The following is a 140,640-nucleotide window of genomic DNA, read 5'->3' as shown; positions in this document are numbered from 1 at the left end:
GATCAGAGTGTGTGCCAAGTGCCTAACAGGTAGCAGGGAGAAATGAGAGCTGCTAAGACTACCACCAACACTAACCATACAAGCATCCAGGAAACCCTCCTCCTCCCCCACTGAGCTCCCCTACTATGTCTCAAATCAATCTTCAGAACAGTTTTGGAAGTTCTGGAGAAGCTCTACCAGCTGGCAGAAACCTCAAGATCACACTCTTGTGACCGCCACCCATGCCCAGCTTGAGTCTCACAGGTATCCTTTACCCAAAAAAGGCAAGTCAGAGACACCCAGGGCACCCTCTGGAATCAGCCCTCAATGGGACATGTGCTTCAGGTACAGAGCTAATCCTCCTAGTCTCCTCAGAGCCTGCAAGGCTGCACACAGTGGACATGGTACAAAGAGGAGCTCAGTACAGCCTCATGTCACAATCCCCTTCATAACTTTTAACACTTCACATTCCCAGGCCCCTGGAGCTGGGCTCTCACTTTTATAAAGCGTTTCGGGCACTAGGGTAGGAACAGATTTGGGACCCACTGCTGAAGACCAGGTGGCAGAAAAGTCTCTAAAACAGAAATACCCAGTTCCTCTCTGAGAAGTAGCAGTGGCTCCTCAAAATATCAGCCCTGGCGGCTCTTTAGTTTTTTTTTTTGTTTGTTTTTTTTTTTCTGTATTTTTCTGAAGCCGGAAACGGGGAGAGACAGTCAGACTCCCACATGCGCCTGACCGGGATCCACCCGGCACGCCCACCAGGGGGCGACGCTCTGCCCACCAGGGGGCGATGCTCTGCCCCTCCGAGGTGTCGCTCTGTTGCGACCAGAGCCACTCTAGCGCCTGGGGCAGAGGCCAAGGAGCCATCCCCAGCGCCCGGGCCATCTTTGCTCCAGTGGAGCCTCGGCTGCGGGAGGGGAAGAGAGAGACAGAGAGGAAGGAGAGGGGTAGGGGTGGAGAAGGAGATGGGCGCTTCTCCTGTGTGCCCTGGCCGGGAATCGAACCCGGGACTTCTGCACGCCAGGCCGAGGCTCTACCACTGAGCCAACTGGCCAGGGGCGGCTCTTTAGTTTATAGCTTAGGGGCTCTGTTTCTGGTTACGCAACGACTCATCATTCACTCATTTATTTACACTTCAGCTTTAATTGCAGCAATATGACACACCCTTCAGAACAGACTGTTTCCTGAACTCTAAACCTTCAGGCACAACTATCTCTACTGAACTTTCATCAGAGCACCTCGATCTCAGCATGTCCCAAATGGAACATGTGACGTTCCCCTGTGCCCAGACCCTTTGCCAGAAGAGAATGCCTCTACCATCTAGCCACTGTGCAGGCCAGAAACATGACTGGGTCATCCCAGCTAATTCAATCTACCATCTAGGCCAGAATGTGCCTTCATAACTCTGTCACTTGCATTTTGGTTTGGACAACAGAGATAGCAGTCAGGGTGGGCTACACTGTGGTACCAAATAGATCTAAACACTGTAGAAGATTGTGTCCTACAGATTCATAGTCCAGGGTAGGTGTTCAGGCCAGAGAAGCAGTTCTCCTCCACACAGTCATTTAAGGATCCAGGCCCCTTCCTTCTTGTGGTTCTGTCATTGCTTTGGGCCTTGTCATCTTCATGCAGCTGAAAAAGGAAATGCATGCAGAGGAACTAGTGTGGCAGTCTTCATGGTCCAGGCCTGGAAGGGGCACACTCCACTTCCACTCACATTCCACTGGCAGGAACTCTGTATGTGGCCTTCTCTTACTACAAGGAACATTCAGAAATGAGCTTAGCTGCTCACATAAGGAAAACATGGGCAGACTGGGTGCTCAGTCTTCACCACCATAGGCTTTCAACAACTGTGTGTTAATGACAATGAAAGAACACACTAGAGGGAAGCTTTCCCTCAGCAGGCCAGCCTTTCAGGGAACATCACCGAGCGCCTGTCCTGGGTAACCCACTGGCCTCACCATCAGAGGCCACCTGCCCTGGGAGCTGAACCTGCTTGCCAGATGGTAAGATGAATGCTGTATCAGAGAAGCACAGGAGGACAAGGAAAATGTGGGAGGCACCAAACCAAGCTGGGGAGGTGGGTGGGAAGGGTAAGACTTCCAACAGGGTCAGACAGGCACCCAGGCTACACCATGAAGACTGAATGGGGGGTTCTCCAGGCAGAACAGGGGAGTAGGGGGTACGGGCAGAGAAGAAAGCACCGATTGTTTGCAAAATTCCAAGTAATGTCACATGACAAATAGAAGCTGAGACTGTGTCACTGGGCAGGGGATTTTGCATGACGACAACAAAGGGTTCCTTTTATCCACAGGAAACAAGAAGTCAGTGAGTACTGAGACAGCAGTAGTCCAGGGGTGGGGATGGCAGAGAGGATCCATGAGAGACATTAAGGAGAGGGAATAGGCAGAACTGCATCCACATGGGATTATGACTCCAACTCCACGCACAGGGCAAGATGGGCAATGGTTGGACCAGAATCACCAATGGAAGGCCTTGAATGCCAGGCCTGGCAAGGAAAGTGGTAGGCAAACACTGCCTCTCTCAAGGAGAAAACCATCCCATCATAAGTGACAGCCTCCTTTCTTCCTGGTTCTACTTGCCTCCAGTATCATGGTCTATTTTGTCCATTTCTTTTAATACTTTAGTATTAAATACATTAGTCCCTACTAGCTAGAAGAGGATCAAAAGATAATCACTTTTTTTTCCCAAGAGATGATCACTTTCAAAGATCAATTTCAAACCTTTGATTAACAGAAAAGGAAACCAGAGGTCAGAGAAGAAAAGTGTTTTAGTCCACTCAAGCTGCTATAACAAAATACTATAATGACTGGGTAGCTTATAAACAAACATTTATTTCATCCCAGTTCTGGAGCCTGAAAAGTCCAAGATCAAGGCATTGGCAGACTTGGTGTTAGATAAAAACCTTCCTGATTCATAGGCAGCCATCTTCTCAGTGTGTCCTTACATGGCCAAAGGAGTGAGGGAGCTCTCTGGGGTCCCTTTTATAAAAGCACTAATCTCATTCATGAGGGATCCATCCTCATGACCTCATTTCCTAGAGGCCCCACATCCTAATAACCTCCAAGCCTAAGTCCTGAGCAGGGCTATACAACAGAAATATGATGCAAGCACAAATGCAAACACATGTATAATTTAACATTTTCTAGTTGATTATATGTTGAGATTATAATATTTTGCATAGATGGGCCTGACAAGGCAGTGGCACAGTGGATAGAGCATCAGACTGGGATGCAGAGGACCCAGGTTCGAAACCCCAAAGTTGCTGTCTTGCATGCAGGCTCATCTGGCCTGAGTGCAGTCTCACCAGCTTGGGCGTAGGGTCGCTGGTTTGAGCATGGGATCATAGACACGACCCCATGGTCGTTGGCTTGAGCCCAAGGTCGCTGGCTTGGCTTTTGCCCCCCGGTCAAGGCACATATGAGAAAGCAGTCAACAAATAACTAAGATGCTGAAACAAAGAAGTGATACTTTTCATCTCTCTCCCTGTCTGTCCCTGTCTCTCCCTCCTTCTGTCTCTTTCTTTGTCTCTGTCACACACAAAAAAAGAATATACAATATTTTGCATAGATGGAAATAAACATTTTATTAAAATTAATTTCATGACCTGGAAGGGTAGCTCAGTTGGTTAGAGCATCATCCTGATACACCAAGATTGCAGGTTCAATCCCCAGTCAGGGCACATATGACAATCAACAAATGAATGCATAAATAAGTGGAACAAATAGATGTTTCTCTTTCTCTCTCCCCTCCCTTCTTCTCTAACAATCAATAAATAAAAAGAAAAAAGTCAACCTTTATTAGAAAAAAAGACTATTAGACAATTAGTAAAAAGGTAAACAGAAAGAAGTGGAAAAATTAATTTTTTATAGATTTTTAATTGATTTTTAAGAGACAGAGAAAGGGAGAGAGAGAGGGACAGAGAGAAAGAAAGAGGGAAGCATTCATTTGTTGTTCGTTATGTAACTGTGCCTTTACTGGTCGCTTTCCCATATTTGCCCCAACTGGGGACAGAACCCACAACCTTGGTGTTTGGAGAGGACGCTCCAACTGACTGAGCTAGTCGGCCAGGGCATGAAATTAATTTTTTTTTTTTTTTTCCTTTTGCACTTTTTCTGAAGCTGGAAACAGGGAGAGACAGCCAGACAGACTGCCGCATGCGCCCAACCGGGATCCACCCAGCACGCCCACCAGGGGCGAGGCTCTGCCCACCAGGGGGCGATGCTCTGCCCCTCCGGGGGCGTCACTCTGCCTCAACCAGAGTCACTCCAGCGCCCGGGGCAGAGGCCAAGGAGCCATTCCCAGCGCCCGGGCCATCCCTGCTCCAATGGAGCCCCGGCTGCGGGAGGGGAAGAGAGAAACAGAGAGGAAGGAGGGGGTGGGGGTGGAGAAGCAAATGGGCGCCTCTCCTATGTGCCCTGGCCGGGAATCGAACCCGGGTCCCCCGCACGCCAGGCCGACGCTCCACCGCTGAGCCAACCGGCCAGGGCCGTGAAATTAATTTTAATAAAATATTTTTAGTCCAATCTATGGAATATATTATAATCTCAACATATAATCAACATAGAAAATTATTTAACTTGTTGTTTTTTACTATCCTTGAAATCCAGCCTGGATTTTACACTTACAGCACGTCTCAATCCAGACCAGATACTCATCAAAGGCTCAGCAGCCACATGTGGCCAGTGGCCACTGGATTAGACAGCACAGATCTAGTCCAGGTGTTGGCAAACCATGGCCCATGGCTCAAATTTGGCCAGTTGCTTGATTTTGTAGGACCCTCAAAGGCTGGTTTTTATATTTTTAAATGATTTTTAAAAGTCAAAAGAACAGTATTTCAAGACACCTAAATTCTGTGAAATTCAAATTTAGTGTCCATAAAATACAGTTTTTTAATTCTGTCAATAAATATGCATAGAAATGTTTTATCTCTTCTTATATTATGTATAATACTTACCTACATAATACCCTCGATTTTGCCTCTTGGCTCACACAGAAAATACCATCTATCTTATGTAGGAAAAGTTGTCCGGCCCTAAACCATTCAGCTGCCCCCTAAACTCCAATACAGGAGCTCCAAATTTGGCTTTGGAATCAAGAGGCCCAGCTCGCATCTCAGTTGCCCGGCGCCCCGACTCTGGGATGAAGAACAAGTCATTTCCCCTTCTTGAGCCTCAATTTTCTTTACTGAGTATCGGGCCAGCACTCAAATGGTTGTAAAGAGGTTGAAACCCCAGCACAAGCCACGAGCTGGTCACTCATTCACTTGTCATTGTCCCTTACTTTACACTTCTGGCTGCAGCACCTGACACCGAGCACCCTCACCTGACTCACTCAGTCTCTCCTTGGGTGGCAACCTCCACCAGTTGCCTCCTCACAGCATCCTGAGCAATCTCTGCCTCCAGTGGCCGGAGCTCCACATGGATGGTTTGTAGATAACTTTGGCAGCACAAATCTCCATCTGCCTGAAATAACCTCCTCCCTCCTTCACCAAATCCTGTTTCCTGATAGGTGACACCCCGCCACCCCAGCAGTGACCTCGGTTCATAGCCGTGGGGCTCCGGCCTCTGACCGCGGCACTTCCTGTACGCCCACTGGGCGATTTGCGCAGGCTTACAGCTAGGGTTCCCTCAGGTAAGGCGCGGTTCTGGGCCGGCGTCTGGCCAGTCTTTTACACAAGTGGAGGTCCTAACAAATACTTCCTATTGGCCTAGTGAGACCCGTGCCAGACTTATAAATTCAGTCCTTTCTTTCCCCTCGACCCCCATGACAAAAAACCTCAGCAGTTCCTACATCTCGGCAGAGCAAGCCTCCTTCGAGGCACATCCCGTCCCACCTGGCCTGGTCCTGCAGGCCTCTGCCTTTTCAGAACGACCCCAGTTAACCTCTCTCCCCAGCCTGGCACGACCCAGGTCTCACTTATGTTGGTCTGTGTTCTAGCGCCTGGTCTACCCATTTTCCTGTCACCTCCTGCGAGAAATCTCCTCCTGGAGAAATATTCCTTCTATAATTGACTTTCTTCTGACTGCCAGGTCGGTACTTCCAGCAATGGAGAATGATACACATGAATTTAACTTGTTGGCAACAAATACCCTCACCCCCAATTAATACACCTCCACTTTGCCTAAAAGGTGAAAACTGTACTCCAACTGGGGGCTTTGAGGTCTGACCCAGGGTGGAGCAGCTTCCTCATGCCAATCACTATTTTCCTTCTATATTCTAGCTAGTTCTTCTTGGGGTTTTCCCCCCACATTTTTATTGACATACCATAAAATCCACCCACTTAAAGTTTATGATTCAGTGGCTCTAACACATTCACATAGTTAGACAACCATCATCACAATCTAAATTTAGAATATTTATATCACTTAGGGAAAAAAAATAAAAGAACCTTTACCCACTAGCAGTCATTCTCATCCTCACTCTCCCTCCAGCCCCTGCAACAGTCTGTATAGATTTAGCTATCCTGGACATTTTATTTTTATTTTTATTTATTTTTTCATTCATTTTTAGAGAGGAGAGAGAGAGGGAGGGAGAGAGAGAGAGAGACAGGGAGAAGGGGGGAGGAGCTGGAAGCATCAACTCCCATATGTGCCTTGACCAGGCAAGCCCAGGGTTTCGAACTGGCGACCTCAGCATTTCCAGGTCGACACTTTATCCACTGCGCCACCACAGGTCAGGTTAAATATTTATTTTTTTATTTTATTTTATTTTTTATTTATTCATTTTTAGAGAGGAGAGAGGGAGAGAGAGAGAGAGACAGGGAGAAGGGGGGAGGTATCCTGGACATTTTATATAAATGAAATCATACTATATTTGGTCCAGCACACTACGTTTTGTGTCCAGTATAATGTTTTTAAGGTTCATTCATAATATAGCAGGAGATTAGTACCTCATTTCTGTTTATTGCCAAATAATTTTCTACTTTTTTTGCTGGTTCCTCCTTAGAGGCTGACTTGAACATGAGGAAGCACCCCATGGCTTAGTTCCCCTCCCTCCTCACCTCTATCCATCCAATTTCCCGGCAGGAAATATCACCTCCATGCAAACAACTCGTGAATCTCTCTTCCTATTAAGCTTCGCCTGAGCTCCAGAAGCACAGGTCCGTGGCCTCCTCCACACTTTCACTTGGAGGTCATTTCAAGTGCCAGGCTTAACACACCCAATACAAGAAAGCTACAGACTGAGCTCAGTTATGAATATTGATGCAAGAATGCTATTAAATATAAGCAAACACCATCTAGCTGTACATTACTAATAATTTTAAACCATAACAAGCAAGACTTATTCCAAAAAGCAAGAATGTTTTAATATTAGGAACTCTGTTAACATAATGTGCCATATATAGCATGCCTGACCTGTGGTGACGCAGTGGATAAAGCGTCGACCTGGAACTCTGAGGTTGCCAATTTGAATCCCTGGGCTTGCCTGGTCAAGGCACATATGGGAGTTGATGTTTCCTGCTCCTCCCCCCTTCTCTCTCTCTCACTCCTTTCTCTCTAAAAATGAATAAATAAAAGCTAAAATAAAAAATAATAGCATGAGGCCTGACCAGGCGGTGGTGCAGTGGATAGAGCATCGGACTGGGATGCAGAAGGACCCAGGTTCGAGACCCTGAGGTCACCAACTTGAGCGCAGACTCATCTGGTTTGAGCAAAGCTTACCAGCTTGGACCCAAGGTCTCTAGCTCCAGCAAGGGGTTACTTGGTCTGCTGAAGGCCTGCGGTCAAGGCACATATGAGAAAACAATCAATGAATAACTAAGGTGGCGCAATGAGAAACTAATGATTTGATGCTTCTCATCTCTCCGTTCCTGTCTGTCTGTTCCTGTCTATCCCTCTCTCTGACTCTCTCTCTGTCTCTGTAAAACAAACAAACAAACAAACAAAAAATAATAGCATGAGAAGCCTGACCTGTGGTGGTGCAGTGGATAAAGCTTTGACCTGGAATGCTGAGGTCCCCAGTTCAAAACCCGGGGCTTACATGGTCAAGGCACATATGAGAAGCAACAAGTTGACACTTCCCGCTCTGCCACCCTCTTCTCTCTCTCTCTCTCTCTCTCTCTCTCCTGTCTCTAAAATCAATAAATAAAATCTTTTTTGCCTGACCAGGCGGTGGCGCAGTGGATAGAGCGTTGAACTGAGACCTGGAGGACCCAGGTTCGAGACCCCAAGGTCGCCAGCTTGAGTGTGGGCTCATCTGGTTTGAGCAAAGCTCACCAGCTTGGACCCAAGGTCGCTGACTCCAGCAAGGGGTTACTTGGTCTGCTGAAGGCCCGCGGTCAAGACACATATGAGAAAGCAATCAATGAACAACTAAGGTGTCTCAACAAAAAACTGATGATTGATACTTCTCATCTCTCTCCGTTCCTGTCTGTCCCTATCTATCCCTCTCTCTGACTCTCTCTCTGTCTCTGTCTCTGTAAAGAAAAAAGAAAAATAAATAAATAAAATCTTTTTTTAAAAGTTTCTTTAAAAACAAACAAACATGAGCCTGACCAGGTGGTGGCACAGTGGACAGAGTGTCGGACTGGGACGCAGAAGACCCAGGTTCAAAACCCCAAGGTCGCCAGCTTGAGTGCAGGCTCACCAGCTTGAGCGTGGGATCATAGACATGACCCCATGGTCGCTGGTTTGAGCCCAAGGTCACTCGCTTGAGCAAGGGGTCACTTGCTCTGCTGTAGCTCCCTGGGCAAAGCCCATATAAAAAAGCAATCTATGAACAACTAAGGAGACTAAGGAGCAGCAACAAAGAATTGATGCTTCTCATCTCTCTCCTTTCCTGCCTGTCTGTCCCTATCTGTCCCTCTCTCTGTCTCTCTCTCTGTCTCTGTCACCATATAAAAACAACAACAAAAAAAACATGAGAAAAAGAGCCTTATCAATGTACACTAACAGGACAGTTGGTAAATTTAACCTTTTTTTCCTATTCTTTTTTTTCAACACACACACACACACACACACACACACACACACACACATTTATTCAGTGAGAGGAGGGGAGGCAGAGAGACAGACTCCTGCATGCACACGAACCAGGATCCACCTGGCAAGTGCACTAGGGGGCGATGCTCTGCCCATCTAAGGCATTGCTCCATTGCTAAGCAACCGAGGTTCTCCTGATTTAGAGGCTATGGAGCCATCCTCAGCACCTGGGGCCAACTCACTCCAATCAAGCCATGGCTGCAGGAGAAGAAAAGAGAGAGAAGTGAGAGAGGGAGGGGTGAAGAAGCATATTGTGCTTCTCCTTTGTGCTCTGACTGGGAATAAAACCTGGGACATCCACACACTGAGCTGACACTCTAAACATATATTTTTTAAATATTTATTTTATTGATTTTAGAGAAAGGAAGGTAGAGGGCAAGGGAGGGACAGGAACACTGAAATGTTCCTGTATGTGCCCTGATTGGGGATCAAACCGGCAACTCTGTGCTTCAGGACGATGTTCTAACCAACCAAGCTATCTGAGGAAAGCTCAACATATATGCTTAATAAGCATTCTTGACAAAACAAAATAAAATGAGCATTTATAAAAACAACCAAAATGTCATCTTCCAGAAGCATTTTCATTAAAGTAATAAACAATAAGGCCCTAGCCAGGTAGCTCATTTGGTTAGAGTGTCAACCCAGTATTCTAAGGTTGTGGGTTTGATCCCCAGTCAGGGCACATACAAAAATCAACCAATGAATGCATAAATAAGTGGAACAACAAATCAATGTTTTTCTCTGTCTATGTCTCTCTCCCTTTCTCTCTCTCAAATCAATTAGTAAAAAGTAAAAATAAATAATAAAGTAATACAAAGTCACCTTCTTCCATTTATTATTTCACTTTTTCTGGAAGTAATACCAATGCAACTGGACAAAAACAAAAAAATTAGAGGTACAAAAACAGGAAAAGAGCCCTAACAAGGTAGCTCAGTTGGTTAGAGCATTCTCCCACTACACCAAAGTTACATGTTCAATCCCCAGTCAGGGCACATACAAGAATCAACCAACCGATGCATAAACAAGTGGAACAACAAATTAATGTTTCTTCTCTCTCTCTCAAATTGATAAATAATAAATTTTTTAAAAGAAGCTTACAAAACAAAACTGCAAGAGAATTCAGTAAGGTAGCTGGCTTTTGTATATGCCAACAATAATCAGAAGATATAAAAAAAGAAAGAACCTAAAACACATAGGAATACACTAGCACTCTGATGACAGACTTAGTGCTACCCCCTTCCCTAGCACCTGGAGCCACAGCCCACAGCCTGCTTCTCCACAAGGTGCCCAACCAGAACACAAAAGAGTCTCATGCATTGCCTTAGCTTCCCATCTGCTAAATGTCTGGATTAGGTAGTCTCTAGAGTCCTTTGACTTCTAAAAGTCCAGTGCTCCCTTCTAATTTTATCTTCGCCAGAAATCGGAGCCACATGCTACAGGCCATTCCAGGTCACTGGCTGGTAAAAGGGAAGCGAGAGTCAGGGCTGAGGCCATAGACACTGCCAGTGACATGAGCCCCTCCAGACTCACCCCTCTGTTCCAGCACTACCCACACCTGTCCAGATGGCCCACAGGGCTGGCTCAGCTTCACCTGGTCCCAGGGTCACAAAGGGAGTTCCATCCAGCTCATGCCTTGCTGAAGCCACAGTTCCCAGTGTTATGGGTCTAAAAAGATCTGTTTAAGTCCCAATCCCTGGTACCTGTGCATGTGACCTCATTTGGAAATAGGATCTTTATGGATGTAACCAAGTTAAGATAAGGTCAGTAAGGTAGGTCTTAATGCAGTATGAGTGCTCTGTTTTTAAGAGAATTAATAAGCCAGGTGAGGACAGAGTTCCACATAAAGAAAGTCATGTGATGATGGAGACACGGATTGATTGATGTGTCTAAGAAACATCAGGGATTGCCAGACCACCTGAAGCTGAGAGAAAGGCATGGAAAAAATTCTTCCCTGGAGACTGCAGAGAAAGCACAGCCCTGCTGACACTTTGATTCCGGACTTCTAGCCTCCAGAACTGAGAGAATAAATTTTTAAAAATTCATTTTTTAATTTTAGAGTGAGAGGAAGAGGGGAGAGAAAAAGAGAGGAGGGGAAGCATCAATTTGTTGTTCCACTTATGCATTCATCACTTTATTTGTATGTGCCCTGACTGTGGATTGAACCCACAACCTTGGTATATTGGGACAATGGTCTAACCAATTGAGCTATCTGGCCAGGACTAAATTTGTGTTGTTTTAAGCCACCCAGTTTATGGGACTTTATTAAGGCAGCCCTAGGAAACTAATGTCCCTACTATCTGCATGTTGAACGAATGAATACATCTTGCCATCCTCACCAATCTATTGTCATGAGGGAAAGAAGGGAAGCAGGCCCATGCCTCACCTGGAGGGGTTCAGGGCAAAAACACAGATGGAGCCCCTGACCCCCCATATTCCTACATGCCCCACTCTGTTCTGTACAGTGAGGGTCCCATGCATACATGTCTGCATGTCCCAAACCAAATATTAATGCTCTGTCTACGGCCCACCTACCTACACCTTGGCCACCCTTCAGACTTATTGGGACTACTCTTCCTCTAAAGAGCAGACCAGGGCAGGCCCTGGTCACAAACTTAGTGCCGACTGGGCAGGCAATTCCTGCACTGGAAGATTGGGGGTGTGGAAGCACATGCCCTTGGTCTTGCAGATTCTTCATCAGGACCTCTAAAGCTCAGACCTAGGATACTGCCCCGCGGCGTAGCAGGGAACCTTCACATCCAGTGTGTGCCCACCAGCAGCCAGGGCCTTTCTTTCTTTCTTTTTTTTTTTTTCTTTCAGAGACAGCAAGAGAGTCAGAGATAGACAGGCACAGACAGACAGGAATGGAGAGATGAGAAGCATCAATCATCAGTTTTTCGTTGCGACACCTTAGTTGTTCATTGATTGCTTTCTCATATGTGCCTTGACCACAGGCCTTCAGCAGACCAAGTAACCCCTTGCTCAAGCCCGCAACCTTGGATACAAGCTGGTGAGCTTTTGCTCAAACCAGATGAGCCCGCGCTCAAGCTGACGACCTCGGGGTCTCGAACCTGGGTCCTCGGCATTCCAGTCCGACGCTCTATTCTCTGCGCCACCGCCTGGTCAGGCAAGGGCCTTTCCTGATAGCAGTGTCTCATTCAATTCTCACCATTTTATTGATTTTTTAAAAGGTTTTATTTTTTTTTAAGATTTCAATTTATTAATTTTAGAGAGAGAGGGAGGAAGAAAGAGAGAAAGAGAGGGAGCAAGATCATAGGTACTTTACTTTGGTTGTTCACTGATTGCTTCTAGTATGGGCTTTGCCCAGGTTTCAAACCAGTGACCTCAGCATTCCATGCCCATGCTCTATCCACTGTACCACCACAGGCCAGGCTCTCATCCTGTTTGTTTTTTTGTTTGTTTGTTTGTTTGTTTTTTCTGAAGTTGGAAACGGGGAGGCAGTCAGACTCCCACATGCGCCCGACCAGGATCTACCCAGCAGGCCCACCAGGGGGCAATGCTCTGCCCAACTGGGGCATCGCTCTGTTGCAACCAGAGCCATTCTAGCACCTGAGGCAGAGGCCACAGAGCCATCCTCAGAGCCCGGGCCATCTTTGCTCCAATGGAGCGTTGGCTGCGGGAGGGGAAGAGAGAGACAGAGAGGAAGGAGAGGGGGAGGGGTGGAGAAGCAGATGGGTGCTTCTCCTGTGTACCCTGGCCGGGAATCGAACCTGGGACTCCTGCACGCCAGGCTGACACTCTACCACTGAACCAACCGGCCAGGGCCTCACCCTGTTTTAAAGGTGAGCCCTGGCTGGATTAAGACTGTTGTCCAAAACCAATAAGGCGTGGGTTCAATCCCTGGTCAGGGCACATACAGGAAGCAGCCAATGAGTGCACAACTGTGTGAAACAACAAATGAATGCTTCCCTTCCCCCTCCCCTCTCTCTCCTTTCTCTGTCTCTATGAAAAAAAAAAAAAAATTAAGGCCTAGTTAGATAGCTTGGTCGGTTGGAGCGTCATCCCAGACCATGGTGGTTGCCAGTTTGCCGGTTTGATTCCTGGGTCAAGGCACATACAGGAGCAGTTCGATGTTCCTGTCTTTCTCTCCCTGCTTCTCTGAAAAAACAAAAAAATAAACAATAATATAATATAATATAATAATAATAATATAATATAATATATGAAAAAAAAACTGAAGCACAGTAAAAGCATGGCTGTGTAAAAATCTGTCTAGGGCCACAAGGCTAATAAAAACTGGATATCTGGTATCAAATCCTTGCCTGTTTAACTTTCAGACCCCTCCTCCCTGCACATGCTTTTCCCTAGACTCGGTTTAAATCGGTAATATTGTGGTAAGGTACCAAAGAACTGTAAAACTTAGTAGTGGCAACACCATTTTAAAGAGGAAAAGTCAGGCATTAAAAGAATATCTGAAGAACTTCCTTTCCCTTTCAATAAGAGACAATATTTACATATCCTACACTGATTTTAACTCCTCCTCCCTTCCTGGAGTCCTGAGAGTAACATATACCTCTAGACCAGAGGTAGTCAACCTTTTTATACCTACTGCCCACTTTTGTATCTCTGTTAGTAGTAAAATTTTCTAACCACCCACCAGTTCCACAGTAATGGTAATTTATAAAGTAGGGAAGTAACTTTACTTTATAAAATTTATAAAGCAAAGTTACAGCAAGTTAAAGCATATAATAATAATTACTTACCAAGTACTTTATGTCAGATTTTCGCTAAGTTTGGCAGAATATATCTTTATAAAACAACTTACTATAGTTAAATGTATCTTTTTATTTATACTTTGGTTGCTCCGCTACCGCTCACCATGAAAGCTGGAACGCTCACTAGTGGGCGGTAGGGACCAGGTTGACTACCACTGCTCTAGACAAAGGGATGGGAGGTAGATGCTAAAATATTTGTGAATGTCTTTGATATGTAAAATGACATCACTATTGTGTTACCTTGTAAGTTTTAATATGTAGGAATGTTTTTTATAGATACTATAGACAAATGTTGTAAGCTTGTTAATGATTGATTATTGTGTCATGTTCCTCTTCCTTTCCCCCAACCTATGTGTGATTAAGTCTACGTAACGAGCTGCAGGGCTATTTTGCACACACACGATTTGGGTCAGCTATACCCCATGTAAGTCATATGCAGCCAGTTTATTAATAAATCTCCTCCTAAAAATTCTTTGGTATCCTGACTTGGTGTCTCTACATAACCCGTGAAATTAAAGTACACTACTTTACAACAATATTAAAAATAGTTAAACCAACAAATTTTTAAAAGCAAACCCTATAGCCATCAAAGCAATTTAGTACTAAATAAAGAACAGACAGGCTGGAAACAGACCCAAACACAAATTAGAATCTAAAAACAGAGGCATTTAAAATGAATGTACAGAAAGAGAAAGAGTTCAATAAATGGCAGCAGGACGATAGCTAGACATGTGGAGGGAAGGTCAGCTCACAGTCTGGAGCTCTGGAGCCCTGCCTTGCTCCTAACACATTAAACCTGATGGATCAAAAATTTTCATATAAATAGTGAAACTACAAAGGCAATAGAAAAGTTTATTTAAAGTACAAAAAAAAATTGTCTGACCAGGTGGTGGCACAGTGGATAGAGCATCGGACTGGGATGCAGAGGACTCAGGTTCGAGACCCCGAGGTCGCCAGCTTGAGCGTGGGCTCATCTGGTTTGAGCAAAGCTCACCAGCTTGGACCCAAGGTCACTGGCTTGAGCAAGAGGTTACTCGGTCTGCTGTAGCCCCACAGTCAAGGCACATATGAGAAAGCAAGCAATGAGTAACTAAGGTGTCACAACAAAAAACTGATAATTGATGTTTCTCATCTCTCTTCATTCTTGTCTGTCTGTCCCTAATCTATCCCTCTCTCTGACTCTCTCTCTGTCTGTGTAAAAAAAAAAAGTATAAAAACTTTCCTAAAGTGATAAGAGACAACTGTATAGAAAAACTGGACTAAAATAAAATAAGGAGTTAACAGAAAAAGAAGCACAAATGACCTGTAAATATATGAAACATCTAGCTTTCCTTTGGATGTAAACTAAAGAGATGTAAATAAAAACTAAACCAGTTTTCCCTGTCGGATCACCACCACTTTTCCTACCCCTATAAAAAGGTTGAGGCCCTGGCCAGTTGTCTCAATGGATAGAGTGTCAGCTGAGTGTGTGGACATAAGGGCTTCAATCCCTAATTAGGGCACACAAGAAAAACAACCATCTGCTCTCTTCCCCTCCTGCCGACAGTGGCTCAATTGGTTTTAGCGTCAGCCTGGGCGCCGAGGGTAGTTCGGTTGGTCCCAGTGTCAGCCTCAGTTTTGGTTGATTCGAGCATCAGCCCCAGACGGGGGTTCCTGGATGGATCCCAGTCAGGACGTATGAGGGAGTCTGTCTCTCTATCTCCCCTCCTCTCACTTAAAAAAAAAAAAAAAGTAAATAAAAAAGGTTGCTAAAACCTGGTAGAAGAAAAGATGGCGATGGAGTAGGCAGACGTACCAACTCCCACCTCCCAGAACCAAAGTGGATTACAAACTAATTTTAAGAATTATCATCTGGAAAAACCAACTTTGGACTAAACTAAGAGGACTCTTCAACCAAGGAACACTGAAGAAGGCACACTGAGACTGGTAGGAAAAGCAGAAATGCGGAGAGGGCTTCCCAGCTCCCCAGAGCGAATGGCAGCCGGGAGAGACTCACGTGGTGGGAAGTGAGTTTAGCAGAGAGGGGAGGGTCCTGAATCCCAGGAACAAAGCCCCAGCCTGCAGCCCCAGAGCCTAAAAGAGGTATATGGACAGTATTTAGCTGGAAACAAGACAGGATACTGTTTGTGAGAAAGAGACTGGTTTCTCAGACCCAGGATTCTTCTTAAAGGGACCACGCAGAACACCTCTCTCACAACCACCCACCTGGGGCTTTGGGGGACAGGGAAAGAGGAGAGGACCAGAGTAGCAGGAAGAGAGTGTAATCTAGGAGGCACAGGGAGAAACATTTTTTTTTCTAATATTTGATAGGTTCTTATTTTTTCCAGGTGAATTTCTTTGATGATACTTTTTTCTTTTTTCTTTTTTCTTTTTTGTATTTTTCTGAAGCTGGAAATGGGGAGAGACAGTCAGACAGACTCCCACATGCGCCCGACCGGGATCCACCCGGCACACCCACCAGGGGCGACGCTCTGCCCATGAGGGGGCGATGCTCTGCCCCTCCGGGGCATCGCTCTGCCGCAACCAGAGCCACTCTAGCGCCTGGGGCAGAGGCCAAGGAGCCATCCCCAGTGCCCGGGCCATCTTTGCTCCAATGGAGCCTTGGCTGCGGGAGGGGAAGAGAGAGACAGAGAGGAAGGAAGGGGGGGGTGGAGAAGCAAATGGGCGCTTCTCCTATGTGCCCTGGCCGGGAATCGAACCCAGGTCCCCCGCACGCCAGGCCAATGCTCTACCGCTGAGCCAACCGGCCAGGACTGGGAGAAACATATTGAGAGGCAGCCACCCTAACCCCTGGGACGAGTCACTCCCCAAATCTGAAGTGAATATTTCCCCTGGAAACAGCAATACCAACAAAGGGAAACAGGATACCAGCCAAACAAGCTCTCCCGCAGCACTAAGAGCAGAGTCGCTTAGAAGGAGGGAGCTTTCGGGGCTACAGTAGTGAGTCTTAGGGTCTGAGCTGCAGTGCCCCCACCCACACAGCTGAGGGCTCGCTCGAGGGCAGGCAGCGGTGGGATGCAGAAGCGCGGTTCTGTCGGCAAGGGTGGAAGCTGGCTGGCCACTACTGGGCCCAGGTGTGAGCTCAGTCTTGCCTGGCTGGGAAGGAGGGGGTGTGCAAAAGTGGTCAAGCCCAGCTGCAGGCCACCTATAATCCAGCCTGTGGGAGAAGGGTGGGAACCCCGGAAGGGGTGGAGACCGGCCCTTGAGCAAGGGCGCAGGAGCACAGCCTTGCCCTGCCCGCAGAACCGAGGCTTGTGGCCTGACTTGGGAGCCGGCTCCTTCCACAGGGGTGGAGCCAAAAGCCCAGAACAGGCGGAGTTCCACTACTGAGCGTGGGCACACAGTCCCGCCTGGGCTGTGCAGCCAAGGCTTGCAGCCGTCCCACGAGCGGGCTCCTCTTGCAAGGGCGAGGCGGAAGCCCAGAAACAGGCGGAAACCCACAGCTGAGCAAAGGTGCTTGCCACAGCCCTCAGGGCCAAGCATAACGCCACCCACGGGGGCGGGGCAAAGGCCAAGGCCACCAAGGCTTGTACACCTGAGCACGTGATCACAGCCACTCCGTGAAGAAAAGGCGGAAACCACAGCAACAGCCCCAGTGGGCTGGCACTGACAACGCCCATACCAAAACGCCCTAGGCAGCAACAGCACAGGGGGTGGCAGGCCTGCAGACAGACCATACCTATGGAACAGAGGCCACACCCAGTGGACTCCAGTGGCCAAAACTTTCTTTTACACAAAGAGATGAGAAGGCAGAGAAATGCAACACAAATGAATCAAGAGAAATCTCCAGAAAAGGACCTGAATGAATCAGATATAACCAAATTACCAGATGCAGAGTTTAAAATAACGATTTTTAGGATACTCAAAGATGTTAGAACAACAATAGATGGTCATTATGAACCATAGTTCGTAAATTTTATATTTTCTAAATAAAGAGATAGAAAATATAAAAAAAGGACATTGAAATAATAAAAAAGAATCAGTCAGAAATGACAAATACAATATCAGAAATGAAGAACACAATGGAAGGAATTAAAAGCAGGATGAAAGAAGCTGAGAATTCAATCAGCAAGTTAGAGGACACGATAAATAAAGGCACAGAAGCAGAGCAGAAAAAAGAAAAGAGACTCAGAAAGTCTGAAGAAAATCTAAGAGGGCTTTGTGACAACATGAAGAGAAATAACATCCATATCATAGGGGTTCCTGAAGAAGAGAAAGAACAAGGGATAGAGACTTTGTTCAAGCATATCATAGCTGAAAACTTCCCTCAATTAAGGCAGGAAAACATCTCACATGTTCAGGAAGCACAGAGAACTCCATTAAAGAAAAACCCAAAGAAATCAACACCAAGACAAATCATAATTAAAATACCAGAGCTAAGTGATAAAGAGAAAATATTAAAAGCTGCTAGAGAAAAAAAGACTATTACCTACAAAGGAGCGCCCATAGGATGACTTCCGACTTCTCAATAGAAACACTTGAGGCCAGAAGGGAATGGCAAGATATATTCAAAGTAATGCAGAACAAGAGCCTACAACCAAGACTACTTTATCCAGCAAGGCTATCATTTAAAATTGAAGGAGAAATAAAAAGCTTTCCAGACAAAAAAAAAACCCTCAAGGAATTCACTACAACCAAACCAAGGCTGCAAGAAATGCTAAGGGGCCTGTTGTAAACAGATCAAAGGAGAAAAAGAATATAGCAAAAGAGGAATACAATTTTAAAGAATAAAATGGCAATAAACAATTACATATCAACAATAACCTTAAATGTAAATGGATTAAATGATCCGATCAAAAGACATAGGATAGCTGCATGGATAAGAAAACAGGACCCATACATATGCTGTGTACAAGAGACACACCTTAAAACAAAAGATGCACATGGACTGAAGAAAAAAGGATGGAAAAAAATATTTCACGCAAAATGGAAATGAAAAAAGAGCTGGGGTAGCAATACCTATATCAGACAAAATGGACTTTAAAACAAAGACTATAGTAAGAGATAAAGAAGGTCACTACATAATGATAAAGGGAGCAATCCAACAGGAAGATATAACCATTATAAATATCTATGCACCTAAATATATAAAGCAGACTTTGATGGATTTAAAAAGCGAGATCAACAGCAATACTATAATAGTAGGGGATTTCAATACCCCACTAACATCACTAGATTGATCCTCAAGAAAGAAAATTAACAAAGAAACAGCAGACTTAAAGGACATACTAGATCAACTTGATTTAATAGATATCTTCAGAACCTTTCACCCTAAAGCAGCAGAATATACATTCTTTTCAAGTACTCATGGTACATTCTCTAGAATAGACCACATATTAGGGCACAAAAGCAGTCTCAACAAATTTAAGAAGATTGAAATCATATCGAGCACTTTCTCTGATCACAATGGCATGAAACTAGAAATCAACCACAACAGAAAAACTGAAAAATTCTCAAACACTTGGAAACTAATAGCACGTTATTAAATAACAAATGGATAAACCATGAGATCAAAGAAGAAATTTAAAAATTCCTAGAAACGAACGATGATGAGCATACATCAACTCAAAATTTATGGGACACAGCAAAAGCAGTCTTGAGAGGGAAGTTCCTAGCATTACAGGCATACCTCAAGAAGCTAGAAAAAGCTCAAATAAACAACTTGACCCTACATCTAAAAGAACTAGAAAAAGAACAGCAAGTAAAGCCCAGAGCTAGTAGAAGGAAGGAAATAATAAAGATCAGAGCAGAAATAAATGACATAGAGGCTAAAGAAACAATACAGAGGATCAATGAAACCAGGAAATAACAATTGACACAACAGAAATACAAAATATTGTAAGAAAATACTATGAAGAACTGTACACCAAAAAACTAGACAACCTAGATGAAATGGACAAATTCCTTGAAACATATAATCTTCCAAAAATTAATCTGGAAGAATCAGAAAACCTAAACAAAGCAATTACAACAAATGAGATTGAAACAGTTATCAAAAAACTCCCCCCCAAAAAAAAGTCTTGGGCCTGATGGCTTCACAAGTGAATTCTACCAAATATTCAAAGAAGAACTAACTCCTATCATTCTCAAGCTATTTCAAAAAATTCAAGAGGAAGGAAGACTTCCAAGCTCCTTTTAGGAGACAAGCATAATTCTGATTCCAAAACCAGGCAAAGACAACACAAAGAAAGAAAATTATAGGCCAATATCCCTGATGAATTTAGATGCTAAAATCCTCAACAAAATATTAGCAAACCAGATCCAGCAATATATGAAAAAAATCATACACCAGGATCAAGTGGGATTTATTCTTGGGAGGCAAGGCTGGTACAATATTTGCAAATCAATCAATGTGATTCATCACATAAACAAAAGGAAGGAGAAAAACCACATGATCATTTCAATAGATGCAGAAAAAGCATTTGATAAAATCCAGCACCCATTCATGATCAAAACTCTCAGCAAAGTGGGAATACAGGGAACATACCTCAACATGATAAGGGCCATCTATGACAAACCCACAGCCAACATCATACTCAATGGGCAAAAATTAAAAGCAATCCCCTTAAGATCAGGAACAAGGCAGGTGTGCCCCCTTTCACCACTCTTATTCAACATAGTTCTGGAAGTCCTAGCCACAGCAATCAGACAAGAAAAAGAAATAAAAGGCATCCAAATTGGAAAAGAAGAAGTAAAACTATCATTATTTGCAGATGATATGATATTGTATATAGAAAACACTAAAGTCGCAGTAAAAAAACTACTAGACCTGATAAATGAATTCAGCAAAGTGGCAGGATATAAAATTAATACTCAGAAATCAGAGGTATTTTTATAAACTAACAGTGAACTGTCAGAAAGAGAAATTAAGGAATCAATCCCCTTTACCATTGCAACCAAAAAAAAAAGTACCTAGGAATAAATTCAACCAGGGAAATTAAAGACTTGTACTCAGAAAATTATAAAACATTGATAAAAGAAATCAGGGAAGATACAAACAAGTGGAAGCATATACCATGCTCATGGTTAGGAAGAATAAACATCATTAAAATGTCCATATTGCCTGACCAGGGAGTGGCACAGTGGATAGAGCGTTGGACTGGGACGCAGAAAGACCCAGGTTCGAGACCCCGAGGTCACCAGTTTGAGCGCAGGTTCATCTGGTTTGAGCAAAAGCTCACCAGCGTGGACCCAAGATCACTGGCTTGAGCAAGGGGTTACTCGATCTGCTGAAGGCCCATGGTCAAGGCACATATGAGAAAGCAATCAATGAACAACTAAGGCATCGCAACAAAAAACTGATGATTGATGCTTCTCATCTCCCTCCGTTCCTGTCTGTCTGTCCCTATCTATCACTCTCTCTGGCTCTGTAAAAAAAAAAAAAGAAGTCTATATTGCCCAAAGCAATTTATAAATTCAATGCAATACTGATTAAAATACCATTGACTTACTTCAAAGATATAGAACACATGTTCCAAAGATTTATATGGAACCAAAATAGAATGCGCATAGCCTCAGCAATCTTGAAAAGGAAGAATAAAGTGTGAGGTATCACACTTCCGGATATCAAGTTATACTACAAGGCCATTGTACTCAAAACAGCCTGGTACTGGCATAAGAACAGGCATATGGATCAATGGAACAGAACTGAGTACCCAGAAATAAACCCACACTTTTTTTTTTTGTATTTTTCTGAAGCTGGAAACGGGGAGAGACAGTCAGACAGACTCCCGCATGCATCCGACCGGGATCCACCCGGCACGCCCACCAGGGGCGATGCTATGCCCACCAGGGGGTGATGGTCTGCCCCTCCGGGGCGTCGCTCTGCCGCGACCAGAGTCACTCTAGCGCCTGGGGCAGAGGCCAAGGAGCCATCCCCAGCGCCCGGGCCATCTTTGTTCCAATGGAGCCTTGGCTGCGGGAGGGGAAGAGAGAGACAGAGAGGAAGGAGGGGGGGTGGAGAAACAAATGGGCGCTTCTCCTATGTGCCCTGCCTGGGAATTGAACCTGGGTCCCCCGCACGCCAGGCCGACGCTCTACCGCTGAGCCAACCGGCCAGGGCTAAACCCACACTTTAATGGACAACTGATATTTGACAAAAGAGGGAAGAGCATACATTGGAGTAAAGACAGCCTCTTCAACAAATGGTGTTGGGAAAATTGGACAGCTACCTGCAAAAAAATGAAACTAGACCACCAACTTACACCATTCACAAAAATAAACTCAAAATGGATAAAAGACTTAAATGTAAGCCGTGAAACCATAGCATCTTAGAAAAAAACATAGGCAGTAAGCTCTCTGACATCTCTCGCAGCAATATATTTGCCGATTTGTCTCCACAGGCAAGTGAAATAAAAGACAGGATAAACAAATGGGACTATATCAAACTAAAAAGCTTCTGCACAGCTAAAGACAATAAGAACAGAATAAAAAGACAAACTACACAATGGGAGAATATATTTGACAATGCATCTGATAAGGGGTTAATAACCAAAATTTATAAAGATCTTGTAAAACTTAATTTCAGGAAGACAAACAATCCAATCCAAAAATGGGCAAAAGAAATGAATAGACACTTCTCCAAAGAGGACATACAGATGGCCAATAGGCATATTAAAAAATGCTCAACATCACTAATCATTAGAGATATGCAAATTAAAACCACAATGAGATATCACCTCACACCAGTCAGAATGGCGCTCATCAAGAAAACAACACAGAATAAGTGCTGGCGAGGATGTGGAGAAAAGGGAACACTCCTGCACCGCTGGTGGGAATGCAGACTGGTGCAGCCACTGTGGAAAACAGTATGGAGATTCCTCAAAAAATTAAAAATCAAACTGCCTTTTGACCCAGCTATCCCACTGTTAGGAATATACCCCAAGAACACCATAGCACTGTATGAAAAGAAGAAATGCACCCCCATGTTTATGGCAGCATTGTTCACAATAGCGAAGATCTGGAAACAGCCCAAGTGTCCATCAGTGGACGAGTGGATTAAAAAGCTTTGGTACATATATACTATGGAATACTACTCAGCCATACGAAATGATGAGATCGGATCATTTACAAGAACATGGATGAACCTCAATAACATTATACTGAGCGAAATAAGTAAATCAGAAAAAACTAAGAACTATATGATTCCATACATAGGTGGGACATAACAATGAGACTCAGAGACATGGACAAGAGTGTGGGGGTACCGGGTGGGGGGGAGGAGAGGGAGGGGGTTGGGGGAGGGGAGGGGCACAAAGAAAACCAGTTAGAAGGTGTCGAAAGACAATTGGACTTTGGGTGTTGGGAATGCAGCATAAGCAAATGTCAAAATAACCTAGAGCTGTTTTCTCTGAACATATGTACCCTGATTTATCAATGTCACCCCATTAAAATTAATCAAAAAAATAAAAAAGGTTGCTAAAACCCAAACCTGGCCAGTGATGGCAAGACATCATTCGAGCAATTATAAGTCACACCTCTGTAGAGAACAAGTGAACAATACTACATATATCAAAATTATAGCCCTGGCTGGTTGGCTCAGTGGTAGAGTGTCGGCCTGGCGTGCAGGAGTCCCGGGTTCGATTTCTGGCCAGGGCACACAGGAGAAGCGCCCATCTGCTTCTCCACTCCTCCCCCTCTCCTTCCTCTCTGTCACTCTCTTCTCCTCCCGCAGCCGAGGCTCCATTGGAGCAAAGATGGTCCGGGTGCTGAGGATGGCTCTGTGGCCTCTGCCTCCGGCACTAGAATGGCTCTGGATGCAACAGAGCGATGCCCCAGAGGGGCAGAGCATCACCCCCTGGTGGGCATGCTGGGTGGATCCCGGTCGAGCGCATGCGGGAGTCTGTCTGACTGCCTCCTCGTTTCCAGCTTCCGAAAAATGCAAAAAAAAAAAATTATAAATGTTAGGAATCTATCCTTGGATAGACTCATAAAAGTACCAAAGATAGTGTATAACAGTCATTGCACACTTATTCTAAATAGTAAAAACACTATAAACAAACTACAGTCCATCAGTAGGAGCTGACGAAAGAAATTATGAAAATATGTATTTATTTATTTATTAATTTATTTATGAGAGAGACAGAAAAACAGACAGACAGGAAGGGAGAGAGATGAGAAGCATCAATTCATAGTTGTGGCACCTTAGTTGTTTATTGATTGCTTTCTCATATATGCCAAACTGATGGGGGTAAGGGGGGCTCAAGCCAGCGACCTTGGGCTTCAGGCCAGCGACCATGCTGGTCAGATCCTGGGCTCAAGCAGGTGACCTCAGGGCTTTGAACCTAGGTCCTCAGTGTCCCAAGCCGACGCTATATTCATTACACCACTGCTTGGTAGGGCAAATTATGAAAATCTATACATGGCATGAGAAAGGCATTAAAAGATTTATCTTTTTGGTGGAAACAGAAAAATTTCCCCAGATAATGTGTTGTAGAACTATGCACCTGAAACCATTATAATTTTGTTAACCAATGTCACCCCAATAAATTAAATAAAAAGGATAAAAAGAAAAATTTCCCAAGATATATTGATAAGTGGAAATAAATTTCTAGAACAGTATATTACTTAGTGTATGTAATTATTTAATGTATTTAAAGTGTGTAAACCAATATATATACCTATATGTGTGTGTGTATATATACCCTCAAATGCACATATATACATGCAAAAAAAACCCCAATAGTGAGCCTAGCCTGTGGTAGCACAGTGGATAGACCGTGAATCTGGAACGCTGAACTTGCCAGTTTGAAATCCTGGGCGTGATCAGTCAAGGCACATACGACAAGCAATCAATGAAAAACTAAAGTGAAGCAACTATGAATTGATGCTTCTCACTCTCCATCCTTCTCTCTTCTCTCTTTGTAAAATCAATAAATAAAATATATATTTTTTAAATAGTGAATACCTCTGGAGAACTTGATTGAGGGGAATAGAGATTAGGGAGGAAGGATATTTAACTTTTTGCTTTATATTCTTATATACTATCAGAAAAAAATTAACATAAACATTATCACCTTTAAAATAATAAATTTAAAGATCCAAAGCCAAAACCCTGACCCTAAAGAAACCGATTTTTCTAAAGTACAATACTAATTTTTCTAAACTCTCAGCTTTACACACTAAGGTGTGTCCCAAGCAGTTGTGCATGAGCAGGGTTCCAGCCACCACTTGTTGGTCCTTCTCTTCACAGAATCTGGCACAATTCTTAGAATTCATTTCTGGGGAGATACTAGTTGCTGCTAAGAAAGCCAGACAGGCATGTAGGGAAGATCAGCTTGATTAATACTGATATAACGGGCCTACAAAAGTATTAAAACAGATTTGCAATAAATTGCATAAACTATATGTAATTTTATGATTCTCTTCTACATGAACTTCAGCTTCGTACGCATCTACTTGATAAAAGTCAATTAAAAAGCTTATCCTCGCCTGACCAGGTGGTGGTGCAGTGGATAGAGTGTCAGACTGGGACGCAGAGGACCCAGGTTCAAAACATCACAGTCGCCAGCTTGAGCGTGGGCTCACCAGCTTGAGCCCAAGGTCACTGGTTTGAAGCCAAAGGTCGCTGGCTTGAGCAAGAAATCACTATCACCCTGGTCAAGGCACATATGAGAAAGCAATCAAAGAACAACTAAGATGCCGCAGCGGAGAATTAATGCTTCTTACCTCTCTCCCTTCCTGTCTGTCTGTCCCTATCTGTCCCCCCCCCCCTCTCTGTCTCTGTCAAAAAAAAAAAAAAAAGATTATCCTCAAAACATGGGCAGAGGATCTGAACAGACATTTCTTCAAAGATATGCAAATAGCCAATAAGCCCATGAAAAGTTGCTCAGCATCATGAGCTATTAGGGAAATGCAAATCAAAACCACAATGAGACCCTGGCCAGTTGGCTCAGCAGTAGAGCATCGGCCAGGCGTGTGGAGAGAATGGGAAGATGGTTGCTTCTCATGTGTACCCTGACCACAGATTGAATCCGGATGTCTGCACACAGGGCTGACACACTATCCACTAAACTAACCAGCCAGGGCAAATTGTACACTTTAAATGAGCAAATTGTATGATATGTGAATTATATCCCAACTGAAAAAAAAAATCATCCTCTCTAATTTTTTAAAGGATAGAACCTTAAGCATACCCTCCCTCCCGAGAGCACACCTGCACCTTTCCCTTCCTCCACTTCTCCCACAGGCATGCATCTCCTAAACTTTAGGGGTCCCCACAGACTTGCAATCCATGGAGCAATGGGCAGTGGCAGCTGGTCCCTGGCTAACACCCTGAAACTGTCTCCAAGGCCCCCATTTCTCTGATTTCTCAGTAAGCTAAAGCAGCCCTGACTAGGCTCATTGCTTTTCTATAACATTCCCAGAGAGCCAAAGCAGCCCTGGCTAGGTTCTCCTTGGTTCTTCTATCCTAAGCCCTTCCTTGTTTCACTGTCCCCACTGTAATAAATGTACTCTCAAAAAAAATAAAAATAAAAAAAATAAAAAAATAAAAGCAGGGCATTAGTCCATCTAGGTCTAACTTTCTCACTGAACACTGAAGCCCAGAGAGGTTAAATGACTTGTCCAAAGTCATTTATCATTTATATCCTTGGTCTGTCTACTGGCCATTATGTTCTTGCCCACTCTACAATGTTTCAAGTGAGCTTGAGTGGCTATTTGAACAAAATCAATAAAGTCACATAAACCAACTTGGATCTGGCACAGATCTATGAGACTGGTGTTAGAAATACATAGTGTGGTTTACTGTGGACATATTTGTTCTTGGCACTTCATTGTCTCAAAAATCTGACACTTGTAACCTAGCCAGGCTCCACTTCATACACTTTCACTATCCAGCCACATTTCATGTCCTTTGAGCTAAGGTCATATGCCAATTCACAGGGTACAAACAGAGCACAGGCTTGGAGATGAGCGGACTTGGGTTCAAATCTAACTTTGTGTAAGGTGGACCAAGCTATTCACCTTTATAAGCCTCAGGAAATAATGAAGGTATTCTTTATGAGCACTGGATGAGATGTTGCAAGTAATATGCTTGGCATATAAATGTTATTTCTTCCTCCTTCTATGTAAGAACTGAGAGGCCTTCAAGACCGAGGCCCTGGTGAGGTCAGTCACACATATTTGCTTCAGATGTTTCCTTGTGAAGAAATTCTCTGGACAGATTTCCTCCTGCCATATGTGCACATCTCTCCCCTTTACAACCCTGACACACTGTCATCTGTCTTATAACACTGAAAACATTCACAAGAGCACCACTCAGAAAGAGGAACAGGAAGGAAGCCTGCAGCAAAGCCCTGCCGGCTGTGTGCTCAGAGCACTGGGCTTCCCGGGGAGGGCCAGAACCGACGCCTCAGTACTGAGGAGGAGCAAGAAGGGGAGAGGGGCTGGGTGAGCAACCAGGTAAAACTGACAGTAACTACCTAAAGCTGGTCCTACACAGCAGGAAGGGCTATTTTTTCTCAAGAAATTCCAAAGTGAGAAAACATGGAAATATACATTTTTGCCCTGGCCAGGTAGCTCAGTTGGTTACAAGCATTGTCCCTACATGCCAAGGTTACAGGTTTAATACCTGGTCAGGGCACATATAAGAATAAACCAATGAAGGCATAAATGAATAGAACAACAAATCAATGTTTCTCTCTCTCTCCCCCCTTCCTCTCTCTCAGAAAGAAAAAAAAAAATCACCTGGCCTGTGGTGCAGTGGATAAAGCATCAACCTGGGACACTAAGGTCACCAGTTCAAAACCCTGGGCTTACCTGGTCAAGGCACATACAGGAAGCAACTTCTATGAATTGATGCTTCCAGCTTTCCCCCCCATTCCTCTCTCTCAATAAATAAAATTTTTAAAAATCAATAAAAAATTTTAAGGGCAAATTTTGGCTATGTGATGATACAAACTGTGTTTACTTTCAATTTTTTATTGCTTATATAACATGTTTATTGTTCAATTGATATATTTTCCTACTTGTTAAATTAGTTGGTGTCTAAAGTTAGGATGAATTGCAACCTAATTTTTCCTATTAAAATACTAAAAAAAAATCTATCTCAACCTGACCTGTGGTGGCGCAGTGGATAAAACATGGACCCGGAATTCTGAAGTCGCCAATTCAAAATCCCAGCCGTGCCTGATCAGGGCACAAAGGAAAAGTAGCTGCAAGTTGATGCATCCTGCTCTTCCCCTTATGTCTCTCTCCTCTTTCTAAAATCAATAAAATCTTTAAGAAAAACAAAACAAAACACCTATCTCAGCCCAGATTGCTTGGTTGGTTAAAGCATCATCCTGAAGTGCAGAGTTTGCCAATTCAATCCCCAGTCAGGGCACGTACAGGAACAGGTGTTCCTATCTCTCTCCTGCTCTCTTCCTTCCTCTCTCTAAAATCAATAAAATAAACATTTAAAAAACCCTATCTTTTTTCATTTAATGACTGTTACAGGGTATAATGCCACTGGCCAAGTTCACATTGGATTTGGGCAGACGGTAGAGAAACTGCAGAGCCAGAAAGCCTTATGCCACTCCCATTTAATAGAGTCTCCCAACAGCAGGAGGACAAGCAAACAGTCAAGGGAAACCGCTTCTTATGACAGCAGGAGAACTATCGAGCAGCAAAATGGCCCCTCCCAATGGCGGCAGGCAATCCACCATCCCACCCGCCACCCTGAGGGCAAGCATCCATAGCCTTACATAGACTATGCACATATGGCCCTGCCACGTGCTTACATACTAATCAGACAAAGTACAAGTGAGGAAGCCTAACTACAGCTGTTTTCCCAACACAAGGTCAAAAGGTAAATTTTAAAGTTTACTTAATTAACCTATGATCCCACGGTCACCTGCAGACTTCCACAGTTCCATGTACAGGCCTGTTCTACCACCACAAAAATGGCAGGACTTCCAGCCCACAGCAATTATCTAATTAATTTCCATGCAGTTCTAAGACACAGTGGGAGAATTAAGTCCAAGATATTAAGATCCACCTCAGTCTAGGCCTGCTCTCCTCCCTGGTGTCACTGTCCACTAGTCCTCTACAGTAAGTGCAAACTAGAGGCTGACTCAGAGCTGTCCCCACCCCACCCTGGAGTGTGTTTTTTGTGTTTCTTTTCTCCCACTAGTCTCTTTAATCAGTATGGTCATAAATATCATATCTTCTCAGAGTAAACCTAATTCCCTAGGTCCCCAGATGTACCCAAGTCCTTTAGAGCTGGCAGGGAGGCAGTAAGCTTGCTGCAGTGTTCAGGGACAAGAGCATGACTACCATGCAGAAGGCTGGCCTGCAATGACTTTCTCATCTCATTAGAAGCCCAGGGGTACCCACCTCTTGGTGGAGAGGCTGTTCCCAAAGCACCAATCAGTTAGGTCTGAGTATAGAGTGGAATTAGTCAATGCCTTATTCCCTACTGACAATGGTGGAATGGTCTGGGCTGCTAGAGCTCTTCTGGGAAAAAAACTGTGTTGGGCTTGCTCACTTGAACTTTGCCTGATTAGTGCATGAGCACAGGGCAGTGCCATATGTGTATAGTCTGTGTAAGGCTACGGTGCTTGCCCTCAGGGCAGATTGCGATTGCCCGCCCACAACTGTGAGGAGCCATTTTGCTGTTTGTTTGCCTGAGAAGTGGTTTCCCCTGCCTGTGTGCTTGTCCACCGTTGCGAGACTCTATTAAATGGGAATGGCCCAATGCTTTCTGGCTCTGCAGTTTCTCTACCGTCTGCCCAAATCCAATGTGGACCTGCCTTGCCTCGGCCACTGGTATTACAAGCTATCTTCATGCCAGACAGCCTTGTTCAGCTTCTTGGCTGTGGCCACTTAGGGAATGAGCCCTGCAGTGTGATGGGCCAGGTGAACTCACCTGGCAGCTCTGGGCACAGCCTCTCAGTGTCCTCACTTCCAATGTCTATGTGCAGAGCCAGCACCTATTGTACTTCAGCAAGAGTGAGGCACCACATCAATAGGCCAGAGTTGGCAACCCAGTAATCTAGAATTTTCTGTCACCTCTCCAGATTGAGGATTGTAGCCATCTGGGAGAGCCAGGCAAACTTGTCTCAGATGGTCCAGGTGTTACCGTGGTAAGGCAGGCATTGAGAAACATTAGCTCTTTGTCAAACTGCAGACCACTCAGCCAGTTGAAGGTGGACTTCAGCATTACTCTCTCCAATTTAACTGTAACAAAGGTGGTCATGAGATTGGTCAGACTGTCACAGATGACTGGCAATAGGGCAACCTTGAACCCCACAATTAGCTGCTCCAAGTTAAGGATGAACTGTGGTACCCAAGGGTCACTGGCCTCATAGCCATTGAATTCTTCCTGCAAGAGATCTTGGAATTTTTTTTTTAAAGAGGTCTTGGAATTTGTTGGACATGGCAGCCAAGTCAGAAAGGAAACAGTCAAACTTGGCTTGGGCCTAATCCCTTCCAATGCCCTGTCTAAATGGCTTGGTACCGTCACTTTCCAGTGTCTTCTTCAGAGTAGAGATGTTTTCACTGCAGATTCCAGAGATTCTGTAGATTTCACTGTAGATGTTGTTCAGAGTCACCGGGAAGGACAGCTTGGCCTCGTCAGTGCTCTCAATGCTTCTTGTGTGAGAATGCCATGTTGAAGGCTGATGTGCATGATATTCAGGACATTTGTCACCTCACACTGGATGTCCCATAAGGTGGTGGCCAGGAAGCCCATCCATAGCTTGTTATACAGAATATCCTTGAAGTCAGACTCCAGTTCTGTGGTGAGATTGATCATGGCACAGAGATAGTCAAAGCTGAAGCTAGACAGAGCCTGCCCAGTGCATTTTTTAAAATGTCATTTAATTTTTTTCATTGTTTTGTAAGAGGGAGAAAGAGAAGCAACAACTCATTGTTCTACTTAGTTGTTCCATTTAGTTGTGTACTCATTGATTATTTCTAGTACATGCTCTGACCAGGAATCAAACCTGTGACATGGGCTACCTGGGAGGACGTTTTATCCACTGCCGACCAGCCAGGGCCATCCACCACACCTTTTTAAGATTTTTATAGAGAGAGGAGAGGGACAGAGAGAGTGAAAAGGGATGGGGGAGTGGGAAGCATCACCTTAAAGTAGTTGTTTCTTGTACATGCCCTGACCCGGCAAGCCTGAGGTTTCAAACTGGCAACCTCAGCATTCCAAGTTGACACTTTATCCACTGCACCACCTTAGGTCAGGCCAGTGCACTTCTTAACGATACAGAAGATGTCGTGCACCATGCTAGATATCAACTGGCCTTGCTTTTAGGATCCAGAGCCATAGCCTATTCAGTCTCCCACATGAAGTACTCCTTCACGGTAATATATAAGCCAATTAGCTCCTGCATGGTGCAGCTTAACAGGCAATTACTGAGCAGTCTGTCCAGATACTTCTGCTCTTGCTTTACTTCTGCCAAGGCCATGGAGTCCCCCACCTCAAAATCAGAGCTGATCTTCTTCCTGAGGAAGCTTAAGTACAGTTCACTGTGGGCATTCATCAGAGTGACCTCCATAAATATGGGGTCCAGTTCCCTTTGTTCTATTTTTTTCTGTTGCAGAATTTCTCAAGTTGTTCTGGACATGCCGGAACTGCTGGTAGTAGTTTCTCTGCTTGATGCACTCATCTACCACCTTCTCCACTTGTCTATAACATTCAACCTGCAGATATTTTATCAGGGTATAAAGTCTCCTTGGAACACAACAGGCTTCACTTTAGGTTGGTGAGTTTCCACAATGCAGGCAATCCCTTCCAAAAGGAGAGTGAGTGTATCTATTAATACAAAGATGATTGGAGCTCTTCAATCACTCATGTCCATCCCTAGTAACAACAGCAGATTCTCCTCAGGTTTATTGGCCACCCGCTGGCAAAGGTATTCTGAGGACTTGCTTACCCAGTGGTGGAAAATCTTGAAGCATTCCACCCAGGGAAGATCCCCTTCCTTAGTGGCAACAGCAAACTTCTTTGTTACAAGGGTTTTGAGATGCTATTTAGCTTCCTGCAGGAGCTGCAGGTTAGCATAAATCATGCTCCTTTCTTTGCCCCATGCTGAATTGGATGACTGACTTGTCCAGGTACAAGCAGCATTGAATGTGGGCTGCAGCCTGCCCATAATCTTCATTTCTCAAAGCAGTCTGAACTCTATCCATGCAGAACTTCAGGTCCAAGATATCATCACCCCACTGTCTCCATGATGTCCTCCGTGTGTGATGCAAGGAATAAGGGTTAGGAGGAGGTAGGGGGGTCGCCGCTGTAGTTTTAGATATAAGGTGGTTACCAAGGGACCCACCCCCCTCCTATGGGTACCATTTGAGCAGATCCCTGTGAGAAGAGGAAGTGGGCCATGGGCTCTCTGGGGAAAGGGGGTCCAGACCAAGGCCTTCAGGGAGTGGGGGCATCCACTGCTGCCAGGAAAGAGAGACTATTAGAAATGGGGCGAGACCAGAGGAAGGAACCTATTAGCAGCGTCAGGCTTTACCTGAACCTTGGCACCTGGGGAACACCTCCGAGGACCAGCTCAGGAACCAGGACCTCCCAGGCCGCGCACGGTACACCTGAGGGGGCAGATTCTGAGGCGGTGTGGAATTGTACTTGGCCAACTCCGCATTCTCACCCCCGAATCGAAGACCCAAAGGTTTTTGCAAGGATCCTGTCCGTTCACGCCAAAGGTATCTCCTCCTTCTCCTGCTCGCAGTACGCATTGGTGACGCCGAACTCTCCCACCAGCCCGAGCGGGTTCTCGGGTACCTCCCCAGCGTCACCTCCTCTCAAAGTTCCGCCTCCCTCCGGGCTCCGCCCCTAGCCTCAGGTTCCCTCTAACCCCGCCCCTAATCCACTCCACCCCAACTCTTAGTGCCAGGGAGGCCCCGCCCCTAAGGCCCAGACTGCGTCCCCTCAGCTATGATTTTAAGGAGCTGAGCGTCGATTGGTCTGAGTTCGAGACCTCGTTCCCTAATTGTCTGTGGTGTTCCGCCGGCTTCTCTACGGCCATTGATACGGAAGTGATTCCTGGAGCTCCAGTCGCGTGAATCGGAAGTGATTCCTGGAGCACGAGCCGCGAGAATCTCCTAGGGGGGAGACGGTGCCTCGGCCGCTGTGATGACCAAAGTAAAGGGAGATCCTGACCGCCGGGAGGCTCAGGCGGAGGCGACCTCTGGGGAGCGCACCTACCATGAGCTACTGGTGAATCTGAACCCCATCGCACAGCCCCTCGCTTCCCGCCGCCTCACCCGGAAGCTCTACAAATGCATCAAGAAAGGTGCTGCGGGCGCCGCGGTGACCCGTGGGGATACGGGTGGTAGGTTGCGACCCCGTTCACTGACTCTTATGTCGTTGCAGCCGTGAAGCAGAAGAAGATTTGGCGCGGAGTGAAGGAAGTTCAGAAGTTTGTCAACAAAGGCGAAAAAGGGTAAGAAAGCTCTACCGCTGGATTTTGCATTTTAAACGGTAATGAAGGCATTCCTGTTTATGTAGTAGGTGCTCGGTAAAAGTGCTGACTGTTTAGAATATAATCAAGCTGACCATGAAAGAAAAGTATAGGATGGAATGAGAGACTTCATTACCCTACATCTTTCTTTTCTGGCACTTGTCAGAATCTAATTTGCCTTTTTTTTTTTTTAATTTTTTTTAGCCTGACCAGGCTTATAAATAAAAATTAAAAATAAAAAAAATTTTTAAATTAGTTTATTTTTTACAGAGACAGAGTGAGTCAGAGAGAGGGATAGACAGGGACAGACAGACAAGAACAGAGAGAGATGAGAAGCATCAACCATTAGTTTCTCATTGCGCGTTGTGACACCTTAGTTGTTCATTGATTGCTTTCTCATATGTGTCTTGACCGCAGGCCTTCAGCAGACTGAGTAACCCCTTGCTGGAGCCAGCGACCTAGGGTTCAAGCTGGTGGGATTTTGCTCAAACCAGATGAGTCCGCACTCAAGCTGGCGACCTTGGGGTCTCAAACCTGGGTCCTCTGCATCCCAGTCCGACGCTCTATCCACTGCACCACTGACTGGTCAGGCCTAATTTGCATTTTTATTCTTTGTTTCTCCCACTTAGGCCAGACAGTCAGCTCTTTGAGCATAGGATAAAGCCTCTCCCTGCTTTATCCACAAGAGTGTCTGGTACCATGTAGGTTCTCAAGAAATAAATTGCAGACGAGATTTGATGCTCAGTGAGGAGTCTGACATAGGTGGGGTTATCTGAGATCTTAAGATAAAGGGATTTCTTCTCTGCTAGAAGAAAGTAGGTCCCAGGGCAGGAGTGGGTAGTGGCAGAAGTTCTCATGGAACTTTGCAGATTTAGTTTTTGTACTGAGCTTTAGGAGGGCACTGAGGATTAAAGCCAGAGAGTGTCAACTTTAGATGGGAGCATGGACGTCTGACCACTGCTGGCACAATGGATGGAGTGTGGACCCAGGATGCTGAGATCTCAAGTTTGAGCACAGGGTTGCTGGCTTGAGTATAGGATCTACATGATCCCAAGGTCACTTGCTTGAAGCCCAAGGTTGCTGGCTTGAGCAAGGGGTCACGGGCTTGGCTTGAGCCCCCCAGTTAAGGCATGTATGAGAAGCAACCAATGAACGACTTAAGTGAAGCAACTACGAGTTGGTGCTTCTCATCTCTCTCCTCCCACTGTTTCTCTCTCCAAAAGAAAAAAGAAAACAGTAGGTAGGGACATTGAAATAAGCTACTATAGTGTAGAAGTGAGGGAAATTTTGATTAGATTGGAAAATTGAGAGAATTAAAGTGGTTGCATTTGAGAGGACTGGTTTTTTTTTTCTTTCTTCAAGAGACAGAGAGAGGGACAGACAGGAAGGGAGAGAGATGAGAAGCATCAATTCTTCGTTGCTTAGTTCTTCATTGATTGCTTTCTCATATGTGCCTTGACCAGGGGGCTATAGTAGAGTGAATGACCTGTTGCTCAAGCCAGCGACCCTGTTCTCAAGCTGGTGAGCCTGTGCTTAAGCCGGCGACCTTGGGGTTTTGAACCTGGGTCCTCTGTGTCCCAGTCCAGCACAATATGCACTGTGTCAACCCCCAGTCAGGCATGATTTTAGACAAGTTTTTGAGGTGCCTTTTAGACTTGTGACCACTCTCCTTAGCAGAACTGTCAAATAGAAAGATGGCCATATGGGCTACAAGCTCGGAAGAGAGAGGGCCAGGCTGAGAGAATAGATTTGGGAATTATTAACACATAGATGGGACTTGAGGATATGGCCATGGATGGAGTCAGCAAGAAGATACTGAGGCCTGACCTGTGGTGGTGCAGTGGATAAAGCATCAACCTGGAATGCTGAGGTTGCCGGTTCAAAACCCCGGGCTTGCCTGTTCAAGACATATGGGAGTTAATGCTTTCTGCTCCTTCCCTCCACCCCCCATTCTCTCTCTATCTCTCCCTCCCCCTCCTCTTTCTCTAAAAAATGAATAAATAAAATCTATAAATAAATAAATAAAGATACTGAGGGGGCAGCCAAGGACCAGGCTGTAAGGAGTGCCCGCAATTAAAAGCTAGTCAAGAAGAGGAGCTTGCAGAGGAAAGTCCAGGAGGCAAAAGGAAAACAGGAGAGTGTGGATCCAATACTTTGTTATTTTTGTTTTTGTTTTTTTTAGAGAGTGAGAGAGACAGGAACAAAGAGAGAGGGGAGGATAGTGATGAGAAGCATCAACTCATAGTTGCAGTACATTAGTTGTTCATCGATTGCTTCTCATATGTGCCTTGACTGAGGGGCTCCAGCCGAGCCAGTGACCTCTTGCTCAAACCAGCAACCTTTGAGTTCTAGCCAGCAACTTTGGAATCATATTGATGATCAAGCTGGCATGCCCATGGTCAAGCCACTAAGCCCATGCTCTAGCAGGTGACCTTGGGGTTTCTTTTATTTTTTTAATTTAGTGAGAGGAGGGGAGGCAGAGAGACAGACTCCCATATGCGCCCCAATCAGGATCCACCCATCAAGCCCACTAGGGGCCAGTACTCTGCCCATCTGGGACATTGCTCAGCAACTGAGCTTTTCTTATCACCTGAGGCGGAGGCCATGGAGCCATCCTCAGAGCCTGGAGGCCAACTCACTTCAATCGAGCCATGACTGCAGGAGAAGGGAGGAGGGGTGAAGTAGATGGGTGCTTCTCCTGTGTGCCCTGACTGGTAATTGAGCCCAGGACATCCACACACCAGGCTGACGCTCTACCACTGAGCAAACTGGCCAGGGCCACCCTTAGGGTTTCAAACCAGGCCCCTCAGCATCCTGGGCTGATGGTCAATTCACTGTACCACCACCAGTCAGGTTGGACCCAGTACTGTGGACCAAGAGCTCTTTCTGGGTGTTTGCATCTTACCCCTGGAGAATAGACTCTTCCTTTTGTGTCTCAAGGGCTCCTGAGGTCCTTGCCAGAGCCCTGGCACCTTGTCAGCTAGGAGCCCTAGCTGAGGATTCTCTGGGAAGCCTTCCTGTCACTTTTGGGACTGAGCCGTTGCTTAGCCTGGCACTCAAGGCCTTTGTGTGCTAATCTCTCTAGCCTTCTTGTCTGCCCGTTCTCATCCTGGATTCCAAAGCTATCCCAAGCTGCCATCAGCTAGCCTCTGTATATGTGGTGTCATTCTGATTCTCCTCCTTAAATGTTTTGTGCCCTCTGCCCCTCTGTGGGCTTCCTGACAGTCATCATTCAGCTTTCTGTCCAAGTGTAGCTTCCCGATTCCTTTTTAGACTCTCCAAAGAGAGCTGAGCTTTTATCCCGTGGGGTCCCTCTTGTACCTACCTCATCTATTCAGTCAATACCACTTGTCATACTTGGTGGCATTTGTTGCCAAGAAGTAGAGATCAGATCCCCAAAGGAACGCAGTCACCAAACACAAATTTGCACTTTCAGAAGTTTGGCGACCCACATTAACTGGGCTCTTTGAGGGCAGGGACCTACTTATCTGTGTCTGTACCCCAAACGCCCAGTCCAGAGATGGTACATACTTTCAACTAAAAGAAGGAATGAACAAGCTACACATGACTTTCTATCATTTCAGGATCATGGTTTTGGCAGGAGATACATTGCCTGTTGAGGTGTACTGCCATCTCCCGGTTATGTGTGAGGACCGGAATTTACCCTATGTCTATATCCCCTCGAAGATGGTAAGGAGCATCTGAGCCCTGATCGTGATCAGCACTGGAGGAGAGTGTTGGGGGGGGTCTTCAGCAGCAGGCCATAATGGAAAGAGTGTGAGCTTTGGCCTGGGTGGATTCTTGGCTCCGCTGCTTTATAGGTGGGGGACTGCTAGTAAGTTACCCCTCGGCACTTGTATTTCCTTCCTGTAATTTGGGAATCTCCTCCCCAATGGCCTGTGAGAATGAAACAAGGTATATATGGACGTACATTGTCTACTAACATTCTGCACCCGAGTTAGTCCTGGTAAGTGAGTGCGGTGCTGAGAGGTTCTGTTTAGGGACCTGGCTCCTTATCCTTGCATAACAGGAGCCAGGTCTTGGGCACAGGGAGTGGGAGATGGCAGGAACCTGGAGAGCATAGGCCCTGCTTAAGAGGACAGCCCCTGCTGGCCAGAGCCCTTCCACAGTTGCCATGTGGAAATGTTGGTCCAGTGTTCCTGGACTGTTTGAAAGTTTGGTAAATTTAAGTGATGGCAACCAATTCAGAAGGTTTTGGGGAAATACGTTGTTAACTAACTTATGTCTGTGAGCCAGATTAGGCTCACTGTCATCGGTTTGTGACTTCTTGGCATACAAGTTGTGCAGCCTTTTTTCCGAACAGCTCGTATTTTTTCTCTGTAGGACTTGGGTGCCGCCGCAGGCTCCAAGCGCCCGACCTGTGTGATACTGATCAAGCCCCATGAGGAGTACCAGGAGGCCTATGACGAGTGCCTGGAGGAGGTGCAAGCGCTGCCCCCGCCCATGTGAAGGACTTGGGCAGCAACCTGGGCACATGCTCCAGAAGCTCTTCAGCTGGCAGGGGCCAGCTAGCGCTCCCCTGCTGCTAACACTCAGCACTCCATCTTCTATGGCACGCATTCCCCCAGGCAGCTCCACACCATCTTCTCATCAGTGCTGTTTCCTGTCACTCAGGTCTAAGAGTGAAGTGTGAGGAAAGTAAATGCTAAGACTATAAAAGGTGATGAGTCTGTGGGTGGGTTTTTGTTGTTGTTCTTAAAGCAGCATCTGTTGATGGGTCAAGGAGGTGGTGGCCAGGAAAGAGTGAAGCAGCGTTTCTCACCGGAGGGCCTGAAGGACTTGAAGAGTGTTCGGTGTTGGTGCCTGACTGCCAGGGCTGGAGCTGGACTCAGGCTGAGAACAGGCTTTACTGCCCACCCCCAAGTTTTCACCTCCCAGCTTGAGTTGCTGGCAGCTGCACCCAGACCCCACTACATGCACGCCTGCAGCCTCTGTCAGGAGCTCCCCCATTCCTCTTCCTGAACGAGCCTCAGTGTCACTGGGAAATTAGGGAAACAGTTTACCCACCCACACAGGACACTGTAAATAGGAAAATGAAGTTAAATAGACTCAGTACACACAGCAGCCCAGAACACACTGGGGAGAGCTTGGGCTTCATCTGGTTTAACCCCCAGGTCTCCTTGACCAGCTGTGAGCCCTGCTGTGCAAGTCGTTTCATCTTCCCAAATCTCCCTGCACTGGTTTCTAACACGGAGGTAATGAGATATTACATGAGGATATGCAAGTGTCTTCCCCAGGTACCAACATCTCCCAGCTTTCCCACCCAGTCAGTGGTGCGGGTTGGGTTCTTCTAACGGTACTGTGGCTGCCATGGTCCCAGCAGCAGCTGCAGCCTGGCTATGCCAGCACCTATGTACAGCGGACATGCAGTAATTTGTCGGTGAAGCTAAAGGCAGGCAAAAGAAGGAGAAGGCAGGTGATCATATTGGCTCAAAGTTCTAGCCCAGAGCATTTACAGTGAGAGATGGCTATATCCAATCGTGGGGCTGCACAGTGGAGGAGGGGACAGGGCACTGGCATGGCAGTAAGACCTGGCTGAGAGCAGGGATGGGAAACTGGCTGCTAGCCAAGTCCTCTGGTCCTGTCATTTGCTAGCAGGTCAGTGGCAAATGGAAACAGGGAGACAGCAGGAACTTGCCTCACAGGGAGCCAGCTGCCTGTGCAGCGGGTTCACCTCCCTCTTTGGCCCCTGCTGTGTGGGTACTCAGCCAGTTGCTCTGACACAAATCACAATCCTCTGAAGCCAACCACCCCACCTCTGTGAAGCAGCGAGGCTCAGGAAGGAGAAACTTTAAAGTTCCTTCCAGCAGGAGTCAGAATACGATGCGTTTCCCATCTGCTGCATTCTGCTCCATGGGACAGTAGGGACACTTCAGCCTGCAAGGGGAGAAGAACCCAGAATATCTGAGGGGTGGGCCAGCAGGAAAGCCAAGCCAAGGAAGCAGAGCCTGGGGAACTTACTTTCCTCCATTAATGAGCTTGTTGAGTGCATCTTGGGAGATAACATGGCCACAAATGAGCTTGATGGGACGGTTGGAATCGATGCCTGCTACCAGATGATGGGGCAGGTGAACAGAGTGGTAGCAGCACTTCATGCCAAGGTCAGTCTCAATCTGCAGAGGCCAGCCGAGGGGTGAGGCTCCTTCCTGCTGTGGCTGTCCTCCCCAGTGCCATCTGCCCATATCTCCCTCAGCCAGGGCTCACCGGTAACTCGTCTTTGTGACTCCAGACCCCCACGCACTGCCTCTGCTCAATCGCAGCTTTGATGTTTATCAGCACAGGCAGTGCCACGCAGCCAGAGGCAAAGCTACAGAACAAAGCAGGGGCTGGAGTGACCAGTCCAAGACCCCAGCAGACAGACTGAAGGGCCTGCACACTTGTCATTGGCATAGGACTCAGGTCAAGGTTCTAAAGTGGCATATGGTCAAATCGGTCCTTGAGAGCCTCAGGTTGCTCATAAAGTGCTGCACATGTAGTTAACGTGTATCCAACTCGAGTCATTCTAATGCACCCCAAAACTTGAGAACCGACAAGAGAAGGAAGATCCAGGGAGCAGGTATCCACTCATCGAAACCACTGAAAAGCTCTTGATGTGATGGGGAAAGTGATGAGTTTGAAAGGACCCCTGTCTGCCTGTCTTCCCCTCTGCTGTCATAACACAACTCTGTAACTGGATACCAACTGGGGCCCTTAGCAATGGGGCACAGATTCAGCCTTCACTGTGATGTGGGTGGGAGTGGGAGCCCACTGACTGGAACTCTGGAAGCTAAATTCCTAGGATGCAGAGGGCAGTCTTCCTGCCTGAGATATATATAGATGGAGTTCCTGCTGGAAAATTGTCCATCCTCTAACCGGAGTCTACCACAGGGTGTGGGCATGAGATTCCACAATCAGCCTATGTAAATGCACCGTGACACTGTCCACAGTGGTGTAGTGAGTGGCTCTGAGGTCAGTTCCACATCCCCCCTTTTCCCTGTGAGGCCCTAGGCAAGTTCATTCACATCTTGAGCCTGTTTTCTCTTTGTGAAGTGAGGATAACAGTACCTCTAACTCCTAGGTGTGGAGTCATGAGAAGAGCACTACTGTACAGGAGCCTTCTGAGAGAAAATCTGAAACCTCTAACAGCCACTTAAATTTACCGAACACACAGTGGTGTTTGAGAGATGAGGCTGAGAGAAGCCAGGTGCAGAGGCTCTCGTGATAGATAATTCAGTGGTAAGGAGCAGGCAAGATGGGGACCTCCTTCAAGAGGCCTCACGAAATAGGCACCTTGACCTGCCACTGACCTCTTGGTGACCTTGGGCTATAACTCTTCTCAGCTTCTCCAGCTATTGATACAGGTAATTTTTTTAAGGTACCCTGACCAGGGATCAAACACGCAACCTTGGTGTACTGGGATGATGCTCCAACCAACCGCGCACCTGCCAGGGTTAGGTAATTCCTATTGAAGAATGACTTAGCCAGTATAGGTCTGGGAAGGGAGGAGCACTGTCCTCAACACAGACTGTTTCCCTGGAAACCATCCCTCTCCCTGCCCTGTCCAGAGGACTGGCTGTACCTGACACTGAGGGGTGACCACAGAAAGCCCCAGCAGGGAACAAGCATCACGAGTAAAGGTCTCACAGATCTCTGCCCAGGGGCTGTCGTCCAGGAGGTGGCAGTAGGGTGACTTCTCCAAGCCAGGCCGCAGGTACACCAGACTGCCCATCACCACCCGGATCTCTACAAGACAATGGGAGCAGCTCAGCACATGCGGGGCCCAGGAGGCAGCTTCTTCCCAGGGCTCAGCGCCCAGCCCCAGGGACAGCGTGGCTGCAGAGGCAGGACAGGGAGCAGGCTGAGCCCCAAGGCTCCAGGGCACCTGGTCTAGCCAGGCAGGGACCAAAACATGCCCTGATGTAGAAACTAGTTTCCCCTACAATCCAGTGGGGCTGTTTATGTGAGACAGACAGGTACCACGACCCTGTGCATCAGGAAGGAGGGGTCTTGGTTCTCTTCTCGTCCTTCCACTGCATCAGGGAAGGAATCTCAAATCTTGAGTGGCCTAGCCTGACCAGGCGGTGGAGCAGTGGATAGAGTGTCAGACTGGGATGCAGAGTACCTAGGTTAGAGACCCCAAGGTCGCCAGCTTCAGCACGGGCCCATCTGGTTTGAGCAAAGCTCACCAGCTTGGACCCAAGGTCGCTGGCTCGAGCAAGAGGTTACTTGGTCTGCTGAAGGCCCACGGTCAAGTCACATATGAGAAAGCAATCAATGAACAACTAAAGTGTCGCAACGAAAAACTAATGATTGATGCTTCTCATCTCTCTGCATTCCTGTCTGTCGCTATCTATCCCTCTCTGACTCTCTGTTTCTGAAAAAAAAAAAAATTCTTGAGTGGCACTCATGTCTATTCTCCAACACTAACACATACCCCTTTCTTTAAAAAAAATTCAGCCTGACCAGGCAGTGGCGCAGTGGATAGAGTGTCGGACTGGGATGCGAAAGGACCCAGGTTCGGAGGGCTCATCTAGCTTGAGCAAAAGCTCACCAGCTTGGACCCAAGGTCGCTGGCTCAAGCAAGGGGTCACTTGGTCTGCTGAAGGCCCACGGTCAAGGCACATATGAGAAAGCAATCAATGAACAACTAAGGTGTCGCAACAAAAAACTGATGATTGATGCTTCTCATCTCTTTCTGTTCCTGTCTGTCTGTCCCCTATCTATCCCTCTCCCTCTCTGTCCCTGTAAAAAAATAAAAAAAATAAAAAAATCAGAAGATATCTAGCTAAAATTTAATAACACTGCTTGGTTTTCATGATGTTTCTCGATAAAATGTGAAGTAATGAATATGAAGGGAGCTAAAGAATACAGTTCCTAGCAGTAGCAGGGTGATCACTGATGGTGGACACTGGAAGGTGACACACTACCGTGTTTGGAAGTCCAAGTGTGAAGGAAGAGGGCTCAGAAGGAGGTGGAGCTGGGGCGAGCGGCCAAGGGCAGGTGTGTCCTGGCACCACTGCCCAGTGTGCTGTGCGTGAGCGTGGCACACAGCCAGGGTGGGGACTGGAGGTGGTTCTGAAATGAGGGTGTGACAGAGGCAGAGGAGCAGAGCCTTGAGTTTGGAGTTTCTCTCGGAGACAACACAGGAGGGGTCAGTCCTCAGGCTGGCGATATGCTAACATCTGCCACAGCCCGGCAGTGCCCACCCTGGGCACTTACCCCGCTGGTGCAGCCCTGCAAAGGGCTGGGAAGTGCCTGGCATAGCTGAGGGCCTCCAGCTGCTTGTCAGTGCCACCAGCCAGGAGGCAAATAAAGTGCAGTCGGTGCAGCTTGAAGTCCAGGAAGCTGCTGAACTCGAGCAGGTGCTGCCTGTCGGAGATGGCCCATCTCGGAAGACAGGGGCCAGCTGAGTGTGGAGCTGGTGGGGTGAGAAATGGAGCCCCAGGGGAGCCAGGACAGAGAGGTGGGCTCCAAAACCCTACATGAGGCCGCAGGACAGAGCTGCAGGTATGTCAAGTACACTGGGGGAGGTGAAGACCACAGATAAGCCCTGTTCCTTGCTGGCCCACCCCAGTGCCCACTTACTCCAATGCTGGCCCCGGGTTATGTTTGTGCAGAGCTTCTAGGATTCTTTTCAACTCCAGGAAAGGCTGCTTAAAATCCAAGTCCATGTTCAGCATAGATTCTTACGGGAGAGCATGATCCCATCACTAGAAGACCGTGTTTCCAAAATTCTCTGCTCTAATAAAACTTCATCTGCCAAAGACAGGCTGTAGAGAGTCAGGGTCTGCCTGAGGAGCCATGTCTCCTGCCAGCCATCTGGCCCCTCCCATTTCAGGTCTGCGAGGCTGAGGACCACATACTAGCCTCCCACAGGGCAGATCACAACTTCAACCAGGGTAATGGAGACAGTCCCATCCCTGTGCTGAGTAGCATGGTGAGAAATTATTCCTTTACAACCCTCTATTACTTTAAGAGAAAGGATAGTTACTTTTACTGACAGTGTGCTTTAACCCCTAACAAGCTACTCTGACATTTTACTAATCTCCCTTTTTAAGAAAGGATTATCAGACCTCAACTCAGAACCCTGCCTGGCAGCCAACCCTGCTAGAAATTAATGACTTCACTTTTCATTGTGTCTATTTTTAGAGCTACCTTCTCTCTATAGCAGAAGGCCTAATTCTTTTCTAAAATACATTTATTTCAAGAATCACAGGAACATAATGTAAAGAAAACAGAAAGGAGGTCCCAGCACCTCCCTGTGGCCGTCACCTGGCACAGCTCCTCAGCCACACCGAGCGGGCCCTGCTGGTACAGGTGCTCCACAATGGCCGCCTGCAGGACCTGCTGCTGCTTCTCCCAAGAGTCCCACACTGCGCGGGAGACTACACCGCAGACCTCAGAGTCAAAGTCCTGACGAGGACGAGAGACAGGGCCCTGTAACTCGGCACTCACACTCCCCACACTTACTTTCCTGAAGAGCCCAGGACACAGCAATTCCAAGTATCCCCGCGCCCACTCTGGGGCACACACACGCTCACCCTGTCGATGGCTTTGCCCACTCAGGAGACACTGCTGTGAATATTCTTGTGGTCCAAAACCAATTTCTGTACGGTGTCTTTGATCTTCCGGCAGCACTGGGACATCACCAAGGAGAGGTTGGCTGACAGAGGGGTCCCCTGGAGGACTGCAGAGAAACACTGGCAGTGAGTCAGGACACAGGAGCAGAATTGTCCCTGCTTCCTCTATCCTATGTGCTGCCCGGAGGCCCAGGAGGCAGCCCTGAACTCCGAGTGATAGACTCAGTTTCTGTCTCAGGTCTCATCAATTTTCACTGCATGACTTGGAACTGGCCAGTTCATCTCTCAGTCTGTTTCCTCATCTGTAAAATGGGGGTGATAGCACTGCCTGGTAGATTGCTGTGAATTGAAGATGACTGGGCACTTACTGGGTGTAAGTCCTTTATCTCGCCTAATTTTATCCTCACCACATGTGGTGCAGTGGGCACTGTTAGTGTCCTGTCCTATAGCTGAGGAAGCTGAGGCAGGGACTTGCCAGGTGACACAGCAGTGACAGATGTAAAGTCTGGTCCTCACCATCACTTACTATCTTGAGTGAGATGCCACGTGTGAGATGGCTTTGAACCACTGTCCCCATGTTAATGCCTCTTATCAACTCAGAGGACACCAGGCAGGCTGTGACCGCCAGGGAAGCCAGGGATTTCTGGCTCCGGACTCCAGCTCAAAGTGTCTTCCACCTCATGGCCGGGCTGGAACCAGACCAACCACCAAGAGAAGATGGGGCTTGGAGAAGAGAAGGGCAGACAGGGCATTGGATCCTTCTTCTGGTCCAGCGTCTACAATACTCTACATGCATCACCTTGGTTCAGGGAAGGGGATGTGACCCAAGAAAGCCAGGGAGAGTCTCGTCTCCAAGACCTGAAGCCCTGGAAGAGAAGTGCCTTCAACCAGGCTCTGAACAAACACCAGACACAGAGCAAGCAGGAGCTGCTGGAGTGCTGTGGGCACTGCCAGAGCTGGCTCTGAGAACCAAGTCAGGGTGGACCAGGGTCTCCGTGGGCACCAGACACGACCAGGTGTGGACCCTTCGGTTACCTGAGCCCAAGGTCAAGCCCCCTTTTGTTTGTGTATGTTTGTTTACACTGGTCTGAGTTGGGTTTCTATCCTTGTAAGTGAATGGATCCTGAAAAATACAAACGGAGGTGGTGGCTGGGCCAGCCACCTACCTCAGGAAGACAGGGCAGAACCACACTCCACCCCAGCATCTGCACTGCCCTCCCAAGCCCCACTTGCCACTCCTTTCTCACATTTTACTCCCCCCAGGTCACAGAGTAATACTGTACACTCTTTAGACACATGCCCTTTAGGGCAAAGCAACATTTTTAGGAAACCAAAGCCTTTTAACCTGGAATCCTCCAATCTACACTACCAAGGACCCCCCAAGCCATTAATAGATTCCGTCAAAAGCATGGCACAGCCACATAATGGTAGAGAGTGAGGCATAACTCTATGTACTGATACAGAACGCCCTCCAAGACATACTGTAGGGAAAAGGCTAGATACAGGGAAGTGTGTGTGTTATGCTCACTGTCTAAAAAAGGGAGGGGAACAGACACTTCTACAAGATACTGCATGTGCACACAAGTGCTGCCTAGAAGGACACCTGAGAAATGCAACAGGAGACTTTTGGGAAAACTGGGAATCAGGGGTGAAAGAGAGACTCAGTTTTTACGGTCAGCCTTTTTGACCTTAAAGTTTTTTCCATGTGCATTTTTTAGAAAGCCTGACCAGGCAGTGGCACAGTGGATCGAGTGTTGACCTGGGACTTTGAGATCCCAGGTTCAAAATCCTGAGGTCACCGGCTTGAGCCCAAAGGCTGCTGGCCTCAGAAAGGGGTCACTGACTCAGCCTGAGCCCCCAGGTCAAGGCACATATGAGAAGCAATCAATGAACAACTAAAAGTGACACAACTACAGATAGATGCTTCTCGTTTCTCTCCCTTTCTGTCTGTCTCTCTCTTGTATACATGTGCATGGGGGGAAAAAAAAAAAAGTTGTACCTACACCAAACACAAAATTTAACCAAAATGGATCAAAAACCAAGTTTAAGAACCCAAACTACAAAACTCTTAGATAAAAAAAACGTGTAAGGCCCTGGCCGGTTGGCTCAGTAGTAGAGCGTTGGCCTGGCATGCAGGAGTCCTGGGTTCAATTCCCAGCCAGGGCACACAGGAGAAGCGCCCATCTGCTTCTCCACCCCTCCCCCTCTCCCTCCTCTCTGTCTCTCTCTTCCCCTCCCGCAGCCAAGGCTCCATTGGAGCAAAGTTGGCCCGGGCACTGAGGATGGCTACATGGCCTCTGCTTCAGGTGCTAGAATGGCTCTGGTTGCAACAGAGCGACGCCTCAGACGGGCAGAGCATCGCCCCCTGGTGGGCATGCCGGGTGGATCCCGGTTGGGCGCATGCGGGAGTCTGTCTGACTGCCTCCCCGTTTCCAACTTCAGAAAATACAAAAAAAAAAAAAAAAAAATAGGTGTAAGTCTTCAAGGTCATGGATTAGGCAGTGCTTTTTTAGATATGGCATAAAGAACCAAAAAATAAATAAATAAAGTGGAGTTCATCAATATTAAATATTTTTGTTTTCAAACAACACTATCAAGTTGCTCTTGGCCTTGGCCAGTTGGCTCAGTGGATAGAACATCAGCCTGGCATATGGGCATTCTGGGTTCGATTCCTGGTCAGGGCACACAGGGGAAGTGACCATCTGCCCTCCCCCTCCTTCCCCTTCTCCCCCTTCTCTCTCTCCCCTCCTGTGGCTTGAATGGTTCAAGCACGGGGGCACATGTGGAGTCTGTCTCACTATCTCCCCTCCTCTCACTTAAAAAAAAAGAAAAGAAAAAGAAAGTCACCCTGGCCAGATAGCTTGGTTGGTTGGAGCATCATCCTGAAGCACAGAGGTTGCTGGTTTGGTCCCCGGTCAGGGCACACACAAACAGCTGGATGTTCCTACTCCTGTCTCTAAGGGTTCAGTATCAGGAATATATAAAAAACTCTTACAACTCAACAATAACAAGACAACACAATAAAAACATGGGCAAAATTTAAATGAACCTGACCAGTGGTGGCACAGTGGACAGAGTGTCGACCTGGGACACTGAGGACTTGGATTCAAAACCCTGACGTTGCTGGCTTGAGCCCCAGTTTGCTGGCTTGAGCCCCAAAGTTTGCTGGCTTGAGCCCAAAGGTCGCCGGCTTGAGCCAGGGGTCACTGGCCCAGCTGGAGCACTCTCCCCTCTTCTCCCCGCCGGTCAAGGCACATATGAGAAGCAGTCAATGAACTAAAGTGATGCAACTATGAGTTGATGCTTCTCATCTCTTTCCTTTCCTACCTCTCTAAAAAATAAAAATAAATAAATGAACATTTCTCCAGCAAAGATACATAAATGGCCCATAAGCACACAAAGATGTTCTATGTCATTAGTCATTAGAAAAATGCAAAGCAAAACTACATTAAGATATGACCTCGTATCTGCTAGCATGCTTATAATAAAAAGACAAGAGTTGGTGAGGATGTGTAGTAATTGGAACCCTCAAACATTGCTGGTAGGGATGTAAAATGTTGCAGCTTTGTTTTGAAAACAGTTTGCCAGTTCCTCAAAAAGTTAAACAGAGGATTGAGGAGGCTGGAGAGTTAAGAGTGCCCATACTAGTTGTTGCTTTCAGCCTGCAAGATGCTGGGTGTGGCAGGTGAAGCCCCGCCTCTTCAAAGATGCAGAAGTCACTGAAGCCCTGCTAAACCTGCCCAGAGACCAAAACAGTGAGTGCCATGTGCATCACTGAGAAAGGAGAAGAGCGCTGTGGATGCCTAATCAAGGCCCACAGGAGTGCAGGAGAGTCCTGGGATTTAAGATATAAAATGATGGGCCTGATCTGTGGTAGCGCAGTGGATTAAGCATCGACCTGGAACACTGAGGTCACTGGTTCAAAACCCAGGCTTGCCTGGTCAAGGCAGATATGGGAGTTGATGCTTCCTGCTCCTCCCACTTCTCTCTCCCTTTCTCTCTCTTCTAAAATGAATAAATAAAATCTTGAAAAAAATATATATATATAATGATGGCCTGCTCTGTAAATGAATAATTCCTGATGAATGAAGACTTAATAATTTGGGGAGTTCTTATATTTTATTTAGAAATTAAATTTATCAATTGATCAGCATTGATTCAGTAGGAATACAAAAGTTTCAGGTGAATATTGCCATTGCATTTGTCGATTGTATTGTGTGTCCATCACCCAAAGTCAAATCATTTTCCATCACCATATATTTGTTCCTCTTTTTTTTTAATTAATTTTTTAAATTCATTTTTAGAGAGGAGAGGGAGAGACAAAGAGGAGAGACAGAGAGAGAGAAGGGGGGAAGGAGCTGGAAGCATCAACTCCCACATGTGCCTTGACTAGGCAAGCCCAGGGTTTCAAACTGGCGACCTCAGCATTTCCAGGTCGACGCTTTATCCACTGCGCCACCACAGGTCAGGCCTATATTTGTTGCTCTTTACTCTCCTTCCCCATTCCCCCTCCCACCTGTAACCACTTCACTTTTATCTATGTCCATGAATCTAAGTTTTATACCCACCTCTATGTGAAATCATATACACAGTTCTTAGCTTTTTCTGATTTACTTATTTCACTTAGTATGTTCTCAAGGTCCATCCATGTTGTCATAAATGGTACTATGTCATCATTTATATGGCTCAGTAGTATTCCATTGTATAGATGTATGACATCTTTTTTATCCAATCTTTTATCAAGCACACTTTGGTTGTTTCCATGTCTTGGCCACTGTGAATAATGCTGTTATGAACATGGGAGAGCATGTGTCTTTGTGTACAAATGTTTTTGAGTTTTTTGGGAAGATAACTAATAAAGGGATTTCTAGGTCATAGGTAGTACTATTCTTAATTTTTTGAGGTATCACCACACTGTCTTCCATAATGGCTGTACTAGTTTATATTCCTACCAGCTGTAAATCAGGGTTCCCTTTTCTCCACAGCCTCTCCAACACTTGTTATTACCTATCTTGTTGATAAAAGCCATTCTAACAGGTGTGAGGCAGTATCTCATTGTAGTCTTTTTTCTTCTTCTTCTTTTCCAAGTGAGAAGAGGGGAGAGAGTGAGACAGGCTCCTGCATGTGCCCAGACGGGGATCCACCTGGCAACCCCCATCTGGCACCAATGCTCTGCCCATTTGGGGCTATGCTCGCAACTGAGCTACTTTCAGTGCCTGAGGTGGAGGCTCTATGAGCCATCCTCAGTGCCCAGGGCTGATGCACTGGAACCAGTCAAGCCATGGATGTGGAAGGAGAAGAGAGAGAAAGAAAGAAAGAGAAGAGGGAGGGGTGGAGAAGCAGATGGTTGCTTTTCCTGTATGCCCTAACCAGGAATTGAACCCAAGTTATCCACACACCAGGATAACTCTAACACTGAGCCAACCAGCCAGGCTATAATCTCATTGTAGCAAGTGAAGATGAGCATCATTTTATATATCTGTTGGCCATTTGTATGTCTTCTTGGGAGAAGTGTCTGTTCAGGTCCTCTATTTGGGGAGTTCTTTAATGAACTTTGATAAATATAAAAGGTAAAATTTATTTAAAAAAAAAAGTTAAACAGATCCAACACAGAAAAAAGAATAAAATAGTGATTCATACTACAACAGCGATGAACCTTGAAAACATTAAATGAAAGAATACAAAATGCCACTTATTGTACGATTTCATATATATGAAGTGTCCAGAATAGGTAAGTCCATAGAAAGTAGATCAGTGGTTGCGAGGGGCTAAGGGAGAGGGAGGAATGAAGGAGTTATTGTCTCTTTTTGGGGTGATAAAAATGTTCTGAAATTACATGGTGGATAGGATTGCACAACTCTGTAATTAAACTAAAAATCACTAAATTATATACTTTAAAAGGGTGTTTTTAATGTGAATCTGCTCAATTAAAAGAAGTGTGGGGACAGAGGAGCTACGAGCTACATCTAGTCAAATCCTACACCATTTCAGCATCAAAGTGTGTAGCAACAGTAATGGATTATAACCCACTGAATAAAATAAGAAGTTCTTACTGAGAACTGATAATAAATATCTATAAATATGCTGCTCACAAAAATTAGGGGATATTTTCAAAATGAATATGAAGCTATAAAATATCCCCTGCCTGACCAGGCAGTGGCGCAGTGGATAGAGCATCGTTGTCGGACTGGGACGTGAAGAACTCAGGTTTGAAATCCTGAGGTCACCGGCTTGAGTGCAGGCTCATCTGGTTTGAGCAAGGCTCACCGGCTTGGACCCAAGGTTGCTGGCTTGAGCAAGGGGTCACTCAGTCTGCTGTAGCCCCTTGGGCAAGGCACATATGAGAAAGCAATCAATGAACAACTAAAAATCGATGCTTCTCATCTCTCTCTTCCTGTCTATCCCTATCTGTCCCTCTCTCTCTCACAAAATAAAATAAAATACCCCCTAATTTTTGTGAGCAGTATATATATAAATAAGAGAAAAGGGAAAATTTCTTCCTTATAATCCATATCTAAGGAATGACAGAGCAGGAAAAGTCACCCTGTCACCAAGTAGCCTCGGCCCTAGGCCCATAGGGAGGCAGGAGTGGGGCTCTCGCTGAGGGACACGCACCTATATTTGCAAGCTCAACCCGCAGCTGGCTCACATGGTGCAGCAGCTCCTCCAGGCTCTGTTCACAGTGCTGCCCGTAGGTCAGGAACTTCTGTAGGACCTTGTCCACCTCTCTCTCTATACTTGCACACTGCTCCATGGTGGCCTCTGCCTGGGGGCAGGAGGAGGGTCCACTGTGTCAGGCCCCACCTGGGGGACACAGTGGGGAGGGGTCCCAGGTCCCCCTCATCACCTGTACCATATGTCAATGCTTAGAAATGCCCAGCTTAACTTCTTTGCCTCTGTAACTTGTTTCCTAAAGCTCATGTCTTCCACCTCTGTGACTTTCTAAACCTCCTCTTAGGTTTTGACCAAAAAAATAGTGCTTGCTTAACATATCTGTCCATAGCTCCATCTCCCCTAGCCAGGGTGCCCAGTGAAGAGTGCAGGCAGGCACGAGGACAGGGGCTTTTAAATCATGGTGAGAAAACTCTATTTTCAACTCTTTTCACTCTACAATCCTTGCTCATCTCTCTCTCTCTCTCTCTCTCTCTCTCTTTTTGTATTTTTCTGAAGCTGGAAACGGGGAGAGACAGTCAGACAGACTCCCGCATGCGCCCGACCGGGATCCACCCGGCACGCCCAACAGGGGCGACGCTCTGCCCACCAGGGGGCGATGCTCTGCCCCTCCGGGGCGTCGCTCTGCCACGACCAGAGCCACTCTAGCGCCTGGGGCAGAGGCCAAGGAGCCATCCCCAGCGCCCGGGCCATCTTTGCTCCAATGGAGCCTTGGCTGCGGGAGGGGAAGAGAGAGACAGAGAGGAAGGGGGGGGGGTGTAGAAGCAAATGGGCGCTTCTCCTATGTGCCCTGGCCGGGAATCGAACCCGGGTCCCCCGCACGCCAGGCCGACGCTCTACCGCTAAGCCAACCGGCCAGGGCCTCTCTCTCTCTGTTTTTTAAGATTATATTTGCCCTGGGCGGATAGCTCAGTTGGTTAGAGTGTTGGCCAGAGCATAGATTGATAGTCCTCTCTCTCTCTCTCTCTCAGATCAATAAATAAACTCTTTTCTAAAAAAATTATTGATTTGAGGAGGAGAAAGGTGGGAAAGAGCAGAAAGCACAACTCATAGTTGCTTCTCATAAGTGCTTCAAACTGCAACCTCAGCATTCCAGGTCAATGCTTTATCCACTACGCCACCACAGGTCGGGCTGCTCATCTTTTTTTCCCCCCTTTTTATTGAGAGGCAGGGAAGCAGAGACAGACTCTAGTATGTGCCCCAATTGACTGGGATCCACTCGGCAACCCCCTACAGGGCTATGTTTTGCTCATCTGAGGCTGCTGCTCTATTGCTCAGCAACTGAGCTATTTTTAGCACCTGAGGCAGGCCATGGAGCCATCCTCAGCACCTGGGGCCAACTCACTCAAACTTCTTGAGCCACAATTACGGGAAGGGAAGAGGGAGGAAGGAAAGAAAGGAGGGAGAGAGAGAGAGAAAGAGAGAGAGAGAGAGAGAGAGAGAGAAGGGGAGGGGGAGCAGTGGAGAAACCGATGGTTACTTCTCCTGTGTGCCCTGACTAGGAATTAAACCCATGACTTCCATATGCCTGGCTGAGGCTCTACTGCTGAGCCAACAGGCCAGGGCCTGCTCATCTCTTTTTAATCAGAAGAGAAAGCATATCTCACAGAGCACTCACCAGGAGATTCTAACTAGAAATCCATACGTACAATGCCTACTGTCATATTTCGCGTATTTTCATACATTAATTATGGCCACGTTCTCTTCAGTTAGTGAACTTGGGTTTTTATGTACTAAAGTGGTGGAAGCCATGGAGACAGTCCTTGAAAAGCTGGTACAGTGGTACCTTGAGATACGAGCAGACCAACATTTTTTTTAAGATACGAGCTGCGACTCGGTCCGTATTTTTGTTCAAGATCTGAGCGAAATTCCGAGATACGAGTCGTGATTCAGGAAGCTGCCACTAGTTGGCACATCGGTACACGGGTCCAGTATCAGCAGCACAACACCAGCATCTCGTTCTTTCTCACGTGTTACCCATAGAATCAAGTTGAATCTCGTGCACTGTACTCGTTCTTGTATCATTTTTGCATTTTTTACTAACTTCATTTTGTGTGCTATTACGGGTCTGAAGAAAGTGAGTGTAAAGGACAGTGGTGAGAAGAAGAAGAGAATGATGTTGATAGAAGTAAAGCAAGAAATAATAGAAAAACAAGAGCGTGGTGTATGAGTGATTGAACTTGCAAGGCTGTACGACCGCAATACATCTACAATTTGTACCATCCTTAAACAAAAGTATGCCATCGAAAGCACAAATCCAGCAAAAGGAACTACAATTCTGTCCTAATTAAGGACAAATATCCATGAAGAAATGGAGAAGCTTCTGTTGGTGTGGGTGAAAGAGAAAGAGCTGGCAGGAGATACAGTGATGGAGACTGTAATATGCAAAAAGGCACATATTATTTATGGAAACTTGAAGAAGAAAGAACCATCAACCTCAAAAGAGGCAGCAGAAGATACGTTTAAGGCAAGTTATGGCTGGTTTGAAAATTTCAAGAAGAGATCTGGCATCCACTCGGTGGTGAGGCATGGTGAAGCTGCGAGTGCTGATGTTAAGGCAGCTGAGGAGTACATAGCACGATTTGCAGCGCTTATCGCAAAGGAAGGCTACATCCCCCAACAAGTATTCAACTGTGACGAAACAGGATTGTTTTGGAAAAAAATGCCCCGGAGGACTTTTCATTATTGCAGAGGAGAAGAAGCTGCCAGGCCATAAACCCATGAAGGACTGTCTGACCCTTGCATTGTGTGCAAATGCTAGCGGTGACTGTAAAGTAAAGCCACTGCTAGTGTATCATTCCGAAAATCCTTGAGCCTTTAAGACTCACAAGATTCTTGCCTGACCAGGCAGTGACGCAGTGGACAGAGCGTCAGACTGGGATGCAGCCAACTTGAGCGCGGGCTCATCTGGTTTGGGCAAAGCTCAGCAGCTTGGACCCAAGGTCGCTGGCTCGAGCAAGGGGTTACTTGGTCTGCTGAAGGCCCGTGGTCAAGGCACATATGAGAAAGCAATCCATGAACAACTAAGGTGTCGCAACGAAAAACTGATGATTGATGCTTCTCATCTCTATCCGTTCCCCTCTGTCTGTCCCTGTCTATCCCTCTCTCTGACTCTCTTTATGTCTCCGTTAAAAAAAAAAAAAAAGACTCACAAGATTCTTAAAGAAAAACTGCAGGTTATGTGGCATGCCAATGCTAGGGCATGGGTTACGTGGCAGCTTTTCATTGAATGGGTAAATTTCAACTTTGGTCCTGCAGCGAAGAAATATCTTCAAGAAAATAAACTCCCAATGAAAGCATTACTAATCCTTAATAACACTCCAGCCCACTCACCTCATCTTGAAGATGACATTCTCGATGAGTTCAAATTTATGAAAGTCCTCTACCTCCCGCCCAACACGACTTCAATCTTGCAACCTATGGATCAGCAGGTTTTTTCCAACTTTAAAAAGCTTTACACAGCCTGACTGGGTGGTGGCGCAGTGGATAGAGCGTCAGACTGGGATGCAGAAGACCCAGGTTCAAGACCCCGAGGTTGCCAGCTTGAGCGCGAGCTCATCTGGTTTGAGCAAAGCTCACCAGCTTGAGCCCAAGGTCACTGGCTCGAGCAAGGGGTTACTTGGTCTGCTGAAGGCCTGCGGTCAAGGCATGTATGAGAAAGCAATCAATGAACAATTAAGGTGTTGCAATGCGCAACAAAAAACTAATGATTGATGCTTCTCATCTCTCCATTCTTGTCTTGTCTGTCCCTGTCTATCCCTCTCTCTGACTCTCTCTCTGTCTCTGTAGAAAAAAAAAAAAAAAAGCTTTACACAAAGCACTTGTCCCACTGCTGCTTTGATGTGACTGAGAATACAAATCTAACCCTTCTAGAGTTTTGGAAAGATCACTACAACATCGTGATATGTTTATGCATTATTAACTTGGCATGGCAAGAGGTTACAAGAAGAACCTTGAACTTGGCATAGAAAAAGTTATGGCCTAATGTTGTTGCAGACAGGGACTTCAAAGGATTCGAACCAGAGACCGAGACCAAGGTAGAAGTGTTGGAGGAGATTGTGTCCCTCGGAAAGTCGATGGGTCTGGAGGTAGATGAGGGTGACATAAACGAGCTCATTGAGGAACATGAGGAGGAACTCTTAACTGAGGAGTTGAAGGAGCTACAAATGATGCAACATATGGAGCTTTTGCAAGCGATTACTAGTGAGGAGGAGGTAGAGTCGGAGGAAGTGATTTCTACAAGTGAAATTAAAGACTTGCTGGCAATGTGGGAGAAGCTTTCAAGTTTCATTGAAAAGAAACACCCAGAAAAAGTTTCAACTGGTCATATTTCAGCACTTTTTAATGACACTTGTTTGTCACATTTCTGTAACATTTTAAAAGGCAGGCAAAAGCAAACTTCTTTGGATAGATTTTTATTCAAAAGTCCTGCAAGTGAAAGTGCCGCAAGTGCAGCCAAAAAGGCAAAAACAGGTGATGTTTAAATGAAAAATACGTAATGTTAAGCTTAGGTTAAGTTTAAAGTTAAGAAAGTGCATTTTTTTTACAATTAAGTTTTTGTGGTTTCATTTTATTTTTTTTAAATTTTTATTATTTTTTATTTATTCATTTTAGAGGAGAGAGAGAGGGAGAGAGAGAGAGACAGGGGGTAGGAGCTGGAAGCATCAACTCCCATATGTGCCTTGACCAGGCAAGCCCAGGGTTTCGAACCGGCGACCTCAGCATTTCCAGGTCAACGCTTTATCCACTGCGCCACCATAGGTCAGCCCTGGTTTCATTTTAAATAAAGAAAGTGCAGTTTTAGTTTTGTTTAAAGAAAATGCAGTTTTAGTTTACATTTACTGTTTAGAAAGTGCAGTTTTAGTTTACGTGTCTACAGTGCCTGCATCCCTTCCTCCCTCCCTCCTCCTCCGCCATTCACCTCTGTTAGCCACACTCGTCTGTCTCCAAGGTAAGAATACAGTACTGTACTAAATAACACTTTTTTCTTTTATTTCATATATTTTGTTATGCATTGGTAAAGTATACATGTGTGTTTCTTAATTAGAAACATGTCTTGGCCCTGGCCGGTTGGCTCAGCGGTAGAGCGTCGGCCTGGCGTGCGGGGGACCCGGGTTCGATTCCCGGCCAGGGCACATAGGAGAAGCGCCCATTTGCTTCTACACCCCCCCCCTTCCTCTCTGTCTTTCTCTTCCCCTCCCGCAGCCAAGGCTCCATTGGAGCAAAGATGGCCCGGGCGCTGGGGATGGCTCCTTGGCCTCTGTCCCAGGCGCTAGAGTGGCTCTGGTCGCGGCAGAGCGACGCCCGGAGGGGCAGAGCGTAGCCCCTGGTGGGCGTGCTGGGTGGATCCCAGTTGGGCGCATGCGGGAGTCTGACTATCTCTCCCTGTTTCCAGCTTCAGAAAAATACAAAAAAAAAAAAAAAAGAAACATGTCTTTTTCATAATTTAGGATGGTTTGGGGATGTTTCACAGGGCTGGAACGGATTAAATCTATTTCAGTTATTTTAAATGGGAGAAATTTGTTTGATATACGAGTTGACTGACTTATGAGCTCGGTTACAGAACGAATTGAACTCGTATCTCAAGGCACCACGTATTTGGAAACATAGCCTAAAGAACAAGTGCCAACCACACTGACCCAATGGGCCTTGCCCACTATCCCAGCCTCAGTTTGCCCTGCTGCTCATCCATAGATGGGCAGCCAGAACCCTTACTTCCTCATAACTCTGGGCCCTGGTTCATGCTGGCTGCTCTCCCGGATGCCCTCCGTTACCTATCACCACCTTCACTGCTTGAGAAGCTGGCTCATCCTTCCCAAGGCAGGTCAGAGATCACCTCCTCCAGCAGCTTTCCCGCCCTTGCTCCTACCTGGTGCCCTCCTATTTTATTTTTCCTTTTAAGTATGATTAAAATTTTTTTTTAATTTATTGATTTTAGTGAAAGAGGAAGAGAGAGAGAGAGAGGGACAAGAACTTTATCTGTTCCTGTATGTGCCCTGACTCAGGTCAAAGTGACAACCTCTGTACTTCAGGGCAATGCTTTAACCAACCAAGCAATCCAGCCAGGGCTAAAAAAATTTTACTTATTGATTTTACAGAGAGGAGTGGGGCGGGGAGCAAGAAGCATCAACTCAGAGTTGCTTCACTTTAGTTGTTCATTGCTTGCTTCTCACATGTGCCTTGACCGGGCAAGTGCAAGGCCTTGAACCAGATAAATATGAATTTTTTGTGTGTGTGACAGAGACAGAGAGGGACAGACAGACAGGAAGGGAGAGAGATGAGAAGCATCAATTCTTCGTTGCAGCTCCTTAGTCTCCTTTGTTGTTCATTGATTGCTTTCTCATATGTGTCTTGACTGAGGGGCTACAGCAGAGTGAGTGACCCTTTGCTCAAGCCAGTGACCTCTGGGCACAAGCCAGCAACCCCGTGCTCACGCTGATGAGCCTGTGCTTAAGCCAGCGACCTTGGGGTTTCGAACCTGGGTCCTCCGCATCCCAGTCTGACACAGTCTATCCACTGCACCACCACCTGATCAGGCTAAATATGAATTTTTTAAAAATAATTTTTATTTATTGATTTTAGTGAGAGAGGAAGAAGGAAGGGAGAGAGAGAGAGAGAGAGAGAGAGAGATAGAAACATCGATCTGTTCCTGTATGTGCCCTGACCGGGGAATTAAACTGGCAATCTCTGCACTTCCAGATGTTGGTCTAACCAACTGACATATCCATCCAGGGAATTAAGTATGATGTTTTAATTGTGGTAAAATATACATAAAATTTGGCCCTGGCCAGTTGGCTCAGTGGTAGAGCATCGGCCTGGTGTGCAGGAGTAACGGGTTCAATTCCCAGCCAGGGCACACAGGAGAAGCGCCCATCTGCTTCTCTACCCCTCCCCCTTTCCTTCCTCTCTGTCTCTTTCTTCCCCTCCCGCAGCCAAGGCTCCATTGGAGCAAAGTTGGCCCAGGCGCTGAGGATGGCTCCATGGCCTCTGCCTCAGGTGCTAGAATGGCTCTGGTTGCAATAGAGCAACGCCCCAGATGGGCAGAGCATCGCCCCCTGGTGGGCATGCTGGGTGGATCCCTGTCGGACACATGCAGGAGTCTGTCTGACTGCCTCCCCGTTTTCAACTTCAGAAAAATACAAAAAAAAAACCAACCTATAAAATTTACCCTTTTAACTATTTTTAAGTGTCACTGAGTACATTCATAATGTTTCAGCCATGGGACTAGAAATAAAAGGACAATCTGAAATGTTCAAATCTAGCCAGTTGTCTGTTCTCTCAAAGAAGAGTACAGAGTGACATCAGAAGGAGAATCCTGTACCCAAAGTGACCATCATCCAGATTCTCCAGTTTCATCACTCTCTGCCCACTCCCACCAGCATATCAGTCCTGGCCTCATCATCTCAGTGCAGCCAGGGGACAAGTGACAGGAAAATGGTACCCAGAGCCTTGCATTGTGTTTAGGCCATCTCTCCTTAGGGATGATGCTAACACACTCAAGTCTGCAATCGTGTCCAGAACACATGCTTCCAAAGCAAATGAAGGCATACCTTGGATATACAGCTGGTTGGTTCAGACATAACAATATCAAAATAAAGCAAGTCACATGAATTTTTTGGATTCCCATGCATATAAAAGTTATGATTACACTATACCACAGTCTGTTAAGTATACAACAGCATTATCTCTAGAAAAAAAGTAAACATCTTAATTAAAAAAACTTTCTTGCTAAAAAAGGCTAACCAGCATCTGAGCTGTCAATGAGTTATAATCTTTTTGCTGATAGAAAGTTTTGCCTCCAAGTTGATGAAAACAAAACATCTGGAAGTACAAGAAAGTGAAGTACAATAAAACAAGTGGTGCCTATGCCCCCCTCTGAATATGAGCCATTATGGGACTCCTGTCTGAAATAATATTAAAATAATAATTATTATTGCTATTAATGGTTAATATTTCATAAGGGCTTATTATATGCCAGGAACTGTTCTAACAACTTTGCATGTTTTAATTAATTAATTCTTACAAAAACACTATGAGGTAGGTATAATTATTAGACCCACTTTACAGATGAGAAAATGAGACACAGGAAGATGAAACAAGTTGCTCGAGGTCACACAACCAGGAAGTGGAGAACCTGAGAACTGAAAAGTGGGCAGTCTGGCTCCTGTCTCTGGAGTACTTTGCATCACTGGGCTCTGTAGACCAACTTAACAGGCCACCAGCGCACCAGGAAAGGGAAACAGCCAATATTTGTGGTTAGAATGGTGTAGAGCAACAATTCATGACAAGAAACAGGAAATTAACCACAGAGCCTTGAGATGATCAACTAGGAAAGATGGTGGCACAAAAGGATGTTTGCCAAGAATGTCTGGGAACCAGAATCACAATTTACCAAAAGTAAACATAGCTATTTATTAAAGAGAAGCAGGGAGAGAGAGACAGAAAGAAAGGAACATTGAGCAGTTCCTGTATGTGCCCTGACTGGAGATTGAACCAGCAACCTCTGCGCTTCCGAACAACACTCAACCAACCGAGTGATCCGGCAGGGGAATAAACATCGTTCAAGAAAAATCAGGGCCCTGGCCAGTTTGCTCAGTGGATAGAGCATCAGCCTGACATACAGATGTCCCGGGTTTGATCCCCGGTCATGATACACAGCAGAAGTGACTACCTGCTTTTCTGCCCCCCCCCTCTTCCCCTTCTCTCTTCCGCTCCCGCAGCTAGTGGCTCAGTTGGTTCAAGTGTTGGCCCCAGGCACTGAGGATAGCTTGGTTGATCCAAACGTAAGCCTCAGGTGCTAAAAATAGCTCAGTTGATTCTAGCATCTGCTCCAGATAGGGGTTACCAGTGAGTCACATGCAGGAGTCTATCTCACCTTCTCTAACTTAAAACAAAACAAACAACAACAAAACAACAATAACGATCAGGATCTCACCAAGGCCAAACAGTCTAACTCAGGGGTCTCAAACTCGGGCCCGCGGGCCGCATGCGGCCCGCCCACCAATTTTGTGCAGCCCGCAGACTGGCCCACAGACTAATCCACGAAGTTTGATTAGTCTGCAGGCCGCACAAAATTGGTGGGCGGGCCGCGAGTTTGAGACCCCTGGTCTAACTCTATCAGACACCCATGATACCAGGATTATTAGCAAAGGGAAACCCAAGTCAGAATCTTGAAATTGTTTTAAAAAACTAAGGAAGGTAGCCCTGGCTGGTTGGCTCAGCGGTAGAGCATCGGCTTGGCGTGTGGAAGTCCAGGGTTCGATTCCCAGCCAGGGCACACAGGAGAAGCGGCCATCTGCTTGTCCACCCTTCCCCCTTTCTTTTCTCTCTACCTCTGTCTTCCCCTCCCGCAGCCAAGGCTCCACTAGAGCAAAGTTGGCCTGGGCGCTGAGAATGGCTCCATTTCCTACACCTCAGGCACTAGAATGGTTCCATTTGCAGTGGAGCAATGCCCCGGAGGGGCCAAGTATTGCCTCCTGGTAGGCACACTGGGTGGATCCTGGTCGGGCGCATATGGAAGTCTGTTTGTCCCCGTGTCCTGTCCCCCTCCTTCTCACTTCAGAAAAATAACAACAACAACAACAAAAAAAAACAAGGAAAGGCCCTGGCTGGGTTGCTCAGTAGTTAGAGCATCATCCCAATATGCCAAGGTTCTGGGTTCAATCCCTGGTTAGGGCACATACAAGATTCTTTCTCCCTCCCTCTCTCTGAAATAAATGGATTTAAAAAATAAAAAAGCTGAGTAAGGGAATTGGGTACACCGATTTTCATCCCAGCACTGTCTGTAGTGGCTGGCAGAGGGAGACAGTCTAAGGCCCTCATCACTGTGGGAACTGGTAAGTCAAGGAAGTAAAATGTGGGGGATCCAGGTATGAAAATCTGGATAGTATTTAGAAACCATACTCCAGATATGCCCAAGGCAACATAAATAAGATCCCAAAACATGGTCCTGAAGGGAAAAAAGGAAATGAAATTAGGCAGAATAACATTTATGTAAATTAAATATATATATATATGCATTACAGCCTGACCTGTGGTGGCGCAGTGGATAAAGCGTCAACCTGGAACACTGAGGTTGCTGGTTCAAAACACTGGGCTTGCCTGGTCAAGGCACATATGGGAGTTGATGCTTCCTGCTCCTCCCCCTTCTCTCTCTCTCTCTCTTTCTCCTCTCTAAAATGAATAAATTTTAAAAAGTTTAAAAAATATATATATGCATTACAATCAAGGACACATGCAAATAAAAGGCTAAACACATCAGAATGGTTTCCTACAGTGAGGGGAGAAGGGAGGAATAGAAATAAAAGGGAATACATAAATAAATACAAAGGAGAAAAAGGCCCTGTGTGGACCAATGAAATCTACAATGAACTGAGAAAAATCAATAAAAAAATTTAAGAAAATAAATGAACTAAGGAAACAACTGCTTGTAAGTATTTGGTCTGAAAAGCCCAGGAGGCTAATTCATCCTGTCCAGGTGAGCCACTCTGACTGAATCACCATCCGTCATCTTCACTGAGAAGGATAGATGACTGTGTGTTTATCTTTGGCAAACTTTATAATTAATCCAATGGAATTTCATAACCATTGTCCAAAGCCCTCCTCCCCAGGGTCTCACATGTACCAGGGTGATTCCTCCAAAGCAAGACATCAGATCCTGTCACCCCTTTAATCTCACTGCCACAGCTGGACATACACGCCCTTTATTGCTGTACATTTGCTTGCTTTGCACAGCTGCTCCTATGTCCACCATGCCCTCTGCATTTCTCTGTACGGAGAGCACAAGATGCAGCTTAATCATCAGCTCTCCACAAAGCCTTCAAGGAAATCTCCCTGACTCCTCTTCTTCACAAACCTCTGTGGGAGGACGTTCACACCACATATATGTGAGTCCTCAGCACTGTGGCACAGTAACTGCCTGTTCACACGTCTGTCTTCCCTCTTAAATTGTGAGAAGTTCAGGCCTGGAGACCAGTGTATCTGGACCTTTTTCTCCCCTTAGTGTCCAGCCCAGGGCCAGGACCATAGTGGGTGCTCAGTGAAGATTTGCTGATTAAATGGTGCCTCCATTTCCTAATCCTTGGGGCTAGAGGGCCTGAGCTCAAACCTGTGGGGGTGGGCAAGAAGACACATGAGTGATATGTTAAAATCCCCCAAAGTATGATGGGGGTTTCATCCGATCTTCAGCATCCTGAAACAGGACAACCCCTTCAGAGGTAAGAAGAAGGAGGGGAAGTTTGTATAAGTCATAGAAAGGTCCTAAAGACAGTAGCCACAGCCACCATCAGAGCCGCCTGGCCCGTGCAGGTTCGAATTTGATTTGGATAGACGGTAATGAAACAACGGAGCCCAGAACCGGCGGGCCATTAGCTTTAATCCTAGTTCACACCTGGTGGGCGAGAAATACACAGTGGGAAAACACTTCCCTTTCCAATCAGGGCTCCCAAAGCCACTGACTCATTCGAGTTCCTAGAATCAAAGGTTTCTAGCTCACCGGCCTTATTCACCTGTTCCCCATCTCCTCTCTGCACAAACTGGCTTCTCCTTCAGCAGTCCGCCATCTTGGCTGCCTCTCCTTGCAATGTTAATTTCAGGAACTGAGAGAGAGCTCCTGGTCTGCCCCATTTTATAGTGTAGAAATCAAAACGTTTAAGCCAATATACAAATAAGGAAGTCTCTGATACAAAGCCACTTATCTGAGGCATAAATGGGATTCCTCATAAGAGTGCACCACCCGCCTGACCAGGCGGTGGCACAGTGGACAGAGTGTCGGACTGGGATGCAGAGGACTCAGGTTCAAGACCCCAAAGTCGCCAGCTTGAATGCGGGCTCATCTGACTTGAGCAAAAAAAAAAGCTCACCAGCTTGGACCCAAGGTCACTGGCTCGAGCAAGGGGTTACTCAGTCTGCTGAAGGTCCGTAGTCAAGGCACATATGAGAAAGCAATCAATGAACAACTAAGGTGTCACAACAAAAAACTGATGATTGATGCTTCTCATCTCTCTCTGTTCCTGTCTGTCTGTCCCTATCTATCCCTCTCTCTGACTTTCTCTCTCTGTGTCCCTGTAAAAAAAAAAAAAAAAAAGAAAAAGAAAAAGAGTGTACCACCCCACATCATGCAACAGTCAAGGGTGTGGGGAAAAGCTTAGTTTTGAAAAGATCTTAGTATTATTGTAAAAGGGCGGGAAAGGCTTAGTCTTAAAACTAAGCCTTAGGCTATAATGACTTCGCAGGCTTTACAGCAGGGGTCCCCAAAGTACGGCCGGCCAGCGGGCCACATGCGGCCCCCTAAGGTCATTTATCTGGCCCCGCCACACTTCCGGAAGGGGCACCTCTTTCATTGGTGGTCAGTGAGAGGAGCATAGTTCCCATTGAAATACTGGTCAGTTTGTTGATTTAAATTTACTTGTTCTTTATTTTAAATATATTTGTTCCTGTTTTGTTTTTTTACTTTAAAATAAGATATGTGCAGTGTGCATAGGGATTTGTTCATAGTTTTTTTATAGTCTGGCCCTCCAATGGTCTGAGGGACAGTGAACTGGCCCCCTGTGTAAAAAGTTTGGGGACCCTTGCTTTACAGCCTGTCTCCCACACCCAAAGCAAAAGTTCTGTCCGTTTCTATCACAAGTTTCGACACGTAAGCACATGTTTATTTGGCGCATGTGTGCCTCTCTATTTTTATCACTTAGTGTATACATACTGACGTAGCAAATTAACTAAAACAAAGTTGATTCACGTTAGTCTTATGTGTGAAGCGATAGTGTATCCATGGCTACTGATAAAGTTCATTTACACCACTGTAATTTTTACGAATTTCAACAAGGAAGAAATGCTACAGAAGCATGTCTGTCGCATCCACCATATTCCCCGGACTTAGCACCCTCCGACTATCACTTGTTTTGGTCCTTACAAAATTTTTTGAAGGGCAAAAAATTCAAAAATGAAGAAGATATCAAACAAGCACTGGTTCAATTTTTCGCATCAAAAGATAAAACATTTTTTCAAAAATGGGATATACAAATTGCCCTCACGCTGGCAAGAAATCATTAATAATAATGGCAATTATATTATTTAATAAAGTTTATTGACAGTAAGAAAAATTTGTATTTTGTTTTATTCCAAAAACGGACAGAACTTTCCGGTAGACCTTATATATATATTTACAAACTTATTTGACCAACAGGTCTCTTTTGCCTGACACAGAATTGGACAGCCTCCACTGACCCAACTCTTACACTTTTGTACCCCCCCCCCCATTTATCCATTCCTCACCTTATGCACCCACCACTCCTCTGCTTAAAACACAACAGAATCCGCCTGGCCTGTGGTGGCGCAGTGGATAAACCTTCGGCCTGGAATGCCAAGGTAGCTGGTTCGAAACCCTGGGCTTCCCTGGTTAAGGCACATACCGCAAGCAAGCAATGAACAACTAGCCTGAAACAACTATGAGTTGTTACTTCCCATTCCATGCTCCCCTTTCTCTCCTGTCTCTGTAAAATCAATAAAGTATTTAAAAAAAACAAAAAAAAAAACACAAAAAAAAACACAACAGAATCCTACTGTACTCAGAATACAATCCACCCTCCTTTTTATGGTCTACAGGCTCTTTGAGTCGACCTCCAACTACCTCTCCAATTTCATCTTCCACCACTCTCCCCCTCATTTACCATACTCCAAACACAACCTCCTTACTCTTCTTTGACTATATTCACTTTCTACCTCAGGGCCTTTGCACTGGCTGTTCCCCTGGAACACTCTTCTCTTAGATCTTCCATGGTTGGCTCCTTATTAGGCTCTCAATTCAAACTTCACCTCTCCAGAGATGCTCTCCTGGACTACCCTTCTACAATGCTAACCCTTCTGCCCCCCTCCCCCAGTCCCTCTATCATATCACCCTGTTCCTTTCCCTCCTTACAGATTTCTATTTGCAGTTTCAATCTTTCTTTTGTCATTAAGCAAAACCAGGGGGTAGAAAGGGTCATTTTCCCTGGAATGCAGCCCCTACTGGGAGTCTCATTTGCATTAACGCAAATAATTGTCAAAAACTTCTCATCTTCGAAAGGGCCCTTCCGGAATGCCCTTTTCGACCTCGTCCATACCAGGTTACCTCCGACCCCACCGGGCAGTACAGTGATTGGACGTCTGAGTCGAATGAGTGACCGGGCAGAGGCGGTTCCTCGAGTATCCCATTAGCCTGTGGGCAAACAAGTTCAAGGGCGGAGTGGTGGGGAGCTCAGCCAGAAGGCGTCCGGGAAGGCCGGAGGCCTCGGAGCCGGGCCGTGCTGCCGCCCAGCGCGCCCCTCTGCCGCCCGGCACCTCGCCCACGGCCGCAACGCCCCGTCCGGAAGGCCGCAGCTGGCATCGGGCCTCAGCCCCGGCCCTGGCTTCCGGCGCCGCTGTCTTTGGGACCGGAAGCAGTGGCGGTTGCTCTGCGGGTCCGGACCCGCCCACTAGCGGCTTCGGAGAGGTAGTGGCTCATCCTCCCGCGAGTCCAGGGTGGCGTTTCCCGCAGGGCGGACCGCCGCGGCGACCAGCCGCTCAGGTGGTCTTCGTCGGCGCCGGGTTTCCAAGGCTGGACCAAGACTCCGCGCCTGCGAGGAGGGTTCAGACCGACGACGGGCTCAATAGCCGGGGAGGTTTGGGGTACGTGGTGCCGGCGGGCCGGCCTCCCACCTGGAAGAAGCTCCTGGTCCGCTCGCCCGCCACAACCCGGTCCCAGCGTCCCGCCCCGCGGGTCAGAGGCCCTGAACCAGTGCGGTGCCAGCTCCGCTCGCTCAGCGCCCTCTGCCCTCGCTCCGAGGCAGAGCTACCCAACGCAGGGATCCGACAGGCTCTCCCTCAGTGGCTTCTGAATGCGCTCTGGGAAAAGTCACTTTTTTTTTTTCCTGCCCTAAGCCTGTACTTAATTTGCCCATAGACTGCGGCGGAGAGGGGTACCCAGCCCCCGCCCTGCCGTCCTCCACTGCTCGCCCGCCTTGGCGGGTGCGGGGAGACCAGGTTGCACAACTGTCCTGAAGAGTAAGGGTGAGGGTTAGGAAGGAGAGGAGGCGGTGACCCCCAAACCCAAGTCTGGACCGAATTCACGCTCCTCCTAGATTCTAGGTCCCCAAACTTTTTACACAGGGGTCCAGTTCACTGTCCCTCAAACCGTTGGAGGGCCGCCACATACAATGCTCCTCTCACTGACCACCAATGAAAGAGGTGCTCCTTCCGGAAGTGCTGCAGGGGGCCGGATAAATGGCCTCCGGCGGCTACGTGTGGGCGGTAGTACCCACTTCTGCATATGCCTTATAGATTTGAACTAGAAAACAGCCCAAGAGAAAAGGCTCTGTCTTGATTTCCCTGACTTACTGCTCTTTCTGGGCCAATCTCATTCCAGGGCATCCTCCCCTTTAACCCTCCGCGCCTCCTTCCCACCCCCAGACACCCTTGCACAATCTTGTTTTCTGTGTAGCACTTGCACAACCAGTTTTATTTTGTTTTGTTTGAATTGGGTTTTTTTAGACAGGAAGGGAGGAAGAGAGAAACATCAATTTGTTGGTCTAATTATGATTCTTATATGTAAGGTGACCAACTTTTTTACAGTGAAAAGGAGACAAAAATGAAGAAAATAATATCACAAATAAACATTTTATTCATTGCAACAATACACTATAATATGATAAATGCATAATAAAAACATTTGTAATATTTTATATTGTAATTATGCTTACATGCCTATTAATTTTTAATAATTGTAAGAAAAAAGTACTTATTTAGTAAAACTAAATATCAAACAAAACCACTAATTTGGAATGATATTCAGGTGTATTTATAATTTTCTAATTAAAAAATGTTTTATGTGCCCTGGTCAGTTGGCTCAGTGGTAGAGCGTCGGCCTGGTGTGCAGGAATCCCAGGTTCGATTCCCAGCCAGGGCACATAGGAGAAGCGCCCATCTGCTTCTCCATCCCTCCCCCTCTCCTTCCTCTCTATCTCTCTCTTCCCCTCCCGTAGCAAAGGCTCCATTGGAGCAAAGTTGGCCCAGGTGCTAAGGATGGCTCTATGGCCTCTGCCTCAGGCGCTAGAATGGCTCTGGTTATAACAGAGCAATGCCGGGATGGGCAGAGCATCGCCCCCTGGTGGGCATGCCGGGTGGATCCCTGTCGGGTGCATGCGGGAGTCTGTCTGACTGCCTCCTCGTTTCCAACTTCAGAAAAATACAAAAATAAAATGTTTTATGCAACTAATCAAAATGCGTTATTAATAGATATGGTTTGAGGTTAGATTTCCACTTTAAAACTCGAATTTCGGACCTGACCTATGGTGGCGAAGTGGATAAAGCATCAACCTGGAAATGCTGAGGTCGCCGGTTCGAAACCCTGGGCTTGCCTGGTCAAGGTACATATGGGAGTTGATGCTTCCAGCTTCTCCCCCCTTCTCTCTCTCTCTGTCTCTCCTCTCTCTCTCTCTCTCTCTCTCTCTTTCTCTGTCTCTCCCTCTCCTCTATAAAATGAATAAATAAAAAAAGTAAAACTCAAATTTCAGGAAAATACTTGTAAATAAAATTATACATATTTGGAAATTATTAAATAGATAATGAACTAATAAAACGTGAATTGTGCTTACCTGTCTATGATTGAATATTCACTGAGAAAGAAATAATCGTGAGTCTACAATGTTGTATGTGCCGTGTCGTGTTTCAGTAAGAAGTACACAAAGCCATTTGCGTGCTCGGTATATCGCGTGCTCTCTCAAGGTCTCCCGTGAGGAGCGCATGCATCTCATAATCGTGTCTCACCACACCGTACTGATCCTTGACGAATAGTCATGTCAAATACAAATATGTCACATCACACGCAATGGATCGACTCTGCATTGATCAAATATCAGACATTTACAGATTAGTCTTCCACTATCAAAAAGGAGGACATGTAGGGAAGACACTTACCGAGGGAGGGTGGAACTTAACAAAAGAAGGACTGTCCTCCTAAAGAAGGACAGTTGGTCACCTTACTGTATGTGTCCTGACTGGAATTGAACCCACCACCTTACCTGTCCAGAGGACTCGAACCAACTGAGCTACCTAGCCAGGTCCAGTTCTTTTGTGTGTGTGTGTGTGTGTGTGTGTGTGTGTGTGTGTGTGTGGCAGAGACAGGGAGAGTCAGAAAGAGGGACAGATAGGGACAGACAGACAGGAAGGGAGAGAGATGAGAAACATCAATTCTTAGTTGTGGTTCCTTAGTTCAGGGGTCTCTAAACTGAGGCCCACGGGCTGCATGCAGCGCCCTGAGGCCATTTATCTGGCCCCCACCGCACTTCCGGAAGGGGCACCTCTTTTATTGGTGGTCAGTGAGAGGAGTACATTGACCATCTCATTAGCCAAAAGCAGGCCCATAGTTGAAATACTGGTCAGTTTGTTGATTTAAATTTACTTGTTCTTTATTTTAAATATTGTATTTGTTCCCATTTTGTTTTTTTACTTCAAAATAAGATATGTGCAGTGTGCATAGGGATTTGTTCATAGTTTTTTTTATAGTCCGGCCCTCCAACGGTCTGAGGGACAGTGAACTGGCCCCCTGTGTAAAAAGTTTGGGGACCCCTGCCTTAGTTGTTCATTGATTGATTTCTCATATGTGCCTTGACCGGGGGGCTACAGCAGACGGAGTGGCCCCTTGCTCGAGCTAGCGACCTTGGGCTCAAGCTGGTGAGCCTTGCTCAAACCAGATGAGCCCGCACTCAAGCTGGCGACCTCGGGGTCTCGAACCTGGGTCCTCCACATCCCAGTCTGACGCTCTATCTACTGTGCCACCGCCTGGTCAGGCCAGTTCTTTTTTTAAAATAGCATTTGACATGAAGTTATTTTGTGTGTTTCTATGTTTAATCTGTCTTCCAGCCCCTAACACATGCCGCCCCACCCAAAAGAAAATATTTTTTAATTAAATAAATTTTTAAAAAAATAGAGGCTACATTGGAACCAGGATTATATGCTCAGCACTGCTGTATCCCCAACACCAGGTACTTGGAACACCTTAGATCAGTGGTTCTCAAAATTTTGAAGTCAGGGCACATTTAAAATCCTACAAATAATTGTAGGTGCACTATATACAAATTTCTGAGAAATATGTTATAATAAGTCAAATATTAAAGAAAAAATATAAAGTCCAAGCGTGCTTTTATTAAATGAAATAAATATGACAAAATTAAATTTATTCTGACATTAAAAAACATTTTTAGGCCTGACCTGTGGTGGCGCAGTGGATAAAGCGTCGACCTGGAAATGCTGAGGTCGCCGGTTCAAAACCCTGGGCTTGCCTGGTCAAGGCACATATGGGAGTTGATGCTTCCAGCTCCTCCCCCACTTCTCTCTCTCTGTCTCTCCTCTCTGTCTCTCCCTCTCCTCTCTAAAATGAATAAATAATTTAAAAAAATAAAAAATAACATTTTTATGTTACATTTTTGTTATGCATTTTAGAATTCATAAAAAAGAGGGGTTAAAAATAAAATGACAAAAAAGTTATCTTTTTATATAGAGAGATACATTCTTAGTAAGATTTAGTAAATTTGGCAGGTCCCAGAGCAAATGTGTTAAGTTTTTTCATTCTTGTGTTTATGAGAAACATGAGCCTGATGTGTCCTAGTGATTTTTTTCAATGTTTGGGCATATATTTGAAAGGCAAACTCTCATTTCCTCATCAATACATTGAAGAATTCCTCTCTTTTGACTCTTGTGTTGAGGGTAGAAAATCCTACTTCACATAAATAGGATGTTGAAAATTGTAGTAAAATGTTCAAAGCTTTTTTAGATATTGCCACATATTCTTCTTTTATAAAAATCCAAAAGGCTTCAGGAGACAATTCCTAATGTTTAATCATCAATCCAAAACCCCCACCATACATATCATCTTAACTTTACACCAAACAAAGGATAGAAGAAACTTGCCTCCAGTCTTTCCAGGGAACATGGGGGTAGTATAAACAATCCAGCACCACAGCTTAACAGCCTTTGCAACCTAATCAGGCAAGTTAAGTGGGGGGTTGAACAGACTGTCAGCTTACAGCAATTCTCCACACCTCTGTCCCCCAAAAATCTAAACTCCAAAAACCCTGTTGGATTTTTGGTCCCCAGCAGGCACATATTTCTCTGGAATACCATAGGGCGCACCTGGAAGTCTTCTAGGGTGTACCAGTGTGCCCTGGCGCACACTTTGAGAACCACTGCCTTAGATGCTCAGAAATACTGAGGTACCCCAAATCCTCCAATGGCTCCACAACCTTACACAATACGCAGGGAAGAGGGTGGTCCAGAGCCACTCCGGGAGCCGGAGGGGTGTTGGAGCATCCTAGAGAGTCTGGTCTGTGCACCGAGATCCTAGGTAGTCCTGGCCCACTGCTAAGCTGCAGGGGTGGAGAGTTAAATGAACCTAGCCTGGGGCTCACCGCTGAAGCCCAGGCAGCTTCTGAGTTAACAGTACCTCACAGACTTTCACAAATGCCCCAGGCTTCCCCACTTCCTCTGAGGGAGCCCTGACCTGACTTACGGCCAAGCAGGGTGTCAGCAAAGCCAGGCTTCTGAGAACTTTGAATGCTGGGCAGAGACCTCAGGCAGTTTCACCTTTGTCATTGCTTTCCTCAATATGTGGTTCTCCTTGCATCGCTTTTCCCTCACTTTTCATTACACACCAAGTTTTATTACATAGTTGATTTTGTCAATCTTTCTCCATTGGAATTGTGTTTTTGTTGGGAGGAGGGGCTGCTTCAGAGCAGAAAAATTTAGCTGTTTTCCACTAATTCAGTAATAGTCTGTTCAACCTTTTGCTAGTTACCTAGGATTTGATTTTTGAAGTTTAACTCCTCGGGCCCTGACTGAATAGATCAGTGGGTTGGAGCATCGTTCAGATTCTCAAAGGTTGTGTGTTCTGTTCTGGTCAGAGCATGTACAGGAGCAGATGGGTGTTTGTTTCTCTCTCTCTCTCTCTTTCTTTCCTCTCTCTATAAAATCAATCAATAAGTAAAAAAAAAATTGAAGAACCATCCAATGAATGTACAAATGAGTGGAACAAATTGATATTTCCCTCTCCCTTTCTGTCTCTCTAAAAATAAATAAATAAATAGCCTGGCCTGTGGTGACACACTGGATAAAGAGTTGACCTGGAATGCTGAGGTCACCAGTTCTAGGCCCTGGGCTTGCCTGGTCAAGGTACATATGACAAGCAAGCAATGAACAACTAAAAGTGAAACAACTATGAACAGATTACTTCTTGCTCCACCGTCCCTTCTCTGTAAAATCAATAAATAAGATCTTAAAAATAAATAAATAAATAAATCATTTAAAAAATAAAACTCCTCGGTACATGTCCTTTTATTTTGCAGGTGGAGAAGCAACATATGACATTTTCCCCCTACATTTTTGTCCACTTAACACAACCCCCCTTACTAAATGATCCTTCCTTACCCTCTCATTTTTAAGCTCTTCATATTAGAATTTCCTACAATATGGAACCTATTTCTGGTTCTTCATTCTCTTCATTCTTTCCATTCCAATGGCTTTATTTTTATATCAACGTCATATTGTTTTACTTGCTACTTTATAATATGTTCTAATATGTGGTTGGATTGAATAAGGCTCACAAAAACAGGTGGGGGAGAGAAACACTAGGTAACTGATACAAAGAAGATCAGGGCTTGCCTGGGGGTAGAGGTTAAGGGCTGACTACAGAGGAGCACAAGGGAATTTGGGGGGATGGTGGAACTATTCCATATTTTGATTGCAGGGTTGGTTATACAACTCTGCATTTGTCAAAGCTCTAAGAATTGAATCCTAGTGCTTGACGGATAGCTCAGTTGGTTAGAGCTTGGTGGTCCCCATATGCCAAGGTTGCAGGTTCAATCCCAGCTCAGGGCACACACAAGAATCAACGAATGAATGCATAAATAAGTGGAACAACAATTTGATGCTCTCTCTCTCCTTCTTTCCCTAAAATCAATCAAAAATTTTAAAATAAAAAACTGAACCCTAAAAAGGGTGAATTTTCTTGTATGTACATAAATTATAACCTAAGATGGGAGGAGGGGGAGCCCAACTTGTGGTGGCGCAGTGGATAGAGCATAAACCTGGAATGCTGAGGTCTCCGGTTCGACACTCCAGGCTTGCCTGGTCAAGGCACAGACAAGAAGCAACTACTATGAGTTGATGCTTCCCATTCCTCCCCACAACTCTCTCCCTCTCCTCTCTCTAAAAATCTATAAAAAAATTTTTTTTATAAAAATGGGAGTAGGGGGACAGGTACACAGAGAACAATATTTTTTTAAAGTTGTTTTTTTTTTTAAGCGGGTGGGGGGTGACAGACAAGGACAAACAGGAAGGGAGAGCAGAAGCATACACTCATAGTTGTGGCACTTTAGATGTTCATAGATTGCTTTCTCATACATGCCTTGACCAGGAGACTCCAGTTGAACCAGTGACACCTTGCTCAAGCCAGCAACCTTGAACTTCAAGTTAATAACTTTTGGGCTCAATCCAGCAACCCTGTGCTCAAGCTGGATGAGCCCATGCTCAAGCCAGCAACCTTGCGGTTTCGAACCTGGGACCTCAGTATCCCAGACTGATGCTCTATCCACTGCACCACTGCCTGGTCAGGTGGTTTTTGTTGGTTTTTTTTTTTTTTTTAGTTTCTTGACAGAGATAACAAGCCTTGGAGTGCTCTCCTGAAAATACAGCCTTCCTTCCCTCAGAGTGAGTCCCCTGAGCTCTGGTGGATAGAAGCAGCTGCAGGTGACACAGCCACCGCTTGCCCTCTGCAGAACCAGGACTCAGTCCATGGAGCTCAGGTTGCTGCTCAATTCTTCTCTGCCTTCCACCTGCCAGGTGGCTACCAAGTCTCCAGCTTTTTCTACCTGTTCCTGCCCCTCCTGGTAAGGCTTTGGTTCAGGCCAGGAGTGGCTACATCATTTGCAGGCCCCAGAACAAAATGAAAATGTGAGACTTCTTGTTCAAACACCAAGAAGTTCAAGATGATTGCCCTGGCTGAACAGTTTGGTTAGTTAGAGGATCATCCCAAAGTGCAGAGGTTGCCAGTTCAATCCCTGGTCAGGGCACATACAGAACAGATCAATGTTCCTGTCTCTCTCTCTCTCCCTTCTCATTAAAATCAATAAATAAGAATTTTTTTTAAAAGAAGTTCAAGATGAAGCCTAACCAGGTGGTTGTACAGTGGATAGAGTATCAGATTGGGACGCAGAGGACCCAGGTTCGAAACCCCAAGGTCACCAGCTTGAATGTGGGATCATAGATCTGACCCCATGGTCACTGGCTTGAGCCCAAAGGTCGTTGACTTGAAGCCCAAGGTTGCTGGCTTGAGCAAGGGATCACTCACTCTGCTGTAGCCCCCTGGGTCAAGGCACATAAGAGAAAGCAATCAATGAATATCTAAGGAGCCACAATGAAGAATTGATGCTTCTCATCTCTCTCCCTGTCTGTTCCTATCTGTCCCACTCTCTGTCACAATAAAAAAAAAGTTCAAGATGGCAACAGCATAGCATTTTATGACACTTGTGAGCATGGGGTGCTGCATGACCACACAGGTCACACACACATAAAACTAGTCCTGGTTCTGGCCCCTTCCTTCCCTTTGGCTGCTGGAGGGACCCACCCATGATCACAAGAAATGAAATCCTCATCAAACAGAACCCTCCCCCAGATTTGTCCCACACTCCCGTGTCCAAGTCCAGGCCCATCCTAGATGTCCTCATTCCGGGCTGCCCCTGAGGAAATCCTCAACTCCCCTCCTCAGAGATGCCTACCCCTGTTAAAGAAAAAAAATTACTCATGACATTTGCTAAAGAGTGGTCAAGACTTTATTCAAGGGGGTCTACTGCAATAGGGGTTTGCAGAAGGGAAGGGAGAGTGTACTCAACTCCAAATATAAGGAAAAGAATTTATAGCCAAGGAGCAGAGTGGGGCTCAGTGGGTAGGAAATTACTAAGGGAAAAACTTTAGAGAGGATTCTGGCTAAATGGACCTCACAGGATCTTGCTGAAGGCAGGCCAGTGATCAGAGATCACCTGGGGGACAGTGTGGAGTTAAATGTGGAGGGTAATCCAACATAAATGGGCAATCCTGGCTAAACTAAATTAGCAGAATTCTTGCTGGAACTGGACTGTACAAGGGAGGACACGTTCTAAGTTCAGGCTTAGTCTAAGAGAGAGCTGAGCTCAGAAGAGCCTAACCAAGTTTGGTCAACCTTTGTCACCCCCACCCCATCACCTCACTGTGAGCCAGCTCTCCTCTGCATTCCCACTTCACCTCACGTGACATACTTCACTTTTGTTGCAAGAAACAGCACACACTCATGCCTCCAGACAGGCTCTCTCTGCTTTCCTCCCTCTCTGATTTGATGGTGAAGTTTCACTCTGAATCCTCCTATCCTTTCTCTGCTGCCTGGCCCAGTCACTACATGGACATGTGTTGTCTCCTTCCCCCACCCATACAGAAGGGCCGTGAGGATAGAGGCCATGGCCACCTCAGCTGGGCACCATGCCAGGCCCTGAGGGGGCAGCAGTGTCTCACTGTGCAGTCGAGTGGCACCAGGCTCAGCAGCTCCAGAGCTTGACAGACCTGGTCCACACCAGGTGCCCACGGGTGAATGCACACTCAGAACAGGAACCTTCCTCACTTACCCCCAGCTTAAACCTGGGCCAGTCAGGGGAGGGATCTGGTCCTTCTTGACACCAAAGGTCCCCCCAGTGCCTTCTGGGGTGAGCCAGAGCTGCTCTGAGGATAAAGACAAGGCATGACTCTGCCTGGGCAAGGCCCCCAAAGAGGTAAACGGACAATTCTAACAGCACAGAAAGAGCTGGTGGAGAGGCCCATGGGACTGTGGTGTGGGCACAGGGAGGGGACGGCCCTGTGAGCTCAGCAAAGGCTTCCCTGAGGCCAGATCTGAGCAGTGAGGGCGCTCTGCCCATAGAAGGAAATGCCAGAGGGCTGCTAGGGTAAGAGGGGGCACCACTATCGGAGGTCTCATGTGACAGGCTGAGGGGCCCAGGGAACAGCAGAAGGTATGACACCATCTCAGCTGAGAACAGGAGGGACCAGGGCAAGGAGCCCCATGTCGGGGGCTTACCACAGCTCTGGATAATTGGAGGTCTGCTTGTGAAGGGTCCACCAGGGGCAGGAGGGAGGAGCTGCCCTGAAGCAGTAGCCACTCCAGTGGCACCTGTAATCAGCTGGCTCCAGAGCCCCAGAGCCACTAAGCCAGCTTGGGGACCAAGAACTGGTTCTCTGGGCAGGGATGAACTCATAGGGATCAGGTTCCCTCTGAGAGGCCCCAGCCTTGCTCTCTTGAGCCCTCCCCCTACATCTGGGCCTGGTTTTGGTTTCTGGCACAGCTGCCAAGTTTTGGTACCACCCACCCACTCCTTGCTGGCAATACTGGCTGGCCCAGCTTTCTAATTGCTAGGTGAGGAGCTGTTCTGTAGAGGTACATGGAAAAGTGGACCCTGGCCATTGCAGGGCATGTGGTCACCCAGCCTGACCACATCTCAGCTGGGGGGTGGGGACAAGTACACAAAAACACACTAGATAAATCTTAAAAAAGTTTCTTGACAGAGATGACAAGCCCTGGAGTGCTCTCCTGAAAATACAGCCTTCCTCTGGAGGGCCACTGGCCCAGAAACCCTGGTTTGGACAGGTCTGAAATGGCTACTAAGGATTGGGGGAAACAAAACAGCCTAACCCACCATCCGTTCCCTTTCCATCCCCAGGCTGAAGGGCAGGCCTAGATCGATCTCTGCTATGCCCAGGGGCCTATTATGGCCACAGGCTCCACCCAAGCCTGGCCAACTCAAAGGAGGAAGTAATGGGCAGAGGGAGTGGCAGGAAGTGGCAGAGGAGCCCCAAACACACCCCCTCGGTCATGCCCACCACCCACAGCATATCTCTACACACACATGCCACTCACAGGGCCAGACACACCATCCCCCTGGCAGTCAACTCACACACCCCTCTCCGCCCTGAAAAGACAGGGTAGGTACACTGGCTCCACTCTGTAGCCCAATCCACACCCCTGCACAGGCCCCACCTGCTGGGCCTGAGGGGCCGCCAGGCTTGGCCAGGAGGGCGGGGCACCATCACAGGCAGCAAACTGGGATCTCTAAGAAGTCCTCTGAGGTTGTGCCTGCCCCACCAGGGCAGGGGCTAGGAGGGGTGACGTCTGCCTGTGTGCTGCCTCCTCTGGGCACAGGGATTCAAACCTGAGCCCCCATGCCCTGGCAGCCTAACAGTGCCTGGCAAAGGGGAAGCCCTCAATGCGTGGCAGCAGTCACAGTGATTCACCTGTCAGGACGCCGAGCTTCACCACATAGGATGGAGAGACGCCACCCGCACAGACAACCTGAGTCTGCTCCAGGCTGCCCATTCGGGAGGCAGCAAAGGCCCAGAGGGGAAGCCAGATGTCTGAGAGTCAGGGGCTGCTTTCCAGAATACAAATGAGCTCATCTCGCCCCTACTGGAAACTACTCCGTGGTTTTCTGTGCCTGTGGAGAAATGTCTACATCCTTGCAGGGGCAAAGGCCCTTTACCCAGCGACACACGAACTTCTTCTGCCTGTCTCCTGCACCTTCCCAGGGCTCCCATCCCTATGGAGGGAGGTGTGCACCACAGCCAGAGGAAGAGAGCAGGCCAGTTCAGAGAGGAGCAGGTCCCTACAAGAGCCTCAGGGAGCGCCACAGGAAGCTGTGGTAGGCTGGCCCTCAACCCAGCAGGGGCCTGGGCACTGGGACTTAACTTTCCACCAAGAGAATGTTTCATGTTCTAGCAATGCCTGGGGTGACCTGCCCTTTTGTGTTTCTGGATTCCCTAGCATTGTTCCTTCTCAAAAATCCCACTGGCACTGAAGAAAGGAGTTTCAGCCCACACGGCAGCTAAGGATCCATGTGGTGCTGGGGCAAGAAGGAAGACAGACAGGCACTGGGCACAACTCCCACTGACCAGGACCTCAGAGGAGCTACAGCCCAGGGTGCAACCCCGACCATCCTCCAGCCTTTAGACTCAGGCTGAACAGGCCAAATCTACCACCCAGGGCCTCCTCATAGCAAATGTGGTTTTATTCAGAGGGAGGCCAATGTTCCTGTCCCAGTCTCCCTCCCTCATGCCTGCCCATCTGCATCGTGGGGACCTCATCTCCCCATCTCCCTTTCCTGGGCCACACCTCCCCCAGGAGCAGGGCTGGGTCCTGCGGGGTTCTTCTCAGCCAGGAAGGCCTGGCCCTGGCCCCGGCCCCCACTGCTGACACCCTACAGCCCACAGCCCCACCAGGATCCCTCCTCTCGGTGGGCATCCCCAGCCCTAGCTAAGCTTCAGTAATTCTGCTCCAGACCAATGTCAGGAAGGAGCGGCCTCTCAGGGCAGGCTTGCCCAAGCCATCTTCTGACAGGGCTTCTGCTGTCAGCTTGCTCACTGGCCTCAGATCTTGGAGGACTCAAGCCGAGGGCTCCAGGGCGCGGGGGGCTCCCGCAGTGCCTGCAGCTCTTGTTCCAGTGCTTGGTTGCGACGGTACATGTCCATGTAGCCCCCCTGGATCTCCCGCTGGTAGCGCAGCACCCGCTCCTTCTCCTCCTGCCACGTCTGCCGCTCCTGCTCAAAACGTAGCGCCTGCTCTTGGCCCCAGAGCCGCTCCTGCAGCAGCTCAGCCCGCAGCTGTTTGGCACCATCTCTGGCCTCGCTGCCTCCTGCCTCCCCCAGCAGCCCTCTGCTCTTGCAGTCATCAGTCTCACAACTACCTGGGGCTTCCTCTTGAGGGGTCTGCTCCTGAAGGCTCTGCACAGCCTCCCGCAGCCGGGCCAGCTCTGCACTCTGGGCCTGGGCTTGTGCCCGGCTGCCTCGAAGTTGTGTCTTCAGGCTGAAGATCTCAGCTAGCTTCTGCGCCAGTTCAGCCTGGGCCTCCCGCAGCTGCTGCTTCAGGAGGCTAATCTCTGCTGTCTTCTGGCACACCTGGAAAGGGGAACAGGGTGGCAAGAGCCAAGCAAAGCTTAGTAAGGGGAGTGGTAAGGGTCGGGCAGAGGAGGGGACTACAGAAATGGGGACAGGAGAGTTCCCAAGAGCCGGGCCTCTCACCTCCCACCGTGTTTCCTCCTCTGGCCCCGTGCTGGGGTCAGCCTCCGAGGGCTGAGACTCAGGGGCCAGGCCCTGCTGTGCCCACAGCTCCTTTCGCAGGCGACGCTGCTCCTGCTGGGCCATGAACAGCTGCAGCTGGAGGTTTCGCTCGCTGCGCTCAGCCTTCTGGACCACATCATGCAGACGGTCTATGTATAGGCGCTTCAGCTCAGACAGCCACAGCCGCTGGCGCTCCTCCAGCACCTGCCAGGGAAAAGAGGTGCCTGACAGCCACAACCAGCGTCCTGTGCCCTAATACCATGGGACCCAGGGCCCAACATCCAAACACACACGTGCCTTACCCTGGGATGCTCTCCACAGGTGCCGTGTCCCCAACACTAGACCCGCCAGGGAATTTCTCCTTCCCTCTTACACAACTCCAGCAAGAACGCACCACATGGTGCGGAGAGAGGAGCCAATTCATATTCTTTCTCTTTGTGCCCAGATCATATGGGTAGACCGGCTGGGGATACTCTGTCTGCCTGGTACTCTAATGCCAAGGGACAGAACAAGACCCCAGGGCAGCAGCTGCTCTCACCTGTGTGAAAGGGTTGGCGCCATCCTCATCTCTGAGGCCTTTCTTGAGATCCTCACAAGTGCCAGGCAGCATGGCCACCACCTCTTCGGCAGTGGGACAGAACTTGTAGGGGGGTGGGGGCTCAGGCAGGCAGTTCAGCACAGCCAGTGGCCCAGCCTCCTTGGGGCTGCATGAGGCCCGGTCCAGGGAGCCCCCCAGGTGGTTAATGTGACCCAGGGAGGAGCTGAAGGTGCCAGGGCCCATGCCAGGACTGCGGCCAAAGCTGCTCCCACTGGAGGAGTCAGACAGGCTGGGCTCCAGCTCGGGGCCGCCCTCATCCAGGCTGAGGGTGTGCAGCAGCTGAGCACGGGCCTGCGCCTGGCTGGCCCGGGGCCCTGGGCTCAGAGGTGGATGGCAGGCCAGCGTATGCAGGCTGCCGTTGCTGCGCCACAACTTCTGGCCCTTATGGGCTGCCAGGCTCTGCATGGACAGAAAGCCTTTCCCGGTGCCCACCACGGGCTTGAACACTGACGGGCGGATGCGGCACTGCCAGGAAGAGAGGGCAGGTGTGAGGCTCTGGGCTGACTGTGCTGCCCTCCAATTCTCCCACAGCCCCTGGGAATCCTTTCAGACTTGAGGCATTTGCCAGTGGCAAGCAGTGATCAAGCCTCAGGCTAGTCCACAGCAGGACTTTCAGGTAACAGCCCTGTCCCAGCACTATGGTTTTCAAGGAGGCCCCAAGCTCCCCACTTCCCCTCCCACCCTAGGGAGGGAAGTGGGCAAAGTGCACCTTGTCAAAACGTCCCCGCTCAGGCAGTGACGTCTTGCTGAAGTCACCAGCCCGAGGATGTTCCTGGTAGTAGAGGGTGGCATAGTTGGCAGGCTCGTTCCGAGTAGCCCGCTTGGTGGTCTTGCCATCTTTCTTGGGGAGGTGCAAGTAGCTAAGGAGCTCTCGCTGTCCCAAGCCCTTCCGGAGGAGCCCATCAGGCTGGCAGGAGCCCCGGGATCCCCCAAGTGCTGCCCGTAGCTCTTCAGGGGAGAAGTCCTGCCGTTCCAACAGGCTGCCCACGCTGCCCATGGCAATGCCAGCAGGGCGTGGGGCTGTGGCCATGAAGTTTCAATGGGGCACAGGCAGCTGCTTCTGGGAATTGGAAGGCTCCATCAGGGGCAGGTGGGTGCTTCCTGCCCACCTGTTCCTGATATCCTAAAACCAGGTGCTTGTTCTGTGTCAACTCACCATCTGGCCCAGGTCCAGGAGAGGCAGATGTGGGTATGGAAAGAATTCAGGATAGAATTCCTAGGCTGGCAAGAAAAAGGTGCAGGCCTCAAAGCCACCTGCCTGGTACCCCAGCTCGTTAGAAGCTGATATATCACTGGGTTGGGGGGGTGAGATATAGATGAGGAGAGGCCCTAAAACAGCAGGATAGGGCCCTTCTCAGCACTGTGTCAGCTGAGGACTCGGCTCTGTCTGACTCTGACCTTGCTCACTCTCCTGCTAGGCTTTTCGCCCAGTCTGGAAGGTAGGCAGAGAGCATAGGGAACCAGGGCCAGTGGCCTCAGCCACTCCATTCCTTCTTCTTTTCTTGGAAGAGGAGAAACCCAGTTTAGCTCTCTTCCTGCAGAGTGAGTTCCTCAAGGGAAGCACCTGGCATGGGTGGGGTTGCACCAGGCAAACAGGAAGGGCCCCAGGGGAGGAAGGATGGAGGGAACAATGGCCAGTTTCCGGAACAGGTGTTCACCTTGGGCCATGGTAAGAGGCACTAGGAAGGGGTAGCCAGGAGCCCTGCCAGGCCAAACATACACTGTAAGGGGGGTCCCCAAAATCCTGACCCAGCATGGAGCCAGTCAGTGTGGGGGGCCTGGCTTCCTCATTCTGATAATGGCCATGACAACTCATCACTCAGGGATGCCCAGCGAATGGGCTAAGATAACAGGACAATTAAGTTAATACAGGCTGAGTAGAGCACAACTTAGTTGGTCAGACATATGAACACTAATGGTGGGCAACCTAGTGACCAGGTTCCCACCTGTGCTAGGACCAAACAGTGGAGGGTGGGGCCTGTCCCTAGTGCCCCACTGGATCCCCTGTGCTCAGCCCAAAGCTCAGCACACCAGATGGATCAATGCCACCTTCTCTGCCTCCCACCCAGCTGTTCCCACTCCCGGATAGACACCCAGCAGCAGACTGCAGCTGGGAGTCCCCCACAACCTCCCCAATATGCTTCTGGGACACCCACTCCCATCCCAAACAATGGTAGTTAGGAGGTTCCGTCTGCCTCAACCATTTCCAGGTTTTGTGCTTGTGGAAGACAAAGCTCACTAGGAGTAAAGTGAGGGAGGGTGCAGCCCTGTCCCCTCACCCTGGGCAGACGTAACCTTCCCAACCCTTCCTTCACAGTCCCCAGCACACTCACAGGCCACACCTGTCATCCAGGTAAGGAATCACAGGTGCTTGGCACTTATAGCAACACAGCCTACACAGGGGTCTCACTGAGTCCTGTGACATAGTTACTGTCTGATTTTTCAGGTCAGGGCACTGAGGCTCTGAAAGGTGAAATGGTTTTCCCAAGGTCACAGAGCTGGTCAGAATGAGTATGCCTGTGATCTAGCACCATGGCTGCCAAATGACCAAAGGTGTCACTCATGGCCTGAAGAGTGTAAGTAGAGCAATTTGCCTCCCAATCTGACATGCCTCCCCCCTAGCCATGACAAGCTTACCTGGCCACAGACACCACTGTGAGAGCACACTGAACTGTCAGGGTGGTGGGAGAGCAGAAAACCTGGTCTGTTGCCTTGCTTTCACCCACTCTCTCCACGGGGCACCTCCCTTCCCATGCCTCAGTTTCCCCACTACTGAAGTAGGAAAAGACCTGCTCTGCCTTCCCATGGGACTGCTGTGACAGTCACAGAGACAACAAAGGTAAAAGGTCTTAAGAACTGTAAACCGCCTGACCAGGCAGTGGCACAGTGGATAATGTCGAACTGGGATGTGAAGGACCCAGGTTCAAGACCTCGAGGTCGCCAGCTTGAGCGCAGGCTCATCTGATTTGAGCAAAAGCTCACCAGCTTGGACCCAAGGTCACTGGCTCAAGCAAGGGGTTACTCGGTCTGCTGAAGGCCTGCGATCAAGGCACATATGAGAAAGCAATCAATGAACTAAGGTGTCGCAACAAAAAACTAATGATTGTTGCTTCTAGTCCCTCTCTGTTCCTGTCTGTCTGTCCCTATCTATCCCTCCCTCTGACTCTCTCTCTGTCTCTGTAAAAAGAAAAAAAAAGAACTGTAAACCTACTGCGCGCATGGAGGGGGGGGGAAGAATGATGGACACCAGGGCCAGTGAAGCTAAATATACCCATTTCGTCCGAAGCACACACCATCTCACTATCCCCTGAGAAGATCCTCCCTTCCTGTCTCAGGGAGCAATAAATGATGCTCCTGTGCCTGTAAAGGGCCTCAGGTTTACAGGAGGGCAGTCATGGCATACACAACTGCATGTACGCCGCACACACACTGCAGTCCAGTCAGTGCCACCAGCGGCACAGAGGCTCCTACATTAGAGGACACAGAACAGTCAGTCATATCCAACAGCCAGACACAGTTGTGCTCAAGGTCACCCACACAGCACTGAGCACCCTCTGGGACACATATACATAATACAGGAATACTCTAGCATGAGACCACAGGCTAGATGCAGAGGGGGGGGGTGTGTGTGTGTGTGTGTGTGTGTGTGTGTGTGTGTGTGTGTGTGTGTGTGTGTGTGTGTGTGTGTGTAGGTGGTGAGGGAGACATGAGATCAGCTTATCACAGGGTGTGTGTGTGTGTGTGTGTGTGTGTGTGTGTGTGTGTGTAGGTGGTGAGGGAGACATGAGATCAGCTTATCACAGGGTGTGTGTGTGTGTGTGTGTGTGTGTGTGTGTGTGTGTGTGTGTAGGTGGTGAGGGAGACATGAGACCAGCTTATCCCCACAAGTGATTGAAGCTGGAGGAAGGGACATTGATAGCCCCTTCTTTTGTCTTTTAGGACCCCACCTTCCACCCTCCTGGGTAACTTGTCTGGCTGTATCATCAGCTCTCGAGAGGCTCCACCCTGCTCAGGTCTCTGCATCCCTTTTTCTAGAGGGATTCCTCCACCTCTCCTGCCTTCTCCCAACACACATGCCTTCCTGTTGCTTGGAAGCCCAGGGACTGGCCTGATCAGATCAGGACAGCTGTGCAGGCTAGGCTGGACAGGACTTGGTGGTGGTGGGGAGGGGGAAAGACAGCAAGTGCCTTGTAGCCCCTCTCGGGAGGGTTCAAAGCATAAAACCAGATGCCACTAAGTGCCTGGGCTTGCTTACTCTGGGGCCCAGAGCTCGGCCCAAGCTGAAAACCCCCCATCATCCTACAGGCGAGTTTTGGGCTGGGCCTTTCTGTACAGGCCCCAGCTGGCCCTGACAGGGCCTCTTCTACTATTCCCACCCCCCCCCCCGCCCCCAAATTAGTCAGTAGACTGAAAGCCCTGAACACCAGGGGGTAACTCTTTTGGACCACCCTTAGTGGAGTTGGGAGAATGGGGCCGGGGGACCGACAGGACATAAAGTAGAGAAAGACAGGACATCAAGGAGACATCCCGGCATCCATTAGCAGGTGTCTTATTGGGTCAGCCTGATGCTGGACATGCCACAGCCTTACAACATGCATGGGAGGGGAACAGTGTCACTCCCCACTTCCTCAGAAAAAGCTGAGGCCCAGGAAGTGAAATACAATGTGATAAGGTCATGCTCAGCTGCACAGGAGAAAGTGCCCAGGCTCCCCACGTGGGCCCTGACCCCACTGTGTGCACCTTCCCTAGAACACATGAGCAGGAAGTCCCCACTTGGCTGCAGAAGCCCCTCCTGAGCCGGGACTCCAGGGGAGGGTCCCACCACCTGCTGGGGGATCAGCTTTGCTGATGGGCCTGTCTGCAGCTGTCCCTGAGGAATGGGATTGGAATGTCCCAGTTCCAAAAGAGGGGGCAGTGGACGATGGGGGCCCAGGAAGGCAGCATACCCTAGACTTGCTGCAGCACATGAAGGGGCAGAGCCCAGTGTACCCCCTGCAGGAGTGATGCTTTGTCTCACTAGTCACACTACAGCAGCATAGCACTCTACAGTTTTCCTCAGCCCCTTCATGCCATCATCTCACTTTTTTGTAAGAATCTTTAAGATTTTTTACTTACTGATTGATTTTAGAGAGAGACATCAATTTGTTGTTCCACCCATCCATTGGTTGATTCTTGTATGTGCCCTGACCAGGGATTGAACCTGCAATCTGACGTACTGGGATGGTGCTCTAACTAGCCAGGGCCTGTCATCTCATCTCCACAACAGCCTTGTGGGGACAGTAGCAGTTACTGGCACTCCATTTTATAGACAGGGTAACTGAGGCCCAGAAAGAAGAAGCAAGTTGTCTAAGAACCAAAGTGAGGAGCAATCCCAACTACCTGGGAAAGGTTCTCTGTGCTGCGTCTGGCTATCCCAGCCAGGGGTCAGCACTGCCCACCATCGACAGGCACACATTGCTGTGTATGTCTGTCTGCCCAGCCCCACAGCTGCTTCTCCCAAGAGTGTGAGCAACCCTGCTGGTTTGGACCTCAGTCCCCTTAGCCTGAAATCCCTCCTGCATGCCCCTGGGTCAGGAAGAAATAATAGCAGCAATGCAGCATGGGGACTCTCTGCCCTGGAAGCTGCTAGCTCTAGAGGCGGTATTGGGAGGAGGCTGGTTGAATTCATTCAGTCTGGCACATACACACCCACACATAGCCAGCCAGCACAGGAGCCCTGCCCAGGAGGGCCCTGGGAGGAGGTTGATCAGCCAGCTCAGGGTGGCCTCCTGCCTCTGCCTCCTCCCCAAGCCAGGCAAGGAGAGGGCAGGTGGCCAAGGCAGAGAGGCAGCCAGGCTGAGCCCCTGGTGCAAATGAGGAGAGCCCCAATCTGTTCTTGGCAGAGAGGGGTGCCCAGTGAAAGACGAAGGGTCCCAATTCTCTTTCTAAACACTGACAGAACCCTGACTTCAGCCTGGTCCCTAGCCAGCCCTCACTTTGACCAAAAGGCTGCAGTCAACACCTGGGACCATCCCTTATCCGCAGACTGGGGGCCCAGGCAGCAAGCCAGCAGCTGATGTCGCCTGTACATGGAAGGGGGTTGAAGGGCGAAGTGGGTATTCCGGAGGGAGCGGGAGAGGGGCCTCATGTGGAGAAGGAGGGACAAACGGGGCAGGTATCCCCATAGAATTTGCCCCGGGAAGGCTGTGGCGGAGGCTAGGGCTTCCGAGGACTGCGGGAGGTCTGCGAGCTACCTGGAGGACAGGAGGGGAACATCTTTTCCTGGCGCCTCCGTGGGGCCTGCCTGGAGCGACTGGACTGGGGAACCGAGGCAGAGGACAGGCTCCCAAGCCAAGGGCGTCTGCCCCACCCTAACTGCGGCGCAGGGGTCCCGAGCGCAGCTTCAGGGAAAGCGCATTTACAAGGGTTGCAGAGAACAGCATAACCTGCTGCTGGCGCCTCCAGCGTGCGGGTCGGTCCCTGGTTCCGCGCCTCGGTGCCTTGGTGCCCGGAGTAGGGGCACCTGGGCATACAAATACTCTGGCACCCCCACCCACTTCCCAGACGGAAACCTCGGCCGGTGAGGGGCTGCAGCTTAGCCAAGGTCGCCGGGAAAGAGACCTCGTGGTCGGCCCCATCCCCGAGTCCAGCACGGGTCACCGAGTGCGCCCCACTCACCATGCTGGCGCCGCGCCGCACCTCTCGCGCTCCGCGGTTCCCTCGCACAGATTTGAACCCTCCCTCCAGTGCGCCGGTCCAGCCGAGACTGCGAGCCGAGCCGGAGCGGCGGGTAACAGACGTCGGGAAAACGCGGGCGGGCCGGCAGAGGCCGGAGCCGGATGGGCGAGGGAGGGACGCGCTCGGTGGCGCTTGCTCGCCTGCCCCAAAGGCGGAGGGAAAACCTGGCCTGACTCAGCGCGCGCCGCCAGCCTAGAGCGCGGCCGGAGCCTCCGGATGTGGTGGAAGCGGACGGGGGGGCAACCTCCGCCCACTTCCAGCCAACCTGAGCCCCGGCCCCACCCGACGAGCCCCCTGCCGGCTGCAACCTGCACCGCGCCGCTTTCTCTGACCCGGCGGGTCCACAGCCCAGAGTATGGCCGACGCCCCTAGAGCGCGCTCGGCCCGTCCCGCTCCTCCTCCTGGCTTCGTCCGCGCCGCCAGGTTTCCAGATCTCAACAGCTTCCGAAGAGGCGGGTTCTGTTCATCACCTCCCTGATTCTCGCCACGTCCTCTTAGCTAAGTAGTAGTATCCCTTTTGGAAGATGAGCCAGATCGTACTCCTGAGAGAGAGGTGGAGAGATTTACCCAAGGTCTCTCTGGCTCCATAGCGACTGAATTGGGTGTTAAGTTGTGTGTTTCTAGGGATATCAATTTCAGGTGCTTTCAGGGGCCTACCCAAGGTCTCTCTGGCTCCTTAGCGACTGAATTGGGTGTTAAGTTGTGTGTGTGTGTGTGTGTGTGTGTGTGTGTGTGTGTGTGTAGAGACTTACCCAAGTGTGTGTGTGTGTGTGTGTGTGTGTGTGTGTGTGTGTGTGTGTGTGTAGAGATTTACCCAAGTGTATGTGTGTGTGTAGAGATTTACCCAAGGTCTCTCTGGCTCCTTAGCGACTGAATTGGGTGTTAAGTTGTGTGTTTCTAGGGATAGCAATTTCAGGTGCTTTCAGGGGCCAAATAATTTGAGTCAAACATTTGGATTTACGACAACAGAAGAGGTGGAGACAGATACCTAAAGGCATTCAGATTGAAAAAAATTAGAATGCCAGTGTCTTCCTCAAAAAATTAAACATAGAATTACCTTCTGACCCAGCAATTACACTCCTAGGTATATACCCCAAAGAAGTGAAAACGGACTCAAACATCAGCACCAATGTTTGTAGAAGGGCTATCCATAATAGCCAAAAGGTGAACATAGTCCAAGTTGTCCATCACTTGATAAATGGAAAGACACACTGTGTTTATCCATACGATAAACTGTTATTCAGCCATTAAAAGGAATGAAGGGTTGAAACATGCTACAAATGGATGAGCCTCCAAAAAATTAGGCTAAGTGAAAGAAAGCAGACACAAAAGGCCACATGCATGATTCTACTTATTCCAAGTAGGTAAATCCACACAGACAGAAGCTGATTATTGCCAGAGGCTGTGGAGGAGAGAAATGAGGAATGACTGCTTTAAAGGGATGGGGTTTCTGTCAGGAGCCGATCAACAACTGCTGGCTGACAAGGGCACAGCAGGAGAAGACCCACAACTGCTGGCTGACAAGGTCACAGCAGAAGAAGATCAAAAACTGCTGATTGACAAAGTCACAGCAGAGAAGACCAATGGCTGTGGGTTGACGAAGTCACCCAAAGGAGAGACACAACGATACTTCCCCCTTTGACTTTTTGAATTAATCTGGCCTTATATCCCCCCTTTCCTGGATGTGTGCTATTATTTATGGCACAGGGATAATAGTACCGTGCTTTCCCTATAGATTCGTAGTGATTTCTTTGGAAATGAGACAGAGGGTGTGAGTTCCACAGAAAAGCCTGTAAGCCCCTTGAGCTGGGCTCATAGACATAAGGGGCTGGCTATGATATCCCTCGTAAAGGGTTAAGTCTGTAGGAGAATTCCTTCTTAATCATGTTAAAAAGAATAGATTGTGACTTGTGAATGGGTAGGAGGCAGTGGCTGTGCACAGAGCACCTTTCGGCCTTCACTTAATTCAACATTTTTCCTCCCTAGCCTTTTCATGTGATAGAGTAGAGAAACATTCCTTTCTTCTTGCTTATTTGATCTGCAGATAGTGGTACGTTCTGAGAAGAATAGAGTTAGAACTTAACCACTGTTTAAATATAATAAATAAGTAATATTTGACTAGACAATAGTATCTTAGGTTAGGTATAGTAGAATGGCCCATTGTGTGGCCTAGGATGAGAGCACAGTCAGCAAGAAAAGAATGTTTTACTAAGAGAATTGTCTTTTGACTAAAGGCAATTGCTAGGCTTTCTCAATGAGATGTTCTCATGAGATTTATATACTTTCCAAAATTCTTTGATAATGAGAAAAATGTAGGGGAATCCATAGAAGTAATAACAGTTAATGTCTTATGTTGCTACTAGGCTATCTTGCAAGTGCACTCTGTATATCTTTGGGTGAAAGCTACTCTTAATGTTATGTCAATTTCTTTATAGGCAAGCCTTTTAGAATCTTGTGAGAAAAAGTAGGACACTGCATAAACTCAAAGCCATTTACCTGAGCAAGCGGTGGTCCATTGTTAGTCCTTAAAGATTTCGTCTGCTAATCTCTCTCTGCCCCTTACTTAACTCACAACAGCAGTAAAGTTAGTTAACTATTAGTACTAATACTTTAAAAGCTTTTACTGATGTTGTTATCGCTATTCAAGTTATTTTGTATTTTGAATGATTTGCTACCTGGTTTGTGATTTATAGATATAAATTAACTGTTATCTGAAAACATGTAAACATAGTGAAACAAAAGCAATAATTAACACCATGTAATTGTAACTCAGTGTGTGTATAAAAAGGGACCTATACTAGCATTTGAGAGAGATGCCTGGCAGTAAATGCTAACCAGAGAATAAAGAGAAAGAAAAGAATTCGGCTCTCTCACTTGATTTCGCCAACGCTGTCTCCTCCTGTGGGAACCCTGGATCCCCCCCGGGGCTGGACCCCGGCAGGTTTCCTTTTGGGATCACGAAAAGTTTGGAACCAGATAGAGGTGGTGGTTCAACAGCATTGTGAATGTACTGAGTCATTGCATTGTACACTTTAGAATGGTTAATTTTATGTTATGTGAATTTCATTAATTAAAAATAGTATCATGCCCTTACCTGTGGATCAGATTTGGGCTATGGGTTACCAGTTTTCGATCCCTTGTCTTCTATGCTGTTCTTACCAATATTCGGTCAACTTAAGAAACATCCAGCCTGGCCTGTGGTCATGCAGTGTCTGGAGCATCGACCTGGAACACTGAGGTTGCTGGTTTGAAACCCTGGGCTTGCCTGGTCAATGCACATAAAACAAGCAACCAATGAATAGCTAGAGTGAAGCAACTGCTTCTTATTCCCTCCCCCACCCCTCTGTAAAGTCAATAAACAAAATTCTTTTAAAAAATTGTCTAACCTGTAAAGAATTTTTATGAGTTTATTTGAGCCAGACTGATGACATCTGCCAAGTAGCATGATCTCAAAAACTCCTGAGAATAACAGTTAGTAGTTTCTTGTATGCATTTGAGATTAAGGAGGGAAATAAGGAAGATTACATGAAGATGGGAGAAAGTAAGACAAGGATTGGATGCGTATTAGAAGGAGGGGTCTAAAAAAGAATATTTCAAAGGTGTGCTAACCTAGATGCATAAAAACATGGACAGAGATGGCTTAAAACAAAAATAAGCCTTTTAGCCTGATCTGTGGTTGTGCAGTGGATAAAGCATCGACCTGGAATGCTGAGGTCGCTGGTTTGAAACCCTGAGCTTGCCCGGTCAAGGCACATATGGGGTTTATGTTTCCTATTCCTCACCCCTTCTCTCTCTCTTTCTCTCTCCTTTCCCCCCTTTACCCCCCCCCCATGAATAAATAAAATCTAAAGAAAAAAAAGATAAGCATTTTACTGAAGAAGTTATATGCCTGGGATGTCACTACCTACCATATCCTGCCCAGTTAGGAATTTATGATCAGATCACTCTGTGAGGTTACTTTCCATAGAATCCCTTTTTCTTACTCATTCCTGATGGGTAAAATAGCTCATCTTAAGCACATTGCAGGCCTGAAGGAAGAAGAAGGACTTGCCTACTCAATCTGGCTCAGACCTTCCTTGTAGCTGGATACTGATAAAGGTTGATTGGGTTAGGGTGCAGACAATTTTGAGGAACTGTGGCACCACTCCCAACCACAAACAGAAGAAGGGATCTTGCAGCTGCCTTTGCCCAAGGTCCTTTGACGAATCCGTATTACCCCTGCCCCATCCCTCCCTCAGAGCTGACACCCTTTGCTGGTCTCAGCTCGCCTGCACCCAGACATTTTTAAAATAAATTTTCCTTCTGGAACACACTAGCCTTGTGTTTTTGGTTTGGCCCACAGTTTCTGCCTTTCATTTCAGTGCCGAAACCCTAATAATGGAAGCGCCAGCCTTCAGAGGACTTCTCAGTTTAAGAAAATTCAGTAACTACTTTGAGTGTCGGCACTTCAGGATCTCTCCATCTGGTAGAGTTATGGATTGTTAAAAAAAACCCAAATTTTTTCAACTGAATAAATTTGAAAATCTTTATTAGTCGATTCATGATTTAGGCAGCATCCCATCTAGCAAACCTGTAAGCATTTTTTTTATTTTAATTTTATTTTTAGTTTTAGTTTTTTTACAGGGACAGAGAGAGGGACAGATAGGGACAGACAGACAGGAACGGAGAGAGATGAGAAGCACTAATCATCAGTTTCTCATTTCGACACCGTAGTTGTTCATTGACTGCTTTCTCACATGTGCCATGACCGCGGGCCTTCAGCAGACCGTGCGACCCCCCGCTCCAGCCAGTGACCTTGGGTCCATGCTATTGAGCTTTTTGCTCAAGCCAGATGAGCCCACGCTCAAGCTGACAACCCCCGGGTCTCGAACCTTGGTCCTCCCGCATCCCAGTCCAACGCTCCATCCACTGCGCCACCGCCTGGTCAGGCCCTGTAAGCATTTTTACGAATTTATTTATGTCAAACTGACTATTGCCAGGAAGCAAAATCTCAATGGATTGAAACAAGTGCTCTGGAAAATGACAGTTTTCCCATTTATTTAGAGAAGAGAGGTTTTTATTATATACATTGGCTCCTCTTTCTCTGGGAGATGGAGAGGAACTATGTGACAGGTATACTCTCCTGGCTCTTGACCAGGAAAATCCATACTGGTTTATTAAGATTGTGTTTCTGTGGGAAATTGTGTCAATGAAAAAGGGGTTCTATGGAAAGTAACCTCACAGAGTGATCTGATCATAAATTCCTAACTGGGCAGGTCGTGGTGAGTAGTCATGCCCCAGTCATATAACTTCTTTAATAAAAGGTTAAAAGGTTTATCTTTGACATGGACAAGAGTGTGGTGGTTACGGGGGCGGGGTGGGGGGAGTACAAAGAAAACTAGATAGAAGGTGATGGAGGATAATCTCTCTTTGGGTGATGGGTATGCAACAGAATTGAATGACAAGATAACCTGGACATGTTTTCTTTGAATATATGTACCCTGATTTATTGATGTCACCCCATTAAAATAAAAATTTATTTATTAAAAAAAAATGGTTTATCTTTGCTTTAAGCCAGTGAGCCAGTCCTATCCATTGTCTCAGGCATCTAGGTTAACACATCTTGGGAGAGACAGAAAGAGTCAGAGAGAGGGACAGATAGGGACAAACAGGAAGGGAGAGGGATGAGAAACAAAATTCTTCGTTGCGGTTCCTTAGTTGTTCATTGATTGATTTCTCATATGTGCCTTGACCGGGGGGTTATAGCAGACTGAATGACCCCTTGCTTGAGCCAGCAACCTTGGGCTCAAGCTTGTGTGCTTTGCTCAAACCAGATGAGCTCGCGCTCAAGCTGGCGACCTCGGGGTCTCAAACCTGGGTTCTCCACATCCCAGTCTGACGCTCTATCCACTGCGCCACCACCTGGTCAGGCTAGGTTAACACATCTTTGAAATGCCTCATTTCAGACCACTGCCCTCAAGAGAGCACATAACCTTGTTAATTATCCTGTAATCTGATCTATGCCTTGCTTTTTCCCACCTTCATGTAATCTTTACTTTCTCTCTTTAATCTCAAATGTATAAATGAAACTTCAAACTCTTATTCTCAGGAATATTTGAGATATTCCTCCTTGATATATGTTGGCTCAAATAAACTCATAAAAATTCTCTACAGATTTTGATGTTTCTTATATTGACAGTTGAAACAGCAATTACATCAGGTATTAAATCTAGGTTTGGCACTGGCCAGGTAGTGCAGTTGATTTAGAGCTGTGGTAGTCAACCTGCTCCCTACTGCCCACTAGTGGGCATTCCAGCTTTCATGGTGGGCGTTAGCGGAGCAACCAAAGTACAAATAAAAAGATAAATTTAACTATAGTAAGTTGTTTTATAGAGATTTATTCTGCCAAACTTAGCGAAAATCCGACATAAATTACTTGGTAAGTAATTATTATTACATGCTTTAACTTGCTGTAACTCTGCTTTATAAATTTTATAACGAAAATTACTTCCCTACTTTATAAATCACCATTACTGTGGAACCAGTGGGTGGTTAGAAAATTTTACTACTAACAGAGATACAAAAGTGGGTGGTAGGTATAAAAAGGTTGACTACCCTTGATTTAGAGTGTTGTCCCAATATGCCAAGGTTGCAAGTTCAAACCACAGCTAGGGCACCTGCAAGAATCAACCAATGGGCCTGACCTGGGGTGGCGCAGTGGATAAAGTGTTAACGTGGAACACTGAGGTTGCCAGTTCAAAACCCTGCACTTGTCTGGTCAAGGCACATATGGGAGTTGATGCTTCCTGCTCCTCCCTCCTTTCTCACTCTCACTCTCTTTCTCTCTCACTCTCTCTCCTTTCTGAAATGAATAAAAAATAAATAAATAAAATGAAAAGTAAAGAATCAACCAATGGATGCATTAATAAATGGAACAACAAATTAGTGTTTTTCTCTTGCTCTTGCTCTAAAATCAATTTAAACAATCAAAAAAAAAATTTAATTTAGGTTTGGTACTGCAGATGGAAAAGGGCCCACAAGTTCAGGGGAGGCCTGCATGGTGGGTCTTATAAACTCAGAGGCCTAAAGTAACCACATAAGATAGTCTGAACATAAAAATTCCTAACTAAAGGCGTGTCATGATGGGTAGTCATCCTGGACTGGTAGCTTCCTTAATAATAGTCTTTGAATGAGCCTGTCTATTGTGGGTTTTATTTCTGTTTTTTGGGGGTTTTTTGTTTTTTTGCATCTAAGATAACATACCTTAGAAATGTCAGAGTAAAACACTTTTTCCAGACCCTTCAGGAGACAACCTCCAACCCCCATTGTTATCTTGTTGTGCTTATACCAGCTCTGTGCTATAAATGTACCCACCAGTGTAAAAGAAGAATGCAACTGCATACGTTTTACTTTTCATCCAAACCCAGAGATTTCCCTGCTTTGTTTCCTCCTGTCTCCCTACTTTACCACCAGTGTATTTTATATAACCCTTTTATTGTTAGGTTTGGATCCAGGGCCTCTTACCAAAAGCCTCAAATAGCCAGGTTGAACTTTAGGTGACCTGATGCCAGGCAGTTCCCATAGCTCTCCACCTGAACAATTCTGATTAAGTCTCACCTCCACCAGACCTTTGGACGTTGTGCCAGCTAGTTACCTCTCTTCACTTACTGACCGTTCTGTTGCTTGGCCATTAATCAGCACACCCTCCGTTGTTTAACCACTGCAGGTAATAGACGTTTTCCCCCTGCAGCAAGAAATACAGCCAAACTCAGTCCTATATAAGATGAGACTTTTCATCCTCTCACTGCTGACGCCACTAGGGTTTCAGCGCGGCTGTGTGCAGATGCATAAATAAACCTTATCAACTTGTCAGGCCTTGTGCATCTCTCCTTTGGCAACCTAACATTTATAGCTCTTCTTTTGATTCTAGTGTATAAAATAACCTGTAAAACTGCCATACTCAGGAGCATTTTCTCAATCCTTTAAGATTTTGCTTCCTAGCAATTGTCATCAGTTTGGCTCATATAAACTCTTACAAGACTTTTTCTTAGGCTGGACATTCTTTTGTCAACAATATCATGGGCTTTTAGCACAAGTGATGCCATTTTGGGCTTGTGTTTTTTTTCTTTAACAAGATGAAGGTTCAGAGCAAAGATACAGTTGACCTTTTGGGGAACCTGAAGAAAGGCCTCACTAGGGAAGGAAGTTTTGTCAATGTAAGAACATCCAAACTTCCAGAGAATCTCTATAGAAATTTGAGTCAAAACTGATGACATGGCCTGACCAGGCGGTGGCGCAGTGGATAGAGCATCGGACTGGGATGCTGAGGACCCAGGTTTGAGACCTTGAGGTCGCCAGCTTGAGAGCGGGCTCATCTGGTTTGAGCAAAATGCTCACCAGGTTGGACCCAAGGTCACTGGCTTGAGCAAGGGGTTACTCGGTCTACTGAAGGCCCACGATCAAGGCACATATAAGAAAGCAATCAATGAACAACTAAGGTGTCGCAATGAAAAACTGATAATTGATGCTTCTCATCTCTCTCTGTTCCTGTCTGTCTTTACCTATCTATCCCTCTCTCTGACTCTCTCTCTGTCTCTGTAAACATATAAAATAAAATAAAATTATTTTTTTAAAAAACTGATGACATGCTGGGAAGCAAGACTCAAAGTCTCCGGAGAATCAAGTTTTGCAGTTTCTTTCATGCATTTGGAATTAAGAAGGAAATGAAAAGAAGATTACATGAAATTAGGAGAAAGCAAGGCAGGGATTGGATTATAGGATAGTTAACAAGATTATGTGCTCTCTTGAGGGTGGCTTATTTCTCCAAAAGGCTTGAAAAAGTGGAATTTTTTCTTCTTCTTTTTAGTGAGAGAAGGGGAGATAGTGACATAGACTCTCTCATGTGCCCCAACCGGGATCCACCCAGCAACCCCTGTCTGGGACCAATGCTCAAATCAATTGAGCTATTTTTAGTGCCTGAGGCTCATGCTGAGACCAACTGAGCTATCCTTAGTGCCCGGGTCCAACGCTCAAACTAATTGAACCACTGGTTGTGGGAGAGAAGAGGGAGAGATGGGGGAGAGGGAGGAAGAGAGAAGCAAATGGTGGCTTCTTTTGTGTACTCTGACTGGAATTGAACCTGGGACATCCATATGCCAGGCTGACACTCAATAGAGCAAACCAGCCAGGGCTGAAAAGAGGCATGTCAAGTGTATGTTAACCTAGATGCACAGAAACAATGAACAGGGCTTGCTTAAGGCAAAGATAAGCCTTTGGTTAAAGAAGTTATATTCTTGTCCTAGTCTGATAGCTCAGTTGGTTTAGACTGTTATCCTGATACACTCAGGTTGCAGGTTCAATCCTCAGTCAGGGCACATTCAAGAAACAAACATTGAGGCCTTGGCCAGGTGACTGGCACAGTGGATAAAGTGTGGTTCTGGCACACCGAGGTTGCAGGTTCAATCCCTTATCAGGACACATACAAAAAGCAATCAATGAGTGTACAACTGAATGGAATGACTAAGTGGAACAAGGTGAGGCTTCTCTCTTTCTCAAATCAATCAACAAATAAACAATAGGAAGAATCAATCAATGAATGCATAAATAAGTAGAACAACAAATTGATGTTTCTTTCTCTCCCTCCCTCTAAAATCAATACATTTTTAAAAATTAAAAAGGAAGGCCCTAGTTGGTGGCTCAGTGAATAGAGCATTCACCCAGCATGTGGAAGTCTCAGGTTCCATTCCCCCAGTCAGGGCACATAGGAGAAGCAACCATCTGCTTCTCTCCCCTCCCTCTTTTCTCCCTCTTCTCTTCCTGCAGCCAGTGGCTCAACTGGTTTGAGCATGGCCCTGAGCACTGAGCATAGCTCTGTTGGAGCACATCAGCTTCAGGTGCTAAAAATAGTTTGGTACTCAAGCATTGGCTCTAGATGTCTGGGTGGATCCTAGTTGGGACGTATGAGGGAGTCTACCTCACTATCCCCCCTCCTCTCATTTAAAGAAAAAAAAAGAAGAAGTTGACTGGTGGTGGCACAGTGGATAGAGTGCCAACCTGGGATGCTGAAGACCCAGGTTGAAACCCCTAGGTCACCAGTTTGAGCGTGGGCTCATCCAGCTTGAGCACAGGATTGCCAACTTGAAGCCCCAAATTGCTGGATTGAGCTCAAAGTCGCTGGCTTGAGCAAAGGGTCACTGGCGCAGCTTGAGCCCCCAGGTCAAGGCATGTATGAGAAGCAATCAATAAACAACTAAAGTGATGCAACTACAAGTTGTTGATGCTTCTCATTTCTCTCTCTCCCTTCTTCTCTCTCTCAAGAAAAAAAAATTAAAGTTATAAGCCTGGGATGTGGCACATAACCTGCCAGTTGGGATTTATGGTTAGATCACCTTCTGAGGTTACTTTTGGTCACAAACTTGTCAGATTATAGAACGGTGTTTTCATTCACACTTGTATGAAATGATGGTACTTGAAGGATAGAAAGCTCTTTCTACCTGATCAGGTGGTGGCACAGTGGATAGAGCATTAGCCTGGTATGCTGAGGGCCTGTTACATCCTAGCAAGAAAGACTACAGCAGACCCAAAGTGAATTTTATAAGTTTTATTGCAGACCTGCACAGGGACTGCAGGCAACCCATGCAAGGGAGCACTGCAGCCCCCCAAACCTGCACAGGGACTGCAGGCAACCCACGCCTCCGAAGAGACTGGAGCACTGCAGCCCCCCCAAACCTGCGCAGGGACTGCAGGCAACCCACGCCTCCGAAGAGACTGGAGCACTGCAGCCCCCCAAACCTGCGCAGGGACTGCAGCCCCCCAAACCTGCACAGGGACTGCAGCTAACCCACACGGGGGCACACTGCAGCCCCGAACTTCTAAAATGGCTCCTTTTTATAGGGTGGCTATTTAGGATGAGCAAGCATCATACAGAAGCTGATGTGGCTGTTAGTCATTGGCTAGGGAGGTCGTGTGCAGTTACGGGGGGGGGGGTATTACTCAGTGGAGAATTTCTAACATAAACTTCTGATAAGGGTCTCTGACTCAATGCAGGATGTTGCTGAACTCTTTGTTCTCAGCGTCACAGGGACCTTGTACACTCTTGGCAGCCCCAGCATGTCAGTACTCCTTGAATCTAACATTCCCCCATCTCTTTTGGGCATAAATCAAATCCTTGATTCTTCATCAATGGGGAGAATGGTATAAGGCTGGGGCTCATGAGAATTTTCTACTTTAGCTGTAGCTATAAGCTAATTAGGTCAGGGGTCCTCCCTAGTATGTGCTGGCACGCTGATAGTGTGCCCTTAGTACTACAAGCTTTACAGACTAATTTCTTTCTGCCTTGCATTTTTCTTCTCTGTACTAACTTCTTACAACTTGCACAAACCTTCTGCAACTTACACAAACCTTCTGCAACTTACACAAACCTTCTGCAACTTACATAAACCTTCAACTTTTATGCACTTTCTTATCCAGGAATAACTGGCCTTCATAACAACTTGCTTTTCCTTTTCTTTTCAAAAGTACCTCTACACCTTATACCTTCTATTATCAAAACCATACAATTCCTTTCTAATTTATCAGAATTCTTAATTCCTAAAAACCTTAACCTTCAGCAAAGACTAAGTTAGTACTAAGTAATCCTCTTTTAAAGATTGCTTTTTGGAGGTGTTCTTTTCATAAGTAGCCTATTGGACACATGACCAATATTCATAGGTTATTCTATAGTGGTAGCTATGAGCACATACATAACTTTCCATTTACCTTATAGCTTCTCTCTCAGCCAAGGGACTTACACTCCCTTTCTGTATGACTCATAGCAGTGCATGCATCAAACCTTAAGATGACTTACTTGGCTTTCCTTTACCTTAGTTTCCCTCCCTCCCCAAAGTCTCCATGTGTGGACCAGTTAACTTCTGGTTTGTGGCTGAAGCAGGGCATGCTGTCCTTCTCAGGGTCAGCTTACAAGGGTTGGCGGGGTCAGTCTTCGCTGTCCACAAAGGTGTCTCTGCTGGGACTGCAAGCTTCAGCCGGCTGCGGTGGACCCAGGCGGGTATGCCTTCTACCTTGGCAGTAGTGGGAGTTGTCAGGATCATGGTGTCTGGACCCGTCTAGGTGGGAGTCAGTCCTTGGGTGGTGTACTGCTAGAAGTGCCTCTTGGACAGTCTTTGAACAGTTTTCTCAGTAACCTATAAAACCTGCAAGTACTTAGGGAAAGGGTGTTACATTTCTACACCTTGCAGTTAGAGTTTAAGTCCTAGTGACTACTGCTTCTAGCTGGAATTAGCAGCAGGTCCCAGCCTATAATAGGCATGGGGCATTGAGATAAGAGAAATAAAGGAGACACTAAACATAAAGCAATAAAACCAGACTGTCAATACCCACAGTAGAGATCTTTGAGGGATAAATAAAACTTAAATATTCAAGCAAGGCATAGTAGATGGCCCTTGTGTTATTAGCTTATTTGCTACTTGGAAGAAATACCTTAGGCTCGTGAACGATGTCCTTGGGCCTTCAGTGGCAATTCCCAGCACGCTGGGCAAGGTCAGGTCACAGGTAGCTGGAGCAGGGCTAGAAGAGACTGAACCCTCCCTCCATGGAGCAAGGGGGCAGCTTACCTTCTCATGTCCCTCTTTCTACAGCACAGGTGTGTCAACCGGTGGGGCCCAGAAGCCTGGCAGGCTTCAGTTCAATGACCTTTCTTTCCACTCTGGAGCAGGACCTTGATAAAGCCCCTTAGGGTGCTGGAGCCAAAAGTTGGTATTTCCTGACTTCTTTTGGGCCTTATTTGCCTTTTCTGTCATTTCCTTGGTCGTTATAGACCTTAAAAGCCATGCTCAGAAGATCTCACTGAGGGGCTTGACTAAGAGAGCAAAATTGGGAATACAACAACAGATCCTTGGTACAAAAAGGAAGTCTTTGTACTTGACAGACTATACAATTCTATTATGGCTAAAGCAGTGGGTTTAGAAGGGGCCGTATTCCCTAAATCTTCTCCTCGGGTCTGGCTCCAGATAGGAGGCGGGGATTCCCCGGAGCCAAAGCAGAGGAGGGCAGAGGGCTGTAGCAAGGTGATGATAACCTCTAGCTTACTGCACTGTTATCTTTTGCCTGACTAAGCAGTGGCTCAGCCCTTGAGCCGGTGCCCAAGGGGGAGAGGCAAGTGCCTGAAACTGTGAAGGGAGCCTGCCACTTCTCCTGCAGCCAGCTGCAGCCTGGCTGCCTTTTCTTTCTCTACCTCTGCTGCTATACAGGGCTGCATACTGACCATGCCACCTGCCTGCAGGTGGGAGCTGGTGATAGTACGCTAGACTCTCTATGTTTTCTATGGGTCTAGCAATCCTTGGTTTGGCCAGTCTGCTCTTAAGTTGGCCATTCTAGTAGCAGAAAAACAAACCAAATATGCACACAAAACAAACAAAACTTCTAAACCAAAACCAAAGGGAGAAGGCAGCGTCCTGCGTTCTCAGACTGACCAGGTGGGGAGAAATCAGGTGGCGTCCCGCCTGCTCCACTACACCCTTTTCTAACCAGAGCTCTGTTTCCAAATATTCAAAGAGGAAGCTTTCTTACCAAACAGTCTCAAGACTCCAAATGTTTCAAATCAGCCAAATTCAGTTTCCAAACGGCAACTGCCGGAGGCTGGCCAGCTACCAACGTCTGCTGCAGCCCACTCCGTGAGGAGGGGTCTTACACGGCCAATCTCGCTGGGGGCCTCCATCTGTTACATCCTAGCGAGAAAGACTACAGCAGACCCAAAGTGAATTTTATAAGTTTTATTGCAGACCTGCACAGGGACTGCAGGCAACCCATGCAAGGGAGCACTGCAGCCCCCCAAACCTGCACAGGGACTGCAGGCAACCCACGCCTCCGAAGAGACTGGAGCACTGCAGCCCCCCAAACCTGCGCAGGGACTGCAGCCCCCCAAACCTGCACAGGGACTGCAGCTAACCCACACGGGGGCACACTGCAGCCCCGAACTTCTAAAATGGCTCCTTTTTATAGGGTGGCTATTTAGGATGAGCAAGCATCATACAGAAGCTGATGTGGCTGTTAGTCATTGGCTAGGGAGGTCGTGTGCAGTTACGGGGGGGGGTATTACTCAGTGGAGAATTTCTAACATAAACTTCTGATAAGGGTCTCTGACTCAATGCAGGATGTTGCTAAACTCTTTGTTCTCAGCGTCACAGGGACCTTGTACACTCTTGGCAGCCCCAGCGTGTCAGTACTCCTTGAATCTAACAGGCCCTGGTTTGAAACCCCAAGGTCACTGGCTTGAGCGTGGCCTCACCAGCTTAAGCACGGAGTTGCTGGCTTGAGTGTAGGATCATAGCCATGACCCCATGGTTGCTGGCTTGAGCCCAAGGGTTGCTAGCTTGATGCCCAAGGTCACTGGCTTGAGCAAGAGAACACTGGTTCTGCTGTAGCCCCCCAGTCAAGGCACATATGAGAAAGCAATCAATGAACAACTAAAGTGACACAACTACGAGTTGATGCTTCTCATTTCTCTCCCTTTCTGTCTGTCTGTCCTTCCTCTCTCTCGCTCTCTCTTGCTAAATTAAAAAAAATCAACTAATTAATGCATATATAAGTGGAAGAATAAATTGATTTTTCTCTATCTTTCAAGTTAATTAATAAATAAAAATTTACAGAAAAAGAAAGAAAGAAAGCACTTCCATGGAGGAAGGTGTTGTGGAGCAAACATCTGTGGCTGGAGAAGGCAGAACACAGTTGGGAAAGGCAAACTTCCTAGTGAGTCCGGAGTCTGGAAGTGGGAAAGGTTGGTGGGAGAGGTGGGCACAGGTGGCACATTGGAGCAAACCTAGACAGGGCTCTTGAAATTGATGTTGGGGACCTCTGAGGTGCTGAGAGAGGGAACTGTGAAGGGGTGGGTATAGAGGCCCTGTCAGGGGTGCAATGTTAGAGGAGTCTCAGGGAACAGAAGCTAAGGCAGGGAAATTTTCAGGTAGTGAACTTTGCTCATCTTTCTGGGCTTGCAGGCAGACACCCCTGCTTGGGCCACCTACCCCCAGACTTGGTGGAGCTGGCTCTGGCGCCATACTGCCCAGATGCCAGGGAGTGAGGCACGTTGGGCATCAGGCTAGGGGAAGGGAAACGAAGCTCCCTGGATACAACCACTTCCTGAATCGGCTGACTTTGGACAATTTGATTTTTCTCTCTGCATCTCGATTTCCTCTCAGAAAGGGGATCATGATTTGGCTGGGAGGATGATGTGAAGTGAGATCAGTGAAGCACCTATCATGGTGCTGGGCCAAGGGTTGGCATCTGTAAATGCAAGCTTCTCCTTCTCCCTGTGGGGAAGGTTTGTCAGAAGGCCAGAATGCTTGCTATAGAGCTTGTCTTGAGGTGGCCTGGAAGGCTGTGTGCTGTCCCCATCCAACACATACTCATTGTCTTGGGCCAAGCTCCTGGGCAGGGTAGTATGCCTACCTCACTGCCTGCAAGTGGCCAAGACTAAAATCCTGGAGCCACCGTGAAGATCAGAAGTTGCTCCCTTTGCTTCCACCTCTAGCCTCATGACTTTCTCCTTGATACATTGCAGCAGTGTGCCTGGGCTCTCGGCAACCCAGCCATCACCCACTCTGTCTCAGAGGGCACTTTCCAGCCCACATGTTCTGTCCCTACACTTCTGTGTTTGAGAAGCGCTGTCCCAGCCTCAGGACTGGTCCTGTGGGCTCCTTCTGTCCAGCTTGGCCCCTGCTGCATGAAGGGGACCGTCTCATGTCCTCATCTGTAAGTGTTGGTTGTTGGGAGAACTCCAAATGACTGCCTGCATCCTGTGTTGCTTCAGTGGCACTTACTTGTCACAGGTCACCAGCATTTCTAGGTCACCTGTATGTCACCCCTAGGAGACAGGGAGTTCTGAGTCCACTAGATTGAACCCCAGTTTACGTTCAGACCCCCCAGGGCCTGCTCTGTGGCATGACAGTTCATCAGGTTCAGCTCCAACACGCCATCCGCAAAAAAGCAAATAAACAAAACAAACAAGCAAACAAAACCCCCCACTTTACGGCTGCTTTCTTACCAGGAGGATAAAGGTGAAGAAAGGCAGCCCTGGCTCTAACCCCAGATGTATAATTTCTGGAACTTCTCTGAGCCTCAGTTCCTTCATTTGTAAACAGGCAGAACTGCCATGAGGATAAAATGGCAGAAGCCCAGTGAAGGAAGGACTTGACAGCTGTGTCCTCCACACGCCCTTCACTACTTGCCCTCCCTTGTCTGCTCTAGTGCCCCTGGAGCTGGCCGACCCCAACCCAGGGGAGGAGGGAGGAGAGCTGGGCATCTCCGGAGAGGCAGCGTCTGAGGGTTTCAGACCTTCAAAGAGCAGGCTAACCGGTACCTCCTGGTTCTCACTCTAGCACCTGTCCGCAGCTTCAAGATTGTAGCCCCAAGGACTATGTCACCATGGGGCATCATGGCTGTTGGGGTAGTAGGACCCTTCTTGCCAGCCTTCACACCCCACCTGAGGAGATGTGCCCGCACCCTTGGGTGAAAGTGGACTCCTGGGTCCTGAGCTGCCCTCCCTTAGTCACCCTGTTAGAGAGGAGCCTTTGTTCACCCCTGCTGGCCCCGCTGTGCACCTGCCCTTCCCGTGACTGGGAGAGCCCCAGGCCTGTAAGTGCTGGGGTGGAAGCTGGGAGCTGCCAGGACTTGCTCAGGTGCCTCCCCCGGGGGCAGAGAGCTTAGACATGCAGGAGCCAGCCTGGACTACAGTGTGAAAATTGCCCCAGAAGTCCAAGTAGCCAGACTGGTCCAATGGCCAGTCACCAGAAACCTGGCCTGCCCCACAACCAAGCCCAGGACCAGCTGCTACCCTGGGTGGTAACAAGGAACTTACTCTGGAACTTGGGAGTCCTGGGCTCCAACCCTGAGTGCAGTGATTTATGGGCAGGTTGGAGGTGGGGAGTAGGACTTGGGACAGTCAATGGCAAGAGGAAAAAGTGCAGATTGGTTGCACAACAATGTGAATGTGCTATGTATTTTTTTAAATAAATTTTTATTAATGTTAATGGGGTGACATTAATAAATCAGGGTACATATATTCAAAGAAAACATGTCTAGGTTATCTTGTCATTAAATTATGTTGCATACCCATCGCCCAGAGTCAGATTGTCCTCCGTCACCCTCTATCTAGTTTTCTTTGTGCCCCTCCCCCTCCCCCCTAACCCTCTCCCTCCTTCCCTCCCGCGTCCTCCCTCCCCCCACCCCTGGTAACCACCACACTCTTGTCCATGTCTCTTAGTCTCGTTTTTATGTTCCACCAATGTATGGAATCATGTAGTTCTTGTTTCTTTCTGATTTACTTATTTCACTCCGTATAATGTTATCAAGATCCCACCATTTTGCTGTAAATGATCTGATGTCATCATTTCTTATGGCTGAGTAGTATTCCATAGTGTATATGTGCCACATCTTCTTTATCCAGTCTTCTATTGAAGGGCTTTTTGGTTGTTTCCATGTCTTGGCCACTGTGAACAGTGCTGCAATGAACATGGGGCTACATGTGTCTTTACATATCAATGTTTCTGAGGTTTTGGGGTATATACCCAGTAGAGGGATTGCTGGGTCATAAGGTAGTTCTATTTTCAGTTTTTTGAGGAACCACCATACTTTCTTCCATAATGGTTGTACTACTTTACAGTCCCATCAACAGTGGATGAGAGTTCCCTTTTCTCCGCAGCCTCTCCAACATTTGCTATTACCCGTCTTGTTGATAATAGCTAATCTAACAGGGGTGAGGTGGTATCTCATTGTAGTTTTGATTTGCATTTCTCTAATAACTAATGAAGCTGAGCATCTTTTCATATATCTGTTGGCCATTTGTATTTCTTCCTGGGAGAAGTGTCTGTCATGTCCTCTTCCCATTTTTTTTATTGGATTGTTTGTTTGTTTGTTGTTGAGTTTTATGAGTTCTTTGTGTATTTTGGATATTAGGCCCTTATCTGAGCTGTTGTTTGAAAATATCATTTCCCATTTAGTTGGCTGTCTGTTTATTTTGATGTCAGTTTCTCTTGCTGAGCAAAAACTTTTTATTCTGATGTAGTCCCATTCATTTATCTTTGCCTTCACTTCTCTTGCCATTGGAGTCAAGTTCATAAAATGTTCTTTAAAACCCAGGTCCATGAGTTTAGTACCTATGTCTTCTTCTATGTACTTTATTGTTTCAGGTCTTATATTTAGGTCTTTGATCCATTTTGAATTTATTTTAGTACACGGGGACAAGCTGTAGTCGAGTTTCATTCTTTTGCATGTGGCTTTCCAGTTTTCCCAACACCATTTGTTGAAGAGGCTTTCTTTTCTCCATTGTGTGTTGTTGGCCCCTTTATCAAAGATTATTTGACCATATATATGTGGTTTTATTTCTGGGCTTTCTATTCTGTTCCATTGGTCTGAGTGTCTATTTTTCTGCCAATACCATGCTGTTTTAATTATCGTGGCCCTATAATATAGTTTGAAGTCAGGTATTGTAATGCCCCCAGCTTCATTCTTTTTCCTTAGGATTGCTTTGGCTATTCGGGGTTTTTTATAGTTCCATATAAATCTGATGATTTTTTGTTCCATTTCTTTAAAAAATGTCATAGAAATTTTGATGGGAATTGCATTAAATTTATATATTGCTTTGGGTAATATGGCCATTTTAATTATATTTATTCTTCCTAACCAAGAACAAGGAATATTTTTTCATCTCATTGTGTCTTTTTCTATTTCTCCTAACAATGCTTTGTAGCTTTCGTTATATAGGTCCTTTACATTCTTTGTTATGTTTATTCCTAGGTATTTTATTTTTTTTGTTGCAATCGTGAAGGGGATTATTTTTTTGAGTTCGTTTTCTAATATTTCATTGTTGGCATATAGAAAGGCTATGGACTTTTTTTTTTTTTTTTTTTTTTTTTCATTTTAGAGAGGAGAGGGAGAGAGAGAGAGAGAGGAAAGACAGAGAGAGAGAAGGGGGGAGGAGCTGGAAACATCAACTCCCATATGTGCCTTGACCAGGCAAGCCCAGGGTTTCGAACCGGCGACCTCAGCATTTCCAGGTCGACGCTTTATCCACTGCGCCACCACAGGTCAGGCGGCTATGGACTTTTGTATGTTAATTTTGTATCCTGCAACCTTACTGTATTGGTTTATTGTTTCTAGTAATCTTTTTGTGGAGTCCTTCGGGTTTTCGATGTATAAGATCATATCATCAGCAAAAAGTGATACCTTTACTTCTTCTTTTCCGATATGGATGCCTTTTATTTCTTTGTCTTGTCTGATTGCTCTGGCCAGAACTTCTAGCACCATGTTAAATAAGAGTGGCGAGAGTGGACAACCCTGTCTTGTTCCTGATTTAAGGTAGAAAGTCCTCAGTTTTATGCCGTTTAAAATGATGTTGGCTGATGGTTTATCATATATGGCCTTTATCATGTTGAGATATTTTCCTTCTATACCCATTTTGTTGAGAGTCTTAAACATAAAATTGTGTTGTATTTTATCAAAAGCCTTTTCTGGATCTATTGATAAGATCATGTGGTTTTTGTTCTTTGTTTTGTTGATACGTTAACCGTTTTACGTATGTTGAACCATCCTTGAGATTCTGGGATGAATCCCACTTGATCATGATGTATTATTTTTTTAATATGTTGTTGTATTTGATTTGCCAGTATTTTGTTTAGTATTTTAGCATCTGTGTTCATTAGAGATATTGGTCTGTAGTTTTCTTTCTTTGTGCCATCCTTGCCAGGTTTCATTATGAGGGTTATGTTGGCCTCATAAAATGTGTTTGGAAGTATTGCTTCTTCTTCAATTTTTTGGAAGACTTTGAGTAGAATAGGAACCAAGTCTTCTTTGAATGTTTGATAGAATTCACTGGTATAACCGTCTGGGCCTGGACTTTTATTTTTGGAGAGGTTTTTAATAGTTTTTTCTATTTCCTCCCTGCTAATTGGTCTCTTTAGGCTTTCTGCTTCTTCATGACTCAGTCTAGGAAGATTGTATTGTTCTAGGAATTTATCCATTTCTTCTAGATTGTTGAATTTGGTGGCATATAGTTTTTCATAGTATTCTACAATAATTCTTTGTATATCTACGGTGTCCGTGGTGATTTCTCCTCTTTCATTTTGGATTTTGTTTATATGAGTTCTTTCTCTTTTTTCCTTGGTAAGTCTTGCCAAGGGTTTGTCAATTTTGTTGATCTTTTCAAAGAACCAGCTTCTTGTTTTATTGATTTTTTTCTATAGTTTTTCTGTTCTCTATTTTGTTTATTTCTGCTCTGATTTTTATTATCTCCTTTCTTCAGCTGGTTTTGGGTTGTCTTTGTTCTTTTTCTAGTTCCTTAAGGTGTAAAGTTAAGTGGTTTACTTGGGCTCTCTCTTGTTTGTTCATATAGGCCTGAAGTGATATGAACTTTCCTCTTATTACTGCTTTTGCTGCATCCCAGAGATTCTGCTATGTCGTATTGTCATTTTCCTTTGTCTGTATATATCTTTTGATCTCTGCACTTATTTCTTCTTTGATCCATTCATTTTTTAGAAGTATGTTGTTTAGTTTCCACATTTTTGTGGGTTTCCCCCCTCTTTTTTGCAGTTGAATTCTAGTTTCAAGGCTTTATGATAAGAAAATATGCTTGGTACAATTTCAATTTTTCTAAATTTGCTGATATTGTCTTTGTGGCCCAATATATGGTCAATTCTTGAGAATGTTCCATGTACACTAGAGAAAAATATATACTCTATCGCTTTGGGATGAAGTGTCCTGTAGATGTCTATCATATCGAGGTGTTCTAGTGTTTTGTTTAAGGCCAATATATCTTTATTGATTCTCTGTTTAGATGACCAATCTAGAGCTGTCAGCGGTGTATTGAGGTCTCCAAGTATGATTGTATTTTTGTCCATTTTTGTTTTTAGGTCAATAAGTACCTGTCTTATATATTTTGGTGCTCCTTGGTTTGGTGCATATATATTAAGGATTGTTATGTCTTCTTGATTCAGTGTCCCCTTAATCATTATGAAATGACCATTTTTGTCTCTGAGTACTTTTTCTGTCTTGTAGTCAGCATTATTAGATATGAGTATTGCTACACCTGCTTTTTTTTGGGTGGTGTTTGCTTGGAGTATTGTTTTCCAGCCTTTCACTTTGAATTTGTTTTTATCCTTGTTGCTTAGATGTGTTTCTTGTAGGCAGCATACAGTTGGATTTTCTTTTTTCTTTTTTTGCATTTTTCTGAAGCTGGAAACAGGGAGAGACAGTCAGACAGACTCCCGCATGCGCCCGACCGGGATCCACCCAGCACGCCCACCAGGGGGCGATGCTCTGCCCACCAGGGGGCGATGCTCTGCCCATCCTGGGTGTCACCATGTTGCGACCAGAGCCACTCTAGCGCCTGGGGCAGAGGCCACAAGCCATCCCCAGCGCCCGGGCCATCTTTGCTCCAATGGAGCCTTGGCTGCGGGAGGGGAAGAGAGAGACAGAGAGGAAGGCGTGGCGGAGGGGTGGAGAAGCAAATGGGCGCTTCTCCTGTGTGCCCTGGCCGGGAATCGAACCCAGGTCCTCCGCACGCTAGGCCGATGCTCTACCGCTGAGCCAACCGGCCAGGGCTGGATTTTCTTTTTTAATCCATTCTGCTACTCTGTGTCTTTTTATTGGTAAGTTTAATCTATTTACATTTAGTGTAATAATTGACACTTATGGGTTCCCTATTGCCATTTTATAAATTGCTTTCTATTAGTTTTATATCTTGTTTGATTCTTCTCTTTTGTTTTTCTATCATTTGTTTTTGTTTGTTTGTATTCCATACTTCTTTCCTCTGTTGCTACCTTTTTTAAGTCAAGTGTTTTTGTGGTGGTTTTTTCAAGGGTGGTTACCATTAAGTAATGAAAAGGGTACCTACCATATTCATTGTAGTACCCTATCTTATGAGTATTTCTGTGCTTCATCGTCCTTTGCTACTGTTAATCTCATTCCTCTCCCCCCTTTTTTTTCTTTTGTTGTCACAGTATAAATTTGGTTTTATTGTGTTCTTGGTGGAGCTGTTACTTGTGGTTTTGTTTTGTTCTTTGAATCTGGTTGGAAAACCCCTTTTAGTATTTCCTGGAGTGGGAGCTTTCTGATGATAAATTCCCTCATCTTTTCTGTATTTGTGAATGTTTTTATATCTCCTTTGTACTTGAAGGATCGCTTTGATGGGTATAGTATTCTTGGCTGAAAGTTCCTCTCTTTCAGGGCTTTAAATATTGGGGTCCACTCTCTTCTAGCTTGTAGAATTTCTGCTGAGAAATCTGATGATAATCTAATAGGCCTTCCTTTATATGTTGTACTCTTCTTTTCCCTGGCTGCCTTGAGAATTTTTTCTTTGTCATTGGTTTGTGCCATCTTCATTATGATGTGCCTTGGAGTAGGTTTGTTGGGGTTAAGAAAACTCGGTGTTCTGTTTGCTTCTTGAATTTGAGGCTTTAGTTCTTTCTACAGGCTTGGGAAGTTCTCGTCTATTATTTGTTTGAATATATTCTCCATTCCATTTTCTCTCTCTTCTCCCTCTGATATACCTATTATTCTTATGTTATTCTTTCTGATGGAGTCAGACAATTCCTGTAGGGCTTTCTTGTTTTTTATTATTTTTGAGTCTCTTTCTTCTTCTCTCTGTTGTGCCTCAAGTTGCTTGTCTTCTATTTCACTAATCCTACCTTCTATCTGGGCTGTTCTATTAGCTAAGCTTGTTATCTTGTTTTTCATCTCGTGAATTGAGTTTTTCATTTCTGTTTGATTTGTTTTTATAGTTTCAATTTCCTTGTTAATATATTCTTTGTGATCATTGAGTTGTTTTCTGAGCTCCCTAAATTGCCTTTCTGTGTTTTCTTGTATATCTCTGAGTATTTTTAGGATTTCTATTTTAAATTCTCTGTCATTTAGCTCCAAGATTTCCAATATGTTAAATTTTTTCTCCATAGATTTTTCCACATCTATTTGTGTTACCTCTCTATCTTTTGTATCCATAATATTCTATTTCCTTTTTCTTATTCGCATCTGAGGGTGGTCTTGTTGATAGCACACAGGCGCACTCCCTCCTCAGCTTGAATGAACGTCCGTGCGGTAGTTAGCTTCCTCCACACCCTCAGCTCCGTCCCGTCTCTCAGATTCAAGTGATAACAGCCCTTTCGCCTTCAGTGTGTGTGGAACTCCGGAATGCTCCGAGGATAAATTTTTCTGTTTCTAGTTGATAAATTTGTTGAGATTTTGGGGAGATCTGTCATACGCGCTGCTCACGGCACCATTTCCGTGACGTCACTATGTATTTTACTATAATTAAAATTTATCTTACCTTATTTTATTTTTTATATACTCTTTTTAAATTTATGTATTTACTTTTAGAAAGAGAGGAAGGGAGAGAGAAGCATGGATTTGTTGTTCCCCTTATTTATGCATTTATTAGTTTATTCCTGTCTGTGCCCTGACCAGGGATCAAACCCATAACCTTGATATATCAGATGACTGTCTAACCAACTCAGATACCTGGCCAGAGCTAAAATTATTATTATTTTTTTTTGTATTTTTCTGAAGCTGGAAATGGGGAGAGACAGTCAGACAGACTCCCGCATGCGCCCGACCAGGATCCACCCGGCACGCCCACCAGAGGCGACGCTCTGCCCACCAGGGGGTGATGCTCTGCCCCTCTGGGGCATCACTCTGCTGTGACCAGAGCCACTCTAGCGCCTGGGGCAGAGGCCAAGGAGCCATCCCCAGCGCCTGGGCCATCTTTGCTCCAATGGAGCCTTGGCTGCGGGAGGGGAAGAGAGAGACAGAGAGGAAGGAGGGGGGGTGGAGAAGCAAATGGGCGCTTCTCCTATGTGCCCTGGCCAGGAATCGAACCCGGGTCCCCCGCATGCCAGGCCGACGCTCTACCGCTGAGCCAACCGGCCAGGGCTGCTCAAATTTTTTTTTAAAAAAGAAAGAAAAAAAACTGGACACTGAAGAGAACTTAGATTCTCATATCCTAGAGTTAACTGAAAGGTGCTGGTAGTGGCCTTTTAAAAAAAAAACCACAACAACAACTTTATATAGATTACTTTTAAAGCTTAATCACTGAACTTTCCAAATATGCACAGAGGTAGAGAATAAAGATGTCCCATGTACCCGTCACCCAGCTTTCTGATTCTATTTGTCTCCCTATAGCAGGGGTTCCCAAACTTTTTACACAGGGGGCCAGTTCACTGTCCCTCAGATCATTGGAGGGCTGGACTATAAAAAAAAACCTATGAACAAATCCCTATGCACACTGCACATATATGATTTTAAAGTAAAAAAACAAAACGAGAACAAATACAATATTTTTTATGCTTTTTTTTTTTTTTTTTTTTTTTTACAGAGTCAGAGAGAGGGATAGATAGGGACAGACAGACAGGAATGGAGAGAGATGAAAAGCATCAATCATCAGTTTTTCGTTGAGACACTTTAGTTGTTCATTGATTGCTTCCTCATATATGCCTTGACCGGGGGGCTACAGCAGACCGAGTAACCTCTTGCTTGAGCCAGCGACCTTGGGTCCAAGCTGGTGAGCTTTGCTCAAACCAGATGAGCCCACACTCAAGCTAGCGACCTCGGAGTCTCGAACCTGGGTCTTCTGCATCCCAGTCTGATGCTCTATCCACTGCGCCACCTCCTGGTCAGGCTACAATATTTAAAATAAAGAACAAGTAAATTTAAATCAACAAACTGACCAGTATTTCAATGGGAATTATGCTCCTCTCACTGACAACAAATGAAAGAGGTGCCCCTTCCAGAAGTGCAGCGGGGGTCAGATAAATGGCCTCAGGCGGCTGCATGAGGCCTGTGGGCCGGTAGTTTGGGGACCCCTGCCCTATAGGCATGGCCTCCATGCCCCGCCCTTTCCCCTGCTCCAAGGTTATTTTATTCATTTATTTTTCCAGGTTATTTTAAAGCAAATTCTAGACATTAGGATATTTCGCTGTAGGCAAACATTTTAAATTGTAATATGCATTTATTTTAGGTGGGTGATTTCACAGGTACAATTGCCTAAAACAAGGCTAAGGATTCAGACCCCCAGGGTTAGCCAGGCAAGGCCTCTGGCAGTCATGCAGGTGGGTCGTCTTTCTGCTTTGCCCTTCACTAGCACAGGGTCACCTGCCCACTGACACTCCTCTCCTGACAGAGAACAAGGACGCTCACTCCTCTCTTCCCCTTAAGGGAAGGCCAGGAGAGGTGATCCTGAGGTTAACTGTGCGGATCGGATCGAAGGCTGAGAGCCTCCAGTCCCCTGCTTCAGTGCCAGAAGAGGGCTGCTTCCCACAGCCTGGTTGGGAGTTTCAGCCACCTGGCCATCCATGCACCCTGTCACTCATGTGTCCACCTTGTGGGTCCCTCGCCTGTCCTTTTATCCATGCCTGGCGAGTCAGCCAAGTCAGGCATAACCTTCCCTGGGCCCTGGCACATGAAACACCACAGGCCTCAGACATCTGGAAATTGGCACTCTTTCCTCTGTCTTTTCTCTAAGGCAGAAGTTTCCCTGTGCTCCTGCTCTGTTCTGATTCCTCCACTGAGCAAATGTGCTCACACAGTCTGCTTAGCTGGCTTCTATCCCCAACCTGCAGCAGGCTTCATTTCCAGAGCCATGTGACTGCTACCGCCTGTACCCAAACATTCACCCAGCCCCACCCAGCAGAGCCAGCCAGGCTGGCTCACACCATCCCTGGCCTGGCACACTGCCACACCCCTGTGTCTCCCTCTGTTCAAACCTACCAGCGGCAGCAGCTCCCTTCCACATGCTCCATCTCCTCCAAGATCCAAGATCAGGGCCACACATAGATCCTCAGGGTCCTCATGGTCCCCCAAGAACATGTTTGTCATGCCCTTGGCAGATCCAATAACAGGATGAACACAGGATTGTGTGTGTAGCATGGACACCAGGGAATTCAGACTGGACCAGCCTTTCACTCTGCATACAGCTGCCAGCGCAGGGGCCTTACCGGGCTGATGGGGACAAAGAGGGCACAAGGGGAGGAAAAGCCTTTCCTAGTCCCTAGGTCAGTTCACCCATGTGAGCTGGTGGCAAGGGGACCCAGACCTAAGGTGCAGCTTATTACAAGGCCCTCCTCTAGAGCACAGTTTACTGAGGGGAGCATCTATAAAAGAAAAGGGAGGAAGCAGGATTGGGCAGAGGAGGCCACGAGGGGACCCAGACCCCAATGGCTCTGCATGGAGCTCCAGATCTAACTGCTTATTTGAGACACCCCCCCCCACTGCAAATTGGGCAGAAAAGGCTCTTATGCCACTGCCTTGCTCAGTTGCTGGCCTCCAGAGAAGAGCAGGACCATCAGAAAGTGAAGGTGGACCCAGAAGGTACTAACAGCTGGGTACTGTCAGCCAGATACACTCTTTGCAGCTGGGCATTGAGTGCTTTTTTGCAGGGGTGAGTCACCTTGTCCCACCCAGGCCAGACTATGCCTTGGGCTGCAGGCATAAAACCTTTAGAATGGAAGTAAGTTGATGATGGTGCCATGGCCTCTTAGACTCTGTCAACCCTCAGCATGGTTGAATGAATGTGTGTGAACAAGCAGATGAACTCACCCTTCAAGAACTGGGTTTTACCCCAAGGTTGCCAGCTTGAGCGCAGACTCATCCGGCTTGAGTGTGAGCTCAGCAGCTTGAGCACAGGGTTGATGGCTTGAGCATAGAATCATAGACACGACCCCATGGTTGCTGGCTTGAACCCAAAGGTTGCTGGCTTGAGCCCAAGGTTGCTGGCTTGAGCAAGGGGTCACTCACTCTGCTGCTCACATTGAGTCCTGGCATATTAGCTGTGACCTTTAACATGCTTTATTTTTTATTTTATTTTATTTTTTTACAGAGACAGAGAGAGAGAGTCAGAGAGAGGGATAGATAGGGACAGACAGATGGGAATGAAGAGAGATAAGAAGCATCAATCATCAGTTTTTCGTTGTGACACCTTAGTTGTTCATTGATTGCTTTCTCATATGTGCCTTGACAGTGGGCCTTCAGCAGACCGAGTAACCCCTTGCTTGAGCCAGTGACCTTGGGTCCAAGCTTGTGAGCTTTTGCTCAAACCAGATGAGCCCACACTCAAGCTGGCGACCTCGGGGTCTCGAACCTGGGTCCTCAGCATCCCAGTTCGACACCCTATCCACTGCACCACCACCTAGTCAGGCATCTTTAACCTGCTTTAGATCTCCATTTCCTTTCCTGTGATATGAGGGTGATGGTGCCTGTTGTGAGACATATATGTGGTGACTTCTCCGGAAGCCTGATGGAGAGTAAAATCATATTTCTACATGACCATCCTGATTGGAATATAAAATGTTACCCCGTGCAAGGAAAGTGACAGGCAGAGAGTGTGCCAAAAATGTTAACAGTCAATGTTTCTGGGTGATTATGTTTTAAATTTTATTTTGAAATAGTTTCAGCCTTAGAGAAAACTTAAAAAAATAGTACAGTTCACTTATACACTTGACTGAGGTTTCCCCACTGTTAACATCATACACAATACAGAACAGTGATGGCAACAGGCATTAATAGCAATAATACAAATTGTAGACTTTATTTGGATTCGACCAGTTTTTCCACTAACACCCGTTTCTGGTTCAGAATCCAGCTTAGCATCCCACACAGCAATAGTTGTTATGTCTTCTTTGTCTCCTCAAGTCTGACAGGTCTTCACTCTCTCCTTGCCCTTTGCGACCTCACTTTGTGAAGAGTGCTGGCCAGGTACGTTGTAGAACACTCCTTGGATTGTGTGTGTCTGAGGCTGGGGCAGCATGGGAGAGGATAACACAGAGATGTGTGCCCTCTTAGCCATCTGAGAGGCTGCAAGATGTCAGTATCTATAACTTGTGACTGTGCCAAAGCCTCAGAACACTTTAATTTCATTCACTCCCACTTTGAGTTCTAAGCTACAGTTGTCTATAAAACCCCACAGATATTATTTTTCTTTTATTTATTTATTTTAAAGTGAGAGGAGGGAGATAGCAAGACAGACTCCTACATGCTTCCTGATTAGGATCCACCTGGCAACCCCCATCTTGGGCCAATGCTCAAAGCAATCAAGCTATTTTTAGTGCCTGAGGCTGATGAGCTCTGACCAATCAAGCCATCCTCAGCGTCCAGGGCCATGCTTGAACCAATTGAGTCACTGGCTGTGGGATGGGAAGAGAGAAAGAAGAGAAAGAGGGCCTGACCAGGTGGTGGCACAGTGGATAGAGCATCAGACTGGGATGCAGAGGACCCAGGTTTGAGGCCCAGAGATCACCAGCTTGAGCGTGGGCTCATCTGGTTTGAGCAAGAAGCCCACTAGCTTGAACCCAAGGTCGCCGGCTCAAGTAAGGGGTTACTCTGTCTGCTGAAGGCCTCTGGTCAAGGCACATATGAGAAAGCAATCACTGAACAACTAAGGTGTTGCAATGCACAATGAAAAACTAATGATTGATGCTTCTCATCTCTCTCTGTTCCTGTCTGTCTGTCCCTGTCTATCCCTCTTTCTGACTCATTCTGTCTCTGTAAAAAATAAATTAAAAAAAAAAAAAGAAGGGAAAGAAGGAAGGTAAGAGAAGCATATGGTCGCTTCTCCTGTGTGCCCTGACTAGGAATCGAACCTGGGACGCCCATACACCAGCTGATGCTCTATCTACTGACCCACTGGCCAGGGCTATTATTTTTCTTTTATAATAGTCTTCAGCTAGATTGCCCCACATATTTACCACAGTTTTGTACTCATTTCTTCCTGCATCCATGATCTTCCTCTCAGATCATTATTCTCTCAGGTTTTGTCTGAAAATATCTTTAGTTAGTGTTTGTTTCTTCTTAAATGATAGTTTTTCTGAGTATAGAATTCAAAGTTGGCAGTCATTTTTCTATAGTTCATTGAAGCTATTTTTCAACCACCCCACTGGCTTTTATTTTTGCTTTTGAGGAGTCAGATGTAGTCTAATTCTGTGAATCAGTCAGGTTTCACTAGATCATTTTTCAGTAACAAACATCCCCTAAATCTCCTTAGCTTGCTACAACAAAGGTTTATTTCTAGCTCACTTTCCATGTCCTGTGTAAGTTGGCTGCTACTCCCACCTGGGACACGCTAGTCTCCCGGCAAAAGAAAAAGAGCCAGGGCAAAATAATGTGATGGTTCTTAAGGTTTCTGCTTAGAAGTGGTGGTAGATCATGGCTTATCCTTACATGTCATTACCCTTGTGTGTCAATGGTCAGAGCCTGAGGTCAGCAGCTTGGGAAAGTACTGGCATTCCAGAGATATTGGTGGCAAATAACTGGGGACAGTAATGCTCTCTACTACACTGTGGCTCCTTTGAAGAGTTCTGTATCACTAGGGTCCATTCAGGAAAATATAAAGCCATACTAATTTTTTCAAATAAAGGAGATATAATACACAAAGCTGATTGTATATGCAGATTTTGGAAGCCTGAAGGAGCAAAAGAAGATGCTGCCCAAATATTAAAAATTACAGGAAGCAGCTGTCACTCATAGATCTGGGAAGACAAAAGGGAAGAGATATGGTTAATAAAACCTAGGGTCTTGGAGGAGGACTCTCACAGGGGTCCTGCTGGCTTGAACACCTGTGAGTGTAGCTGGTGCCAGGCATGTTGAAAAGAGCTGGAGATTCCTGCGTTGAAGCCAACAGGAAAGGATCCCACTCTCCCTCCTACTAATCTCCCTGTAGTGCTTCCTGTTGGCAGAACCAAACAGGAAGTCAGCTGGCAAGGGGCCCTGGGAAATGTGTTTTGCGGACCCTAGCCCCAGCATCACAGCACAGATTGTAGAAGGATGGACTTAGACCTGAGAGACAAGAGGTAAATAACTGACCCCATTAATCTGTGTTTTCCTCTAGATGCTTTCACCATTTTTCTCTTTGTCTTTGATTTTCTACATTTTTACCATGATGGGTCAGGGCATGGATTTTCTTTTTAATTCTGCTTGTGATTTATTTGATTTCTTAAATCTATAGGTTGATATCTTCCATCTATTCTGGAAAGTTCTCAACTATCATATTTTCCAATATTGCCTCTCTTCCAGTTTCTCTTTTTCCTCTTCTTCTGGGACTGCATTTAAATATATGTAAGATCTTCTCATTGTAACCTTTTCTTCTGTATTTTCCACCCTTTTGTCTCTCCATACTTCTTGCTAGATAATTTCTTCTAATCAGCCTTTCATTTCTCTAAATCAAGGGTCCCCAAACTACAGCCTGCGGGCCGCATGCGGCCCCGAGGCCATTTATCCGGCCCCTGCCGCACTTCCGGAAGGGGCACCTCTTTCATTGGTGGTCAGTGAGAGGAGCATAGTTCTCATTGAAATACTGGTCAGTTTGTTGATTTAAATTTACTTGTTCTTTATTTTAAATATTGTATTTGTTCCTGTTTTGTTTTTTTACTTTAAAAATAAGATATGTGCAGTGTGCATAGGGATTTGTTCATAGTTTGTTTTTTTTAATAATCCGGCCCTCCAACGGTCTGAGGGACAGTGAACTGGCCCCCTGTGTAAAAAGTTTGGGAACCTCTGCTCTAAATCATTCTTCAGCCATGTCAAATCTGCTATTAAGCCAATCCATTGAAGTTTTTTTTTAATTTTTATTTATTGATATCAGTGAGAGAGGGAGAGAGAGTGAAGGAGAGACAAAAACACCAATCTGTTCCTGTATGTGCCTTGACTGGGGATAGAACCAGCAACCTCTGTACTTTGGGTCAATGCTCTAACCAACTGAGCTATCCAGTCAGGGTCCATTGAGTTTTAAATGTTGGTTTTTATTTTATTTCTTGTTTGCATATACTGTGTAATTTTATAGTTTCCAGTTCCCTGCTGAAGTTTTTGGTTTTGGTAACTTCTTGAACACAGTAAGTGTCCTTTCTTTTGTTTTTAAAATTTTTATTTATTGATTTTACAGAGAGAGGAGAGAGGGAGGGATGGGGGAGCGAGAAGTATCAACTCATAGTTGCTTCACTTTAGTTGTTCATTGATTGCTTGTCATACATGCCTTGATTGGACAAACCGTGACCTCAACATTACAGATCAATGCTTTATCCACTGCGCCACCACAGACCAGGCTATACTTCTTCTCTTTTTTGAGCAATAGTTCCCTCAGCTCTATTTCTGTTAGTTACTATTTCTGATGGTTTTAGCTCAAGGAATCTTTCTTCCTTGTGTGTCTGGTTATTTTTGTATGGTAAATATTGTATATGTGAAATAATTTGCAGAGATAATTTGAATGGAGTGATTTTTGTTATTTACCAAAGAGAATTTTTCATTGCTTTTGCCAGGTGCCTGGAGAAATTAGCAAACTGAGACCCTGTTAGTTATACCTAGGGTATGATATCTTCTGGAGTGCCTGGATGACTCAGTGCTGGACTGCCACTCATGGACAGGCTGATACGCTTTCAGTTCACCTTTATTTCTGGGTTACAGTCCTTTTAGGTTTCAGTTCACCTTTATTTCTGGGCTGAGCCCAATGTGGGGGGTGCTTTATCTGTCTCACACCATTGGCAGATTCTTGACTGATTTTTGTCTCCAGCCATGCAAGGCCACTAGAAGTGAGCCTGGCTTCTCAGCAGCTTGAAGTCCCAGGGTCACTTCTTTGGAATCCTGTCCTCTTCTGGACCTTGGCACAACAGTTCCTCATGATCTTGTTAGCTCTTTGATGTTTTTAAGAACATGTGTGTGAGAGAAAGAGAAAGAATGTTATTATTATTATTATTATTATTATTAGTGAGAGAGAGAGAGAGACAGGGAGGGAGAGGGATGAGAAGTATCAACCTGTAGCTGCATCACTTTTGTTGTTCATTGATTGCTTCTCTTTGTGCCTTGACCAGGGAGCTTAAGCCATGCCAGTGACTTTGCTCAAGCCAATGACCTTGGGCTCAAGCCAGCAACCATGAGATCATGTTGATAATCCTGCACTCAAGCTGGTGAGCCTGCGCTGAAGCCGGTGACCTCAGGGTTTGAACCTGGGACCTCAACATCCCAAGTAGTTGCTCTGTCCACTGTGTCACCACCAGTCAGGCTTTATTAACATTTGACCAACTCTTTCAGCTATCTTTAGCAGGAGCTTTTATCAAAAGTATCTAGTTTGCCTCTTACTGGAAAAGAGGTGTTGGTTTGCTTAACTATCAGTGTAGAGCAGGGGTAGTCAATCTTTTTATACCTACCACCCACTTTGTATCTCTGTTAGTGGTAAAATTTTCTAACCGCCCACTGGTTCCATGGTAATGGTGATCTATAAAGTAGGGAAGTAACTTTACTTTATAAGATTTATAAATCAGAGTTATAGCAAGTTAAAGCATATAATAATAACTACTTACCAAGTACTTTATGTCGAATTTTCGCTAAGTTTGGCAGAATAAATCTTTATAAAACAACTTACTATAGTTAAATCTATCTTTTTATTTGTACTTTGGTTGCTCCACTAACGCCCACCATGAAAGATGGAACGCCCACTAGTGGGCAGTAGGGACCAGATTGACTAGCACTGGTGTAGAGGATGTATCAGATGATGCAAGAGTAATTTTAAGGAGACCAGTTAGATTAATCTTTGTAGGAGATGTTGTGAGCCTGAATGAGGGCATTGGAGGTAAAGCTGGAGACAGGACAAATGTGAGAGATACTCTGGTTGTTGAGTGGATGGGTGTGGTTTTGTAGTAAGGTATTTGAGGAACTTCCTTGCTCTTTCAATAGGAGATAGAATTTGTATATTGCTTTCTTTCTCCCCCTCTTTGAATCCTAGGAATAGCATGCCCCTAGGCAATGTAAGGAAGGGAGAGACATTGGAAGAATCTGTGAAATGTATGTCTTGTGAATCCCTACCTGTATGTAGTTGTAAGCTTGTGTCATGATGTTATGCCTCTCCCCACCTGTATGTGGTCAAAGAGTATATAAGCAGCCTCTGAGAGGTAACCAGGGCTGCATGATTTGGGTTGGAGGATTGCCCCATGTATGCCACCAGCTTTTCATAATAAAACTCCTCAAAATTCATATTGGACTTGGCGTCTCTACATGAACCCGCAGAAATGAGGTACAGTACTTTATAACATTTGGAGGCTCGTCCGGGATATAGTATTCCATGTTACCGTGAGTAGAGACACTCGGATCGGCTGGCCTCTCCGGGGGGGGCTGCCTGACCCCGCTGGCTCACTAGGAGGGGTGCCCCCTGAAACATTTCAGGACTCCAGTTCTCCAGTGGGTTCAGACAGTCTCTCGGTAGACACCATTTCTGTTCCCTAAATTCAACAATTCCGCGAAGAAATCAAAAGAGTGTGAAATTTTGGACCTTGGAGATTGTAGGCAGGGTTGATTTTTTTTACTTTGCTGATTTGGGACTATGAGGGGTTTTGTTTTGAGACTAGTCAGCTTGGACCAGTGTGTAGAGGATTGAACGCAGTCACACTCTCACATTGGGCCCTCGAAGACCGAGAGGTCGGTGGTGGTGGTGGGGGGTTAGGACTCGCCTTGGACTTCCCTGGGGGACATCTGGTTGTACTCTGAGAAAAAAAGGAGGGGAGACTTTGTCTTGCCCAGGATTTCCAGAGGCATCTAGATGCGCTCTTAGAGGAAGGCATAGTGAAGACTTTATTCATTGGTGGTCTAGGGAGGCATTAGAGGAAACTGAGTTAACCAGGTTAATTGATCTTGTCACGGACTCCCAGACACATCTTCTTTGTGTTTGTTAGGTGTTTGTCGAGATCTCAGTCTTTGTTAATTAGTGTGTGAATGGCAAGCGGCCTGCAAACACCTGAGAGGCCCCTGAGTGATTGGTTTGGTGTGTGAGTGGGAATCTCTGGTGTCTAACTCTAAGCTCTGAGAACATGGCTAGCAAATCACCTGAGAAACCCCTTATAAAGCCAGTATCCAAGGCCACCATCACAGCAGCCTGGCCCATGCAGGTTCGCATTGGATTTGGACAGTCGGTAATGAAACAACGAAGCCAAAAACTGGTGGGCCATCATCTTTAATCCTAGCCTGCACCTGGTGGGCAAGTAAAAACACACAGTGGGCTCCAAAACCCACTCATTCAGTGCTCACAAAGCTACTGACTTATCTGAGTTTCCTAGAATCAAAGGTTTCTAGCTCACCAGACTTATTCACCTCTGTTTCCCATATCCTTCCTTCTCCCTGCACAAACTCTGCACAATCTGGCTTCTCACTCAACACTCCGGCATCTTGGCTGCTTCTCCTGGCCTCCTCCACATGGCCTTTATTTGCTCTCCTCTCTACTCTCTCCTCTAATATTAATCTCAGGAACCAAGAGAGCAAGCTCCCGTTCTGCCCCCATTTTGTAGTGCAGAAATCAAAACCTTTAATCCAATATACAAAATAGGGAAGTCTCTAATACAAAGTCACTTATCTGGGGCATGATGGGATTGCACCACCCCACATCAAAAAGGGTGGGAAAGGCTTAGTCCTAAAACCAAGCCCCAAGCTACAAGGTTTCTGCCTGCCCACAGCCCACCCCCAACACACATTAATATCACCTGGGTGACAAGCTTCCATGTGGGCAGCGTCATCTTAACAAAGCATAATATATTTTATCTGCCCAACACCCCTGAAAGTGGAGCCCTTTCCCTTGTCTATTGAACTGTGTATTGTTGTTCTTTTTTTGTGATTTGTGTATGTGAAATCTGTGTTTAGTATGTAACTGCGTAAGGCCTGAATTTTTATGCATGCCAAATTGGAAATTCCCAAATTAAAATTAAATTGGAAATTTCTGGGCAAAAGTAAAAGGAAATTTATAAGCTTCATATTAGGTCAGTGGCTATCTGTCAGAGCTCGCAAAATATAAAATCTCTTCTCTTGGATCCAAGACCTCTAGCTTCAGGGCACTCTGTCTGGCTTCCCCTGCCCTGATTCTCTTCTATTGGCTTCTTCCTCTCTTGTCTCCTATCTGAGTACTAGTTAACTGTCTTTCTTGCTTTTATTGGTGTGCTAATTTCTGCAGTTTTTGGACAGTTTCAATTTTGTATATTGGTGGCTTGAACTATTAAACATGGGAGGAGGGCCCAGTACACAAAAGACTCGCTTAGGCTGTCTCCTAAAGCACTTTCAAGAAGGTTATGGAGACTACCGTGGGTACAGGATTAACTGGTCAAAAAGAAGGCTTCGCACTCTCTGTGAATCAGAATGGCCCACCTTTGGGGTAGGATGGCCATCGGCCAGGACTTTTAACCTCCGGCTAGTAAGGGCAGTTTGGAACATTGTAACTGAGGATCCAGGCCACCCTGAGCAGTTTCCATATATTGACCAATGGCTAAATTTAACAATGAATCTGCCACAATGGCTAAAAGCTTGCTCTATACAGAAAGGGCGCTATATCTTCCTAGTCAGGCCAGATTTGAGTCTAGAAAAGAGAGGGGATAAAAAGGAAGCCTCAGGACTTCCTGTCCTTACAGAGTCTTCTGAGGAAATCGAGGTACCACCCCCTTATAAGCCAAAAGTTAAAGCTCCTAATCCTACACAGCAGCTACAAAAGGAGGCTATAACTTCCACCGTCACATCCTCACCTCACACTTGGAGTGGATCTGAGTATGGGCAGAGAAGGGATCCTATCTTGCCACTCAGAGAAGCACTCCCTTTGGGAACTGACCCCAACCTTGAGGAATGGCCCTTCCTTGTGTATGTCCCATTCTCCACCAGTGATCTGTATAATTGGAAAAGCCAAAAATCCCCCATTCTTGGAAAAGCCTCAAGCTCTAATAGGGCTCATAGAAACTATCCTACAAACTCATAGACCTACCTGGGAAGACTGTCAGCAACTTTTAAATATTCTCTTTACTTCAGAAGAGAGGGATAGAATTAGGCAGGAAGGTAAAAACGCAGTTCTAGGGTTGTGAGGGGGATCAATAGAGGAAAATAGGAACCACATCGAGGCAGCTTTCCCCTCTACTAGACCTCAATGGGGTCACAACTCCCAGGAGGGGAGAGCCTCGTTGGACACTTTTCACTGGTATCTCTTATCAGGGCCTAAAGGCTTCGGCCTGGAAGCTCACCAACCTCTCCAAGGTTGCTGGAATTTCCCAGGACCTGCAAGAATCCCCTGCTGCATTTTTTGAATGCCTTTGCGAAGCATACTGGGTGTATACACCCATGGATCTGGATGCCATCGAAAACAGTGTGGCTATTAATTTGGCTCTCATGTCACAGTCAGCCCCCAATTTTAAAAAGAAACTCCAAAAGCTAGAAGGATTTGAAAGCATGAGTAGATCCCAGTTCATTTCAATAGTTAATAGTTAATTGAGGTGAAATAGGATAAAAGGATAGCTAAAGTAGTTGTAGCAGCACTCCAAGAGATGAACTCTTAAGGAGAGGGGACCCTTAAGGGAGCGAGATAAAGAAAGAAATTTCGAGGGGGACTAGGACTCGGCTAGGAAAGAATCAGTGCACATATTGCAGGGAGGAGAGGCACTGGAAAAACAGATGTCCCCAACTACAAGCAGCTAAGACAAGTTCTAAGGTTCTGAACCTTGAGTACTGACGAGGCCAAGGCTCCTTTTCATTGAACCCCTGGGAGCCTATGGTAACAGCAGAAATAGGGGGAAAACTGTGGACTTTTTTTTTTTTAATTTATTTTTTACAGAGACATAGAGTGAGTCAGAGAGAGGGATAGACAGGGACAGACAGACAGGAACGGAGAGAGATGAGAAGCATCAATCATTAGTTATTCACTGAGCGTTGCAACACCTTAGTTGTTCATGGATTGCTTTCTCATATGTGCCTTGACCGCGGGGCTTCAGCAGACCGAGTAAGCCCTTGCTGGAGCCAGTGACCTTGGGTTCAATCTAGTGGGCTTCTTGCTCAAACCAGATGAGCCTGCGCTCAAGCTGGCGACCTCAGGGCCTCGAACCTGGGTCTTCTGCATCCCAGTCCGACGCTCTATACACTGTGCCACTGCCTGGTCAGGCTGGACTTTTTAATAGACATCGGAGCAACACAGTCGGTTTTAACCAAGCCTCTAGGGCCCATTGCTACACATAAAACTTTAATACAAGGGGCACTGGAAAAACTGCCTACTACCCATGGACCATGCAGCGGATAGTCAATCTAGGGCAGGGGTCCCAAACTACGGCCCACGGGCCACATGCAACCCCTTGAGGTAATTTATCCGGCCCCCGCTGCACTTCCGGAAGGGGCACCTCTTTCATTGGTGGTCAGTGAGAGGAGCACATTGACAATCTCATTAGCCAAAAGCAGGCCCATAGTTCCCATTGAAATACTGGTCAGTTTGTTAATTTAAATTTACTTGTTCTTTATTTTAAATATTGTATTTGTTCCTGTTTTGTTTTTTTACTTTAAAATAAGATATGTGCAGTGTGCATAGGGATTTGTCCATAGTATTTTTTATAGTCTGGCCCTCCAACGGTCTGAGGGACAGTGAACTGGCCCCCTGTGTAAAAGTTTGAGGACCCCTGATCTAGGGCAAGGAACAGTCACCCCATTCTTGGTCATACCGGAATGCCCCTATCCCCTGATAGGGCTGGACTTATTACAAAAACTCCAAGCCACAATCTCCTTTAAGGGAGAAAATACCACCTTAACTGTAGGAGCCAATAAGAGAACTCCAGATGCTGGGTTACCTACTCCTAACCTGCCCCCTTTCGGAAGAATACCTTTTACAGGAATCAGCTGGACCAGAAGAAGCCTACAGCCCGTCGCTACTCCAACAGCTTCAGGAGAGTTTTCCAGAAGTATGGGCTGAAACCAACCCTCCCGGACTAGCAGCCCACCAGCCACCTGTGGTTATACAATTGCTATCCACTGTGACTCCAGTAGCGGTAAGACAATACCCAATGAGTCGGGAAGCTAAGGAGGGAATAATTGTCCACATACAGAGTCTCTGGGGAGCAGGAATCTTGATGCCCTGACAATCCCCATGAAACACTCCCTTATTACTGGTCCTGAAGTCCAGAACAAAAGACTACAGGATCTTCAGGAAGTTAACAAACGGTTAGAGACCATACACCCTACAGTCCCTAACCCGTACACATTGCTCAGCCTCCTGCATCCTGAGCATCGGGTCTATACAGTCTTAGACTTCTTTATTATATGCGGCTTAAGTGTCTGTCGCCGATAGCTTATTGGTTGCTTGCGTAACTGTACTAGCCAATGAGGTGAAGTTGCCACGGCTGAACGCAAATTGAGCAGGTCAGGGGGAAGGTGAACATTTGTTTGCATTGGCAATCATCTGTTTTACATAAAAACTACGTCTTAATGTAATTTCTTTTAAGAATGCCTCCTAGAAAATACAGCACTGAAGAGGAGAGAAAAGGAGCTAAAGCTGCACAAAAACGGCTTTCTCGACAAAAAGAAACCACTGAGCAGAGAAAGACAAGGCTTGCTTCAGTCACAGAGCAAATGCGTCTGATGATAATGGATTGAGTGAAGATGTTGTCGAGATTCCTTTGTCAATGATATGCAAAGATAGTTTAGTGGATTGGGTTTTTGGTAATAAAATCCAGCCTGGAAACATCAGTGAAATTAGTGAAAGGGCAATATTGTGTCCTAAAAATTCTGATGTAGACAAACTAAATGATGATGTATTAAATATCATAGAAGGGAACGACACGACATATTTAAGTGTTGATTCCGTTGTAGCTGATAATAAAGCGAGTGCCAACAACTTTCCAATGGAATTTTTAAATAGTCTGTCGCCTTCTGGCATGCCACCTCACAAATTGAGGTTAAAGATTGGAGCAATTATTATGCTGTTAAGAAATCTTAACACCAGAAGGGGTCTTTGCAATGGTATAAGACTAGAGGTTCTCCAATTGAAAAATAATGTCATAATAGCTAAGTCTTTGACTGGCTCCTCTAAAGGTGAAATACATGTCATTCCAAGAATTGATTTGGCTCCATCTCAAACAGGGTTGCCGTTTCAATTGAGACGTAGACAATTTCCTGTAAAACTTGCCTTTGCTATGACCATCAATAAGTCTCAGGGCCAAACGCTTAAGCGTGTTGGCATTTTTTTACCCGAGCCTGCATTTGGACACGGTCAACTTTATGTTGCCTGTTCAAGAGTTCGTGAAAGAACGGACGTAAAATTAAAAATAATTGATGGTCTTCTGCAAGGCAAGCTTAAAAATGATGGAAAGATCTACACAAGAAATGTGTACAAAGAGATCTTTGACATGTGAATTAACATTTTATTATTTAAATCACCTTTATTTATTGAGCTAGCTGTGGCTCTTAAGAAATGTACCACCAGTGGTTTCCTTCATTGCACTCTAAGCAATTAAGCAAGTAGAAGGGGAAACCCTGTGGGGCACTAAGCAAAGGGGTGTCCTCGCCGCCTGCCCTGGGTAATTCAGTTTGAATTAGCAGACACCTTTGCACAAATCATTTTAATTACAATTTATAATATCTAGAACAGCGGTCATTTTGTATGACTGCTGGGCTTTCTAGTTAAATATAACTTCTCCAGCATCCCACTAGCGCCAAAAGCCAGCCTGTTTTTGCCTTTGAGTGGATAGACCCGGCAGGAGAATTCTCTGACCAGCTAACATGAGCTAGACTGCCTCAAGGCTTCAAAAACTCTCCTACTATCTTTGATGAAGCTCTGAGTGCTGACCTAGTAGCCTTCCAGCAGGAACATCAACACTGTACCATACTCCAGTACGTAGATGACCTATTACTGGCAGCATCTACAGAGAAGCGCTGTCTCGAGGCCACTCGAGACCTCCTAGCCTCATTACAAGTATTAGGGTACCGAGTGTCAGCTAAAAAGGCTCAACTCTGCACTCCAGAGGTTACTTATTTAGGTACAGGGTCGAAGAAGGACAAAGAACTCTGTCCTATGAACGCATCGAGGCCATACTCCGGGTCCCCACTCCAACAACTAAAAGGCAAGTAAGAGAATTCCTTGGGGCTGTAGTATATTGTAGACTATGGATTCTAGGTTTCACCGAACTAGCAAAGCCTCTCTATGCCTGTATGGGCAGGTCACAACCTCTACACTGGACTGAGACAGAGCAAAAAGCCTTTGAAAACCTTAAGAGGGCTTTAGCATCGGCCCCCACTCTTGCCCTACCTGACGTCTTAAAGCCCTTCCAGCTGTTCATTTATGAGGCTCGGGCAATTGCAAAAGGGGTTTTGATGCAGCCTTTGGGACCATGGAAACAACCGGTTGCATATCTGTCCAAACGACTGGACCCCGTAGCAGCAGGAATGGCCTGTCTGCCTAAGGGCCATAGCAGCAACTGCAATCCTAGTTAAGAAGCTGACAAGCTCACATTAGGTCAAGAGTTAACTCTAACAGCCCCACATGCAGTAGAAGTGCTTCTAAGGGGAGCTCCAGAGAGATACATGTCTAACACCCGAGTAACCCAGTTCCAAGCTTTACTCCTAGATCAGCCCAGGATAAGGTTTCAGAAAACAACTGCCATCAACTCCGCAAGCCTACTCCGAGATGACAACCTGAACACCCCATTACAAGACTGCATGGAGGTAATCAACATCATACAGACTGTACCACCCGACTTAAAGGACTCTGAGCTGCCTGATGCCAATGAGGTACTGTACACAGACGGTAGCAACTATATACAGGACGGCGTCAGGTAAGCAGGGCCTGCGGTAGTGACCCTAAATCAGGTTATCTGGTCGCAGGCACTGAGCCAGGGAACATCAGCACAAAAGGCAGAACTAATAGCCCTTATCCAGGTCCTCATATGGGGAAAAGGAAAAGCAGTTTCCATTTATACAGACAGTAAATATGCTTTTGCTACAGCACACATACATAGTGCCATTTATAAAGAAAGAGGGCTACTAACCTTGGTTGGGAAGGATATCAAAAATAAAGAAGAAGCCTGACCAGGTGGTGGCACAGTGGATACAGCGTCAGACTGGGATGTGGAAGACCCAGGTTCGAGACCCTGAGGTCTCCAGCTTGAGTGTGGGCTCATCTGGTTTGAGCAAAGCTCACCAGCTTGGACCCAAGATCGCTGACTCTAGCAAGGGGTTACTCGGTCTGCTGAAGGCCCGCAGTCAAGGCACATATGAGAAAGCAATCAATGAACAACTAAGGTGTTGCAATGCACAACAAAAAAACTGATTGATGCTTCTCATCTCTCCGTTCCTGTCTGTCTGTCCTTGTCTATCCCTCTCTCTGGCTCTCTGTCTCTGTAAAATAAATAAATAAAAAAGAAATCTTAGCCTTACTAGAAGCTATCAAACTCCCCTCAGCCTTAGCAATCATTCACTGTAAAGGACACCAAAAAGGAGACTCAAAGGTAGCCTGAGGGAACTGAGCAGCAGACCTAGAGGCCCAGACAGTAGCCACAAAACCAGTGGGGCCACTCCAAGTTTTAGTAACTTTGCCTCTGCCTGAGTTGCCTAACACCCCTCACTACTCTCAGGAGGAAACTACCTTAGCTAAAGAGAAAAAAGCTACCAAAAGTGCCGATAGTTGGTGAATCCTACCAGATGAAAGAATCTTGATCCCAGAGACATTAGGGCGAACAATAGCCCTCCAAATGCAACAAACATCCCACCTCTGAACGTCCAAAATTACTGAATTGCTCCAATCCAGGTATCTCATACCACACTTGGACCAGATACTACCTAGCATTATAGGACGTTGCCAGGCCTGCACATGAGTGAATGTGAAACAAGGTAGGAGAACACCATTAGGAGTTAGAGAAAAAGGAACTATGCCAGGGGAACATTGGGAAATTGATTTTACTGAAATAAAACCACCCCATGCAGGGTACAGGTATCTCCTAGTCTGTGAAGACACTTTTTTTTTTTTTTTTTAAATTTTATTTTTTTAATGGTGTGACATCAATAAATCAGGATACATATATTCAAAGATAACAAGTCCAGGTTATCTTGTCGTTCGATTATGTTGCATACCCACCACCCAAAGTCAGATTGTCCTCTGTCACCTTCTATCTTGTTTTCTTTGTGCCCCTCCCCACCCCCTTTCCCTCTCCCATTCCCCCCTCCCCCCCATAACCACCACATTCTTATCAATGTCTCTTAGTTTCACTATTATGTCCCACCTACGTATGGAATAATACAGTTCCTGATTTTTTCTGATTTACTTATTTCGCTTCGTATCATGTTATCAAGATCCCACCATTTTGCTGTAAATGTTCCAATGTCATCATTTCTTATGGCTGAGTAGTATTCCATAGTGTATATGTGCCACATCTTCTTTATCCAGTCATCTATTGATGGGCTTTTTGGTTGTTTCCATGTCCTGGCCACTGTGAACAATGCTGCAATAAACATGGGGCTGCATGTGTCTTTACGTATCAATGTTTCTGAGTTTTTGGGATATATACCCAGTAGAGGGATTGCTGGGTCATAAGGTAGTTCTATTTTCAGTTTTTTGAGGAACCACCATACTTTCTTCCATAATGGTTGTACTACTTTACATTCCCACCAACAGTGTATGAGGGTTCCTTTTTCTCCACAGCCTCTCCAACATTTGCTATTACCTGTCTTGCTAATAACAGCTAATCGAACAGGTGTGAGGTGGTATCTCATTGCCGTTTTGATTTTCATTTCTCTAATAGCTAAAGAAGATGAGCATCTTTTCATATATCTGTTGGCCATTTGTATTTCTTCCAGGGAGAAGTGTCTATTCACATCCTCTTCCCATTTTTTTATTGGATTGTTTGTTTGTTTGTTGTTGAGTTTTATGAGTTCTTTGTATATTTTGGATATTAGGCCCTTATCTGAGCTGTTGTTTGAAAATATCATTTCCCATTTAGTTGGCTTTCTGTTTATTTTGTTATCAGTTTCTCTTGCTGAGCAAAAACTTCTTAGTCTGATGTAGTCCCATTCATTAATTTTTGCCTTCACTTCTCTTGCCTGTGGAGTCAAATTCATAAAATGCTCTTTAAAACCCAGGTCCATGAGTTTAGTACCTATGTCTTCTTCTATGCACTTAATTGTTTCAGGTCTTATGTTTAGATCTTTGATCCATTTTGAGTTAATTTTAGTACAGGGGGACAGACTGTAGTCCAGTTTCATTCTTTTGCATGTGGCTTTCCAGTTTTCCCAGCACCATTTATTGAAGAGGCTTTCTTTTCTCCATTGTGTGTTGTTGGCCCCTTTATCAAAAATTATTTGACTATATATATGTGGTTTTATTTCTGGACTTTCTATTCTGTTCCATTGGTCTGAGTGTCTATTTTTCTGCCAATACCATGCTGTTTTAATTATCATGGCCCTATAATATAGAATGAAGTCAGGTATTGTAATGCCCCCAGCTTCATTCTTTTTCTTTAGGATTGCTTTGGCTATTCGGGGTTTTTTATAGTTCCATATAAATCTGATGATTTTTTGCTCTATTTCTTTAAAAAACGTCATTGGAAGTTTGATGGGAATTGCATTAAATTTGTATATTGCTTTGGGTAATATAGCCATCTTGATTATATTTATTCTTCCTAGCCAAGAACAAGGTATATTCTTTCATCTCATTATATCTTTTTCGATTTCCCTTAACAATGGTTTATAGTTTTCATTATATAAGTCCTTTACATTCTTTGTTATGTTTATTCCTAAGTATTTTATTTTTTTTGTTGCAATTGTGAAGGGGATTATTCTTTTGAGTTCGTTCTCAAATGTTTCATTGTTGGCATATAGAAAAGCTATTGACTTCTGTATGTTAATTTTGTATCCTGCGACCTTACTGTATTGGCTTATTGTTTCTCGTAGTCTTTTTGTGGATTCTTTGGGGTTTTCGATGTATAGGATCATATCATCTGCAAAAAGTGATACCTTTACTTCTTCTTTTCCGATATGGATGCCTCTATTTCTTTGTCTTGTCTGATTGCTCTGGCTAGAACCTCTAGTACCACATTAAATAAGAGTGGAGAGAGTGGACAACCCTGTCTTGTTCCTGATTTAAGGGGGAAAGCCTTCAGTTTAGTGCCATTTAATATGATGTTAGCTGATGGTTTATCATATATGGCCTTTATCATGTTGAGATATTTTCCTTCTATACCCAATTTGTTGAGAGTCTTAAACATAAAATTGTGTTGTATTTTATCGAAAGCCTTTTCTGCGTCTATTGATAAGATCATGTGGTTTTTGTTCTTTGTTTTGTTGATATGGTGTATTACGTTAACCGTTTTACATATGTTGAACCATCCTTGAGATTCTGGGATGAATCCCACTTGATCATGATGTATTATCTTTTTAATATGTTGTTGTATTCGATTTGCTAGTATTTTGTTTAGTATTTTAGCATCTGTTTTCATTAGAGATATTGGTCTGTAGTTTTCTTTTTTTGTGCCATCCTTGCCTGGTTTTGGTATGAGGGTTATGTTGGCCTCATAAAATGTGTTTGGAAGTATTGCTTCTTCTTCAATTTTTTGGAAGACTTTGAGTAGAATAGGAACCAAGTCTTCTTTGAATGTTTGATAAAATTCGCTGGTATAGCCGTCGGGGCCTGGACTTTTATTTTTGGGGAGGTTTTTAATGGTTTTTTCTATTTCTTCTCTACTGATAGGTCTGTTTAGGCTTTCTGCTTCTTCTTGACTCAGTCTAGGAAGGTTGTATTGTTCTAGGAATTTATCCATTTCTTCTAGGTTGTTGAATTTAGTGGCATAAAGTTTTTCATAGTATTCTACAATAATTCTTTGTATATCTACGGTGTCCGTGGTGATTTCTCCTCTTTCATTTTGGATTTTGTTTATATGAGTTCTTTCTCTTTTTTCCTTGGTAAGTCTTGCCAAGGGTTTGTCAATTTTGTTGATCTTTTCAAAGAACCAGCTCCTTGTTCTATTAATTTTTTCTATAGTTTTTCTGTTCTCTATTTTGTTTATTTCTGCTCTGATTTTTATTATCTCCTTTCTTCGGCTGGTTTTGGGTTGTCTTTGTTCTTCTTTTTCTAGTTCCTTAAGGTGGGAAGTTAAGTGGTTCACTTGGGCTCTCTCTTGTTTGTTCATATATGCCTGAAGTGATATGAACTTCCCTCTTATCACTGCTTTTGCTGCATCCCATAGATTCTGATATGTCGTATTGTCATTTTCATTAGTCTGTATATATCTTTTGATCTCTGCACTTATTTCTTCTTTGACCCACTCATTTTTTAAAAGTATGTTGTTTAGTTTCCACATTTTTGTGGAATTTTTTCCCTCTTTTTTGCAGTTGAATTCTAGTTTCAAGGCTTTATGATCAGAAAATATGCTTGGTACAACTTCAATTTTTCTGAATTTGCTGATGTTGTTTTTGTGGCCCAACATATGGTCAATTCTTGAGAATGATCCATGTACACTGGAGAAAAATGTATACTCAGTCACTTTGGGATGAAATGTCCTGTAGATGTCTATCATATCCAGGTGCTCTAGTGTTTTGTTTAAGGTCAATATATCTTTATTGATTCTTTGTTTGGATGACCGATCTAGAGCCGTCAGCGGTGTATTGAGGTCTCCAAGTATGATTGTGTTTTTGTCAGTTTTTGTTTTAAGATCAATAAGTAGCTGTCTTATATATTTTGGTGCTCCTTGGTTTGGTGCATATATATTAAGAATTCTTATGTCTTCTTGATTCTGTGTCCCCTTAGCCATTATGAAATGGCCATTTTTGTCTCTGAGTACTTTTCCTGTCTTGTAGTCAGCATTATCCGATATGAGTATTGCTACACCTGCTTTTTTTTGGATGTTATTTGCTTGGAGTATTGTTTTCCAGCCTTTCACTTTGAATTTGTTTTTATCCTTGTTACTTAGATGAGTTTCCTGTAGGCAGCGTACAGTTGGATTTTCTTTTTTAATCCATTCTGCTACTCTGTGCCTTTTTATTGGTGAGTTTAATCCGTTTACATTTAGTGTAATTATTGATACTTGTGAGTTCCCTATTGCCATTTTATATCTTGCTTTCTGTTAGTTTTGGGTCTTGTTTGATCCTTCTCTTTCGTTTTTCTATCTTTTGTTTTTATTTGGTTGTATTCCATACGTCTTTCCTCTGTTGCTATCTTTTTTATCTCATGTGCTTCTGTGGTGGTTTTTTCAATGGTGGTTACCTTTGAGTAATGAAAAGGGTCCCTACCCTGTTCATTGTAGCGAACTATTTTGTGAGAACTTTTGCACTCCATCGTCCTTTGCTACTGTTAATCTCCATCTTCTCCCCCTCTTTCTTTTTGTTGTTGTCACAGTTTAAATTTGGTTTTATTGTGTTCTTCTTGGAGCTTTTACTTGTGGCTCTGTTTTTTTTTGTTCTTTGTATCTGATTGGAGAACCCCCTTTAGTAATTCCTGGAGTGGGGGTTTTCTGATGATAAATTCCCTCATCTTTTCTGTATCTGTGAATGTTTTAATTTCTCCTTCATATTTGAAGGATAGCTTTGATGGGTATAGTATTCGTGGCTGAAAGTTCCTCTCTTTCAGGACTTTAAATATTGGGGTCCACTCTCTTCTAGCTTGTAGAGTTTCTGCTGAGAAATCTGATGATAATCTAATGGGCCTTCCTTTATATGTTGTATTCTTCTTTTCCCTGGCTGCCTTGAGAATTTTTTCTTTGCTGTTGGTTTGTGTCAATTTCATTATGATATGCCTTGGAGTAGGTTTGTTGGGGTTAAGAAAACTCGGTGTTCTGTTTGCTTCTTGAACTTGAGGCTTTAGTTCTTTCCACAGGCTTGGGAAGTTCTCATCTATTATTTGTTTGAGTATGTTCTCCATTCCATTTTCTCTCTCTTCTCCCTCTGATATACCTATTATTCTTATGTTATTCTTTTTGATGGAGTCAGATAATTCTTGTAGGGCTATCTCATTTTTTTAAAATTTTGAGTCTCTTTCTTCTTCTCTCTGTTGTGCCTCAAGTTGCTTGTCTTCTATTTCACTAATCCTCTCTTCTATCTGACCTGTTCTATTAGCTAAGCTTGTTACTTCATTTTTCAGCTCGTGAATTGAGTTTTTCATCTCTGTTTGATTTGTTTTTATAGTTTCAATTTCCTTGGACATATATTCTTTGTGTTCATTGAGTTGTTTTCTGAGCTCCCTAAATTGCCTTTCTGTGTTTTCTTGTATATATCGGAGGATTTTTAGGATTTCTATCTTGAATTCTCTGTCATTTAGCTCCAAAGTTTCCAATATATTAAATTTTTTCTCCATAGATTTTTCCTCATCTAGCTGTGTTACCTCTCTTTCTTTTGTATCCATGATATTCGATTTTCTCTTCCTTAATGGCATCTGAGGGTGGTTTTGTTGATAGTATTAATGAGATTTAATAAAGAATAAAAAGTTTAAAAAAATTAAAAAAATAATTAAAAAAATAAAAAATCGAAAAGAGTTGTTTATTTTTAAAAAATTAATAATGAAATAAAGAAAAATAAAATAAAATAAAAATTTTAAAAAAAGGAAATTATTCCCCCCTCCTTTTTTCCTCTCCTCTCCTCTCCCCTCTTTCTTGAGAAAATCTTGTGGTGAACTGTGAATTATAACAAACAATGCCTGTGATGGAGGGCCTGAATTGGGGAAAAGTAATAAAGGGGCAAAAAAATAAAAAAGAGCGTATGGACCCACAAAAAGCAAATAAGGAAAAAATTTGGGTCAAGAATAAAATGATTTGCTTTTAGGTGTTGGTTGTCTAAGAGTTATGATGAGAGGAATAAGAGGAAAACGGAAAAATGGGGGGACAAATTAAAAAAATTACTATTGTATTTAGTGGAACAAGAACTAGATAATATGGAGAGCCAGGGATGGGAGCACTGCTAGTGAGTTAAAAATGTGAAGTAAAAACCCCCCAAAATGCCACAAACATAAATTTGAGTCCCAGATCAGATAATTTGTTTGTTATTGAGGTTTGAATGAGAGGAGATGTAAAGGAGAAAGGAAGAAACTAATATAGAGGGAGAAAAGAAAGAGAGAGAGAGAAAAAAAGAGGGAACCACTAAAAGAAGAAAAAAGAGAGGAGAGAGAGAGAGTTAAGGGTTTTGGAGTGCAACCCTCATAGAGAGAAAGGAAGAGAAGAGAAAAGATAATGGGAGATGTAACACTTATGGGTAGTGTAGTTCAAGGAGAGGAGAGAGTAAGACAGGCAGAGAGTTAATCGGCCAAATTGGAGGAGGAAAAAAAGTATCAAGAATGAAGATAAGAGAAACAAACGAACAAATATAATAAAATGGGATAGGTTATAAAGTCTGCAGATTATTCTTGATTTTGAGAGGTTATCTTCTTGCTTTTTCTTTTCTCTCCCTCTTCCTGGTCGGTGACTCTGTACCCCGGGTTCTGCCCCTTTGGCACGCTCAGGTAGAGGTTTGCAGTTGATAAGTCTCTATGGCAATGTCATGTATTGTGCTTTAGTCTCGTTGGCAGTCGAGGCTCATTAGCATTTATAGGCTCCGACAGTGAGAGAGTCCGTGTTCCTGGAGCCTTTCTCCTAGTCTTTCCTTCCTCAATTAGTAGCCTGATAATCCAGCTATGGGGTTGCTGCTGCCTCTGCCTGGATAGTAAGAGGCTCAAAGAGCTGGCAACTCCCCACTCTATTTCCACTCAGCACAGGGCTCTGGGTAAGGCTCAGTCAGTCAGAGCTGCTAGCATAATCAGGTGGGCTTTCCACCCACTCAAAGACCTCTGGCTCTGCCACTCTGTCCGGTAACACAGGTGGGCGCCCACTTCCGGGGCGCTTGGAGGAAACTCTCACTCACTGTCTGCGCGCGCAGACCAGGATATCCGGCCAGCAGTCTCATGCTCTGAGTGAAACCCCCAACCGCAGGGAAAAGTTGCAGCGTTGGAATTGAGTCTCGCTCCGTCCCCATGCGCGGCTTTCGCAAGGCGCTGGGGCGGCCCGAGATTCCACTTTGGCCCACACAAAGGCCCCTGACTCTGCCCCTCTGTGCAATAACACGGGCACGCACTGCCGAGGCACTCGGAGGAATCTCTCATTCACTATCTGCGCGCGCAGACCAGGATATGAGGCCGGCCGCGTTTCCCTCTGAGTGAAACCCCCTCCGGCACGGAAAATCTCCACCGTTGGAATTAGTTCTCACTTCCTCCCGTGCGTGGCTTTCCCAGGGCGCTGGGGCTACCCAGAGACTCTGCCCTCGGCCCACAGAAAGGCCTCTGACCCTGCCTCTCCGTGGGGCAACACGGGCACCCACTCCCGGGGCCTAGGAAGAAATCTCTCGCCCACTAACTGCACGCACGCCGACCAGGAGACCGGGTAAAATGGCCGCCCCGCTTTTCTTTCTTTGTTTGGGTTTGGCGCAAGTGTTAGCTTGTATTGCCCGGGTTGCCACAGGATCAGTTTTTCCTCGGCTTGGATCTCCGTGCCACAGCCTGGTTTGGCCGTTTGTGCTGCGGCCTGGATCTATTCACCCCCTTTGCCCGCCTCAGTTTCTATATTCACAGTTACCAGAGAAAGCCGCCCTGTTTAGGTTAGTGAGGAAGGCGGAGCATTTCTTACTCCCTATTTCCTTTGGGGTTAGGTTATATATTTAGCCAATTTTTCACTCGACCATACCTTTGGGTGTATTGCGAAGCATCTGGAGGCTCCAAGTATAGGTTTTTCTGTTTCTGGTTGAAGATCTTGTTGAGTTTTGGGGGAGATTTATCGGTATTGCTTCCTACCCCGCCATTACTCTGACGTCATCCGACACTTTCTCTGGATGGGTGGAAGCCTTCCCCACTAGGTCAGAGACTGCTACCACAGTACTTAGGAAATTACTCCATGAAATAATTCCACGATACAGCCTCCCCACAACCATGGGTCCTGCTAATGGTCCAGCATTCATTGCTAAAATATCCCAGGACTTAGCTAAAACTTTAAATATTAAGTGGAAATTACCCTGTGCATAGAGGCCCCAAAGTTCAAGGCAGGTAGAGCCTATGAATCAAACCTTAAAAGAAACTCTAACCAAATTTGTTCTTGAAACTGGTGAAAAGTGGCCCACCTTACTCCCCTTAGCTCTCCTTAGGGCAAGGTGTACCCCTTATAAAAAAGGATTTACGCCTTTGAAATAATGTTTAGAAGACCCCCTCCATTACTGCCAAAACTCAGAGAAGAAATAAAAGCTGAATTAAGTAACCACTCCTTGCTTAAGTACTTGCAGGGTTTACAGGTTACACAGTAGGCTATTCACAAGACTATTCGAGAGGGACTTCCAGCAATGCCAGGAGATCCAGTATATCTTTTTCAGCCTGGGGACTTAGTCTGGATAAAGAAGTGCATCACCCAGGGACTGACTCCCACATGGATGGGCCCACACACCGTAATCCTGACCACTCCCACTGCTGCCAAGGTGGAAGTCATGCCCACCTGGGTCCACCATAGCTGGTTGAAGCCTGCGGTCCCAGTGGAGACACCCTCGTGGACAGTGGAGACTGATTCCACCAATCCTTGTAAATTAACCATAAGAAGGACAGCATGCCCTGCTCTAGCCGAAAACCAAAAGCTGGTTGGTATACGTACGATTAATGCCAAAAGGTACTCAATAAGGACTCCCTTTTAAGTAGACTTCAGGATAAAAAGAAAGCCAACTTGGCTGTCACTAGAGGTTAAGGTTGTTTCTTCAAGAAGTTCAGACTAAAAAAGGAATTATATAATTTTAGTAACTAAAAATATAAGATATAGAAATACTTTTTTGAAAGAGAAAGGAAAAAGTAAACTGTTTTGAAAGCCAGTTAGTTTTTGTAAATTGCAGAATGTTTGTACAAGTTATAAAAATAAATCAATGGCATTTGTTGAACTGTATTGTCAAATATCTATTACAGCCTCATGCTCTTCAGTGAAATAAGTCAAGGATTTGACTTATGATATAAGATCGGGGGGAATGTAGTAAGGTATTTGAAGAACTTCCTTGCTCTTTCAATAGGAGATAGAATTTGTATATTGCTTTCTTTCTCCCCCTCCTTGAATCCTAGGAATAGCACACCCCTAGGCAATGGAAGGAGGGGAGAGACACTGGAAGAATCTGTGAAACGTATGTCTTGTGAATCCCCACCTGTGTGTAGTTGTAAGCTTGTGTCATAATGTTATGCCTCCCCCACCTGTATGTGGTCAAAGAGTATATAAGCAGCCTCTGAGAGGTAATCAGGGCTTGATGATTTAGGTAGGAGGATTGCCCCGTGTATGCCCCTGGCTTTTCATAATAAAACTCCTCAAAATTCATATTGGACTTGGTGTCTCTACATGAACCCGCAGAAATGTACTTTATAACAGTTTTAGATATGTGTGAGGATGAGAGAGGTAAAGGGAAGGATGCCTCAAGTTTTTGACGTAACAGAATGGATGATGGTCCCAGTGTCAGAGACCAATGAGAGGAAGAACAATTTGGTGAGTGATCAGAAGTTTGGCTTTGGGATGTCTAAGTGAGAATGGCCAATGAGGTAGTTGCTGCTTTGAATCTGGACTTCAGGTAAAGATATATAAAAGTGTGAGTATTCGACTTATAGGGTGCATTTCAAGTTGTAGTTTTCCTGATTGAAAATATGTTAATTAGAATTTTTGCCAACATTGGTGATTTTTTCCTTGGGTCAATAAGATATTTGGAGAATAAATTGCATTAAATAAAATTAAGTTATTTATAAAAAATTTAAATTCAGCACAGTTAAATCATTTCTAATTCTTTGCATTTAAATTTTATTTTGTCAAAAAATATTCTCATGGATATCAGAGCTTTCCCATTTAATTGTACTCAATTTAACTTTTAAATAAAATCAATTTCTTCAAATCAGTTTGCATTTCCTTTTCACAGCTATTATTTGTATTAAGTCCATTCTCCTGGACCATGTTTTAAAGTATCAGCAGGGCTCCAGATCAAGGTGGCAGGGAATGCAAGATGTGAAGGCAGGTCAAGGAGGATGAGAAGCCGGTGAGACAGCAGAGAGAGAGGAGGAAACCCAGCATGGCCCCCAACCGCACCGCTCCTGCCCTGAGTGTCCAGCAGAGAGTCGGTCCAGTCTGTCTGTCTGGGTGCCGTGTGTGCACTGGGGGAGTAGTGCTTAGGGCAGAGGACCAGAAGATGGAGCGTTTGGCAGTGTGGACAGAGGACCAGAAACCGGCAGAGCGTCTGGCTGTTTCTGGAGTGAGGGCCTTGGGTCTCCTCTTTCTTTCTGAGCTCAGCCTGAGAGTCACCCAGTAGAAAGTGACCTGGGGGGAAGGGGCAGCAGTGCGGGCATCCGGGAGTCAACAGGCTCTTTTGTCCAGGATGGCAGCACTGGTCAGGGTTTATAGGGCCGAGCTGCCCTCTGCAGGCACCCTGCTGCCTGCGCTTGTCACACACTATCCCTGCTCCCCACATGTTCAGTTCTTTGTCACATGCTCTCAGTTTCATTACCATAGGACCCTCCCACTAGGGAGGCCATAGTTAGCAAATAAAAATACAGAATTCCTAGCTTAATTGGAATTTCAGGTAAAGAGTTATTTTCAATACCATTTTTATTAATATATTCTAAAAAAACACCTGTTTATCTGAAATTCAAATTTAACTGGGGCTTTCTGTATTTTGTCTGGCAACCTTCCCCTCTCCCGGGTCTCCCCTCTTCTGAATCCCACCCCTGACTCAGGTCCACCTGCACAACCAAGGCCCCCTCCTAGAGGTCTGGCTGCTTTCACTTAGGCCTTTACTAGGCCATTTCCAAAGCAGTGATCAGCTGATCTTCCTACTTAAAACTGGGAAGCTGCACTCTGAAGGCCTGGCAACATTGTTTGATGGTGGTGGTGTTTTCAATCAGGAAATTTCACTATAAAGACTGGATTTCTGGCTTCTTTTTCTTCAAATGTAGAGCTGTGACAGACTTGAGTCCAGTTATCCACCTTAGCTCATGACCCAGAGCTAAGAATGCTGCTCTTTGGTAAAAGATCCTAGTTTCTACTTTTCCTGTGTCATCCTGAGTTAAGGTTAAGAATGCTGCTCTTTGGTAAAAGATCCTAGTTTCTACTTTTCCTGTGTCATCCTGAGTTAAGGTTAAGAATGCTGCTCTTTGGCAAAAGATCCTAGTTTCTACTTTTCCTGTGTCATCCTGAGTTAAGGTTAAGAATGCTGCTCTTTGGTAAAAGATCCTAGTTTCTACTTTTCCTGTGTCATCCTGAGTTAAGGTTCAACTCCATACCCTGCCCTTGTCCTGTCTGAGTGTTTGACCCCTAACCTGCTGAGATTAGATTTCCCAACCTGACAATTGAGGCGTTCCCCACTCAGGTAACATCTCCGCTCTCCCACTTTCTCTATTCAGTTCCCTTTCTTACCTCCTTCTCCAGGCCAATGGAATGCTGGACGGCCCCTTAGCGTGTCCCATGCTGTGACCACCCAGTCCCTGTACCCACTGGTTCCTCTGCTCAGCAGCTGAGTCTCCTTTCTGTGATCACATCCTGCTCCTTCATCCTAGTCAAGGCCACATGGACATCCTCCATGAGACCCTCTGTGACCTCTCCATTGGAAGGTACTCTGCTGTCTTCTCTGGCCATCCACAAAACCATCATTACGTCCCTCACCAGTACCTCTTCATCACACCTGAGTAAACACACGCAAGTAGATTCCTTTACACCAGGTGTTCACTGTGTGCCTGCTGGGGAGACAACAAGGAGGATGACTTTGGGGAGCTCCAGGTGAGTGTGGCAGAGCTCACGGGGAGGAGAGGCCCTTGACCCAGGCTGAGGGCAGGGCTGCAAACAGCCTCAGACAGAAGAAACATCCAGCTGCCTCTAACTTGGAAGAGGCGTTGCCCTGATTTTGGAAATAAACAGAGCAAAGGTCTGCAGCCTGCGGGGGCGTGGCCCACACAGCCAGAAGTCTTTCTTTCTGGGAAAAGGAGAGGAGCTGAAAGGAAGTAGAGCAGGATCACCAACTGTCTTCCCAAAGCCAAGCTCAAGACTTTTGATCCTGGATTAGTAATTAAAAACCAGTAGAGCTGTTTTTTGTTTTGTTCTTGGAAACTAGTGGAGTTAGGTATTTTTTTGTTTTCTTTTGTTTTGAGAGAGAAAGACAGGGAGAGAGATGAGAAGCCTCAATTCCTAGTTGCAGCATTTAGTTGTTCATTGATTGCTTTTCATACGTGCCTTGATTACGGGACTTAAGCTGAGCCAGTGACCCCTTGCTCAAGACAGTGACCTTTGTCGGGGGCTTTGTAAGGCCAGTAGCCACGGCCACCATCACAGTCGCCTGGCCCACGCAGGTTCGCATTTGATTCAGGCAACAATGGAGCCAAGAACTGGTGGGCCATTAGTTTTAATCCTAGCTTGCACCCAATGGGCAAGAAATACAAACAGTGGGAAAACACTTCCCTTTCTATTTAGGGCTCCCCAAGCCACTGACTTATCCGAGTTTCCTAGAATCAAAGTTTCTACCTCATCAGCCTTATTCACCTCTGTTCCCCATCTCCTTCTCTCTGCACAAACTGGCTTCCTTCCTTGTTTTCAGAACTACTAAATAAATAATTGGGTAATGCAGAAATGAGTGAAGGAATAAATGTGTAGTAGGAAAGTCATCCAGGCCAAAGTGAGAGGAGTGACTAGAATGGGCAGAGTCTGGAAAGAGAAGTCAGAACGCTTGGACTACCAGGTTCCAGGTCTGAATGGAGGGAGAGTGGGCAGGACCAAGTGAAGAGGCTGAGGCAAGAGCTTTAGAGGTGAGTGGACCGCCTTTGAAGGCTAGGCCTTCATCTTTGCAGTAACTGGAGGGTGTCTGGCCCAGAGTAGCTGCTTAAGAATTATTTGTTGAACATTCAACAAAAGAACATTCTAGATCTGCTCAAAGTCAGAACAGCCTGCCCTAGACTACAACAGTACAGTGGCTGGTCAGGAATTTCCTCCTCCAGGAACTTGTTCTTACAGCATTTCTTCCCAGGTGTTTCTTTTGTTTTGTTTTGTTTTGTTTTTCAGTCATTGTCTCATTCAGTCCTTATCATAATCCTGAAAAGTGGAACCCATTAGCTTCTTTTTACAGCTAGAGACATAAGCCGTGGTGGAACAGGATAGTAAGAAGCTAGGAAAATTTCTTGGCAAGTAGAATGGGGAAAATGAGACAGTTGAACAAACTGTCAAATTGGTTGAACAATTTACAGCCAGGTAATAAATTGCAAGGTCCTATCTTTCCTAACCAAGGACACTTAAGAGCAAATGGTTTACACATTCAAGACCATGCCAGGGCAGACCCACCTCAGTCTGGTCTCTCTTCAGTAACATTCTTTGAAGATGAAACAGACCAGAGAATGACTCTGATCACTCTATATGCTCATTTTGATGAATCAGTATATTGAGGGACCTAAAAAACTGATAAATATTCCATTGAGATCCTCCCCTGAGAACTCTCCTAGGATTCTTGCCTTTAGAAGACATATTAAAACCATCAGATAAAGGATGCAGCACTCACTTTCCTTGAAACATGCCATGCCCCTCCTTTTCTCAGATGTGTATTTTTGTTCTTTTTCTTCTAAAACTTTAAGGGTTCCCATGAGACTTGCAGCCAGGGAAGCAGCAGGAAGTGGCAACTTGTCCCAGGCTTACCCACTGTAATGCCGGTGGCCAAGGCCAGGCAGGTCCACAGTAGATTTGGGCAGACAGTAGAGGAACTGCAGAGCCAGAAAGGATTGGGCCATTTCTTTTAATACAGTCTCACAATGGCGGACAAGCACGCAGGCAGGGGAAAACCACTTCTCAGGAACACAAACAGTAAGAATGACCCCTCACAGTGGTGAGCAGGCAACCTGCCACCCACAACTCCCCATCTCTCTCGAGCACAAGCACCAATAGCCTTATATAGGCCATATACATGTGGCACAACCATGCACTCACGTACCAATCAGGCAAAGTTCTTGCAGCACCAGCTGCAACAAACCCCATGAGCAAGCCTAACACAGCTTTCCCACACCTCCTGACCCAGTCTTCAAGGCTCCTTTTTTTCTGGCTTTTCAGTGGGCTGACAGAAGCCCTGTCTTGACTCACTTTTTTCACTGTGACT

General features: G+C 45.9%; 3 protein-coding genes and 1 pseudogene across 5 annotated transcripts; 1 reads left to right on the top strand and 3 right to left on the bottom strand.

Annotated features, from left to right (window-relative positions):
* Positions 1 to 29,180: 29,180 nt before the first annotated feature.
* On the bottom strand, positions 29,181 to 31,987 carry LOC136407815 (conserved oligomeric Golgi complex subunit 4-like; annotated as a pseudogene).
* A 583-nt stretch (positions 31,988 to 32,570) lies between these two features.
* NHP2 (NHP2 ribonucleoprotein) lies at positions 32,571 to 37,802 on the top strand. Its single transcript, XM_066388325.1, has 4 exons — positions 32,571 to 32,949; positions 33,030 to 33,099; positions 36,702 to 36,807; positions 37,462 to 37,802. The coding sequence occupies exons 1-4, from the start codon at positions 32,790 to 32,792 to the stop codon at positions 37,585 to 37,587; spliced, it is 462 nt and encodes a 153-aa protein (XP_066244422.1). The 5' UTR covers positions 32,571 to 32,789; the 3' UTR covers positions 37,588 to 37,802.
* Positions 37,803 to 38,365: 563 nt separating this feature from the next.
* Positions 38,366 to 64,656, bottom strand: RMND5B (required for meiotic nuclear division 5 homolog B). The gene is given in 14 exon segments (XM_066388327.1): positions 38,366 to 39,015; positions 39,100 to 39,251; positions 39,343 to 39,464; positions 40,702 to 40,860; positions 42,337 to 42,364; positions 42,366 to 42,504; positions 42,703 to 42,802; position 43,221; positions 43,390 to 43,530; positions 43,659 to 43,804; positions 50,313 to 50,463; positions 60,401 to 60,542; positions 63,642 to 63,761; positions 64,477 to 64,656. Coding segments are annotated over 14 exon segments (1,548 nt in total). The 5' UTR covers positions 64,560 to 64,656; the 3' UTR covers positions 38,366 to 38,951.
* A 4,422-nt stretch (positions 64,657 to 69,078) lies between these two features.
* Positions 69,079 to 85,192, bottom strand: N4BP3 (NEDD4 binding protein 3). 3 transcript variants are annotated; one of them, XM_066388319.1, is made up of 6 exons: positions 84,757 to 85,192; positions 78,809 to 79,159; positions 78,040 to 78,564; positions 77,463 to 77,705; positions 77,129 to 77,339; positions 69,079 to 70,339 (listed from the first exon to the last, which is right to left on the bottom strand). In XM_066388319.1, the coding sequence occupies exons 2-6, from the start codon at positions 79,127 to 79,129 to the stop codon at positions 70,251 to 70,253; spliced, it is 1,389 nt and encodes a 462-aa protein (XP_066244416.1). In that variant the 5' UTR covers positions 79,130 to 79,159; positions 84,757 to 85,192; the 3' UTR covers positions 69,079 to 70,250. The 3 variants fall into 3 exon arrangements, with proteins under 3 accessions (XP_066244416.1, XP_066244414.1, XP_066244413.1); XM_066388317.1 differs by lacking the exon at positions 69,079 to 70,339 and adding an exon at positions 73,197 to 76,982 and having other exon boundaries at positions 84,757 to 85,189; XM_066388316.1 differs by lacking the exon at positions 69,079 to 70,339 and having other exon boundaries at positions 73,197 to 77,339; positions 84,757 to 85,184.
* Between the last annotated feature and the right edge of the window lie 55,448 nt (positions 85,193 to 140,640).

This window comes from Saccopteryx leptura, chromosome 6, assembly GCF_036850995.1.
Source record: "Saccopteryx leptura isolate mSacLep1 chromosome 6, mSacLep1_pri_phased_curated, whole genome shotgun sequence".
NCBI classification, from domain to species: Eukaryota; Metazoa; Chordata; class Mammalia; order Chiroptera; family Emballonuridae; genus Saccopteryx; species Saccopteryx leptura.
The sequence above is the reverse complement of the archived record's forward strand: the minus strand, read 5'-3'. Positions and strand labels throughout refer to the sequence as shown.

What these genes read in the sequence shown, in the direction of transcription:
- NHP2 (XM_066388325.1), top strand. Translation starts at nt 32,790, where the DNA reads ATGACCAAAGTAAAGGGAGATCCTGACCGCCGGGAGGCTCAGGCGGAG. An exon ending in GTCAACAAAGGCGAAAAAGG is followed by an intron (nt 33,100 to 36,701) that starts GTAAGAAAGCTC and finishes CTATCATTTCAG; the next exon opens with GATCATGGTTTTGGCAGGAG. An exon ending in TCTATATCCCCTCGAAGATG is followed by an intron (nt 36,808 to 37,461) that starts GTAAGGAGCATC and finishes TTTTCTCTGTAG; the next exon opens with GACTTGGGTGCCGCCGCAGG.
- N4BP3 (XM_066388316.1), bottom strand. Translation starts at nt 79,129, where the DNA reads ATGGCCACAGCCCCACGCCCTGCTGGCATTGCCATGGGCAGCGTGGGC. An exon ending in GCGCCAACCCTTTCACACAG is followed by an intron (nt 77,706 to 78,039) that starts GTGAGAGCAGCT and finishes TTTCCCTGGCAG; the next exon opens with GTGCTGGAGGAGCGCCAGCG. An exon ending in AGGAGGAAACACGGTGGGAG is followed by an intron (nt 77,340 to 77,462) that starts GTGAGAGGCCCG and finishes TCCCCTTTCCAG; the next exon opens with GTGTGCCAGAAGACAGCAGA.